We start from the raw sequence: 110,130 nt of genomic DNA on the forward strand, positions 1-110,130 counted from the left end.
GTCACCACCAGTTCATCACCTAACATCTTGTTCTGAGAAATCTCTAGTGTGTTTTTTTATCTGTTATTTAAATTCTTTCGTGTCTGACAGCACTTGGGTCAGAAAAGCTTGTGTTTGATGTCATCAGCTGGGTAAGCTGAAAGGTTGTCCTTGCAAAAGCAAGCTTTTTACTCTCCTTGAGACACCAGTGCTGGGGCTCCATCTTTGTGAGTGCAGGAGATTCAGTGAGTGGTGCCTGCTCAGAATTGAGAGACAGCTCCTATGGCTATGATAAAGTTAATTTGTAAAGGCTAAATTGTCTCCTTTGCCCTCTAATTAGTACTGCAGTGTACAGTGATGTGGTATCAAACTGCATCCTGTTGTAGCAGAAAAGGTTTAAGCAAAAGCCATCTGCTTTCCCATGTAGCCCCAAACCCACTTCTGTTTGGTGTTTCTGCAGATTTGCATTACAGCACTGACTTCATGCCCGTTACATGTCAAAATTAGCTTTGCTAATCTCCCAGGTTTAGCACAGTATTCTTTAATGCATGCTTATTGTATCCTTCAGTTCTGGTGTTGGGCTGCTGTAGGTTAAAATTGGTGCCTTTGTTTCTGTGACTGTGGCAAGTCCCTTGGAGCTGGAGCAGTGGGATAGCTGCAGCACAGAGCTATAGCTATTGTTTCAAGGAGAATATGTTTAGGAGCTGACTCATGATCCTTGTCTGGCAGTGAGTGGACTAAGTATTAAGGAGAGGTGGGGGTGGAAGTGCCAGCTGCAAGTTGATCTTTAGTCTCCTCACAATTGCCTCCAGAGGCAGCTGCCCATTTGTCTCCCAGTCACTGAGTGCAGTTCTGGTGGCCTGCCGTGGATGGGGGAGGGGAAAAAGGAGATTTCTATTGTGACTGATGTACCAATCTGAAACTTTGTGAAACCTGGTACTATCCAGCATGTGTTTATGGGGGTTTTATGTTCTTTCTGCATCCCACAGACCTTCACACTGCTGAAAGATGTAAAGCTTACATTCAAATTCAGCCTTTTGTGGTAGATGCAGCCTGTCTTAAAATGTAGGACTGCTTTTTGTCTTCTAGCTTAAGCTTCCTTTTTTCTTGTTGATGGTGGAATGGACAGACAGGTTCCTCTTGCTTTTCTCCTCTCTCTTGTACAGGCAGCTTTGTTCATATGCAGGAAGTTCTGGCTAACAGATCAGCTGCATTGGGGTTGTCCTTCCATGCTGTTCCCATTGACACAACACGCAGTGACTAGTTTAATCTTGCCAGTAATCTCATGGGCAGGATGGCAGTGGGCAGTTGATGCTTTGTGCACATTTGTGTTGCTGTGCATTGTCACCAGACATGTCAGGGTACATCACTTTCACCCCAGAACTGGTGTCACTGAGGAGCGAGTGCCTATGTGCCAGTCCAGCCCAAGCAGTGGAGGACACCTGGTTCAGATGCAATGCCCTGAGTTGGCACATGGCCACGAAGCAAAGTCCAAGATCCCGCTGTGAAGTGAGCTGCAGGCTCCTGAATGGCTGCTAAGAGGGGCTGGGCTCTCCTAGTGTTATCTGAAAGACTGTGCTGTGAGACTTGGGGGTTCAGCTCTGCCTTACCCAGAGCACCACCACATGCTGCAGGTGCTGGCAGTGCTGGACTGGCCACAGTGCCTGGAACGTTGACACCTCCTCAGAATATCATTAGCTCAGCAAATTCATTTTGAGATGCCAAAAGTAAAGCTTGCAAATAAATGTGTGTACATGTCATCAAATGCAGTGAGTGTGTACTGAAGTTAACTCTTCATCACATTGAGTTGTACAGAATTTCACCTGGTAATGAAATCATCATGTGGAAAGTTTGGTTGTTGTACTGCTGCACTTGAGCTGAATATCTGGTGGCCTTTTAGGATGTGAGAGAGATGTAGCTCAGTGCATGTAAGATGAATCACCCTTGGTCCAACCATTTACATTTTGTGCCAGTTCTGCAGCTCTCCATATTTATCTTGCAAATTTCAGAGCATTCTGAAAATACAGTATAGTTGCAAAATACACTTGAATATAATTTATAAAAGCATAGGTCATCTAATAATTGTGTAGTACCTGCTAGGAGTGTCTGCTACAAAATCAGAGAAAATTTTTGTCTTCTGACCTCTACCAAAGAGCATAGCCATTAAAGGCAGCAAGCAGCCTGGTCTGCTCCCTCCAGAGAGCCTGGAATGTGAAAGGAGATGGGAAGAAGCACATTTAAATTCAGAGGCCTAAAAGCAATTGGAGGAGGAGCTGGAAGAAAACACAAAGCAAGAGCTCAGCAGAAGAAGAAATAGGAAGGTGAAGCAGTACTAGAGTATAGGCAGCTGGGATAGCTGTAGGAAGAGCAGATGGTGGAGAAAGTGTGATACAAGCATGAGGAGCAGGAGCATTTGGAGAGAAGGGAAAGCCTGGGCTGGATTACAGGTGCACACACTGTGCCCACTGGCTGCTTTCCTCCAAAATCTGGAACTGAGCCTTGGAGCTGCAAGGGTCTGAGTTCCTGTTCTGCAGAAGAAATGTGTCACAGCCATGGGGTGCGTGGGAGCTGCATCACCACAACCCCCCACTGCTGTCAGTTATTGTTGGTAGAGAGCTGGGCTGCAGACTTGAGGGTTTAAATGCAGCTGCTGGTGCCTGTCGTAGCATTGATACAAGTCCAGATGTTAGAAGACCTTTTTCAAAAATTATTTTTAGATAAGGAGGTACATTATAGTTCTTCACTGTAGGTATAAAATAAAATCCTCAAAAACAAAGCTCTGCCATGGATTTGGAACTGCAGCTTCAGTCCTGTCATGTGTCTGCAATGTGACAGTTGTTGCTCGCATATCCTCCTGTCTTCACCTGATCCTTGCCTCGTGCCCTGTGCAGATTTATTCTCTGCATCAGTGTAGTGCAGTGAAACTTCTCTGCAGGGTTCCTGCATCCTGTGGCTGAAGGGAAGGGGTGGCCCTGTGTGGAAATTGCAGAGAAGGCACAGTGGAGTGTGATGCTCTCCTGGCTGGAAGCAGCTGGCCATGCCAGCTTTTTTTGCAGGAGGTCACCTGTGCACTTCTGTCATTTGGTACCCAGCATGGGTTGCCTGATTGGAATGTGGAGAAATGCTAATTTCTCTGGGATGTAGCTTAAGCAGTTAGGAGCATTGCTTGTTTGATACTCAGTCGTGGCTCTGTGGCACTGGGGGTCAGGTTCACATGTGATGGAGCTCTTGTTTTCACCTTGTCAACCTATACTTTAATATGTAATATATGTTGTTAACCCTGTGTTACAGAAGGGTTGGGAAGATCAACTCTGTCAGCAATATCTGAGAAGGACTCAGCTGGCACAGGTCTCACACACATCTCAAAGGCAGAGGGGGATTCTGACTGTCTTGTGTCACCAAAGAAAAGTATTTTTCTATATGTTCACCAAAGAAAAGTATTTTTCCTAGTTTAGGGTCTCTTAGTCTTCCTCTGTAGCTCCACTGATTCTGTCAGGACCCTGCTGACCTGGCACATATCTGCAGAGGTTCCTAGTGCTGTGCACAATACAGTAATTGGATTGTGTGGCTCAGGTAAGGCTTGGGACTACTTCTAGAATATGAAGGGGCAAAAAAATATTTCTCCTTGAACTAAAAGACCCTGGGGTCCCGTGGGAAACAAAATAATTCAAAGGAGAGTCAAACTAGGGTATTGTACATATTTTTAATGTTTGCCTAAACATCCTTAATGATTCCTCTGGCTTGATTTTCCATATGCTTAATGATCCTTTTGGCATAGTTTTGTGTGTTTAGAATGTGTAGCCCGTGTGTGCAATGTACTGATTGAGGCATCAGATTGGGCTATGTTCCTTGAGGGATTCTGCTGGGCTGTCACCTGTGCCCTCACTGGTTGTGTGCCCAGGTGGCATTTGCTATACCCATGTCAGTGGAGCTGCTGTGAGTGATGTTTGCTCATCAGGGATTTTTTGTGCTGGTGCATGGGCAGGTCCTGGTGTTTGCATGGTTCACACCAGGTCCAGCAAGCAAACCTCCTAAATAGGAGAAAGTTCTCTGCTGAGATTGCTGCCATGATGTGAGCCTCACCTTCCATATTTAAAGCAGTGAAGTTACGTGGAGAGGGAGGGGAAACCAAGGGGCAGGTTCAGCAGCCATGTGTGTGCGTTTGGTTTTGCTTTTCCAATGAAATTGTGTCTCAGTTGGTTTTAGACTCTTTAAGTGATTAAACAGTCATTGTTGGTTTCCCTCAGCACAGAATTGCAGTGAGGGCAGTTTACTGAGGCCAGGTGTAGTTTTCAAGACTGTCTTCATCTCACAAACTTCAGAAAGTGTTACCTTGCCTGAGCTGGTCTTCAGGAGGCATTGCACAAACAAGGGGAGAAAAGCAAGTTCTTTGGATCAGACCTTAGAGTGGTGCCTGGCCTCCAGCTGATCAGCAGGATACCTCATAGGAAGAGCAGTTGTCAGGGAGCTGGGGTCTCGTGCCATGGTGCTGTGGGCACCCCAAACCTTGCTGCAGTACAAACTCCAAAGACCTCGGTGGTTTTCAGCTCCATCCTCCTGAGCCACGCTGGGCTGGCCTGGCTCTGCACAGGGCTGAACCCTTTGGACTTGTACCCTGGGGGGAAAAGCCCATCCCAGCCCAAGCACTTTTGCTGGCATGGATGCAGCACCTTGTGCCACGCTGGGGAGTTTGTCTGTTACAGACTCCAACTCCAGTAGTAAAAGGAGCAGACAAATTGGCCTCTCCCGTGCTGGATCCACATTGCTAATTGTCAGCTGCAGCTTGTTGGTGTAAGTAGCCCAAAGAACCCCTAGTAAGGGTCTCCCCTATTGCTTGAGGGAGAAACCAGTCTTGGCCACAGCAACACAGGGGAAAGGAGGGCAGTCCTGCTGCTCATGCCACACAACTTTATCCTAGCATGTCTTTCCAAAGCCAGTGGACAGCTCTGTGATCAGAGGAGCAGACTGAGGTACAGGGGGAGGCCAGAAGACACGTGTGGCCATGGCAGAGCTGTCTCTGTCTAATGTTCTAGTTCTATGTCTCTGTCTAATGTTCTATGTTCTAGTGTCCTCTGGGCTGTCATTCAGGACTCCAGAGCTGTGATACTGTCTGAATTGTAATTTTGCTGTGGTTGGAGCTGGTTTTTCAGGTCTTCTTCAGTTGAGGAAAAGAAGTGTGTGAGGAGACTGACTGGAAAGAGCAAGTGAACACTGGCAGCTGTGTGCAGACACTCCATGAGTGACTGGACCACTGTTTTGGGGGTTGTTTTACTCCTTTATGCTTACCAGTCCTAGGAGTTTGCACAAGACAAGGCAACAAGATTTGCTGAATCTCTTCCTAAAGCACTTCAGTTGCTCACAACAGTCTTGGAGAAGGATGTGGAAGTACCTTCCACAGGAATTCAGAGCAGAAAATACCTAGCAGGCACTTTCAAAAATGCAAGGGCTGGCTCAGGACCCATAAGGCATTTTTGGATCACATTTTGGCCTTTAAACTACAGGGAGCATTAGCACAAGTAGAAAACATGGATATTTTGGAAACAAATCAAAAGCAGTCATGAAGTGTCCCCCTAACACCTTCAAATCCTCACTTTCCTCTCTGTCTCCAGCCCCAAATATCATCAAACATTTTGTCCCAATCTCAGCAACTTGGACCTGAAACCTGTTTGCACGACAATTCTACCACCAAAAAGGGCTTTTTTTCAAGGCTGTGTTATTTTACTGGTGCAGGGACTGTGTTTTCATTAGGAGCACTAAAGCCTTTTGTCTCTGAGTTGATGGTGAAGCGAGTTAAGAATCAAAGTGCAGCTGGTGGGGTTTTTTGCAGCTGTTCAGACTCTTGCAGGTTACTCCACTCTCCCTTGGACTGAGCTGCCTCCCTCTGACAATGGCAAAAGGAGCAGTTGTGTGGCTGCTTTGTGCTCCTACAGGAACATTTTCTTCCCTTTTCCATTTTGAAGGGGTGTCCTATCCCTTTCTTTCTATCTTTGGCCACCTAGATGAAGTCTTTTCTGGCAGCTTTCCCCCTCCTTTGGCTGGGGACGAGGAAGCAGGGTGGAAAGGGAGGAACAAACAGCTGTCCTTTAGGTTTCCAGTCAATGCAGCTCCTTAGCAGGCTGGCAGTGTGAGCTCAGTCCTTAGGAAAGCTGTTCTTTCATACAGGAGGCAGCCTGAGCCAATTCTCCCCAGTCCAGGGCTGAAGAGGTAGGGAGTTTGGTCCTTTCCAGCTTGTAGGACCATTGCAGCTGGCACAGGCTCCTGTTTATTTCCTGTGTTTGGTTTGTGCAGTGCACTGGAGGACCGTGCTGGCACTGTGGAGGTGAAGCTGTCTCAGGACAGACTCTGCTGAAATGTTGCAGTGTGTGCATTTCAATTTTCTTCTCTTCCTGAAAGCCACTTTCCCCCGAGGCTGGGAGTGTGTGTAGGGAGATACCTGGTGATGTGCAGCACTGCCCAGGCCAGCCTGGCACCACAGCATGAGGGGAGAGAGTCCAGGACTTGCTGACAACAAATTCCTGAGTGTACTGATCCCTGGAGTTTGTTTTGAGTTGGGAGGATCACAGCTGAAATCTCGTTAGCAAATAATAGGCCTGGTGTGCAGAAATCTGCCTCCATGACATCTTGGTCTTACTCTGCCACTTCTGGTCAGCAGGGTTGAAAATTCCCCCTTGTGTTTGCAAGTGTGAGCACAATGTGGCTGCCCTGGTTTGCAAGTGGTGGTGAGAAGAGCCGTGGTGTGTGGTGGTAAGGGGGACTTTAGTGTGTTTGCAGGAGGAATTTTACAGTTCTGCTGCTGTTGCTAGAGAAATTCCCTTTTTGATGGGTACAGAGATTGCTGTCTGCAACTGGGATTCCAAGTGTAGAGGTGCTTTTAATAAGGCATCAGGCCTCATTTAGCTGCAGAAAGGTTGATCAGTGAAAAAAGTACTTTTCTCTGGTGCTCTCTGGTTTTCCCCATGAATTTGGGTGTCAGAATACCCACACCTGTCACCTGGCACACTGCTGAGGGGTCCCTAAATCAGAAATGGTCCTCAAATCTGAGAGCTTGGCAGGAGCAGAACATCACCACTAGCAACAGATAAATGAAAAAATTAGGTAATGCAATGGTGTGCTATACTGCCCCAAATTAAATATTTCCACCTTCAAAAGCAGAGTCCTACTCTCCAAATTTTAAAGAAACCTTGCAAAATGCAGCTGAGCTGCTGGCAGGGACAGATTTGCAGGAAGGGGAGCTGCATTGCTTCACCTTAGATGTGGGCATGGGACTTTCTGGCCTTGCAGGCCTCCTGGTCCTCTGCCCTTGGAAAAGGTCACCAGCCCTCCACAAATTTTTGAAAAAGAAAAAAAGGATAAAAGAAGGGGGTGGGTGGGGGAAGCCTGGTTTTTGTCCCCCCCGTAAGGGCCGAGTTGGTTCTGCAGTGATGGCTGTGACAGGCAGAATGCAGCAAAGGTGCACTAAGGGTTCTGTCAGCCGGCTAGCCTGCAGCAAGTGGAGCAGGAGCATTTGGGCAAAGCTGAAGTATGAAGAGGTGGGGAAAGGCTTTGATTTATGCCTTTATCCCTACCCTAGTAGGGTCTTGTCAATCCTTGGTCTACCTTGTTTTCCTGTTTTCTGTCTGCATTGCTTATTTTTGCCTCCCTGGGTGCTTCTCCCAAGACTTCTCAGCTCGTTCCCGTTTAATCTCCGTGATTTGTCCACAGCCCTGTTTGCTCTAATCTCTGCAGGTCACCGTGCAGGGCAGTTCGGTTCTCTTTGGCTGTTTGCTGCCATCAGCACATCTGATCGCGGCTGCATTTACATCAAAGGAGCACCTGACAAAGCAGCCGGCCTGATAATAGGCTCTGGTTTCTTCTCAGCAACCCAGACAGGTGGAGGCGGGTGAGGGAACGCTGGCAGGACCACAAGGGAGATCCTGCTCCACTTTCAACAGGGCTTGCCTTTCCCTCCTGCCTGACAGAGCACTGCAGACCCCACTGCTGCCCTGAACTCCCCAAAACCAGAGCTGCCCCTGGAAAAGAGGAAAGCAAGACAGAGGTAGGCCTTGCTCTTCTCCTGCAAAACAAACTCACAGGTGGGAAACAAAGTAATTCACAAAAGTGAATGTCAAGGCTACAGTTGCTCTTGCAGCTGTGTAGAAGCGCAGCCCCACAGTTAGAGTTGGCTTTTCCCTGCAGAGAGAGATGCAGGGAAAGATGCTACAGTCTCAGTGTGATGTTTGCTGCCTGTTTGGAGCTGCTAACAGGAGGGGCTGATGAACTCAAGGCTGCACTTTCCAGCCAAACACTTCAGCTCAAGGGTCAAATAATAGGGATTTACATTTGCTTTTTTTGTGTCATTTATGCGGCCCAGACCATTTCCCCTGTCTAGAGTTTGCTGTGAGGAGCTGATTTTAGATAATTCTCATACACAGTTATAGATGGTTATACACACACGTGATTGATACAGGGAGATCTTTCCTGCAGTTGGAATTATCCTGAGAGGCACTGGATGCTGTTTGGGCTGATACAGCTGTGTCTGTTTCATGTGAGCACTGTGCACATGGGAGCTGCTCATCTTCAGTGCTGCAGCAGTGATCAGCCTGCTTACAGAGCCCCAGCTACTTGTTCTCTGCTGGAAAAGTGGCACCACACCCCATCTCCTGTAGGCTTCACCTGGTGATATTGGGTTCCTGGTACTCTGAGGGCCTGCAGTTTTTCAAGGAATGAGTGAGTCTCTGGGCTCTGCTCTATCCTGCAGGCTGCATGTGCTCACCTTGGGCTGGAGACCTCTGACAAGGGAAAAGCTCTGCTCCCAAAAGGCTGTGAGGAGAGATTTGGAGCAAATCTGGTTCATCCCTCTGTTCATCTGGCACACCACAGGAGATGTGAAAGCAGGAGTAAGTGCAAGGGACAGGAATGTGTGTGCTGGGAGTTCCCTGCAGCTTGTCTCTTCCAGAGGTGTGACCAAGGACTGCAGAGGTCCTGGCTGCAGGAACTCCAGCTTTCCATGCTTCTGCACAGAACCACCTTCGCTTATTCCCTAAGTCAGGCTGGGAAGCCCCTCTGCAAAGCCTGCATGTTTTGTGGCGTGCTGTACCCTGGAGGGGGAAGGGATGAGAAGCTGCTGTCCTTGGCTGAAGGACAGAAGTGGTGACTGGAGCTATGCAGTCGGTGCTGGAATTCCCTGGGCTCCCACCTTCACCCAGGAGGGTTTTCAGCTCCTTTTCGCTCTGAGCAGGGTTGGAGATGTGTGGTTCCTCTCTGGTGTGAGCAGTGTTTCCTGGGAGAGCTGAGGCTGGGAAAGCAGGACAGCCCTTCCCACCTCACCTGCTGGAAGCCCTGTGGCCTGGGGCAGCAGAGGTGCTGTGCTGCCAAGCTGCTCACCCCTAGCCCTGCTGTGATGTTAGCCAGCTGTTTGGGGATTAAAGGAGCTGTTTAAACAAAACAATAATAATAACACTGCAGGCAGGTTTATTTATTGTGTAGGGACTCTGGTATTCAAATGAGTTCATGATAAATGGAAGTATTGGCTCATTAAATATTGCTTTGGAGTTTGCCCTCAGGAAGGCTCTGGTTTCTTAGTGTAGTGGTGATTTGAGATGGTCCAAATTCTCCTTTGGATGGGTTTTTTTACCTTCCAAGGATTTCTGTGGGTTTAAAGCCACTTTCAGTTGTGATCTGTTAAAACAATTTCCAGCAAACTGTCACTGCCTGTCTTTGTCTCTTTATGACATATTGTCATGGTCATATTTTTTTTTATTGTCATTGTCATATTTTTTTTTCCTACTGTTTAAACCCCAGGCTTGGGTAAGGCATTTGGAATATCTGCTCTTTGCTTTCTTTCTGCTGAGGAGTGTGGTGGGATGTCTGGAGCTGTGAATTACAAAGACGAGCTGTGCTATGGCCTGCCTTAATTTAAAAGTACAGCAGTTAGAAAAACAAAGTGTCTCACTCCCACTTCTTCCCTGGCACGTGGAGCAATTGAATCCTGAATGAAAGCATGAAAAATCTGGATAAATCCCATCTCTGTCTCTGGTCCCATAGTGCAGAGCAGTGTTCCTGTCCCAGCTGGCCAGCCCCTGTCCCCCAAGGCGTCAGAGCCATCCAGCAGCCAGCAAACTCCAATATTAAACTCCCAAAGAAAAAGGCCTAACAGAAGAGGGGTGAGGTCATCCCACTTGTACTCTCTGGAAGTCCATATGGATGGGTGCCTTTCCTCCTCTGTCCCAAGGGTTTAACTCCTGCTTTCCCTGGATCTTAAATGCCTGCAGCCATAGAGTAAGATGCACCTACAGAGCCCAGACAAGCAGAGGCTTCAAATGGAACAAGGCAGGAAGTGAAATGAGAATCTCACTGTGGCGTGGCATTAAATCCTGGATTTGCATTAGGCTGAGGGAATAGTCAGGAACCTGCAGCCTGAGATTAAAGCCACCACGGAGCTAATTGTGGGTTTGCAGGAGAAAGGCAGGGACACGCTGAAAAGTTGGCTCACAATGCCACTTGCTGCATCCTAATCTCCTGGTTCCTTTCTTGCCTTGCTAATAATAAGTAAGACTAATTTAATTTTCACAACATCCCAAATCTGTGGCTCTATGATTCAGAGACTTAATAAGATTCTCTAGCCAAGCCAAGAAAAGCTTAGTGGTTTTGAGCTTACTTTCTGTTGGGTTTCAGTTTCAGGACATTTGTGCAGTGTTGTTTGTTTTGTTTTTTTAAAAACAAAACAAACTTGTATTCCATCAGGATTACTAGTGTCTCGCTTTAAGTTATTGCATGTGTAAATTGGTTGTGCTGGAGCTGGGTAAAATCTTGAGCAAAAAAGGCAAATTTTGGCAAAATGAAAATTAGTTGTTTTGATTTGCCACATTTTTTTTTCCTAGCTAGAAAAGAAACAAACCTATTTTGTTTCAGCCTTTTCTGAATAAAAGGCTTTGAGATTTTCCTATTTGAAGCAGCCTTTCATTTGGAATGATCTTCGGAGCTAACTTTTGTTAAAGGGGCTGAAAAGTCAAAGCAAAACATTTGTTTCAGTCGACCCCAAATGAATTTTTTTTTACTTTTGAAACTTTTTTCAGGGTTGCCAGTGAACCGAAAAATCAGTTATTCACCCAGCTTTATATCCCATATCCTGACAGAAACTTCAGAGCCCCACCGTGACTGTTTATGTGGTGCAGCTGCCCCTAAGCCCTCCGTTTACATGTTGGTAAATTATTCTGCTGCTCGGGTGGTGTGTGAGACACTAAACCAGGAGCCTGGGTTTTCTCCCTTGGGTTAACAAGGAGGCAGTGTTTTACAAAGTGTTTTTAAGTCTTCTCCATGGCAGGTGTTGCCTTTGCTGGCCCAAAGATATTGTTGCAGGACCTGTTTCACTCTAAAGGCTGTGTGAGGAGCAGGGGTTAGGAGCTGGGTTTAAAGCAGCAGAGTTGAGCTTGGCTTTGGGGGTAGCTGTGCTTCAAAAAGAGGAGTGCAGTAATCAAGAAAAGAAAGTCCCTAATTTCAGGGTTAACCACAGTCAAACCCATCATTTAAAATGTGCTTTTCTTATGGTTACTCTGGGTGATAAATTATATATTAGATGAAGCTATTGGGTTGTTTAACTCTGTCTGTCAGAGCACATTCTCTCTGTGTAAAGAATCATCTGCAGATGGCACAGGGTGTTCTGGAACAGCAGAGCCAAATTTGCCTGTTTCACTGAGTTTTAGATCAGTTGCTTTAGAACAGACACCATAAACAGAAATGGTTGGGCCCTGCTCACCTGGTACAGATTGCAAATCTGCTGGAGAGGAAGGAGCTGGGCCAAATGGGTTTGTTCCTGCTGTTTATCTAAAATCTTAATTTAGGCCTAAATCTTGATGCCTCTCCCTTGAAGCACTGAAGCATTTAGAGCAGCACAAGAGAACAGGCTCTCACAGTGTGTGTGTGTTCCTGAGGCTGCAGTTTTCCCTTGGTGCCACTGTCCCAGGGAGCCCTTCCCAGCCAGCTGGGCACGTTCTGGCACAGAGCAGGTGCCAAAGCTGGTTTTGCCTGGGCAGGGGTTCTGGGCAAGCTGGAGCCACCGTGCCTGTTCTGAGCCTGACAAGCACCAGCCAGGCTAGGATATCTCAGAGAGAACTACTCTTTATTTTTAAATTATGTCTTTTTCATTCATAACTTTGGAGAGCACTTAGCCTGCCCCAGGTCCGGGTGTGAAATGAAGTTAGTCAGAGCCACATGGATTTGCTATCCCCCAGGAGCAGCCCATCAACTGTGGGAAGGTTGGTTTTCCTCCCATCCCTTCTAAGGGATGCCTCTGTTTGGCAAGTCCCGAGCCCTTGGAGCCCTTCTGCTTCCCCAGCCTCATTCACCTCATCCCCTGTCCCTCTGCTCCCCACGGGGAGCTGCCTGGGAGCAGCTGTGTGGTGGCTGAGCTGGGAGGAAGGTCACATCGGGAGCACAGGGTGTGGGAGGGGAGGCAGGAATAGGAGTTTCTGGCAGGAGGGAGCAAGCTGGGACTTGCCACCTTTCCAAGCTCATCCCCAGGGCCACATTGAAGAGTCGTCCCTCCTGCCCAGCATGTTTCTCTCCCTTTTTCCCCCACTGCTTTGCCTGGGATGACACAGTCCTGGGTTGTCCTTGCTTTCGTGTGTGGGACTCCAGACAGGTTGAACCAATTCCTAGTGGATGGTTCACCAGGCATGCTTGGACCCTTGCTTTGTTCCGGCAGTGTCTGGTTTTGGGGCTGTGCTGTGGCTGCCGTTCTGCATTGCTGCCATCCCCAGAGCCCCTGTGACACACCACAAATCATGGTTGTGCTCCTCTCTGCAAGGGATTCTGGGTGTGCTGGTGATCCCTAACCCACTAAGTCAAGGCCTTTTAATAACCCAAATTGAGTGGCAGAGGTGATGAGGTGATTTAATTTTTCTTTTTTTTTTTTTTTTTTTTTTTTCTTTTTTGTTGTTGCATTGGAGTTCTTCTCTTGGGCTGGATAAAGGAAACCATCCAGAATTCAGCTTCTAGTAAGTAATAAGCCATGAGACTGGTGAGGCCACACTGTGTTTGGGGGGGATCATCTGTAGCAGGAGATGGATGGAAGGGGTGTTTTGGACTCTGCTTAGAAATTCTGCTCTGTTTGTTGCTGTTGCTGTGTGTCTTTAGGGTGTCATCCAAACAGGGGTGTCACCCAAATGGGGGTGGCTTTGCTGATCTGGCAGAGCTGCATCTGAGAGGGTAAAAAGAACAAACTGCAAGCTCAGCTTCCCCAGTCCCCCTGCCCTGTTGTTTCCCTGAATCCTTTTCCTTTTCAAGGTGGGAAAAGCCTGGCTCCCAGAGCAGCACAGTGCAGTTCTCCCTCCCTGGCTGTGAGTCTGGGAGCTCCGAGGTTCCTCAGCAGGAGGGGCTGCTCCAAGGAATATGAGGTGACACTGTTGAAGCACAGCCAGCTCAGGGCTGTGCTCGTGGTGTCCCTGTGTCACAGCATCCAGGGATTAGGGACAGAGCAGCTGCTGTGTGCAGAGGCCACATGGATCCACAGGTAACCCTGAAAGGCTTTCTCATCCTGGAGCTGAGCTGCTCCTCTCCTGACCCCCAAGCCTTTCCTTGGATAGAAGCTCCACAGCTGGGACCAAGTCTTGCTGCAGGAGCTGGATTGCCTCTGGGCTGCACCGGCCAGCCCCTGTGTGGCTTTTGAGCATCACTGCTGCTTCCAATTGTACACATTTCCTCCTGGGGAATATGATCTGGGCCCAGACCCTGCTCTTGCTTTCATCCAGTGAAAGCCAGAGTCTGGCAGCTCAGCTCACCAGACCCCCTCAAACCCTGGTGTAGCCTGAAGCTGTGTCCCCACAGCTACCAAAGGGAGATAAGCTCTGGTGCTTTGAACATGGAGTTACATACAGGAGAGATGTTCTCCAAAATGAGAATAGGTGCTTCTCATCCCTGGAACTGAAGTGCTAGCTTGAGGCTGGAGAAGACAGTAGTTGAGGTGACCCTCAGTCCCATTCAGGGTGGCAGAAGCAGCTTCTTTGCACTTCTGGCTGGAGAAAGAGACACAGGAGCAGAGGGCTGGGCTTTAAACCGGCTGGAAATGGAGCTCCCCTTCTGTTCATGTCCTGAGCTAGCTGCCAGGCCTCACCTGAAAATGCTGCTGCTAAACCAGTCAGCACTCAAAGCCCCCCTCATCCACAGCCCCTGGGTTTGTGGTGCCTCTGGATTTTCCCAGTGGGGTCTCCTCCTTTCTCCTCACATCCCTTAATTAAGGTTATGCTAGGCAGATCTGCTTCACCAAGTTTTGCCACCAAACAGCGGGGAGGGCAAGAAATGCAGATCACTTCATGGGGCACTTGTGAAGGATTTAGGTGAAAACCTTTGGATGAACTAAGGTACCACTTTGGCTGCCACGATACTAACTCCTGGCAGGCAGGGAAAGGGTGGTGGCAGCTTTTTTCTGCCATCAGGGCAGGGGGAACAGGGTTTATCCCTCTGTGCCTCCCACCCCAGCAGGCCTCCCCACCCCAGGAAGGAGCAGGCTGGTCAAATTAGCTCTGCCAAAGGCTTAGGGTTTACTGCAAGCTAGGCAGTAAAGCCCCTTTGGGGCAGCCCAAATAATCCTTTCTCCATGCAAACAGTAAGGCAGAGTGCAAGGAAAGCAAGAGCAATGTTACCCTACCTGAGTGTTGTCTTCTAGCAAGCTTCCAGGGGTTTGAGGCATTTTCTTTTCTTTTTCCTCACCCTCTCTAATAAATGCAGAGCTTGGCACAAGCACACAATCCATGTCATCCCTGCTCACACCAGGAAAGGGGCAAGTTCTGAAGGCCAAACTGTGTGAAGGAGAGAAAGCAAGGGGAGAAAAAGGGCAAGGGGAAGGAAGCCCAGTGAACAGGGGGGAAAGGAGAGGAAATAGTCCAGGGAGAGTAGTATGAAGTGGGGAAGGTAGGGCCAAAAGAATGGAAGGAAATGCTTGAAGAAATGGGCTATTTGGAAGCTGTTCCTTCTGTGCCTTCCCCTGGCAGATCTCTAGATCTGGAGATGGTTGGGAAGGAATTGACTGGTTTTTGGGAAAAAGATTGGTTGAAAAAGGAAGAGAGACAGAGGACTAAAAGGAACCCTCCCTGCTCCTGACCCCAGAGCACCTGGCCCACCTGGAGTGCTGGAGGATGAGATGTAGGTGTGCCCAGCCCACTGCCTCACACAGAACCCCTGTGGCTGCTGCATGAGGCCTTGTGGCTCCTTCCCCCTCCCTGGCCACCTTGTTCTTGGGAGGAGAAGGAAGGGTGGGAGGGAAAACCCATGATCTTGCTGGCCTGCTGCCAGTTGCTAAGGCAGTTTCTTCAAAAGGGAGGGGAGCTGTGGAAGGAGGGAGCTGCCTGGAGAGGAGGCAGATGATGTATGCAAGGACCAGGCAGAGAGAGGAGCCTGCAGCCACCGGTGATGGAGACAAATGGGACCCAGGGCTGACTGGGAGCTGAGGGCAAGGAGCCCAGAGGAGAGGGGTGAGGTGGAAGGGGGCAGGGGGAGCCAGGAGAAGCAGCTCCTTGCACAGCTCAGCCATGGAGCCAGCATCCCAGCAGACCTGTCTCAGCTGATGGGTTCGCTGTGGTTCACAGCAGCTCTATGGAGCACTGCCTGTGGCAGGAGGGGATTTCATTCTCCAACGATTTTTCCCTGCTATGTTTCCTCTGGTGAGTACGAGCTGTGTGTGGTCTAGGGAAGCTGGCTGCGCTGTGTGAGCAGGGCTGGCTCCCAATGCCAGCGCTGGAGGAACACGTGTCACACATGGATGTGCAGGTTGGAGGCAGGGAGCACTACCCCTCCTGGGTGAGGCCACCAGCAGCGCGGTGCACAAGGGCGCTTTTGCGTCCCCTCCTTGCCTCGGTGCCGCGTTTGAGTGTCTTTCTGCCCACACAGCATATACTTGAGCAAGGTCCCTGAAAGCTGGTGGCCTCAGCTCCCTGACCTTCCACTTACCCAGGCCCAGAGAGGAGCTTGATATGGCTCTTGATAGCCATGGAGCCCTGCCCTGACTTGGGATACCGAGCATCTGCAGAGCTGAATGCAGACCTGGGCCCATGCTGCTGAAACGAGCCACTGCCCAGTGCTGCGGAAATGCCACTCCCTCCCTCCCTCCTCCCTCCCTCCCTCGGGAGGCACAGTGGCACCTTCCGAGGGAGGGAGGGAGGGAGGGAGGGAGTGTCCTTCGGTCCCCAGGGTACCCCAGAGCCCTGTCACCTCGAGAAACAAGGTGAGTGCCTCACTCCTCCACTGTGGTGTTGGTGTGAGATACCTCGGACCTGAGTCTCATCCAGCCTGGGCCGAACTCCAGCCTGCTCCCCCTTCCTCCTGCTCCCCGCACGGCGGGGTCAGAGCAAGGGCTGCCTGTGGGCAAATGCCTGGACCTGCCCTCGGGTCGGGGCAGACACTGCGGGGAGATGCAGCTCCCCGCACGGGTACCCCGTCTTAAAAGCCCAGAGTGATGGTCTGCCCGCGCTGAGATGGGAAGTTGGAGGCTTGGAGTGGGTGGGAAGCTGCTCACCTCAGGAGGGGGAAGAAGGGCTGTGTGCGGAGCCCGGGTGTTCTGCACTGGGGGCAGCTCTCACTGACATGTCACAAGTGAGGAAAAAAATCTCTCGAAAGATAGGTGGCAACAAAACCGGGGCAGCTTCGGGCGTGCAACAGCGGCAACTCCGCCGGCCCTGCCTCGGATCAGCGCACCAACACCCGAACGTGACCGTACGGGAGCTGAGCCCGCGGACCCCGGGTGGAAGCTGAGCGCCCGGGGAAGGGTTCGCCCCTAGCCCCGGCTGCGCTTCACCCCTGCGAGAGCAGCACTTGCTGAGCCGACAGAAATCCAATCCCGGGGCCGGCTTTAATTCTCCCTCTTCTCCTTTCTTTGCGCCCCGTGTCCCCGCAGCCATTTGTCCCCGGGCGGCAGCTGGTGCCGAGCCCAGGGCGCTGCGCCGTAACACGAGCCAGCTCCCCGCAGCCGGGATGCGCGGCACGTCGGGACGGGGACGACTCGCTGCTTTTCCCGCTGGCTCTTGGTTCTCTGGAAATCCAAAATGGAGCAGGCGTGCTCCCGTGGGTGTGGGAGGCGCAGGGGGTGACTCATGAGCAGAGCACCGCAGCCGGGTCCAGCCCAGGGCGCTCCGGGGCCGCGCAGGCACGGCCGCAAGAGGCTGGATAGAGCCAAAGGCAGGGGCGAGATCTCCCTCCTCGCTGGCCCTGAAAGCAAACACCAGGCACCTGGGGGAGCGGGGAGGGGAGGAGGGCACTGATAAAGGAAGCGGTGGATTGAGGTATCAGATGTTTCCTGCCGGGATTTGATGGCCTGAAGGACGGCGGATTCCGCGCATTAGCAGCGGGCAGGTCCCGCTCCGGGCCGGCCTGGCCGCTCCCTGGGAAGCCGCTCACAGCCCGGAGCATCCCTCGGCACACGTAGTCCAGGAACGGCCACCACGGGCACCTCTGTGTGCCGGGAGGACAGAAGGCTCACAGCAGGAACAGGCCTCGCACAAGGCCATGTTTCTCTTGTTCTGTCAGGTGGAGCGGGGTCAGACCGGGCTGTCCCTCCCCTGTCCCTTGCCACCTCCCGCGGGTGAACACCTCCCACCCCTCCTCCTGCAGCCCTCATGGGGTCTTGTCTTCCCCTGACTGCCCTCTTTCGTGGAGGGAAAGAACAAAGCCAGAATTTATTTTAATTGTTTATTGTATAATATAAAACTACAAAAGTAAGACTGCTCATTTCCATGTACATTTGTCCAATTGTTTTTTTGATTACAGCCCATACCTACATGTGAATACAGTAATCTGGTTTCAGATGTCTGTAATATTGCATAGAAAAGGCACAGCTCTAAGGTCTGTGGGAGGGGAAGGGGAAATACAGCCTTTTTTCTTTTTTTTTTTTCCTTTTTTTTATCTTCTTTTTTTTTTTTTTTTTTTGACAATAACAAGCCCTGTTCAAACAACCATGCACTGAACATGTCACACTATTTACACCTTTTCCAGAATCTTGGCCTTTGCAGGCACTAGTATGGAATATGCTCAGAACTAGATAGGAGTTGCGGTTGAGATTTTTATCTGCAATTTGTGTTTTTAAAGAGGTTCCAGAACTTGCGTTAGACATATTTTCAGAAAAAGAAAAAAGTGCTTAAAAAGAACTAATTTATTTTAAAATGTTCAGTCTCATTAATAGGATATTGAAAGCAACTTGCACAGAAGCAGGATACTGAAGCCTAATTGGGGGGTTGGGGGAGGAAAAAAGAACCAAACCAAAAGAAACCCTGTAACAAGAACAAAAAGTTCAAAACATGCCAGAATGAATTAAACCATTTGTCAGACAGGACCCATTGCTATATACTCAATTTAATGGTAATAAAGTTTAAACTTTGGATTCAAAATTATCAGTTTTAAACAACCCAGGCTCTTACCACACGGCGTGGAGGAAAATCCGAATTTCTGCTGACAGTGATTTCTGCTGGCGGTGCCTCCGCGGCGTTGCTCTCCCGGCCGGCTGCAGGCGGTGCCGGAGCGATGCCCGCACAGACGGCGCTGCGAGGCCGCTCTTCTCCAAGAGGGATGCTCCACTTCCTCTGCTCCCAGGGCGGTGGGGACCCGCCCGGCCCCGGAGGCACTGCGGAGCCCCGGGCTGGTCGGACACAGGCTTTGGTCTGTACGGGACGTCCCGCCCGGCCCCACCTCCGGGCAAGGACGTGGCTCTGGCACAGCTCCTGGGGCCGGAGGGAACATCCTGCCCCCTTCTATGGGCATCCGGCCCCGGGAATTCTGCTGGACCTCCCGTGCGTGTTCAAAAAATGAGGGAAAAAAATCATATTTTCTAAACCTTTCCCAGGCCAGCACGATGGAGATTGACTGCATTTGCCCCTGCCTTCAGTGGCAGATTCCAGTAGCGTGCCAAGGGAGGCCACTCTCAAGCAGCCAGTGGGGGGTAGGAGCCTAATTAGAACTAATTTTGAGCATAACCCTGTCCCTCCTCCATACCTTTTTTTGCATATTTCAAACAACCAGACCCATATTAGAAAAAGAGTGTAGGGAAAAAATAATCCTGGGATCCATGCATATCCTGACTGGAACTCAATTAATTCTTTCTGAATCTGGCTCCCATACCCTTTTTCATACAGATTTACATTCCTACAAGAGGATACATTCCTACCATACATTCTGTACATGTTACAATCCAGATGTTGTTAGCTTCACAATAAAATAAATATATTTACAGAAGAAAAAAAAAAAGAATAAATAATTTAAGAAAAAAAAATCACTTCAAATCCAAAGCCCTCTTATTCTGCTCCCATCTTGTCACTTCATTGCACGTTAATGTCAATCTCCATCCCTGGTGTAAGTCTCAGAGAAATTCCATGTGTGGCTGCTGTTGGGACCACAGCACAGGCCCAGCTAGAGACACTCAATGACTGGGCAGGGGAAAAACCACAGCTCAGCCCTTCCAACCCAGGCCTGCACCAGCCTTCCCAACCTTCTGCTGAGTCCCACAATTCAAGTAGCTTTCTGTCCTGTGGGATTCCTGTAGGGATTCTGCCCCAGGACACGTGCTTCAGCACCAAGGAACCACAGACACTGCCCAAGTGGCAGACTGGATCTAGAGCTTGGCTCCTGCTCTCTGGGTACAAAAACTTCACTTCAGCTGACTCCCCTTAACAGCACAGGTCTCTGAGAAGGGCACTGATGGGAGCTTTTGCCCAGCAGGTGTAAATACTTCAGTAATCCCAAAAAGCAGGCAGCTGCAGCGTCCTGCAAATCAGTTTTTTAACCGTGGTAAGGCAAGTGCCTACCAAGTTACCGAGTGAGACTGGTGCTGTTCCAGGTTTGCACCAGGTGCTGTTCCAGGGTTGTGTTCCCAGGTACTCGAGTCACAGGGAAGGCCTCGGGTTCTCCTGCAAGGGCCGAGGACTGCTGTGGAATAAGGGCTGGGTGGAGCTGGAGCTGTCCCCCCTCTCCACGCCCTCCCTTCCCCTGGTCCCTAAAGCTACACTTGGTCAATGGTTCTCTGTTTGAAGCAGTAACCTTCTTTCTCTTTAGTCTGCGTAGTGACTGCAAATCCATCAGCACCCCAGTGCTTCACAGAGTTCAAATTGGGAAAAGCAAACCCACCCCCCGGGCCCGTGCCCCCCTCTCCCCCAGCCCTGTCTCTCCCTGACAGATGAACTGGGAGCCAGAAGCGCCGTTCGCAGCTGTACATGATGCATTTCATTTCCATTAGGAGTTCCTTCATTGCAAAAATGTTTTTGCTTTCATCCTGTGTCTGTGTGCATATCTATGTTACATCTATCTATATACTAATAAATATATATGGCCTGTTTTAAAGTGCCAATTTATAAAAAGCCGCCTCCTCAAAAGGCAGGCAAGACCCAATTTCATCCATGACAAGAAGGGAGCAGAATCGACTGAATATTGCCAAATGACGTAAAACATAATTTAAAATCTCTTAAATAAATATAAAAGTTATTCCTAAAGAAGCCATAGGCATGTCAACAATATAGGTTGTAACCGGCACTCAACAACTAAAGTACCATTGGAAAACTAAAATGCCATAGCAACTTCAGCAATAGGCATGATACATTGCAAACATTTTCATCTTTTTAAATTAAATGTACACCATAACGAACTTAGGGAAAAAAAAAAAAAAGCTATTGGTGCAATAAGAAGACTTCTCAGGTGTTACGGGGAAGGGGACCATGCATAGAAAGCTGTGTCTGTATATTCGTTGTAAAACGGGTCTATAAAGTGTAAAGCAGGTAACACAGTTGATACAAGAACCCAACTCTATAGAGATGCCAAGTGATGTCACACGACTGGCTCCAGTTTCAACAGCAATGGATATTAAAGCAAGTCCATCCAGTGCAGGTACGAGATGAGCTTCACTGCAGTAATACTGAAGCTGCCTTTTTCAGCACTTAGCACAGTGAGGTGGGAGAGGGGAGGAGAAATGCTCCAAGAAAGGGTGAGCGGACGCTCCCAGCCCCGCTCTCTGCCCGTGCCCGTCAGTCAGGGAGATGCCACGGGAGGCTGGCTCTCGGGGGCTCGGGGCACGGTGCTCCCCTCACACCACACCATTCCCAGGAGCTCCGGGTGAGGAGGCGCCGATCTCCGCCGGGTTAAGGCTCCGCGTCGGGCGGGATGGGGGCCTGGCAAGGCGGACGGGCTTGGGGACAGCGCCCGGCCGGGGGGCGGGAGCTGCGACCACGGCAGCGCTCAGGACCTCCGGGTGTGAAGTTCCACAACTGTTTCCTGCCAACTGCTTCACATACGTGTTGGAAAAGGACATGGCTCTAAGTTTCAGGAATCACAGTAGTGCGCAGTGGGTACAGCAGGGAGCAAACACTTGTGAAACTCCGGGTGAAACTCCGTCAGAAGCAGCTCCCAGCCCTTTCTTAAAGCACTTTTTTTTTTTGTTTGTTTGCATTCAGGGAAACCGACTGCAGGCTTATTTGATCCAATTTTCTCTTTGCACCATACACATATAAAACATTACAACTCTGTATAAAAGTACAAGTGGTTCTTGTACATCTGAATTATGCAGGAACTATGTGAGCAAATCCTATCAAAATAGCTATTTTTTTTGTGTGTATAAACAGCATTTGTTTTTAGAAAAAACAATACCATAAACTGCAGAATCTGTACAAAAATATAAAATAAATTTGGGCAGCAGTTTCTAAACAGCCATGTAAATGCAACACTTAAAGAGGAGCAGGTTAATGCCTCCAAAAGGCTGAATTGCTAAAGTCAACCTATACAGGGCTAAAATGGTATTGAGATTATCTAAATAATAAAATTTTTTACCTCTTGCAATAAAACTTATAGAAAAAATAGACAAGTATGCACATGCAATTTACAGCTTTCCCCAACATAATCCTTGTGCTTAGCTTTCACCTTTTTTTTTCCTTTTTTTTTTTTTTTTTTTTTTTTTTTTTTTTTTTTTTTGTAATAACATAACATAACATTGTCTACAATACGTATTCTTTCCTATACCAGGATATTCGGTCTTCCTTGAGGAACCACTTTAAAAAAAATACATTAGAAGTGGTCATACATGGATGAAGGCACTCCAACTCTGCTCGAAGCAAAAACTAGTGTGATCCTTTTCTTTTCAAAAAAGGCAAGCAAGGATGCATGCACAGTGCTGTGAATCGGGGCTGGGAGGGACTATGGAAATACTACCAAGTGTATATACTGGTACTTAAAATTAAAAATAAAATAAAATAAAAAAGACAAAAAAAAAGTTGCTATATTTCTAATATTTTTAAGACCCAACAAGCACCTCCATGATGTGATCCAGTTCTGTGAGATCCATTTTGAAAGGCTGATTTGGAGTTACTGGTTGACTGCTGTACGGAGCGAGAGTTTTTAGGAGCTCATCTGCCGAGACAGGAGCCATTTTTGAGGCAGCCCCCGTGGTAGATGTACAGGGGTCAAAATCATACATGGACGTATCAATGTCAGCGAACAGAATGTCATCCAGGGTCAAGTCTGTGAGGAAACCTGTGGAAGCTGTTATCTCGAAGTTGCCAGGCAGAGGGTCCATGAGTTTGGATTCAGACGTTCTGCTCTCCGGGAGGCCCTCGGGCTTCTGGATGTTGGACTCGCTGGGCTGGGCTTTAGAGTCGTCGGCTGCTGATTCAGCTGCTACTGCCTCTGCGGAGGTAGGTGCTGGACAAAGCTCCTCGATTTCGTCCAAGGCTGAGGAGAAGCTGTCCTTTACTGGTTGGAGAGCAGGAGGTGGTGGCTTCGTTGGACCATCGTGCTGGACAGCCGGGGAAGTGCAAAAAGTGTCGTCCTCGAGCAAAGAGGCCGGGGTGAGGCAGGACTCCAGGGGCATAGTGCTTACCAAGTCGGCGGGGAGCAGGGGCGGCGAGGCCAGGTGGCTGAACGCCGGCTGCGCCTCGCGGAAGTTTTCGCTGAGAGGGTCGGCAGGCTGCGAAGCGGCCACAAACATGGGCCTCAAGCTGCCTTCTTGTTTGAGTTCTTCCTGGATTCGCCTCAACATGTTGTTAATTAAAACTGTCTTTTGCAAGCTTGGCTCGGTTAATGGCCTGTGGTTATAAAGTTTCATAAGGGAAATGTTGAAGATAGTCTGACGCTGTAAGGTGTAAGACACCTTAGAGGGACCGTCAGTGGGAGACACCACTTTGCCTTCCAACCCATCTTCATGCTCGTCAAACTTTCGCTTTCCTCCTTTCCCCAACATATATCTGCAAGGGAAGAGAGGAGACTGATGAAGGCAGCAAAGCAGGTGCACATCTGGCCCCATCAATAAGTTGGCCTTGGCCCTCAGCAGTGTGATGAGCAAGCAGCAGCCCCCCTAACCCAGGGCTCTGGTCCATCCATGTTTAGGCATGGCTGTGTTGGTAAATTCCAACCAGGAATTCAGACAGCATCTATAATACTCAAGATCTGGCATGCCTGGCAGCAAATTTCCTCTTCCTGTCCATAGGAGCACAAGCCACAGGCACTGTACTGAACGTTTCCTTACGTTCCCTGACTGAGGCAGTGCTATGCCTGGGAATACAAAGGTAAAGCACTGAAGTTCTCACAATGAATTTCCTCTTTTTATTCAAAAGTGTGTTCACGGGGGAAGGGAAGTGAGGCTCGAGCAATTGTGTGTTGAGAGAAACTTCCCCAGTGAGGTTGGGAGATCAGCCCTTTGGTACATCAGGATATACACATATGGGTTTATTTAGCTGATTGCCTAAGGACTAAAGTACTAGAGTAGGAAATGCAGTTATTATACTCAGAATTAGATAAATTACAGATGAAGAAGAAGATCTGTCAAGTCTTTTGGTCTAATCCCCAAGACCACTCTCTGCACTACACTCTGCTGCTGGTCAGATGGCAGATTTTGAAGGAAACAAAGGGGATTTTACCAAACTTGCCCTGCATTATAAATAATTTCTGAGCTCAGATTAAGTAGGACAGTTCAGTCCCCAGTGCCATCTCTTCCACGATGCTTCAGAGTGTCTGGAAATGCTCCTCTACACAGCACAGTCCCAACCACATTTTGTCACCATTATTTTTGTGACACGAGATCCCCCCCAAACGCAGAGGAATGAAGAAGTTGCTGTTCTGTGACAGTAGCATGACCTAACATAATTTTCTCTCATTTTCTCAGGTAGAGTGGTGAGGTGCTGGAGCTCTAACCTGCTCACTCTTTTAATATGATTACAAGGAGCTCCCTGTTCATTCCTGTATCCTTCCCTCTGTTCAACAAATTCTTCTGGCGTGAAGAAGTCTGCCTTGTTTAAAACAAACAAACAAACAAAACCAAACAAAAACAAAACCTAAAAAAACCCTCAAAAAAGTGGAAGAGGCTTTCTAGCCACAGGTATCCCAAAAGAAGTTACAAAGGCCATACAGATTTTTACCCCAGACCTGACCCTTCTCACATTATGCAGCTATCATCTGGGAGACAAAATTTGCCTTCCTTATTTGAGTACAATTCCCAATCCACCCAGTAGGATTAGGGTCTGCAAAACAACTGCACTAGGCAGGTCTAACCCAGTCTGATGGTTACACACCAGTTCAGCAGACAGACAACATAGTTCAACGTCACCAAAAACACATGACAAACATTTAAGAGCAGAGAGACCCTTGGAAACCAGAAGAGGGGACTGAAGAAGTCAGGGTTTCAGTGCTACAAGAGCTTCAGAGAGCATTTGCTGAGAGAGGCTTGCTTCACCCGAAAACCAGATCGGGTGAAGCAAGCCTCTTCTGGTTAAAAATAAGTCCCAAATCCAGATAATTTTCTAGCATATTATGCAATTAAAAAAAGAAAGGCGGGGGGAGGGAGCAGGCTGAGCAGAGCTGAGGAACAGGTAGGCTGCCATCCAAGCTCCTTGGCCAGCTACCAGCAATTCCTGCGCCTGGAATCTCGAGTGAACAAAACCTCTGAAATTTAGCACTACTGCCGAAGTCTGGCTTTTCTCTGCTCCCTAGTGTCACTTCCACGGACTACTCTGGAGCTGTTCACAAGGGTTTGGGGTGCGAGCGGGGGGCTTTGCTATTCCAGTGTTCACAACAGACACGCTTCGTTTCACTTCAGATAGATAAGAGCAAGAAAGGGAGGATTGGGCTAACAAGAATTAAAAACCCTGCCCAATTCCAGCACGTTTTTAAAGCAGCAAGGGGTTAGGAGAAGATGAGCAGCTTTCCATCCCTTCCTGCTATCTCCTCCCCCTGAAAAAAGACAGCCTCTGACCTAAAGACATACCAGTGCTCCTTCCACAATGCACTATTTAAAGAAGACATTTTTAAATGGCTTGGGGACTTTAGAAGAGTTTGAAGTTTGTCAGGCTCTGCCAGGAATGTATAAAAACATTCCCTGTACAAAGCAAACCTTTTCCCCCATGATAAAGAAAACAGCCCAGGCTCCATTCCCTGCGCTCAGTTATTCATCATTGCCAGGTGACGCTGCCAAGCATTTCCAACAAACCCAACCGAGCCCATTTCCACCCAAGACTGAGGTGTTAGTAGCCAACACTTTTTTAAAGCTGATCAGTAAGAACTGTGGGATCATCACTAAGTAAATACTATGATAATCTCACTACGTCATTTTCCAGGAAGCTCAGAGATAATTCAAGATTTCCTGTATGTGTGACTGTCAAGCTTTCACATCTCACTCGATCTTCACGTAGCTTGATTCAGAGCTTGCCCTTTTAAAAGATAAAATAGATCACGCAACTCCCAGTCTCACCTACTAGCTTTTCAGCACAGCTTTCAGTTTCCTTTTTCCCCACTAATACTCTCTGAAGAGGGTTTAACCCCTGAAGCACCAAATCAGGATGTCAGCCTAAGCATGGAGGCTTTATTCCATCAAGGAGAGGGCTCATAAGCACTGCTAGACTCTTGGCTTTATAAAGTTTTATTTTATCCCCTTCTCCTCTGGCATGCCAATGGGAATTGTAAAGAATGTTTTCCTCCAGTTTCCATAAATCACTTCATTCATGCCAAGTGAAGCAAGGAGATGATATTTTTTTTAGACCAACTGATAGAGTTGGCAAAATCAGACATGCTTGGGGGCTTGCAATCTTTCTCTGGCTCTTCAAAAAGGAATTTCATAGTTTCTGACCATTGAAGCTTAAGACAGTGTTGCCTGCTTGTTCCTTACAGTTCAAACCATCTCTTCCCTCCTTCAGCCAATCGGTTTCATGCCTGCATTAAAGGGATCTGTGTTTTATGTCTTAAGATAGAGAATAACATTAAAAAAAAGAAAAAAAGGATGGTGTACAATACCAGCATTTGATCTCAATCAATTCTGTTCATCTCAAAAACTTTGCTTCTAGCTTTTCCAACCAAACCTCCTGCTGGGAAAATGAAAATGCCAAACTTAAAAGATCAGCTTGACTAAAGATCAGTACAAAAAGAGACAAACCCGCACCATCCCAGGTCAAAAGAGAGCTGTCCAACCAAGCCATACAGCTGTGACAAGGGCAGGCAGACAACACCAACCCATCCAAATGTGGCACTGCACAGGCAGAAATAAAGGGTAATGTTTATGGAAGGTCTTTCATGCATGTATTTTGGCTGAGCAGCAACCTCAGCCAGACATATTTCTGCTGCACTTTCACCAGTTTGCTAAACATAATTTTGAGGCCGGGTGTTAAGAGTTGAGACTGGACATCACTTTGTTGTTGTTGTTGCTGTTGTAATAAAGGGTGTTGCAGGGTTTTGGTCTGCAAGTGAGTTTTCAATGTTTCTTAGGTATGTGGAACCAGAAAGCTGAAGAAAGACAATGGAAAAGCTGCATCTTTCTGGGGATTGGGGCAGGGGGAGCCTTGGAGATCTTCCCCAATATTATCTACCAGTTGGCTACAGCTCTGGAAGACCCAGAACCAAAAGCTAGACCATTGCTGCTGACAAAGATTCTACTTGCTTTTTTGCCCATTTAGGGCGATTGCATGTGCCTCAGCGCCAGAGAAACTCTAGCATTGTTTGGGAGTTGTCTTTTCTTAATTGAAAAACAAAAGTAGTATATTTTTTCCCCTCATTTGCGTGTCATTTAGCTTCCTTTTATTGGCTCTGCATGCTCTTCAAACAGAGCTGGAAAAAAATAGCAGTTGGGGCTCAGTAGAAGAGATAATCGGCCTGGAGCGGATGGTTCTCCGGAGTCAGCCCTCATCGATGAAAGACAGAAGAGCTTGTGCAATGCCCGTGTCTCTGAGCCCACTCAGTGATGAATCCTTCGCTCTCCAGAGGACAGAGGTATGTGTAGATTGGGAGAGGAGCATGGAGTTTACTGAGTGTGCTTCGGACACTTCGACACTGCCAGACTATTTCTGAAGTCTTTAATAATTGGCACTTTGGCACAGAAAAGCACCAGATATGTAAAAACTGAGAGGAAAAGTTATTTTGCTCACCTGATAACAAAAAATAATTAATTCCCAAAGACTTTTAACAATTAAGCTTAAAATACCTCTCAAGACTGAAAGCTCATCTTGGAAATCAATTCTACAATCCACTACGCCCTCCCTGCTCATAGAGACAGACAGGAAGGAGAAAAAAGAAAAAAAAGGAGGTACTGAACATCAAGAGGAACAGTGGAAAAGGGTTTTTAAGAAGTCACATTTCCACTCACAGATTTACGCCACCCCCTCAGTCAGTCTAGAGGATGAACAGCTTACTATAAATTAGAAATAATTAGCTTATTAGAGTTGAGGTTACTTTTAGAACAAACACCATGTTGCTCAAAAAGGTAAAAGCATCAAAATCCCCAAGTCCACAGGTAACCATTCCCCTCCAGGCAGCCGAACACTGAAACACAGGTGTGAACCACAGGGGCTTGTGCGAGAAGAGGAGTTTAAAGCAGGACCAGTTACTCTCTGAAGTTTTAGGCAATTAAAACCACAGGGGGGTAAAAAAGGAGAGAGAAAGAAAATGGCAACTTGAGGGAATTAAAATAATATGCTACTTCACATGTATGCATGGAAAAACCCAACAAAACCCCACAACACAAAAGCTCCCCATAAGAGCTCCCAAGGTGCAATGAGAGCACTGAATTTGTACACTTCATTCCCCTAAGTTCACAAACCTCAGATGTAAGCGATCCTCACCAGGTTTTCTCAAAGAACCTATCCAGCGAGTTATGGAAGTACTTTCTGTGTCACTTCTGGCACATGAAATACAATTTTCCTCTCCTCCATCCTTCACTCCTCATCCTTGAGGGGTCCATTGGTTGTATCCTGGCCCAATGGTAGTCAATGGGTGTTTTGTTACTGACTTCAGCAGAATGAGGATTTGGCACAGATAGCTGCAGGACCAAAATAAAAAGGCCTTTTATGCCAATTGGGTTCAACTGGCAAGACAAAGGCCAGATCCTCTGAGCTAACAGAGGCAGGTTGAGCTCCTGTGAGGTATTTCAGTGCTGCTGGACCCAGCCTGAGGGACCACCTGAACTTGTAACCAGTCTCCACAACTTCAAATTATCTGTCCCCTAGAGCTAGGGAGGCAAACCAGTAAACCTCTCTCTCCCTGTCCCTGTTTCCACATCCCCAAGGCCTCAGGAGAGAGAGAGAGAGAGAGAATGGACACATCTGTAGAAGACCCCCTTGGGGGAGGACCATGGGCTCACCCACTACAGAAGGATGCTCCTTGGCCTGCAGGATCCTGGCAAAGCACAGCAAACCTGCCCCAGCAGCTGGAAGCGCAGACATCTGAGAGCACTGGCACCCTCCTCCCATTCAAAGTCACAAAGGAAAAGCAGAGGGCAAGGCCAGTATAAACCTGGCAGGTTCTCCCAGCCTCGCTCAAAACAAGGGGGAAAGCTGACCAGCCCAGGTGTCGAGGTTTAACTCCAGGGCTGGAGCGAAAAAGCAACATGGACTTTCACAGGCAACAGCCAGAGCGCGGTGGAATGGCCCCTCCTTGGGGATTTCATCTGCTGACACCGGAGTGTTTAAAGCCTGGCACGGCAGCATCCCCGGAGCTGGGACAGACTGTTCCATGCAGAGCTGCACGGCCACGCTGCCTGTGCTGTGCTGCAGCTGGCCTGCAGGGTGTGAACCGACCCGGCTGGTGGGGGGGAGGGTTCTTTAATTTATTTATTTTTTCCCCACAAGGCTGCTTTCTCGGGCTCTGATGCACTTTTTACATGTTGGAGTGTACTGCATCCATGTTGCCTGGCTAAAGAGGACTCCTGACAACCCTGCCTGGTAAGAAGTGTGTCTCATGTCACATGTGAGTTAGGAAACAAATCCCACAACCCCCGAACAGAGGCAGAGGGAATGGAGCTGTGCAGGGGCTTTTGTCCTCTCCAGAGCCAGTGCTAAGACATTCAGTATTTGCAAGGTTTGTTTTCCCTGACACATTTTACAGTAATTCTGGCTGCCCTTTTTAATTTTTTTTTTAACTGAGTGAGATTTAATAAGCACTTACAAAACTCTCCTTTAGAGTACATAAAAAAATTGGCCTCCTGGGCAGCTCTCTGCTTCCAGAGAGTACAGGGGATTGTTTTTATGTTTGCAAGCCTTCACTGCAAGGCTGTTAGTGCCAGCAGTAACTCTAAGTGGCAGGTATTTCTCACACATATTTTACAGGAACCTAACTCTTCCCCATCTCCTGTAGTGGATGGGTAAACCTCAGCTCTTCCAGAAGAAACAGAGAAGCAAGTAAAGCTCCTCAGCACCCCACTCCTGCATTTAGCAAGAAAGGCAGCTTCTCTCTCCCTACAGAAACACAGCCTTAGCCCCCTGCTTCAGGCACTTCACACAGAGTGAAGACTGAGAGAAGAGAAGCTAGCAAGCTGAGTGACAGGGAGGGATCTTTTCTCCTCTCCAGTTGAAATCAAAGTAAGAAGGAAAACCATAGTGGGTGACTGTTAGAGGCTATTCTAAGTAGAACTTCAATAGGGGCTGTGTAAGGAAACCTCTGGCAAACAGGAGACAACAGAGGAAGCTCAGACTCTCATTTGAGAAGCATCTGAAGTCGTCCAGGTCTCACGGGGTTTGCCTTTGATACTCAGAGCCTGGAGTCCCCAGGTCCCCAAAGGAGTGTCCATGTTAATCAGAAAGTAAGGTGAAGCCTTCCCTAGCAAATAAGCAATGCAATTATAAAGCCAGTCAATAGTGTAACGCCAGCCAACGTGTTCCAGCGATATTTTGAAACTGTAATCTGATCCTACTGTTTCCATCCTCGTGCCTTGCCTGCTCTCCCTTGTTGCATACTGTACTATTTGAGGCCCAGAGGGCAAAGCAAGCTCTTGCTGTTTGTTCATGATCAGAAACTGCATTTGGAGAGGGCTCTGTGTGCACCGCCCACACCACTTTCTTGAGAGTTTCTTAAACTTGCAGCCCGCCGAAGCCCTGCTAGAAGCATCTCTGCAAAACAACCAAAAACACAAACTCCACTTCTGCCTTCAGTTTGCAGCTCCTTTTCACCATGCTAAAAAAAGGCAAAGCCGCAGTCCAAGGCAATCTCTGACTCTGCAGCGTGTAAAGCCTTGCAGGAAACATATGCTTCTATTAAATTGGAAACAGTTTCTAATGCTGTCAGTTTGCTAAATGTAACATGTTCCCCTGGAAGAAGTGGAGCAGTTTTAATGTTTTTGACTAACTGCACACATCCAACCAGAGTACGTCTGATAAAGCTGGAATGGGCTCCAATAAATATAGCTTAGAATAAATTACTGCCTCATTAAGTAATTGTTTGGAAAAAGGACAGCAGGTTTTCTAGATTATAGCCATGTTATTAAGGGTGTTTATAATATTAGGAATTCTGTCAGGGTAGCAGAAGTTAATGCAAGTTTTTATCAGAGGAGCACTTGTTAGCTTGTTAAAGCATTAAAGACTGCCCTGGCAGAACCAGAAGGTGGACAAGACCGCACAGATTCTGAGCGAGGAAAGCCAGCAAGGCACACTGCAAACCACTGTGGGGCTGAAGGCAAGAGCAAAAGCCCTGTGCAACTCTGACAACTCCTTTTCAGTGCAAAGCAAGAGGGAGAATATACCAGGGTAACACACCAGGGTTGAAAAACATTTATTTAATATTCACATACAGGCAGGCAGTGGTCTTTACTGGAAAAAAGCGGAACAGGTTTGTATTGCCCAGCAGAACCTAATTTCTGTCTCAAAGATCTCAAAGCCAAAATGTCCTGATTCAGACAGGACTTCCCATGTGCTTCCTTATAAAACAGTGCCCAGAAGATGCAAACAAGCCCCCAGCCTGCCCTTTTTTGGTCTCATCCTTAACTGGAAACTTTAGGAATCACACTGTCCATGACTGCCAACCCTGCCACAGCCCTTCACAGGCCTGGTGCAGACATGGCCCTGCTGACCACCAACCACTTGCTCTGAGCCAGATCAGGGTGGAGCTGTCCCTCCTTCCCACTACCAGGAGATGCTTTGTTAGGGCTACCTACTGAGGGGAGAGAGATTTTCCAGAAGATGGCAAAGCTGCCCTTATCTCAGGTCACCTCTGTGCCAAATCTCCTTTACATTCTTTCCCAGGATGGCTGCACACATGGTCTACTCACAACAGTGTCTGAGCCACCACCAGGAGCCTCCTCCCTGGGGTTCAGCTTACCTGGGATTTGTGCTTCAAAGAGCCACCAAAAAGAGCCAGGCTGAGGCTGTTTTGAAATTTGGGTCTACATGTGGCAGTGTAAAAGAAGCAGCCAGGCCTGCCAAGTGTGAATTGAGTTCTATTGTGCTGTGAAGACATGGGCTCAGCAATCTGCTGAAGGACCAGGAGCTGCTTTACACACCTGGGCATCAGCAGCAGGAAACCAGAGCTGCAGTGAAGCAAACCAGGCACAGCACTGGGCCAGATCCCCTGACTTTACTACGTGATTAGCTGATTATTCAGCAGACTCTGCTTGTTGGCATCCAAAAAATATGCAAGGGCTTCTACACACAAGCCTCCCTGGGATCAGCCCAGCTCTTCCTGCTCCACACCAGTTTTTCTTCCCAAAAGTGGAGCACTCTGGGCTGGACCCACAGGCAGGACCATGACACAATGAATTCCCGTGTCAGTGAGCAAAGAGTCACGGTGGAGCTGGTGCACACAACTCCATGCTGGGAGAACCAGAGCCATCTCCTCAAGAGGTGGAGCAGCAGGAATTAAGATGGCTGTGTACTGCTCCAGGCCCAATTCAGCCAAGACTGCTTTCCATTCCTTCCCACTGCAGAGCCAGCAGGCACCAGAACAGCTCAAGTGCTGTCTAAAAAGAGACACCTCGTTTGTAAATGAAATTCAAACCAATCATCTGAAAGACCTAGAACAGCTACCAGAAAGTGACACAGGCTGGGAAACACACACACACACACACACACACACACACACACACACACACACACACACACACACACTCCCTTTTCACTGCTAAAATTACACGCCTGTAATGACAAGATGCTACTGGTCAGGCTCTAAGGGAGAATGATGAAATAGCCAGCCCGGCTGTGCACCCCTCCTCCCCTGCACTGGCGCACAGAACAATGGATTACGGTGACGTTGTGTTGTATTGTACAAGACATCTCTATTGGCACACACGTGGCACAGGCTGCCTTTTATTTTTAGTGTGCGTAGGGACTGAGCTCTGCACACCCATCTCCAGTGGACGTGTGCAATTCCTGCAAAGGTTAATGAGAATTGTGTGTGCTCAGGAGAGACGAGACCCCTTCGTGTATAATAAGGGAGTTTTTCTCACCTACATATAATTACTTTGTTTGAATCCTATCGTAGCATCTTTTCCCCAAAGATACCTTGTTTTTCCCCCTTGTCATAGACCCTTAATAAACACTTGGGGGGAGAACCCCCACACTACTGAAAGAACTGAATGGTTTGCCAAAAAGTAGGTTATTGCTCTGAAAACAGTGTTGAATAAATTATCACAGTCAAACTGAAAAGCAGCAAATGGCAGGAGGGAAGAAGAGGAGAATGGAAAAAAAAAATCCTCTGAAGAAATATATACTGCAAATGCACCATACAAATCCCAGCAATGACAAGTCATTTTAGTTTCTGGCCTGCAAATTTTATTTGCTAACCAGTTTTGTACTACTGAGATTTAGGAGGAAAGGTGTTTCCCTGGCATTTTTTAAAGTAGCTTAAACAGCACATGAGCTGTTTTCAACATTTTTCTTAAATGAAATGAACACAACCCTGCAAACAAATACATTCTATGAAAAAGAATCCACTCACTCTGCAAGCTTCTCTTAAAGAGGTGAAAAAGCTGTTGGATGTTTCTCCACCTCCAGTGAAAACAAAACTAATTTTTAAAGCATAGTTAAAATTTGACATGAAAGTTTGCTCAGATGGTGTTAAATGATGTTGGATAAGATGCTAACTGCTGGCCTTTCAGTCCAGTGCACTAAAGCTCTTGCATTTGTTGAAATACAACATGTGTTACCATGTTCTACAAAGGTGCCTTCTGAAAACTGACTAAAGGAAGTTTGGCCAACCTTGAGCTATTCTCAACCTGTAATAGCTATGAGTTAGAGACAAGAGAGATTCCATTTTTCCTGGCACCTGCTTGATTTCACAATAAAAAGTACTACACTGAAGCGATATTCTTTAAAACAGCCACCATGGGACCCATGTCTCTTCTCTGTGGAGTAATTTAAACATTTCAAATAAATAATTTAAACTTAAATGGAGGCACCCTTTTAACAGCATAGTTTGACAACACGTGTATTAAGTCTGTATTTTGAGGCATGTTTAGGACACATTAATTAACACAGAAGAAACCAACTTAACCACAAACAAAATTTTAGTTTAGAAAATTTGGAAATTGGGAGCAGAAAATACAGAAGGAGAACAACTCAGGAAACGAAATGTCTGAAACTTTATTTCATATTCAGTCAGGCACAACCCACTCACCTCACCCATGATAGTATTATACTGATTTTCCCCACAATTAAGGTCCTCATCCAAGCACACATACATCACGTGCGTGCCCCTGCCAACAAGGGGAAGCAGAGCAGCGACAGGAAGCTTGACACTGTGTGTCACTCACAGAGAAAATATTCTCTCTCTTCTATTCATTCACAAGCTATTTGTGGAACACTTTAGTTAGGGAAGGAAAGTGGAAGGGCTGTTCAGAAGAGCCAATTTCACCAAGCAGAGGGAACGGGAGGGGGTAAGGGGGAGCCAGGTCCCAGCAGGGTAACCCAAGCAGGTTACTGGACCCCTGGAACAGTCAACATGGAAGTACTCTGGACAAAATCCCTGTGACTGCAGCACAGGCTCCTGAAGCCGAAGGCACTGCTCCGACACGGGGCCAGGAGCAGGCAGGAGACCGGACCCGCAGCAAATCAGGCTGTGCCAAAAGTGCTGAAATAGAGTGGCTTGTCTCACACAAGGCCCACAGAGCAGTGAGAAAGCAAAATGTAACCACCACTGTTCAAAAAAAGCACTGTGGTTTGCACACAAACGCTAGTCTCCTATCTTGATGAAATGTATATTTGAAAAATATGCAAATGATATGCATGCACGTGGATGTGTACCTACTGAAGGCTTTTTTCCAAGGGAGAAAGAGCTCCTGTAAAAACACATGAAAAGTAAAGTTTGTGGAGGCACCGGAAGATGATGATGATGTATTTCTGAATTAGGATTTAAAACTTAATTTTGCAGCTACCTGAACTTAAGACAAAGCTGCCTTTAGGCATCTCAAACTAGTCAGACCTGCTGTAGCAGTTGCACAGTCTGCTTCAAATATGCCCTCCACGCTCCTTTCAACCTCCACCCCAACATATATCCGCATAGTTTACCTCCAATCATGGGTGGTTCTTGCTATAGCACAGTTCACTCAACCTTATTGCCTGCTTGGCACGACAGGAGGGTTTTTTAAGACTAATGTTATAGGCTACTATAAGAAACTATGAAAACAGCCAATAATTGTCACATTTCCATTAAAGGTGAGTGTGGTTCAAACAGTACAAGGGTTTCTGGGGTGGGGTGGAAAATCTGGGATCAAGAAAAACAGTTTGTTTTGTTAATTGTAACATTTGAGGAAGTATTAGGGCAAGTTTAGATCTTTCCACCAATTCAGGACTCCTTGAAAAAGGGACATTCTTTTTTCTGATACTTCCATATACTACCCAGTTTTCAAAATGACATTAAAAGAAAACAACCCATGTTTGAACTCTTCTCTCTGTATTCTATATCAAGAATTCAATCTCAGTTGTAACTTCACTGAAAACAAATGCTTTGTTTTCACACCTTACTGGTGTGAAAGCAAAGTAAACAGGTTTTGGCTCCTAATAATTACACAGACTGAGAGTCATGTAATTCAATGCCACTTAAAACTCAATTCCAGAGTGATATTAAGGTGAAATCTGTGATATTAAGGAGAAATTTAAAACCAGTGGTACTCAAAACACTGATCATGTTATACAGGTTGGGAACTTCAGACATTCTATGGCAACACCTCTGATTTTATGTACCAAGCTGAGGAGGGTACCAAACCTGGCCCCTCACTTGAAGAACAGTGGTCTGACCTCGCCTAACGCAGGGCTCTGAGCATGGTTTTAATTTCACTACAGCAGCCTGAATCCAGTGTCACTCTGATGTGGTGGTGGTTGCTGTCTCACCTGAGCTAGATGAGCCTCCCAAAGAAGGGACACATGAAAACCAAAAACTTGCTCTCTGGTGACTTGACAGTTTCTTTGGTCCTTTCAAGCCTTCCCACCTGTAGTCACAGCTTAAAGCCCTTTCTGAAGGCCACTGAGGCTGCACCCAACACCCCTGCAGACCGCCCCAGCTCTCCCTTGGAAATTCCCCCACGAATCAGGTCTTCCCCACCCCAAAAATCCCCTTTGCTCTGGAGGAATGTCCCAGCCAGCACATCTTCACAGCTCCTCTTGGCCACTCAGCAATGACAGCCAGCATCTGACCTGCTCACCAGGAGCCATCAGGAAGGCAAATGTGGTGGCAGTGCAGTTTCTGCTCTGCACAGTGACACACAGTTTAATATCCACACAGCCAAGAGACAGGGCAGGGACCCTGCTGTGACACACACAAGCCTGTTTCTTCCGCTAAACCTCTGCTGTCTCCCAGCCACACGTTTGCTTTGGAGCTCAGTTTGGGCTGCACTTCAGCACACCCAAGAGCAACGTTAGCACAGCATTTACGGGCTTTGCCTTCCCCACTCGTGTTGAACAGCCGAGCATTGTTATCTTATTTTTGTTATAGTGTTTGCATTGGTAATGCTGAACAAACCTGAAGCCTCCACTACAGCAAACACAAAAATTGACTCTGTTTATAAAAGAATTAAAGAACTAACGCATGTTGAGAGTCTCTCTCCATTTACAGAAAACAGGCACCTCTTCATGACAGCAGTTTCTCTGACTGATGAAAGTTTAGAAATCAAAAGAAGTGGAAGAAAACATGCAATTATACACCCCTGAAGAAAATGAGCGCCATGCTCAGATTGGCAAATTTCATCTTCCACAAACCATTAATTAGCAAAAGATTCATCAAGACTAAAGATCTCTGCTTAGTGCCAACCTGGTTACATTGAAGCTGGACCTTGCTCTCTCCTTTGAAACACCTCTGATCTTTGGACTTGGTAACTGAAAGCTGCTATTTCTGGCGCTGATTCGTGCGCATGTTAAGGAACCACTGCAACTGGAGCTGTCTCCTTGTGAACCAGTTACACTACAGAGCTGAGTTAAAAGAAGGTGCCTCTCTTGCTACCTGGCCCTTATAAGAAGTAGATCACCAGAAGACTACTCGCACTTTCAAAGTACTGCATTCTCCTTGTTTGACAGATTACACTTTTAAGATGTTACATAAAAGCAAAAATAGTCACAAATACTTTGGATCATCTGTCTAGTGTTAGCACTGCCAGAGATGAACTGTGCCAGGAGTGCTTTACATCAGTGCGAAAAAAGTCAGAGTTCCTAAAAAAAATGTTTTCCCAATGAAATATTTATTGAAAAACAAAAAACAGCTTGTGTGAATGATGGCAAAATCCTTCAAACTAGATACTGCATAAAACCTGATGTACTTCATGGAAGCTAAAAAACCAAATTTTGAATATGAAGTTTGAGTGTTTCCTTGCTAATAGGACATTATCTCCAAGTCCTTGATACCCCTCAGGCAGACAATTTGAGCACTTGGTATATTTATGTTATTATTTCCCTCGTGAAACTCTTTATTTCATCTTTCCCATTAAAAAAGGCAGGTGTATAAAGGAACACAATTACAACTCTTAATAAATCAGCACCAACAGATGTATTTAATGCTCTTTAAGACAAAACCTGAAGGACCTATGGCTATCAAGTTTCTTTTTATTTGTCTCCAATCAGCTTCAGAGAATAAGAAATCAGCTTGACACAAAAATCAAAGCAGCGTTTTAATATGCACAAAGTCTAGCTTCGTTCGTTCAGCAGTCCAATCCAGTTCCTGCAGAAAAGGAGTGGGTGGTTGCTGCTACCAACTTAAATGGAAGCAGGATCAGTCACGAGAGGAGGAATATCTAGAGCTGTTACACTGGATGCTGCAATACTTGCCTGAACAATGGAAGTATTCCGAAGGACACACTCTTGGATATCTGTCCAGCAGCACAAACTCCTAATCCTCCTCCTCTCTCCACCACCACCTGGTTCATTATGTTAAATCAGAGCCCAAAGATGCCATCCTATTATGTAAAAGGCATGCATTTTGACTTCAGCCAGAAAGGGCTACTTTCAATTTACCCTGATAAATCAGTTGGCTAATTTCTACAGCAATCATTTTAAAACACAATTCACTTTTATAGTTTATTTTACCACGTGAAAGTTTCCTGTGCCCTTAGATGCAAACTGAAGTGCCTCTGTCAATTTTGTGCCCTGTGAGAGGTCCATAAGACACAGGAACCTTCACTTGTACAGATGCATGCCTAAAATTATCAGAATTAAAAAAGGTAGAAAGTGTTGTTTGAACTCATACACATTGCAAGTGTTCACTGATTTGGGAGACACAAATATAAAACTGGTGTTTGGGGCAGCCCAGCCCTCTCCCATCGTTGTTTGAGCAATAGTGCATTCTAGAGTGGCAAAATCCAGCATTCACTGACGGCAGCGAGTGTCACCCTGATGACTGCACCAGGCACCAGATGAAAAAGCCTGGATTTCCCTGCTCCCAAGAGCCTTGGAACTGTCTGAGCACACGCTGCCACACACAACAGCTCTGGCGTGCTGCACTGAAGTTCGGCTAAAGAAGCTGACAGCCCGCCCCCCGGATGGAGATAAAATGGGCAGATTCGTTTATTTTACACCAGCAGCTGACCCACAGCTGTAAATCAGCCACCAAGGGGCCCACTGGACAGCACACAAACCTCTCCATAGGTTTCCAACTAAAGTGGCCCTGGCTTTTCCAGTTGTGTTTCACAAAATGCAAGAAATGACAGCAGGTAACTGTACTCCTATTTTCGTGCTTAGGAATAACTTATTTTTCCAGATCTTGATGTGAATAAAGCAGCCAACACTCTAAATCAAAGTGGCACGGCAAAAGGATTTTTCTTCAAGTGTTTATCCACCCCGAAGAAAATCCTAATAAATATACATTTTCGCCGTCGCCTCCAAAAGATGAACCACCTTACTCACACAATCCCCCCCAGATGCCTCTGTCTCTCCGCGCTGGCGGTGCTCCCAAGGAAGACCCATGCGCGCTATTGCTCAGGGAAAAGACAGGCTAATCCCCAGCCCTAACACCAACCCCTGAAAAGGGCCGGGCAGGAGGGCCAGCCGGGTCCTGCCCAGCCATATGTCAGCTTTGCTAGAGCGGAGTGAAAGTCTCCCCCAGGCCCTTTTAGCTCCCCCGGCACTACAGCACGCACTTTTAGAGGTTCCCTGAATCCCCCGCTCTTGCTGGGAGAACGGAGCCGGGCTGCAGCCCCCGGCTACAGGGGCTCCCCGGCGCACACGCGAACTTACCGGGGCGGCGCGGCTTTCCTGGCGTCGGAGGGAGCCCGGCTCCGGAGAGCACAACCGGCCGCACTACCACCTCAATAAAAAAGTGTATTCCAGCTACCCGCACCTGCTTCGGCTCGGGATCCCCCCGCATCGGCGGGGGAGGGGGCGTATTTTAAGGTCAACTTCGCCGCTTTCCCTCAGCTCATCTCAGCACGAACTCCCACCCCGGAGGAGAGGGGGAGGATCCCCGCCCCGAGCTCCTCTGCCCGGGCACCAATTTAAAGGTAGAGATAAAACAAGCCCCGATGACTCTCAAACCCAGAGGGGGAAGAGAAGTGTCGCTGCCCCCTGTTCCCCCCCCCCCCCACCGATGCCTGCAGCCCCCCAGCCCCACTCACCACATGCAGCTCCACCTGAGAACTAAAGCATGGAGAGGGGGAGGTCGGAAACTCTCGCCCTAGAGCAGCTCCATATGTCGCTCCTCGCCGCGCCGCTCCGGGGAGGGGCCGGGTGGGATGCGGAGGAGGAGGAAAGGAGGAGGAGGAAAAGAGGAGGAGGAGGCAGGAGCAGGCGGCGTGAGGATTTAAGCCTCCTCTCTGCCCCGGCGGCTGCGATCACGCAGCATTATACAATGGAGGAGGAGGAGAGGAAGGAGGAGAAGGAGGAGGCACCACCAGCCCCGGCTCCCAGCACTTGCCGCCAGCACTGACGACAGGGGCGGCTCCGGCGAGCTCCTCACCCTCCGGCCCGCGTCAAAGCTCCGCCTCGGCCCCGGCCTTCTTCCCCCGCCCCCCCAACCCCCGCGGCTGCTGCCGCTGCTCCTCCCTCCTCCTCCTCCCCCGCTCCGGCTCCCCGCGCTGCCCACGCGTGCCCGGGCCCCGGGCGAGCGGCGCAGCCCCCGCCGCCGCCGCGGCTTCCCCGGGGAGCGCCGGGCCGGCACAAAGGCGGGTGCCAGCGCGCCCCGACCGCAAATATGACAAGTATCCCTGCTATCCGGTGGCGGGGACCCGGCCGGGGCACGGGGCTCTGCCAGCCCGGCTCTCCGCGCGGGGCTGGCCCCGGATTGTCCCGGTGCAACCCAAAATTCTCGCCCCGGCAACTCCGGTCAGCCCCCGGCCCGGCCAAGCACAGCAGGGGCGAGGCGGCGATGTGGAGAAAGCCTGGAGCGCTGCCGGCCGCCCCCCGCCCCGGGACCTCACCTGGGAGCCGAGGGAGGCGGCGGCCCCCGTCCGTGGAATCCTCGCTGTTAATTTGGGCTGTGCAGATACCACCGAAGCACAAAAATGAGGCCAAACGGAGATGTTCGAGAGCGCGAAGAGTTGGGGGAAGGAGGGAAGCGCTCGGCACCAGGCGCTATCTGGAAAGAAGATGATTATTTTGAGTCACCTCAATGACTGAGTTTTGAAAGGGGCTGTAATCCCAGCCGGCGCTGTTAAAGGCGATTCAAACACCTTACAGTTTTGGCTGTAGCCCCAGCAGGCATCTCGGATCGTTCCGGCCTTTCATGTTCCACTAAACCGGTTGTACTTCGGGACAATAAAGCTTTAAGACCTAATATAAAGGCGATTATTAGTCATTAATACCACGACTCATTTAGGTATTATGCTCAAAACGGTCTGTAATGATTTGTGATCAATCAAGATGATGGTCTTGCTAGAAACTAAGATCCATTTTCAGTTAGAAAGCCGAAAAGGAAAAGGATACCTTTAGAAGAAAGGTTTCCTTACCCTGGAAACTGTATCTGACAAAAATCCACAAAGGAAAAACAACACCAAACCATTAAAACAGTGAATCTGCCAAAATTAAAGGAGACTAAGTGCTGATTTTATAGATTCTTAAAATTAGAATTGAAAAGGCCCCATCACATTGATGTTAAAACACCAGGACTGGCACTTGAGCACTCTGCTGAACTCATTAAAAATAAAGGAAAGGGCATCAGATCTAAAAACTGACGTTATTATTTTGCAGGTTTGGAGGCCTCAGCACACCTTTCCCTTTCCACCCGCGCTATTCCTTTGAGGAGATCCAAGCTCTCTCATCCAGTATCTGTGGCACGGAGTTCGCCCTAAACCAATCTGCAAAGCAATTCACGAGCCATTTACTAGATTTTGACGAGTGATTTGCGAATTGCCCAGGAGCTGGCAAACATTAAAACCAGAATCTCCCTGGCTGAATGCTTTCCGGCAGCAAGGCGCTGAAATTTGGTCCTTCTGCCTGGGGAAACAAGTCTCCCCCTGAAATTACCAGCGTCACAACAAAATCACTAAATAAAAGGAAAAGGTTCATCTTTAGGGCCTGAGTGATACCTGTTCAGTGGGCTTCTGCCTACTCAAAAGCCACACAAATTATTTGTAATACTTGCACATTGTTGGCTGGGTTGTTAGGGGTTTTTCTGCGTGCCAGATTCACTGAATTTCGGGGCCCCATTCCACCCTCCTTTTCACCAGATTTGTAACTCAGCGGGATCTGGCCTTGCGCAATTGCGCCGTGGATGCGCCCAGCCGAGCAGCGCCTGCCTTCCGGAGCTCAAAGTCCGCAGCAGGTTTACAGTCCCCGTGCCTGGGTGTGTGCACGCTATCAACGGCACCAGAGGCAGAACCACAAACATTTGCTAAATAAGCAGCTGGGATCCAGCCCGATGTGCACAGCCCTGATCTTGCCATGTTACAGTCGGCAGTAAAAAGCCTGAGCCTGTGTTATTCAAGTTTTAAATGCTTCTGACTTCGCTCGGTTGCTCCAATTTTACACCAGCGTAAGAAAAAGCTCACCGCCCCTTCTGTTTCCTACTGTAACTCTCCCGAGTCTTTCTTGGCAGGAGTTTCTAGTCACGCTGTAACTCATATTGTGCCTCTGAACACAACTAGTACAACCTGCATCCACACTCAGAAGCACTCCCAGCTGAGCATAGGTCACGATAGGAATCGATATGAATAGAGCTCCTTCCTGTGCTCCGTGCACAGCACAGGCTCCAGCGCGGCGGGACGAGGTTGGGCTACGCAAGGAGAATAATCCCACTGCTGCCTACTCCTCACATGGCCTCGCACCTGACGGAGAGAGACCTTTCTGGCCAAGAAACTCTGCTCTGCAGCTCTGGAGAAGCCTGATCAGAAGGTGTCTGCAAGACCCAAATGCAGTTTGCCTGAGCACTTCAGTAAGCACAGACAAGCAGCCTGCAATGGAGCCACAAAATGCTGTGCTAGGAAGTGTGTCAGCAGAGGTTTCCAGAGCCTGCGGGAGCAGGAGGGGGAATAGCCTGAGTGTCTGCAAGGAGGAGCCACCCAAAATGCATCCCATTTTAGAACCATGCATGTATGGGCTTCCCAGGGAGTAGTAGCATAGGTTTAGTTGTGCAGCTGTAGCCTTAAGAGGCCCTTGAGCTGCTCCCATGTGAAGATGACACAGTAAAAGAGAAGGAGCTGAGCTGTGTCTTTCTGCAGCAGTACCGACCTGATGTGGGCTACCGGCACAGCCTAAGTGCAGCTCTGTCTTGGAGCAAGGATGGTCTGATGGAGCAAGGATGGAGCAAAGCCTGTTTGACTGAGGCCAGGTCTCATGAAAATCATTCAAGAACCACCCCTGCATTGAAGATAAATAAATGAATAAGGTAATAAATGAACAAAAAGAAATCAAAGATTGGGAAGGGGGAAACAGACACTGGACTTCATAAATCAATTCATTAGAAACACTACAGACTGCCAGGTAACCTGCCCATCAACACGGATGCTAATTAGGAAAGAGTGGCAAAGTTTGTGCTGGAATGTTGGCATCCCTTGCACTTTTCAAAAACAGAGGGAGTGAACTGCTTCCTATGCTTCTAATTGCATCCTTGGCCTTTTTTCCTTCTGATTGCAATACGTATGAATAATATGAGATTTGATCAGGTAATTGCTCAAAACAACTTCATTTTCTCTCTGGATGTCTTTGCTTTGGTGCATGCAGAAGCTGGCAGGCAAACACCTAATACCGCCCCCCAGAGCAGACAACTTTTTGCAAATAAAGACCCCCCTGAACACTGGTACCTTGGGAGAAGCTAGACAAAGGTCCTGCCTACAGCCAGAGCTGCTCATTCCACCCGAGCAGGGAGGCTCTTCTGGGTAAGGAGAAAGCATGCTGCAAGCAAAGGCATGGTTAAACACTGCTCACACCTCGTGTAGTCTCTGTTCAGGCTCAGCACTGACCTCCAGGAGTAGGGTCCTTCTCATGTAAGGCTCAGCTACAAATAAAAACAAGTTTCTCAGTAAAAAACTGGGGTGCTGCATTACTGCAGTCTGCACCTGTACACAAGCAGGGAGGGAGCTGCACCTAGGAGGGGGCTGCTTTCCTTGGGATTTCAATGGCTTTTTCTTCTTTTTCTCCTGGTGCAACTCTAACATGGCTGTCCCATGTGTCCCAAGGCACAAGAGTCAGTAAAAATCGAACGAAGCAATGCTCCATCCCTTCTCACTCCAATTTTAGCTCTTTTTCCCCTCTTCATTTTCTCCTTTAATTCATATTTTTCTCCTTTAATGTGTTTGTGGCAGTAGGAGAAACACCGTTCCCTAGAATGCATAATATGCTTAATTATCATTCTCGGTTAGTTCTCTAGGAAAAAAAAAAAACCCTACAGGAGAAATCAGTTTAATTAATGAGTATGACCAAATGCAGCCTTGGTTCTAATGCAGTATCATATATTATATGTCCAGTTGGGCAGTTGATCTTCTTTGGGTAAAATGAACAGCAATGCAAAAAAAGAGGGAGCTCATGAATCAATATTCTGAGTGCAACTAACCGCTTTTGTATAGTTATTCTAAGCTTCCTACAGATTTTGATGAAAATGTCGGTTTCCAAATACTGCTTTTGGCTTTGGTAATGCAGGATCAGGCCTGTAGAGTCTAGTAAAAGGAAGCTATGGCTTGGCAGTACCAAGGGTTGTACCCCATGGTAAATTCGTTAAGTAATTAAGGAAAAAAACCCAACTCTTAACTCCAGGATAGCTCTCAAATAGCCATACCAAATAAAAATCCCGAGTGTGCACGAACAACAGGAGTGGCAAGGTTTCATCTGAATGTAAGGTTCGGTGATTTAGATGTTTTTCAGAAGGGCTACTCTTCACATACTAAATTATTAAGGAAATATTATGGAACAGGATTATCAGGAAAGTAAAAAAAAGCAGTGTGCATTAGCTAGCTTAGTCAGAGGAGGTTTTGCTGCATTCCTCATGCAGGGAGATGACTCCCTCCCTCTGTAATTCCCTGTGCACTCCCAGTCCTCTAGAGACTATTGGTGTGTATCATCCTTGCTCCAGCTGAAAGACTGTCCTCTGACAGAGGTTCTGGCTGCCTACCATTGCAGTGTATCTCCTCACATCTTTCTGCCTTTTAATAAAACTCTGTGTTCCTTTCCAAATCCCATTCAGGCTGCATCCCTTGCAAGATGTGCTTCATTCCTGGCCCAGGCCAGACTGTTCACACTGGAACTGCCTGTATGGAACACAAGCTCCTAAAACAGTCTCCCCTTTCCAGTCCTGCTTCTTGTAACACAGTGGATTGTACTCTGCACTGAGCTGAGTTTTAAACAGTTTCAGGCTGCTTTTCTTTCTCTTTCAATGCTCACTCTGCAGTCTCTATCAAAAGCACAAGTCATTCTTTTCTGGAACACTTGGTTACTTTTTTGAAGAGAGGGTACGCTGATGTCCTGATATCCATCTCATACCAGGGCCAGTGGATCAAGGGGAAAAAAAATCTGCAGATAAACCCAAAGCTTCTGTTTTAGAGCTGAGGAGGAAATACTTCTAATCAAGAAAAAACACAGAAACGGTGGGGAAAAATTGAGGGATGGCCAGTCTTCAGGCCTAATTAACCATTGGTGTAAACAGATGTCACTGCAATCAAGCCAGAAGACTTGGGGCCACCCACCAGCCTTGAGCACAAACCCAACATGAGCCTGAAAATCTTAACAACATGGGGCTGTCAAACATGCAAGCCACATACTTCAGCACAAAGGTCACCACCGCATCTCCAATGCTGAGGGACCACCTGCTCCTTGTTCACCAGGGAAGAACAGCTCTACTGCTCTGCCCTGCCCTGAGTGCTGCACAGACTACAGCCTGCTCCTGAAGCAAAGCTACTCCTACAAAGCTCTCCATGGAGCCATACATTCCTGGAGCACAGATGCCCCCCACACTTTTCCTAAACACTCTGGAAACCTGAAAGAGGCCAGGCAGCTGCTCAACCCTGCTCAGATGCCAAAGGCTTGATAGACCAAATGGGGCTGCCACTGGGGTGACCAAAGGCAGTACCTGCTCAGATTTGTTGCATTAAAGCATTGTACAACAGTTCCAAGGAGTTTGAGGCTGGAAGGGCACAATCAAAATGGTGTTGTGGCTGATGTAGGATGTTGCACAGCATTTCAATGTGTTAAGCAGGACTTACACCGTGTCACGTGTCACTGGAGTTAAACGTGTTTGTGCTCAGATGCATTACCAGAAAAAAAAACCAAAACAAAAACCAAAGCAATAACAAGCTATCTCAATCCTTATTTATATGAAAACATGAGTTAATACATGGACATCCAAATGAATGCACACACCTATAGCTGCTTTTGCTGGCTGGAATACAGCCTGTAAAGCACATTAATGCTCCTATGCAGATTTGGGGGCTCAGGCCTATTGTTTAAAACTAGTTTCTGCAGCTTCTTAGAGCCTCTAGATTCAAAGAATGCTTACCAAGATAGAGGCATTTTCAAAGTAACTCAAATTTGCAATGATAAATCCTTTCTCTGACTGTCCCAGGTGCAAAATTCTTTACAGACGATGTTTATCTGTACTCCTCTCAGACAAAGGTTTCTGAGGGTCTAATTTTAAATAAACAGTGAGTGACCAACACCACTTCTTTAAAAAAAAAAGCAAAAAGTGAAAACCAACAAACCCCAAGAAAACAGAAGTTGAATCTGTAGGGCCAAATTCAGAAGAGGAAGAAAAAAAAAAAGGAGCTGGCAAAAAACCTAGCACAAGAACATCAAACGTAGCAGCATTAACTGCCACTGCCATTCTGTTCCTCTACAAATTTTTGAAGTTCATACAGAACTGAACTCATTGAGGCAATGCAGTGAATGCACAAATCTTTCTGTTTTAACCCTTCACAAAATGTGTAAGTCCTTAGATTATGTGCAAAGAGGAGATTAAAAAAAAACAAAAACAAAAAAAGACTGAATGAGTACATCAGATGCTTTTAGTGACTATGCCTGTGGTAATGATTCACTTTGTCTTTCTACATTCCCTAGTGCTAGCACGGCGAAGAGTCAGCAGAAGCTCATACTGCATATGCAGGTAAACAGACTGTGGGTGATGTCTGCATTTCTTAACTCTACCTAAAACCACCCCGTAACCGTCAAAAATGCATTTTATCTTTCTGAAGAAAAAGGGAACTGCAGAAATTAATTTAGGTTCTCCTCTAAACCTTTTTTTAATGTTCTTTCACTTTAAAGAAAGCTGTTCATTTATAGTGACCATTAGCCAAAGGCTAAAAGAGGTTTACACCTAATTAGTATTCCCAAGCAAGGATGAAACACTAAATCATTCCAAACCCACCCAGCATTTAGGTCCTACCAACAGGACAAAGGAAAAAACCTGAAAATCCACCATTTATCATCAGAGTCCCCTTCCTTTCACACCTCTTTATGGTCTCTTTCTTCCTCCCACAGTGACTCTGGGGTGATAATGTCCTTGAAATGTAGCAAGGGTCTGGAAGAGGAGAGGGGCAGCTCTCCTGTGCGGTCACACCCATAGGACATAGCATGTGTAGACATTTGCAAGGGTGCAAAACAGTAGGGAAAAAAAAAAAAAAAAAAAAGAGAGAAAAGATATGTCCTGATGTCCTGAGCAGGGATGTCCAGGCATGGAGGTAGGGAAGAAGGTGCTGCATGGCATAGACTATGGTGGTTTTCTGTGACAGCAATAAGCAAGTTGCTCAAACAGTAATAATTGTCCTCTTTCATTTTTATTTGAGCACTGGTGAGGGGGTAAAACAGAGGCACAATTGGAGTACAGAGGGAAACAAGTCAAGGGAAAGGAGTGGACCCAAGAAACAAGGAGGAAGAGTTGCATTCCCATTGATGGTGCTGCTACCGAGTCCAGAGTCTTCCCTTGTTTGACCACTGGACAGCAGCAGGAGAGGAAAATAACACAAGGTGTATCACTGAGGCTTTCCCCGCTTCTTCTCCCAGCCACAAACTTTTCCAGCACACGTGGGATGGGCAGAAGGCTCCCAAACCCCTCTCTCTCACAGAGATCCACTTTCCTACAGAGGTTCAACTTTGCAAACGAGTTTCTATAGGAGTCATTTGTAAAAGGGAAGGTGCCAACGACTGAGCCATACCTCCTGCCTGCCAGTGAAATCCCTGACCATCCAGAGCAGCCAGCCCCAGCTACTGCAGAGAGAGGCACCAGACCCTGAGCCAGAGCTGGGCAGAAAGAGGCACCCTCTGCCAGAGGCTCACAGCAAGGGGCCAGCCAAGCCACGGAGGGATGATTGTCCATCTGCTATCACTCCTGCCCCAGTGCATTTTCTAATCATCCACACCCAAGGGACATTCCTAGTATGTTTTCTGCTAAATAAAAAAATCGTTATAAACCCCAGCTACTTTGCTTGTTCACCTATTACCTACAGTAGAGTTAACTTTCATATTAAATATTTTTCTTTTTCCCTCTAAATCTGCTTTTCTGCTAACTTTACTGTACTCTTGCTGGATGTTCAGACCCTGCCACAAGAGCAAAAGAAGTTAGGCATCTGTCAAAGTGCTGATAATTTGACTCCACACACATACCCAAATACTACTGCCAAGCAGGTCAGCATACAGAAACTTCTTTTTGCTGGCAGTACTCTTCAAAGAAGCTCTTCCTTCTCTGAGCAGCTGGGAAAGTGCAAGTGCCCACTCCTTACTCGACCTGTGGGGTTCATAGAAAGAGCTGCTCCCAAGAACATCTGCATTACTCCTGCCAGCAAAAAGGGAGGCCTGGCATTTGATGGGTTTGTTTCTGTTTTAAAACCAGAACAACCTAAACCAAATCACCTCTGTTAGACAAACACTGTCTTCCATGAGATGTTCTGGTGAAAGACCTCAGGCTCCCAAGATCTTTTTGCTAGCTACCACAGCTGATGTGGGCACAATAAATAGAAGGAAATGCATTTGTTGTTTTGAACTTCACTTTCTTTCATTTAGCAAAGATTCCCCTTAAATAAATGGAACTAGGGAGATCTTGGAATAAGCCTTAGCAAGTTTTAATCACACTTTTTCTTCTTGCTAGCAAGCCGTCATTCAGTAGCTAGGTGGTTCTAAATAAAGAACTCTAGTCAACAACAGGAAATAACTCCCACAGAAAAAAAGGGCAGAATACAAACTCGCAGCAACTCTCGTACATAGCTCACAACGGCCTTTTGTTCCATGCACATTAAGTCCAAAATCTTTACTTTTCAGAACATGTTCTTACTCTAAGTAATTAAAAATTATTTTTCACTTGTCACAAGTATGGATCCCTTCCTTGCCTTCCTCCCTAAAAAGTCCTGTTAAGAGTCAGAAAATCACAAGCTATCCCTATTTTCCCTCTTTCTTTTAGTAAGTATGGACATTCTAGGAATGCCACATGATGACCAGGATTTAAGAAAACTACTGATGGTGGGATTTTCATCTTTTTTTTTTTTGGCAGGGGGAGGTGCACTGTTGTGTTCTCAGCTGCAGTTTACATCCTTCACAACGTTCAAAAACCACTGCATGTTCAGAAAGTACAAAGCACCTGGTCTGTGGGAGGGGGATAGAGGAGAAACCACACATCTCTAGCCACTTATTAAAAACTCTGGCTAGTGCTTAGAATCATCAGCTTTTAAATTATACAACGCATCACATATAACAGCCCAATGACTGAGCACAGGCACGAAGCACAACATTCAAAAATGCACAACCCAAATCCCTTAAAGAATACACTGGTTGATTCCATCTGGCGTAGAAAAAGTGTGATTTTAGTGTGCCAAGGGGGGAATTTTAAGATGGCTGCTGCTTGTTGGCTGCTATGGATAGGTCTCTGCTGGAGGTAGAAGAGCTTCTTTAGGAACCTTGCTATCACTGGTGGCAAGTATCTTCTGGAACACAAGCAGAGATATAGCAGGTTTTAGTGGCCAGCTGATTCCAGCATCTCTTCATCAAATCACCTGACGTGGCTCCGTCACATGGCAATTGAATTGCAAACCAATTACCATTCTAGAAATAGAATGTTTGACTTACACAACTGCAAGAACCAGGGTTACAGTTCCAGGCTGGATTTTTGTCTCTGGAATATGTGAACTGGCTCAGTGTGCACGTGTGTGTACTGTGTGTTCGTGTGCACATGCAACCATCAAAAGTTTACACAAGAGCAAATCACATTTGCTTCCTAATGCACAATGAACACACGGGCTGAAGCAACTCCACATTCAAACCTAGCCCCAAATGGGTGGTTGTATTTTAAAGTCCTCAGCAGTGGGTTCAAACCTGAGCTTGCAGTTATAGCCTTTTCTTGTTTAGAAAATAGATATCACTGCTGACAAATCCAGACACCTTCTGAATCTTCAGAAAAGAATAAAAAATTGACAAGGTGAAGTATCCTAGAGCAACTGTCCCACTGTTTCCCAGCTCTCACTCATCAGATTAAATACTACAGCGATTTCGGTGGGACCAGTACACTTTAAAAGATGTAGTCTCTCTGTCTTTTTCTCTCTCTCGCTGAATGATATTTCTGCCCACATGCACTGACACATACCGTGTCTAACAAGGCTGTGATTCATTTTCAGTTCTAGTCATGCTCACAAGTGATGCAGTGCACTAGCTGTGCCTTCAGGATCTGCGTAATTTAGCTTCATTTTCTCTGCCCCCACCCTGCATTAAGTGAAGTTCCAACAAAGCCAAGTCATCACCCACCAACTCCCCCTCCCACCTGCTTGGGGGATGTATACAGCAGGAATCTGAATAATAATAATAATAATAAAATTAAATTAGTTTTTTTAGAAAGAGAGAGGAGGGGATGAGAGCTTGAGAAATATCATGAATTGTTAGAAAGCTTTCTAACAGTGAATAATGTGAGTGAATAATGATAATGGGATGTATACTACCAGATCACTGAAGCAGCTGTATCAGTCCTGAATCATCTCCCCATACACATTAAAAGCAGCACTGTGTCTTGCATCGTGAACATCCTGCAAATTCATGCTAAAGAGTGATTGACATTAAACCTGAATCCCTGATTGATGAAGGCAAACACCTCCTCAGCCTCTCCCACAGAAGCTCGTGGTGACCATTTGCTGGTCCCCTGCCCCCTGCAGCCACTGTGACCAAGCGCAAATGTCAGCGGGAGCCGTCAGCACAGCCGACTGCAAACCTCCTGCACCCAGTGGCCACCATCCATCACGAATTACAGACGGTGGTTTTGTGATACAAATTACAAGCTGCTTCTGAGCTAAACTCCATGTATTTGAGGCATGAGGCCAAGCTCGAACAAAGTGAAAGACAGGCTTTTTATTTGGTAAATCTCATTATCTTGCTGGCATTCAAAATTCATCTCAGACAGAGAAATGCATCACAAAGTAGTTCTCTAGTTACTTGGAAGAGTCAAGATGCTTTAACATGTAAGTTAAAAGACGTTTACACACCCACCACACTAACATTTCTAGCTCTCCTCCACCTTCAACCTGGAACTATGTTTTCATGGAATAGAAAACTTGATTTTCTAAAGAAAAACAAGTAAATCACATTCCTTCAGCAAAGATCTCTAGACAAAAGCAAGTCACTGATGACTCCTTCAAGCAGATCTTAGTGATCTGCATGATTTCCTTAATCCCTAACCAATGACACAGGATAAAAGGGATTAGCAGCAAAAGCTAGAAGGTACTTCAGCATTGCCGGTGTAATACTGCGAGGGTCACTGTCACCACAGAGTTACAGTGAACTTAATGGACACATATCACCTTTCTTCCTTTATGTGAAACATCTACACGGTGGGAGCTTTGCATAAGTCAGGTACAGCCTCCCAGCCTAAGCAGCCTCTCCTGCTGCTGACCCTCATTCATGACCAACATCAGCAAGCCAGAGTAGGGATCAAATTCTCTAGTTGCTGTAGAGGTCCATCTTCTTCTCTTCCTCACTCCCCAGGTGCTGACTCAGTTTGACCGTGCAGCTCACCAGCCTGCTTGTTGGCATGTCCTCACTTCAGGTCCTGTAAAGAAAGAATCCAAGAGCACAGCAGAATTTTGAGCTACCCAAGGCTTGTCCAAGCCTAATGGCTGGGAGAGGTGGAGTTCATCTCTCTGCCCTCCCATCAACATCCTCTTTTCTGCCAGGATGAGTCTGGGCTGATCAGGAGCAGAAGAAATACATTTCCTCGTGGTCATTTGTTCCTGATCCATTCTCCTCCTCAGAAGCTCCCAACTATTGCAAAGGAATGAAGAAGTGACCACTGCCAGGGAAGGGCTGATCTACATTTCTGATGTGTAACACACATGACTGTGAAGGGACCAGATCATCCCATGAGGCTGGTGTCATGAAGGGCTCTGGGAACACTAAAACATTTGGAGGAGGAGAATTCCCGGTGCTGGATGCTCGTTGGGAGTAACAGGTCAGGCAAGGAAAGCAGCGGACTGTCATTTCAGCAGAAGGGCCACTGCCTCATTTTGCAAATTGAAAAAATGAAGCACAGGGAACCCACGGGTTGGCTTATTGTGGAAATGAAAGTCAAGGCCATGTGTTTTGATTTCCTGAGCTCTCCACACAAGTCCAGCCTTCCTCATCCACGAAGTCATGCTGTAAACATCCTCAGGGCAGGGCCTACACCTCTCATTTGCTTTATGTTTGTGGTTTCCAATCTTCCACAGTTTGCAGATCCCTTCATGCTTTCCAATAGGGCTGTGCATTTAAACCTGCTGACAACAGGCTTGCTTTCCCTGGCTTTCCTGCACATCTTGCACGTAGCTCGTGGATCCTCGTGAGTCTGTTCTTTGTGGCCCTCTGCAGATTCCTATGTGCCCCTCTATTCCTGCCAATCCCTACACACCAGAAGAGCCAGCAGCAGGCATTTTCAAAGTGGCCCTAACTCCGTCTAGCTGTCCTAATTCGAGACAAAAGCACAGAGCTTCCCTGTCATTTCAGCATTTCCCATCTCAAGGTATGGGAGCTGTTGATCTCTCACATGAAAATGCATTATGCTGTCAGCCCAGCCTAAGGGCTGTTATTTAATTTACTTGAGGAGGTAAGTGAAAGCCCCTTCATGCAAATGCTTACAATGTGATCTGGAAAACAGCAGGCGTAATTAGATAAAATGGCAGCAAAGCCCACCAGGGAAATAATGTTAATTCATGAGGATTTTCCTCTCCACCTCCCTCTCAGCAAGGTTTAAAGACAAGGAGGAGAGGAAAAAAATTTAAAGAAAAAACCAGAATGCGCCTCAATGATCTATCAAGTAGGAAAACAGAACAGCAACCAGTGGGGTCATCTAGAAGATGCCTCTGCACGTCACCCCTAGCAGGACTGGCAGCTCATGCTCCCAAGTGATGCAGCACTGAAAGCAAAAATTGCTCTGTCACTGTCATAAGTTGATCTGAGTAGAGACATAACGAGCCATCACCCCTAAACTTCACATCATCTCCTGACCAAGGCCTACCTAGGCCATGGAGATTTGTCACATCACTGCAGACCCCTGCCCCCACTAACAACAACAACAACAGCAGAACTCTTTTGCAAGTCTTGAAAGAAGATCTGGCATTTCCAACCCACTCATAAATTCTTTCCCTCAAAATTATCCAGGAAAGGGTTCTAAGCAAACTGTCACAGCATTGGTGGTAAAGGGGATCACGAGGACACCCCAATGCCAGCACATGTGACACTGATCCAAAGGAGAGAAGCTCTCCCAGTGACCTGAGGAAACCACAGCTCTGTGTTTCTGTTGCTGCTGCCTTCTCCCTCCCACCTAGAAGCCAGCCAGGAAAGCCACCTCCTGATTGCTGACCTGCCACTACCAAAATGGATTCCAATTAGCCAACTCACTCACAGCTATTAGGAAAGAGAGACATTTTTTGTTGTTGAGTAATTACTCCTCATGAAATGGCTTACATCCCTAGTTGATTAGGTCACAACACACTGTGAACAAATTGATGTAACAGAGATATCTTTAACCTGATAAATTAAGGCATACTTTCTCAATATAGAAAGCTTAATTGAAGCCATGCATGGGGTATTTACCAAAGGCATCTAGAAACAGAATAGTAACGTGCACAAACGTTGCAAACAACGGTTGAGATCCAAAGACAGCAGTGCATACACATCCAACTCGCATATTTATTGGAGGGGAAAAAAAAAAAAGGCTAGTTTGTCTGTTTACTGTGAGGATAGCAAATGACTCAAAAGTGAACAGAGTAGTTTGACATCAGCAGTTAAATATGTAAAGGCAAAATTCAGGTGGCACGTATGAAAGAAAGATCTTGTTTGTTTGCCTCCCTATGTATTTTCCCCCATCTATCAGAGGAGAAAACCTTTTTATTTTTTCTAGTCAAGGATTTACTTGCTGAAGCAATTAGAGATACACAAAAAATAGAGAAAGTCTGAATAACCACACAGTAAATGTGCGACAGCGAGGGTTCCCAAAATACAGCCCATTAAGTCCCCCTAGAAGAATCTTGAAACCTGGGTTGTATTGCAAATAAGTTCAATTACATTTTCCCTCCATTCACCAAGTCCCACTTTTTAGTGTTTCTCCACAAATAAAACTTTATCTTCCCAGAGAACAGCAGCTCCTCCACTACTTCTATCAAGTCATCCATTGTAGTACACTGGTTTATTTAAAACCAAACCAAATTGCCCAAGCCCGTAAATACCAACTGCTTCCTGATTTTGGGACTTGCCCATCTATTAAAAAGGAAGCCGTTCACTTTACAGACCGTGGCCCTAATCTTTCAAACAGTTTTGCCTGCGCTTAGCAGGAGCACGCGAGCACTTCGGTTCCAATGTAAGCATTTGCTGAAGTGAGGCCAATGTTTCCTGTTGTAGTTAAAAGAACATTATACAGTGAGGATGGAAAAATATGTCTGCAACACAAAATCAACCCTTCTCTTCCCATTTCAGGGTGAGGGGCTCGGGAAAGCACTCTCAATGTAAATGTATGTGACAAGGACCCGGGTAGAGTGAGTGCCATGAACAGCTTTATACTGCGCTGGCTTTCTAAGTCAGGAAACCAACTGGGTGTCATTTAATCTCCCAGATTAAAATCACTTAGCGAATATTGTATTGTTTCAGTGCTCTTGCTGTCAGCGCAGCGTTGGGGGCCTCGCCAGCGCTCTGCTGCTCGCTAACTCACCACTAATGAAACCTCGCGCAGGAGCAGCTGCCGGAATCTGTGTCAAACTGCATCTGGCACCCATCTATCTTCCAGCCATCTAAATTCACCTCTGAAATCATACAAAAGCAGCCGCAGAGCTCCCTGCAGCCACTCCAACACACCAGGCTTTGTCTCATCAAGCCTGTTAAGCAATTTAAAGCAATTTATTTTTTTTAATTTGCCTTGTGTTTTACAGTGGCAGCTTTCACAAAAGCAGCGAAGAAGTTAAGAAAAAAAAATTAGTGGGGGAGGGAAAAAGTGCCCCCTTTTCTTTTTTATTTTTAAAGGGAAAAAAAAAAGCCTGTCAAGCTCTCAGTAGACTATCATTAAGCCAGTTTTGGCTGAAACTGTATGTTTAGGGGTTTTCCAATGGAGACACTCTGGTGCCTACAACACTCAGACAGGGAGGGGAAGCTTCTATACAATTGTTGAATTGTTGTCATGGCTATTAAATATGCTGTAGCACAAATACCCAACAGGGCTGAAGGTTTGTCATGTATTGGCTCTGGAGAGATTGCAAAAATACTGGTATTAACTAGCAGATAACTGAGTTATATAAACACTGAATAAAAGATTCAGTCAAAAGTTTTAAAAGGTTTATTAACTTCACTCCAAACCCTTCCACACCCCCCACCTCCCAACTGGGGCCTAAAGTACTCTGTAAATGAAAAATATTTTACATTTACTGTAGCATTACTTTGACCAAGTCTCCTCTAACATTTGGGGTAAAACTGTCTCTTCTCTCTTTGTATTTTCTGCAGAGGACAGGAGTTTTGCTCCACTGTCTCGTTAGGCTCATGAGTGGCAGTTTGAGAGAGTGGCACAGTAAAGCCATGACTTGCTGACTAAAACAGGTCAATGAAAAACAGGCTAGTGACTGAAATTGAAACTTCTCATTTCTCTCAAGAAAAGGGTGTATTGTCAAGATAGATTCAAGCATTGTCTGTTAAGCAACTTTCAGAGCAGCAGTGCTCAGCACGGCAGCCCCGCGAGCTCCCTAGCGCAAGAGGAAGGGACAGGGCCCCTGGCACAGCCCCAGCGCCTGACCAGGCCCCGCTGGGACAGAGCCGTCCTCTCCATGCCAGAGCCCAGCCAGCTGTCGGGAAGGAGCATTAAAGAACACCGTGTGCAGAGGGCAGGGGATCTGCTGGGCTCCCCTCCCAGGCTGAAGTTGTCCATCCAGCCAAACAGGTCATGGTCCAGGTCTCAGGGACGTCCAGCCATACGGCATGGAGGACTCCAGGTGAGTGTGCCAGGCCTTCTGTAAGAGCAGTGGTGGGCGAGTTCGGGAGGCATTTCCTAGACTGAACGCTGCAAACTGCGGAAGGAGCAGGAGAAACAGGATCTGTCAACCCATCTAGTTAAGGAGCATTTTCCCCACGCAGATTCATACACATCTCTCCAGGCTATAGGGCCTTAATTTCTTGCCTCAGCCCAAAACAGACTGACTGTATTTTCCATTTCTATGACAATTTGTTCCCAGCATTTCTCAGGAAGAAGCACAACGTACATGTCATATGAAAATGGTCACATGCTCTGCCTCTGCTGCTAATTCCATTGTGCCCATCCGCTGTGCAGCTAACCTTTTGCAGCAACTGAAATCTGAAGAAAAATAGAAGAGTACTTCTTTCCTGTGAGCTTCCCAAAGTAACCACTGCAACAAGAAATCACATTTTTGAGCAAAGGCAGTCCAACTGCTGGCACTGCTGCTCCTCTACCCACTAACTAAAAAGGAGATTTGGATTTGCCCTGCATAGGGTCACTTTATAGGGATGTCCAAAATGCAATCACCAGAGCTAAGAGGCTGAGGGAGTATCCTGGACAGTCCCCTCCAGTCCCCAGTTGAGCTCAACAGCAGGACTGACAACAGCCCCAGGATTGTGGCCACCAGGAAAAGCCACAGACATCGACAATTCATTTTTTACAGGCCAACGGGCTGACCTCTGGCCAGCAGTGGAACAAGTCAGTTTTAAGGCGACAAAGCTCTGTATACCACTATAAATCATCCAAGCCAACCAGTAGAAAATCTGTGCGCTGACCATGTTAGCTAATACCTATTCTTTATTTTTTCCCTGTGTAAACAGAGTACTCTCCCCCATCACCTCCCAAGGCCCATGTGGAGGAATCACAAAGGGTGCTCTCAAATCCTGCTCCCTGAAGAAGCCAGTCCTGCTTGCTGAGTGCTCGCCAACGTCACGCCAAGCGATGATGCAAGCCATGACTGTTGTCCAGGTGGTGGAGTGTGCCCTATTTCTGGGCTACAGAGGTTTGGTTTGGGAGGGATGTGCAATGTCTAGTGATGCAGATGGGAAGAAGAGAAAACTGTAAGTCAGGAATTGATCATATTATATGTATTGAACATGTGTTTTAGAAGGAAGTAAGAGGCCAAAACAAAAGCAGTGCCACAGCCTCAGGATCTTAACATCAATCTGGAGTGGAAGAAGGAGAAGGGATCCCCACTGTAGGAAGCAGAAACGTTTGCTGCTTACAGAACTAACATGTCCCCAAAATCTGGTTTCCTTAACAGTATATGGCATCAAAAGAAGAAATACTTTAAAGACACAAAGGCATTTCACTCCTCTCCTGCCTTCCAACAAGCACATTCATTCAAAAACAGCCTGTCCAGCACCATTGCCAGGTGTCTCAGGTTTTATGCATGAATAAGCTGTCCTGTAACTGGCACAAATATTCATTTACCAATTGTAGTATTTCCTCAGTCATTTAACTCTGACATGATATATGCAACCAAATGAGTTCCGTAGCAACAGGGTAAATTTTCACAGCTAATTCTCTCTTGCAGGATTTTCTTTGGCATTGGGCTGAAGCATCATTGGTTTGCTTGCCACTTGATGATTTTGCCGTATTTTAGAGCAGCTATGCTGACCCAAAAGGACACCAGCACCATCCTACACAAACAAACAGTATTTCAAAATTTACAGCGTTGCCCTCAAGTTGCAGTCCAGAGGGCATCCCACCGAGGTTGTGGAAAAAAGGGAAGCAAATGCACTTGATTTGCTCAATGCACAGCACTCCTTTAATTAAAGGAGACTCTCAGTTGGTCTGTACCTACTTTCCTGACATCTTTGGGGTTTTCCAACCCTCCCAACACCTTCATCCATAGGGAATTCATTGCAGATACCTCTGCTAGTATTTTGTCTGGTATACACAAGCCGAATAGAAATGTGGTGGGTTTGTATTATGTGGCATGTGCAGACTGCCTATCCAGAAAACAAACAAAACCTCTCCAAAATACCCCATTCTCTCTATTGATTACAAAAAACTCCCCAGTTCCAATATCCAGGAACTCCTAGAAGAGCAGGCAAGCCTTGGTGCCTACATCCCTTAAATATAATTTGAGGGGAATTATTGTTTCAATAATAAAGGGAAGCTTTTTTTTTCATAGGGGAAACCAGAAAACCAAACAGAGCTTCTTTATATCAGGTGCTGTGTTCATGTAATGAGTTTTTCTGTGGTGTAATAGTTTTCAAAACAGGGCAGCCAAGAATTGCTTTTTTCAGTTATCTATAAATCAGGGCTGGAAAGAAAAGAAACAGTTCCAGAGTGTGGTATGCATCAGTCTGAGCAATCACTCCAGCATCATCAGGTAAACAGCTACACAGCATCATTAGCAACACAAAAAAAAAAAAAAAAAAAAAAAAAAAAAGGCCATCTACAAATCAGAGCACAGGAAAAAAAAAAGCTTAGAACTTTGCCAGATGACCACTTATCTGTTTGAAGACAGGGGAACAGGAGCTACCTCAAATTGTAGGGGTTGCCAGAAGAAGGCACAGAGATCAGAGCATGGAGCTGACAGAGTAAGGGGGGAAGCCCTGAATTGAGAGGAAAATAGGAACTAGAAACTGGGCAGAGGGCTTGCAGGCAAATATGAAATAAAACAGTTATATATCTAGACACAGCTGCAAATTGACACAGAAAGAGCTCCAAAGCAAGGAGGTGGGGAGGGAAAGGCAATGGCATGAGGGAGATCTAGACCTGATTACGGCAGAAAATGGTTTGGGTGCTTTTTTTTTTTTTCTTTCTACACATTCATCTGGATAAAAATAATAAGGACTGAAGTGTGAGTCCAAGAGACCAGGGATGGGAAAATGTATCACACTAGAAGCAAAAGATGATCCAGTTTGGACAAGAGGTTTAAGCAGAAGAAAATCAAGAGGAAGAAGGAAGCCTGGAAACTTGTGTAGAGAAGATAGCAGCAGGATTTAGCAACCATAAGGAATAGGAAGGGGGGATGGGTAAGGAGAGGGGAGTTAAAAACAACAGAGTTGCAGCTATGTTTCATGGCACTAATTCAGCAAAGAAACAGCCTCAGATGGATGTAAACAATGGACTATTCATTAGGGGTTTTATTCCCTGCAACCCAGCAAACTATTGTCTGCAAGTTTTAAATACTCCCTTCACACACACACAAACTAAATTACAGAAAATGTGAAACATCAGATAATCTCAACGACGTGTCTCAAAATCACTGCCCTCAAGCATGCACTATGCTTGGCAGCCTCTTCTTCCAACCATCTGCCAGCACGTGGAGGAAAATAAATAATTAACACACATCTGGGGTCAGACCGTGAGCTACAGCACCCAGCCTGAAACTCATGCCTGAGTAAAGGACAGGCAGTGACTAACAGCTCATGTGGACTGAGCTCTGGGGAGCCTTTCCAAGCTGTCCCACCCTAAGCATCCTGTCCACCTTGCTATGGGAACCTCCCACACTGACAGAAGATGATGTGTGCTTCTATCCCACTCCATCTATCTGACACAGCAGCTGAACAAGCAATTCGAAGTCTGGGGCTACATTTTCACTTGCAGAAGGTTTAAAGTTTCTCCTGCTGCCACTGTTACAGTAAGGGACAGCTTGGATAGGTAGAAAATATGTTTGACGTCTGGTTTTGCTCATTTGAGCTTCATCTGTTACAGCTCTGCAGTAATACCCTTTCCTGAGCACCAGGGTACACAGCAGGGCATGCAGGTGTTATATAAATATCCTTGTCTTATTCTCAAAGGTGATTTGCCTCTTTGGACTGCCCCAGAGCAAGCCTCCAGTCCACAGACCCTCAGAGGGAAGGGGATTGTGCTTCCCAGGAAAGGGCTAGCAACCACGGGAGGCATTTGTAAGGGCAAGATGGAAGAAGAGGCAGATAACTTGGGCTTTCTTTTTCCTCATCCATTGAAGGCATCTGCATAAAGGACCTTCCATAGTGTGTCCTTCCTGTGTTCATAGGCAAAGGCTCAAAGGACCTACCCAGCCTGCAGATCTGCAGAGCACAGGCTGTACATCCTCACTCAGCATCTCTCATGACTGGTAGGATGTGACCTGTCTTTCAGGAATCTGGAGGACTGCAGGGAGAAGCTCCTGACAAGAGCTGTCTCACAGCTTTTCTTCCTCTTGCCCAGGTCCAAAGGTACATTAGCACAGTGACTCTACTCGGTGTTACATCACATTGCTCCCACCAGGAATTACACAAATGTAAGGAGACCTTGGACTCCCTTCAGGTTCTCACCCAACTTCTTCAAACTCCAACTGCTTGCACTGAAGTTCTGTGATGAGCGATAAAATCACAGAATCTTTTGAGCTGGAAGGGACTCACAAGGATTGTCAAGTCCAACTCCTGGCCCTGCACAGGACCATCCCCACAAGTCACACCATGAGAAGGGATGAGTCTTTTCTTACCCTTAGTTTTGGGCATATGGGCAACAACAAAGCACCTAATTTTGTTTTGGCTGTTCTCTAGAAGTGCTGTGTGTTCCACTGAGCAGCAGCGGAAGCACGCAAACAACACACAGCCCACACAGGAAAAAGCCTGCCTGGAAAAGTGGCAGGAAGGGAAGAACTTGACAGTTTTAATTCAGTATGTGTCTTTCACATTGCATGGACTCTCTTTGTTCATGCAACACGGTACACAAGCAGCACACACAACAAATCACTGTCCATCAAACTGGGAAAAATAAAGACAGAAAATACAGATTCATTTATGGTTCCCCTCTGATCTCAGCATTTAGGTTTTACAGAGTATCTCAGTATAGCAAACACACACTGACAACTACTACAGTTTAGGGACACCTTCACAACTGCCACATGGGCAGCAAGAAGCAAAATCCTTGTGTACAACACTGAAATTTCCCCTTTCCAGCTCTCTGAAAAGCCCCCAGGGCTGCCTCCAAAGGCAGCCTTTGGGTTATAGGAGACAAGTCTCAGAGCTTCTGCAGCTCTGTATCTGTTTTAATTTTAACCTAAACTTTCAGTGGGAAAGAAGACAATTTCTACTTCTTTTTACTGCAAGGATAGCTAACAAAATGCGAACTGAAGGTTGGGCAGAAAAACTGAGGAAGCACAGAGAGCGGGTGCTGTAAGTCACGTGTGGTCTCCAGCATATGGATAACAGTCACACTTAAATAAGGAAATCAAACGTCGTCCACTACCACCCTGTCCAAAATTATTCTCTCTACTGATTCCCAAGAATATGCAGCTTCAAAAACTGAGTGCCTGCTTGCAGGAACAGGCAGACAGTAGAAAACACACACAGGGAAATAACTGGAGTTTGTTCTGCTCCTCTTTCACCTGAAGTCCTTTTTATTACGCGCTTTTCACTTAGCTGTATAAGCAAAGGAAGCAGGAGAGGAAGAGGGCAGAGGGAGGAGGGAAGGGGGAAATACGGCATTTCCCATCAGCTCTACCAAAGGAAAGGCATGGTGGAGAAACAGAAGAGCTGGCTGCAGATCATTCCCAGCCAGGCAAGTGCAAATGAGCAACAAAAACGACTAACACATGGAGATCAGCAAAAGGAAAACCAGCACACAGGGGAAAGACCAAGAGAATGCATAGGAAAGGAAAAGAGGATGTGAGAAGGTTCTTCTGGTGGGACTACAGAAGAAACAGTCAAACACACACCACCACTCTAAGAATCAAACAGAAGCAGCTGAAGGTTTGAAGAAAGCAACCTAACACAGAGAAGAGGTTCTGCCTGAGGAAAAAAAAAATATGGTCTTGAAAACCCCAATAAGAAAAGAAATGCTAGATAGGAGGTGATAACAAGAAGGTAAAAAAAAAAAAGAATACAGGGGTTTGGCTTTCTTTTACACACTGCAATCTTCACTCGAGTTCATGTCTAACCTGGAAAGTATCAAATCTCAATTTCAGCAAAAAAGATCCAAGCTTGAATTAGTCAGCCCATAAAGGATATTTAGTCACCACCTCTAATCAGCCTCCTATCACAACCAAGGACATGCCAAATATCTGAAGTAGACTACGTTTAAAAACTAAAACAGTACCAGAAATAGTAACAATTCCTGGCTGAGTCACATTTTAAGCTACACACATTACCCATTCAAAGGATTTTTTTAATTTGAACATTGTTATTGTTGAAACTTGTTGGTTTGCCTTATTTTGGTAGTTCAGATGAGTAGGAACAACATTTCCTGTACTATGGACGAGATGCTTTTTGATCGTTACGGGGTTTTTCCTTCCTCCTGTTTCCAGCCTTCAAACACCTCTATTGAAGGGAACTTTCCTTGCAGACAGTGTCTTTCCCAAGGACAGACCTGGAAAAAAGATGACTTCCCTTAGAGTTTTAACAGAGACATGGAGGCTCATGAAAATGTTTGCTTGGGTGTATGCACTGTGTGAGCCAATGAAGCTGCAACCAAATGTCTTCACTCTTTCTCCTGTAACTTGATACCTGGCTTTAGCAATCCCTCCAGCTCTTGAATTTGGAATGGAAAATATTAGAGCTCTGTTGCACAGCAAAGGTTTAGAGACAGGGGAAGAAAAAAAAATATAGGACATACTAGGGCTACTTGCAAATGGTATTTAGTTTACACTGGACCTAAACACCTGACAACACCACATGCAGGCTCTGTGTACCCACATGTACCTATGGGCACCCACGCTGCAAAGCACTGCCCATCCATGTCAGAGCTGGTGGTTTGAAGACTGACCCCAAACCAAGCCTAAAGCCTGATTTCTAAAGCAATTCCCTTTACTTTGTACCTCTGTGCTCCAACGGCTCTGGGTGCAAATAATGGCATTTGAAAGCAAACAGCTATTGCTGAGGGAGCAAGATATTAAAAACTCCAGTAGCTGTTTTTGTGCATAACTGCAGTTTGTCGTGAAAGTAAAACAGGATGCTGGGCTGAAAGCTTTATGAAAATGGTGTCCATAATCATCACACTCATTTCCAAGTCCTTTGAAAAATATTTTTAAAGCATCTGTCTAGTTATATCTCTTGTTACATGCTCTCAGCCACAAACTGGCACATTCCAAATCCTGATACAGAGCACAGGAACCCTTCCCCAAACACGAGCTCTCTCAGCACTCTCTGTTATCCCTGGCCTTCCCAGACTGCTCTCGTGCAGCAGGGAAGAGTACAGTGCGCTTGCAGGCTCACCAGGAAAAACCTTTCCCTGAGCATTGTGGCTCAGCCATTTCAGTGACACAATTACAGCACTTGCCAAGGAGCTTGCATCATGTAACATGCTGCGAGGCTTTTCACAGCAACGCGGCTCGCGAGCTTCCCTTCGGGGGCCCATCCCCGAACACCCTGCTGCAAAATGCTGCAGCTCCCAGCCCCCGCAGCTTCTCCCACCTCCACAGGAACAGCAGCAGGGATCCTGCCCCTCGTTTTGCTCCTTCAGTCCTGCGGAGCTCAGTTTAACGCTGCCTTCCAGTGTTTACAGGGAAGGATGACTGTCACCTTCAGAGTATGACCAGTTATCCTTCCCAGCAAGAAGGTTTTGATGTAAACCAGGTGGGGAAGTGACAGAGAACCAGCAAAAAGCACTTTTGCAGTGTTCTCAGGACTATGAATTTGTGGTACTGCTGTTTGTTTGACAGAGGTAAAATTTTAGTGAAGCAGGATTAAATACTGTCAGTGGAATCATATGATGCTAATGGCAGGTAGTGCTGAAGATCCAGGTGGAGACAAAGCTTAACTTTGCCTTCTTCTTCTGATTTACAGATTGGTGACAAGATTTCTAAAACAACAGGCTATAGCCATGCCATGCCATGTATCAATAAAGCTGGAGCTTTGCTGGGATCGTGAGGAACGAGCGATGTGCGCTGCGAACTAAAAGAGTACAAAAACCCAGCAAATTAAGCAGTTTGTTCCTGAGCTGAGGTTTGTAGAGATCTGATGAGCTGCAGGATATTGGCTCTCCATCTTGCTTCCAGCTGCTTCTACAGATGTCCAGGCTCCTCACTGCCAAGAAGAGCTAGGAGGCTAGTGAAAGCAGCTGGAAGAGAAGGAGGGGGAGGAGGAGTCAGGCTTGCACCCTCTGGGGAGGGCCCAAAGAGGAGGAGAAGGGAAGCAGGCACATGCTCTACAACTCTGGCTGAAGGTGCTGACTGCTGGGAAAAGGCGAAATGTCCATGGAGAAGGGAATAAGGAACTTCAGAGTATTTTTTCTTTATTTCTTTTTTTTTTTTTTTCTTTATTTAAAGGAAGCTAGGGAAGAAAATTAGGTCATTGAGTAGCATCTTTGCAAGAATGTGGGAGCAAGGAGGGCAGAGATTCAAGAAAGAACCAACAAGGACAGGAAGGGAGTCAGAGAATCGTAGAGAAATAAAAGTGATCAAACATTAGTGGTGTATGCAAGAGCAAGAGAATCACTGAGCAGATGGGAGGAGGGAAGAAGAAATGATTAATAGGGAGTGTGAGGTCCTTCCCCCTCCCTCAAGCAGGACTAATCACATGGAAGACAGCTAAAATCTTACTTCCTAATATTGCTTTGCTGCGGTAGCTGCTACATGATGGAGGAGAGCAAGCCTATCCCAAGACAGAAATCTCCCTAAAAGATGAGAACAAACCCCTCAGGACAACACAACCACAATGTTTTGGCTGCTGGTGCTAAAGGGACATCTGTCAGGATGGATCTGTCGCATCCTGAGAGCTGATACCTGGCGCTCCTGCAGGACCACCAAGCCCCACAGTGAGTCTAAAGCCGCATTCCTGCTTTCACCCTGGTCACCTCTCCTCCAACCTTAGAGAGAAAAACGACTGGCCCTTCCATGCAAGCCAAATGTGTATGTTCAACTTCCCTACAACAGCAGCCAAAAAATCTCATTGCCTGACATCAGAGCACACCTCTGACCAAGCACTTGTGGGGTCCCACCTGGATACGAAGGCGCTGCCTCCTCAGCACAAAGGCACAGGGTGAGCTTTGCTATGATGGCATTGACCAGAGGTGCAGGTCAGCTCGGCAGCTGCCCCACTCTCTTCGACTCACTGGGCCAGAGCCAGCTCTCCTGCAATGGGAAGCACAGGCTCCCTTCCCCACCATGTGTTTCTCAGGCTCGGCCATCACAAAGCAGGAGAGAAGGAAGGGCCATTGCCACAGAAACAGTTCCAGATAAATACATTTGCTAAAAAGAGGCTCCCGTGGATTTCTGGTGACAGCCTGTCACCGGGACTGCTCTGCACAAAGCTTCCACAAGACTCAAGTACACAGTCCTCTTCCTGAAATATATGCTAAACAGCTTATTCTTTCCCACATTTTACAGGTGCTAACATGTTCATCCATCCCCTCACTTTTTTCTTCCACGGACTGAGCAACCCCAATACTTTCATGCTATTTTCCTCCTTTTTATTTTTTTTTTTTTGACCCACTTTTGAGTTGTTTTGCTGTTTTTAAAGGCTGTGAGCAGAAAATTGGTTCAAGACTCCAGCTGAGACCTCACCAAGCTGAGCTGACTGGAAGGATCACTGTACCCTCTTGGTTATAAACCTCAGCTTGCCTTTTTCACAACTGTATGAGACTGGTGACTCACAGTCAGCCTGGAATCCACCATCAACTCCATTCCCCCCTCTGCAGAACTGCTGCTCAGCCAGCCATCTCCCATTCTGGGTCTGGGCAGCCCATTATTCCCACCTAAGTTAACAACTTTGTGATTGTCCTTTTCTGAATAACCTCTTATTTTTTCCAAGTGATTTCTCCACTTGGTCAAGATTTTAAATTCTAATCCTGTTCTGAAGAAAACTCAGAGCTCCTCCCATGTCAGTATCATTTGCAAGTGTAATCAGCACCGACAGCAGAAAAATCCCCACTGTGTGTCACTTCTGGGGAGGACACTCAGGAATTGACCACCGTAGACACAAACTGGTCCTAGAGCATTTGTGACATTGTACCCCACAATGTCCAGTCCCTGGAATTTCCCTGGGAGTAACCTGAGAGTCACAATAAAGTATGAAAGACAAAGTTGTTAGGGATGTCATGCAAATATGCTCTGCTCGTGATGGAGCACTGTGCTCTGCCACAGGACATAATAAAAATAATTCAGATCAAGTGCCATGCTGCAATTTAACCCAGCGTAAAGGAGATGACTGAAGCCGATTAAAAAAAAAAATGTGCAAAAGCCTCAGCAAGGCAAAAGAAAAGGAGCATTTGCCTGCTCATGATGGTGGAGCATCCAGCAGAACTGTGATGTCTCCTGCAAGAAACAGACAGGTTCCCCTAAAAACTTTCACCAGCAAGTATCACTCTTTCTATTGTATTCATCATAGCGATTTCAGTCCACACAAGACATCATTTCCACCAGACATTGTTTCTCTCCAGGGCTTTGACACTACACTATGATGGCAAATATCTCCAGACTGATACAAAGTGAGCAAAAATTCAACTGTGGCTAAAGGCGAGGAGGCAGAGATAGGCAGAAGGGGTGGCTGTGTTTGCCTCAGACAACTGACCTGGAAAAAAGGGCTTGAAGACATTTCACACCCAAGTTCTGGTCACCATATATAGCTCATGGGCAATATGGAAGAAGGGCACTTTGATCCCAAGCAGTGTTTTTGGGCAGCAAATTGCAGCTGTCCTACAGGACACCACTAATTAATCCTGCAGCAAAACATACTGGGCTGTAAATTTCCATCAATTGCCCACTGTTTAAAGAAATTAGTTTTCTTTAGAAGAGGAGCATGCTGTTATAAACACACCTAATTCCATCTGATCCCTCCGCCATTTATGCAGGTGGAAAGACTTTTGACTTTTGACATTGGGAAAAGCAATGCTCAAAATCTGACATGTCCATTTACTCCCAGTGCTGACACAAAAGACAAAAAAAGTACAAAACCTGGTCTGTGTTTGCTGTTTGAGATTTGAATCAGTAGCAAATGGGACAAGCCCAAATGCCAGGAGTTTGAGGAAATCTTGGATACTAGGGACCTCCAGCAGAAAAATATCTAGTCATAATGCCAGTGGGGACTCCAATACTTTCCTCATTAATAAAAAGCTTTTTTTAGTAGGGCATATGGCAGTAAAATTGCCAAGAGGTTGTTCATAATCACAGCACTGCAAACCTTTGCTTTGGTCAGTTTTAGCTCCAGAATGACCAACTCCAACCTCTGAGGCCAGATGGTGTAAGCACTGATAAACTAAACAGTACCCATGGTGTTCTGAAAGATGATGATAGTGATAGTCTAGAAAGGCATACCAAAGAGACCACTGAAGGAAATGAGAATGTATTTTACTTATTCCTTTATGCCAGATAATTTCAAAATTGCTGCAGGAGACTGCAGTAGAGACAAATTTAAAGTTTTTGTTTGTTTATTTATTTCTGTTTAGGGTAGAGCAAACTCATCAAATGAAGGCAACAGAGTACAGGGGCCAGGGGAGAGAAGAGAAGAAAAAATAAAGGACTCCAATACTCTCCCTCATTTTTTGAGGATTTCTTTCCTAAGCTTGACAAAGCTTTGTAGCTTTTCATGCTCCGCACACTGTATGACTCTCCCGGCCAGAAAGATTTACTGCGTTTGGAAGTCCAGGGTGGAGTGCTCCAGCAGAACCGGACCAGCGCTACAGCCGGTTCTAAAGTGATGTCAGGAAATGGGTGGGGGCAGGGAAGGGGAGCATAGCGAATGACATAGCCCACAATCAGGAAACTCACTTGGCAAGATTTGTGGAAAACCGGAGATATACAGGAGTAAAGCCCCATAAAGCAGTGCTCCGGCTGCTCCCACCGCTAATCTGCTCCCGTTATCGGAGCTCAAAGAAAAGAGGACACTTGCCAGCTCCGGAGAGTCGGGAGCGGTGCCAGCTGACGAGGCGCTGCGATCGGCAGCCGCCTGGCTCTGGGTGAGGTCTGCTATCATGTGATGAGCACTTGATAGCGAGGCAACGGAGGAAAGCACCCACTCCAGAGAACACCTACGTCTAGCTACCCAGTAAAGGTAAGAAGGATGCAGGAGGAAGGGAAGAAAAAAAAGCATCCTGTAGCTGTAAGGTAGCTACAGCAGATAACTATGACAGAGGTAGCTCGCCCAGAGATGGCGAGGGCCCGGAGACTTCACAGCGGCACTCAGGCAAGACCAGCCCAAGCCAGAGGCAGCTGCAGTGCTACACCACTTTCAGGGGAAAATGTAGCAAGACAGAGGTGAAATAGCGAAGCCTTTAACACCTGCAGACAGGCCAGCAAATCCCCGAAACCCACCCCCCCCCCCCCGAAGAGACAGAGGAATCACCCAGGTGGGTCTGGTTCACGGAGTTTGGGGCTCTCAGGTAGCCAGCATGACTCCCCCAGATGGTGTGTGGGTAACGGGGGCTGAAGGGATCAGGGAGCCCTGGGAAGGAGAGGGCTGGATGTGGCACAATGCTCCTAGGATGTGCTGCAGCAACTTGCAGAGGAGTGTGACTTTCTTGTTCCTACACTGAGGAGTTACCTAGAGACAAACAGCCTCAAGTACAGGAGCTCTCAGGATGGGAATACAACCACTACAGCTCCAGGACAGCAATGCTGTTGCTGCTGTCCTCCTCTTGAACCCAGAGATTAATGGGGATTCGGCTCTGCACACACATCCATGTCTGGACACACAGCCCTGTGCCAGGCATCTTACAAGCTAAACAGAAATGTCAGAGGAATGGGAAAAGGAAATGCAATCCTCAGGAATTAAACAGCAAATGCAAGAGAGCAAAGGGAATGTTTACAGGCTGGGCACTCAGCTCAGGTCTCCTGATTTGTCTTCCCATCCCACACACCCCCTGCTCTCCCTCTCCTGTATTCCAGTCCACTGGAAGATACTTGTTTAGGGGGAATTTATAAAAAATTATTCTGCAAAGCACTTATGCTACTGAATAGGTTAAGTACTAATCAAAAAGTTTTTCCCTCTGAAGAAACAAGTAAACCCAAAAGCAACACAAGGCAGCTTCAGAAGCCAAAAAAGGGTGTTAGCATAGCATACTAATGACAAATGCAGAGCAGCAGAGATAAGATAGATGTTGATATAACATAGACAAGAAATAAAGCAAACACATCCAAACCCAAGCTAATTCAAAGGAATGAAAGTCTTGGGAGTTACCAATATTCTCTCATATTTTATGTGGTCATAAAACTCTAGGTACCAAACAATCAAAATCAGGCCTTCTATTTAAGAGCACCTTGGCCTGGAAAGACAGCTCTGTGGGCATCAGATGGCTTTTGGTGAGGAAACAGGAGCATGAGATGCATAAACAGCTCTGCACCACACTCAGAGACTCAAAGGGACAAGTTAGTATATCTGAGAGCTCAGCAAGGTTAGAAGCAAGAGGATCACAAATGGAAATTTCACCTATAGCAGGACTAACTTTTCACCAAGGCCCATATGTAAAAGGAACAAAAAAAGCCTCAAAGACTACACATGCCTTCGAGCATCCTACTCAGTATGCAAAAATGTTCTATTTTACATGCACAGTATCCCCAAAAACTGGATGTTTTTTCATTACTTCGTTTCACTACCAGGTAGTTATTCACTGAAAACACAGGGCTGAACCTCCTTACATTATTCAACTAAGCAAAATAAATTTAAAAAATAAAATAATAATAAAAAAGCTTCCTTCCTCCATTATGCCCACACAGAGAACCATAAGATTACTTTCCATAGCTAGTTTTTGTCATACACTTATACAGATATGCACATCTAAGAAATGAAGGCCAAATTAACATTTAAGTGCAGGTACTTTTTGACAGAAATTTCCCCTTCCAAACCAGCCATCCAGCATGCTCACAGGACAACCCAGTCCTGCACATTCATGACAGATATCACTGATGGTTTGGCAATCTAATGTCAGGCAGGCAGGTGATTTAAAACCACATATCTGACTCTCCAAGAGATAGAAAACACTTGGATATGCTTACTGAAAACACAACTAATGCTGAGATTGTATTCTTTTTGAGACTGTTTCATTAGGCTATGAGTCACACATGCTGCAACAACTCACAGTGAAGTTTGGAGAGAACCAAGCTCTATTTACAACTGCAAGATGGTGGGGTATGGTCCCCTTGGCTTAGAGGAATCTGTTTTTCCCACTGATGAAAAGAAGTCAAAATTAGAGGCACAAAACCAATCAATTGTGGCTGTCTGAGTGGTATTTGGAAAGCTACTGCGAACACTATAAGCTAACACTCCCTGTGTACACTGTCTCTGCCCTGCAAAACCAGTACAGTCACTACCTGAAACTAGAATCACCAGTTTGGTTTAATTTTTATGTCTAGTTATTGGAAATTCTCTCCCTCTTTAGGTGTCTGTGCTCCTGCTTAATTACCCCAAGTCTTTGCCTCTGGGCAGTGGCAACTCCTGTAGTCACACACCAATATCTTCTGTTATGGGAAGGAAAACATCTTCTACCCCCTTTAGACACCATGCCTAAACCCTTTTTAAAAAAGGGTCAGCAGGTGACACTGACTCCATCACAGTCAGTAGCAGCTGATTTTTCAGGGCCAAGATTCCATGCCAACTGTTCAGCTGACATCCCAAAAACATTATCGTCTCCATGGAGCAATTAGCATGTTTTAGAAGCTGGTGGCTTCAAAAACTGCACGAACTTCAGCAGCATTAGAAGTACCAGACTTTCTTTTTGCCTTGCTTTGCAGTTTAAGTTGTCTTCAAATCTGAAAGCAAATCTCAGTTTTTCGTGGTTTAGATTTGAAATCATGCACAGATGCTGAATTTTGTGACATTTATGCCTAACTTCTATGTCAGGCTCCTTTCAAATCACTGCTGAAATCAGTCCATTAAAAAATTTTATTTAAAAAAAAACCTGAAATCAAGCAGATCTTTGACCAGTTTCTGGAACAGAAAGAGGAAAACAGAAGAGAAAGTGGTTTTGGTATATACAACCAACCAAGCCCAAAGCTTTGAGAAGAGCATGTGCTTCTAGAAGGAACAGGTCACTTAAAGTATTTCTGTGCTCATGTATACCTAAACACAAAAAGTCACTTTACACTTGGAGTTTTACCCCAAAATCAGCCCTCCTAAACCCATCAGCACTGTCTGATCATAGCGAAGTAAAAAATTCGACCTGTTAGGCAACATCAAATCAACTGAAAAAAAGCTGAAATGTGAATTCACTGTCAGAGAGTGGCAGCTCAAAGGACTAGACAAACTGCACACCAAAGCTCAAGCTGAAATAACAAAAATCCAAAGACATCCTCTTCTCCTTGGAACCTCTACACACAGAGCTTCCCTTCACTGAATTCAGTGGTAATTTGTGCCACTACAAGCTTTTTGGTATATCACCCACCAGAAGTCTTGCTAACAGTATAAAAATCCTCAGCAACCATGACAAGAAAAAAATTCAAGGCTTGAGCTCCTTGGATCCCCCCAGAATGGGGTCACTTCAATTTAAGGCTGAATGACCCAGTCAGAAACCTGTAAGGGTATGCTGACCATATTTATGTCCACACAGATTAAGAAGAATGCTTTGTTAATGGCTTAGTTAAGGGGTTTTGGCCTTTCTTTTTCATCACACAGTTTTCAAAAAACTATTAAACATGCTGTACCAGTAACAGATGAAAAAAGAAATGCATGAATATTTTGGCTTCAGCATTCATTAGGAACACATAGAGCAGTATAAGGCTTCCTGCTCATTGATACCATCAGTGTCAGACCTTACACTTCCATGCCTACAGCCATACCCCCTTTAGCTGTGATCTAGACAGTTCCTGCAAGGCAAGCAGGGTCAGGTTGGGTTAATACGCAAAGGAGAGGCCCCGGGGAAAGATCCAAGTGCTGCAGATACTAGAGCTAGTAGTGATGTAGCAGCACTGCTCTGCTCTCTCACAGACTGCCTACCCCCAGGGAAGCTGCTGTGCAGATCTGCTGCATGGTACCTCACAGCCTCACAGCTCTGAGCAGATACTGGAGGAGACATGCACGCCCTTACACAACACACACAGCTCCACTTTCAAAGCTGATACCACATTATCCATAGAGGAGAGGATAAAGCAGAGCACCCTGCACCTCACTCTGCACACCCCATGCCTTGGCTCACTGGCTGCTCTATAACTAAACCTGCAGTAAGGAAAGTTGAAGCAAAGAACGAGAAAGCTTTTGTAACTCAGGAGTGAAAAAACCAGCCAACAACCAACAGCCTGCACTCTGCAGAGAAATGAAACTTCCCAGCCAGCCAACTGCTAAACTCTCATGTCTTCATCAGCTCCTGTTTTGGGTTAAGTTCTTGAACGTTTCTACAGGACATAGTGAAATTCTCCCACTTTTCATGCCAATGCCTTGTGTGCTGACATGCTGACACACAGCTGCCATGTCCTACCCTGCACCAGGCTGTGGCAGAGGAGAGAGGAACAGTTCCCCTCTACAAGTATCCATAGGGCAAAGTGTGTTAGGGTCTCTGTCACTGAGTCCATTAGAAGTATGCACTCTTGAGTTATTTTTGTTAGTGTTATTAATGTTGCATGGGGGAAAGGTGCCTGGAAAGCACCAAAACTTCTCTTCAGCATTTGTGAACAAGCCCCAAAATCCTTTGGGAGAAGTTTACAGCAACCCTTAGTCTCAGTTAATAATATGATTTGGTTTATGCCTAGTGTACATGGGGTAATTCCTGCCACCCCTGTCAATTTGGCTTGACTGGAGATGATACAAACTCTGAGAGGGACACGTTTCACAAAAAGCCTTTTTAATCCTTACAACAAAAGGGAACTCTGAGAGTCAGATGAGGAAAATCCCCAGAACTCTCAACTATCGCCCCCGCAGAGTCAAGGTGATTTCAGAGTCACGCAGCTTTAATAATGGGACTTCCTCAGGGACACAGTATTAAACATTTAGAGAAAGCATTTGAAAAGAAACTGTATCATCAACCTGATTTCTCATCTTTTCACTTTCAGCTACTTAGAAGTACTACAAAGTTACTTCTAAATGATGCAGAGCGATGATGCTTGGCATTTTGCAGGGGGCAGGGCTGAGGGGGAGACATACTTAGCTTCTTTCTCATTAGTATTTCCTACAGATAAAGTTCAGATTTTAATTTTTATTGACTGACATCTTTAATTTTTCCATCTACTGGGTTGTTTTTAATATTAAAGAACAGCGCCTTTGATAGAACACTATATGAAAACCAAAAGAACAAAACAAGCCCCAAAACACGGTTTCACTTTCCCCTGGTCTTGCACTAGGTAGTCTTAGAAACTCAGCCTTCTCAAAAACATATATGAAAATGGAGGGGACAGGAAGAGAAAGCAAAAGAAAACCACGGAAGTCCTTTTCTGTTGCAGCTGCCTGCAGGCTCCAGGATCATTGCCACACACACTCTTGGTGTACTCAGAAGGAAGAAACAACTGGATTATTCTATAAGGCTGACTGAAGTATAGGATAGTGTAACTTCAGGCTGCTTTTCGATGTTGTTAGAAGAAAATATCCAGATAAATCATTACAAGAGTCTTCAAAAATTCTCACATCAGGAAACAACACATAAAATAGTCTCAGGAACTCCCTGTCTGAAGCACAGCATCACATTACTGCCAACCTAAGAGCAAGTAGCAAGATCACTGCTTATTATGAGCTGACAAGTCTGAGATAAATTTTACTCTTAGATGCACATAATTTTCCCCATTGACCCCACACATGACATGAAATAGACCAAATCTCCACATATTCTTTTAATTATTTTTTTAATTTGATGAAAAACATTAAAAGTATTCAACCAACCAGTCTCAGGAATATAAACCCTATGCCTTGCTTTAAAAAAGCAAAACCCAAATACTTTTTGTCCATTTTATCCAAAGGGAAAGCTACCCAACTCTGAAGCAAACAATTACAAAATAAAGCAGGGTCTGCATCTGCCTTTACAGATTCTATGTCCCTGTGAAATTATATATATATACACTTTCCCTTCAGGTTGCTCTGGAAAATACTGCCACCACCAAGGAAATGTGACAGTAAAGGGGAAAAAACCACTAAAAACCCCACCGCCTAGTGAAGCACAGAACATTGTTGAAAGGCAGAAAGTTAAAGAATAAATTGTGAAAGAAAAGCATTCTCTGTAAGGTCTAACTTATAGTAACTTTCTAAGTCAAAGCTCACAGAAGATGTTTTCAGATTCACATGTTGATCTGTTTATCCCCCTTGGCTATTTTACTTAAAATAACATTCATTATCCACAAAGAGAAAAAGCCAAGAAGCCTTCTACTTGTGAGAGCTGGGGCCGGAGAAGGCAGGAGGAGCCGGGCAGACCCTGCCAGGTGCACGGAGCCCGTGCCCGGCGATTGCAGGCACAGCTCCGCTGCGTTCACCGCTGGCTCGGCAAAGCCACGCTCCGTGCTTGGCACAGGGTCCTGGCTCCTCTGCACGGCCCTGCCAGAGCCCGGCACAGCAGGAGGAAGCGAGCTTGGGCCAGCAGATGTTACTAACACTTACGCCTGTCATGAACAGAAAGGACAAGAAAAGTCTTGAAGAGGCAGCGACTTGTTTTCTTTGTCAGGAGTTGGGAGATGGGGCTGGGGGAGAGAGCAGGTCGGCACCTCGCAGCATTGCTGCTCGTTCAAAGCTGTCTTTGTCGGCATGCCATGGCTTAACTATTATTGCTACCAAAAAGGAAAATGAAATCATTATTATAATTAAAGCCACTCAGCCATTTCAAATCAACACGTTATTGTAGTAAGGAGAAAACTGACTGTCTTTAGTGGTAGAAACAGACATTTCAGTTGCAAGAACTTTTTTTTAAATGTGTGTTGGGGCATGTTTTTTTGGTTTTTTTAATGTGTTTTTTGTGTTTTTTTCCCCCCAAAATCATGCTATTTTATTTCAGGTGACAAAAAATCCACAAGGAATTTGCACATGTAAAACTGGGGGGCCTCAACAGGGAACAGCAGTACCATGGAGCTGAACAGAGGGCTCTGCACTTTAGCCAACTGTCCAAATAGCACACAAATCCCTGTTCTGCTCAGTGTAGATCCATAAAACTCCAAATTCTCCTGCTCATCAGTCTACCCCACCCTCTGCTCTGGTTTTCTTGATTTCTTCCTCCATGATGGGCTTGCATGGCATTGCCAACAAGAAGAAATCAGTAAATTTCCTGTGCTTGACACCACCCTTAAAATGACCAAACAAGAAGGAGAACCTTTCCAGTCTGATGAAATGTCTGCGGGGAACTTTGGGATCCCTCTGGGTGGGACAGGTCTCACATTCAATGAGACACTAACAAGGGAGAATGCAAAGGCCTCACATGCTCCAAAGGACTCCCTTCCCACTAGGGAGAAATAATTAGAGAGGATAAAAAAAGGAAGGAGCAAGCTATGGTGGCTATCTCTAAGCTGTGAAAAAGGATCACTGTGCCTGCCTCCTTTTGGCTCTTGCTGGTCTCTTCAGGTGGACACCCATGTATTATACCACTAAGATGTGAGGACCTGGCCAAGGTAGGAAACCATGCCTGGAAAATGTTACTGGTTTTGAGTTTAGATAAGGCAATGTGAGTTGCAAAGTTATTTTTCTCTGAAGTGTCCTAAACAAGAAAACCCCAAATCCCCAAAATTTACTGGGGACTGCCCTCTGCCTCATTAAACTCACTAATGTGTGTGCTGTAACAGACACAGAACAGGTTTGGGAGCAGCTCTTGCAAGGCTCCAGTGGCTGAGGCTGGTAAGAATCCTCCCTCCCTCAGTCTTGCCCAGAGCTATTTGTGCATTGCATCTCACATTGTGATCAAGCATGGGGAAGAGCCATCCTTATGATGATTCCTTACTATTGAGAAAAGTTGTAACATTTCAGGAGCACAGAAGGAGCAAGGGCAGGAGCATGTAACATTTCCAAGTACTGAGAAGCCACTAAAAAAGAACTTCAGTTTTACTACTTTTTTTTCCGATTTTTTAGCCCTTTATGTTAAACAAAAATCTTGAAAATATCAACCTGCAAGGATCCAAAATCATCTAAGAGCAAAAGAATGCCCTCAGCATCATTTCTTTAGAAGCCTTGCAACAAGGGGCTAACCACAAAGTATTTCTGAATCTTTGGGGAAGGATAATTCCTTTCAAGATGCATGACAAAGCCATTCCAAAATCACATCTTGATAGCAAACCAGCCTATTTGGGAGACATTTTACAGTTTTTTTCCATGAAACCAAAAGCAAATTCAAGATCCTTTTAAACTTATTAAAAATCTATAAAATCTATAAAATCTATAAATCTATCTGTATTATTGGATACCTAGCCACTCTAAAGCCAAATGTAACTTTTCATGAGACAGAGTGAACCACAACCTCAACAGCCATCCAGTAGACTTGTTACATGGAGAGACAAGCAGGGCTGAGAATCCCAAAGGCCATTCTGCAGGTTTCCAGCAAGAGGAAAGATGCTACAACATGTCTCTGGCTTCTGGGTTAGGTCAAGGCTAGTGTGAGCAGATCTGGCTAACTCTTACCTTGGGCAGCAAATGCAAGTGTTACCCACTTGGAGGCAGAGAGAAGTGTATGGACCTCTCCCATTACATCATCTCCCTGTTTAGAGCACTAGCAGGCTGGTTAAATGAGATTAGAGACAGTAAAAGAAGGCAAGGGGAAAAAAAAAACCAAAACAACAACATAAAGGACCTTTCCTACTGCACGTCTCCTCCCAATTATGGTCTAACATCATCTTCAGGGAGGCTGCAGCTGAGAGATTAACTACCCTTGTGAGCTGCTGGTTTGGTTTTTGGAAGGGGAAGTTCTGCTCAGGGCTGTGACAAGTACTCAGTACTGCTGAAGTGACCTAAGATGAGATCCCTGCTCAGCCACAGCCACTGTAAAAATTTCACAGGGCTACAAGTCCAGGTTTTCCCTCTGAAGGCACAAGCCCAGAAAAGGAGGCAGACTGCAGGGAAGGCACTGTGTCAGAGCCTAACACCATAGAGAAGGAAGGAGGTCATAAAGACCTAAGGCAACCTGTTCCCAAGTTTGTATACAGGTCATGGTGCCCAGCCTGTGTCACACCTGCCTAGGAAGGACAGCTAAAGAGGTCTGCCCTTCTCCTACATGCTGGCAAGTTCACGTTTGCACAGGGCCAAAGCTGTGATACTGGAGTTGTGCATTGGTCCTGAAATGTAGGAAGTCTGAGAGTTTTGCTCCAGCCAACTTCTCTTGAACAAATTCCTCACCTGAGCTGTCAACTATTCTGCTACTGCAAGCTCTCAAGCACAAGCTTTCTGACAGCTTGGCTTTTGGTCTAAAATTGTCCTGGGCTTTTCTCTTAAATCAAGCACAGTCAAGCCACGCCACATGCCAGCCCCTCTGGGGACAGGATGTCAAGTAGCCACACGAGTCTCCAAGGACAGTCAGACTCACAGAAATCCAGGACTTGCCTGGTTTGTAAAGACCCATTGCACACCCGTTCCTTCCCCTCTGCAAGATCAGCAATCCCAGTTCTGTTATGAGATATTCAGTGACTATGAATTCACCAAGAAGTATAGCTCAGACAGGTCCTCGCTTTCTTGCCCACTTTCACAGAAGCTGTGAACTTTTGAGACTTGTGCATCCCCATCAGATTTGGCCAAAACGCTCAAAAACTGCTAATAGGGCAGACATAGTCCTAGAAAGAGTCCAATTTTTCTTTCCCTCTTGCATTCTTGTCCCTCCCTGCTAAGACAGACTTTATGATTAACCTAGTCTGAATGTACCCGAAAAGCAGATGTAAAAATGTGTACATTAGAAAATGTTAATATTGGCAGATATTCACATTCCTTTCCAGGGTTTCACAAAACTCTTAAATCCCTGGTGACAGGACCTAAATGGAACATGAGCTTTTTGCTTTCTTAGCAGCTATACAAGAAACAAAGCAGAAGTTGATGCACTATTATTTATGTCCTTGAAATACTTGCTTGGAAGTGTCTTTGATTCAAGAACAGCCCATCAGATAGTTATTCTTGTAGGTTTATCAACTTCTTTTACTTTAACATTCTGATTTTCTGTCACACAACACAATGATTTTCATGTTTGTTTTTCCTGTTACCAGAGCAAACCATTCATTTTTAACTGTTGATTTTGGCATAGGAGGACTCTAAGTTCATAATGGAAATGTGTTTTCAGCGGTAGTACTGAACAATAGAAAAGTCTCTTTCAACTGTCGGGTTATGAGGAGAACCAGCTGTAATTAAATTGAAGTCATAGTGGCTCTGTTTCAGAAATGCAACAGTCTTCACTAACTTTGCAGTCAAGGAGCTTTCAGGAAAACAGGTACTTTTCTGAAGGCCCTATCTGAAACCAGTACCACAAAATGGTCCCTTTATTCTAGCTTAATTTGATAATGATGAATAACCAAAGATCTTTCAGTAAACCTTTTCTGGGTGTTGTGGCCACAATGTGAGGCCTCAATGACTTATACCCTACTAATAGAAATGGAATATACAGAAACCAGCAAAAATCTTAGCATTGCCAGGCTCGGATTGTTTGAGCTCATCTACAACTGAATAAAGCAAACATCAGGAATTGAAATCATAATAAAAGCGCTTAATTCAACACATTAGAAAAGTCAAATTTCATCATCTGCTTGATTGACTGTTCTACAGCACTTCAATTGTTCTCTAACTTCCAACAGGGCACGAATGTGATTTTTACAGAGCAGCCAGGATTTCAGAACCTGGAGAGAACGACCACAGCTGATGAGCTGGGAACCAAAATATCCTCTGGTGTAAGACTTAAAATCACCTCTCTACCCCGTATGAAGTTATCAGGAATTGCTCTATTACTTCTGTCATTAACCAACCATTTCTCCCCCCACCTTTGCACCAAATCCTCTCAAGTGCAGCCAGAGATTATCAAACCCAGCGATAGCCTTTCAACAGCTCGGCCAGTTGAAAAATCTCTCAAGTTCTGCTGCTATCACCGCTGCGAGAGCTGACGTCAGGCTGTTGTTTACTGGAGATGGGACGGCGCCAATTTCCACTGAGCTGAAGACAGCTGGGTCCAGCCTCTTTTGGCTGTGCACAAGCAAGAATTCCTTGTGTGTGCTTGCATGCATGCAAAGAGTGTGCGCGCGTGTCTGCTTGTGGGCACACACAAATGTGGGGAGAAGAGACTGGCTTTTATTTTCCACTGAGATACCAGAAATAAAAACAATGACAGAAAAAAAAACCACGGCACTTCATCTTCTCTGTGAAATAGAGTAGCACAGAGAGGAAAACACTGCCAGTTTTCTTGTAAGAACTATCACAGTATGGATGAAAACATAATTAAAAGCTTAGGATATCCCTAAAATCCCTGCAAAGAAGTTTACACAATCAAATAATTTTAAAAAACCCTAATGCCTGTCCATCCTTAAAAAGATTGAGGTGGAAATTTAAATACTTGACAGAACAGAAGAAATAGCCAAGTTTTACAAGGACTATATAAGCTTTCAGAGAAACTTCATTGCCTTCTACTTCTAAAACTATGAAAGCCCTGGCTCAGGTATAAGTACAATTACTTAATTGAATTTTCTGTATCAAAATATTCTAAATCATTAATAGTCCAGAGGGGAAAAAAAATTCCAACCTTGTGTGATTTTCTCCTAACTTTTTATTAATTTACGTTATTTTCTGTAAAGGAACACATTACTCAATGGCATCAAATCCTTTTTTCAAGCACAACTTGTATATGGCACAAATATAATTATCTCAATGGCTGTAAGATTACGTTTCAAGTTTTACGTCTTACACTGTCATTTTTGCTTGGGAAAACACTCCAGCATATTTGAATTTGAGGAATACAAAAAGCAATTATTGGCACCTCAGGTGAAGTTTCCAGCATTTGCATTGAAGTGTGGACTGCCACTGTCACCTGGGTGAAAGAATTAACTGTACTGAAGATTTTTGGTTCCACTTAATGGCTTCTTCCCCTTAGCACCTAAATACACACTCCTCTGCCTTCTTACTTCCCATGAATGTATTTACAAAAGGATCTTCACCTACACACCAACTCACCCTCTTGATGATTTTAACTCCAGCTTGTCCTCTCTTCCCATGGAACTTTTCTTTCAAGTTTAAATAATTTTTCAAATGTTTCTATTGAGTCAATTATCTGAAGAGGTTTTAGTGACCATTAATACTGCTCTATAGGTTAACCACAAACAACATAAATAATTATTTTCCTCTTCGTTTAGGGAAGTACTGATTTTGAGATCCCCCTCTCTCAACATCAGAAGTACAGTGCACATAGAAAATATGCAAAAGTGGGGAAACTTAATTTGAACTATCAAAACCAGTGAACTTTACTCTGTAGGTCCAATGTTCTATATTTTACTTATATTTATCAAGTTAACTATAAAAACACCAAGCTGAGAATTGGCATAACCACTCAAGCCCTAAGACAGCTAAAACATGAAAGAAACTAAAATATTAAACCTTTAACATATAAATTTATGAAGAAGGCACACTGACTACAGCATGCAAGTTAGTCAAGACTTTTCAGACAGCCTTCACAAGAACACTTTCCATTACTGCTGGCCAGTGGTATTAAATTGATATTCTATGAGACAATAAAATACATGCTGCCTTTCTCGTGTGACAAATTTTGAGGGTTGGTGACAATTTTCAATATAAAAGTTTAGGATCTTTTACTCTGAAATGATACAAAGCACCCCCTTACATGTCACTGACTGTTTCCTCTCAATTATTTCTCCTCAAAGATACCAGACAGGATATCACCATCTAAAACAAAACTGAGAACTGGCATTTTGAAGTCTAGACACAATTTCCTCTTTTGGAACCCTCCTCATCTCTGTACCTTCCCCATGTAACCACACTCTCAAGGTGGCCTCATCTAGACCTTCTGTATACAGACAACAGTTCAAAAAAACATTTATTTCTGTACACCAGAACCACATGCTAATAATTTGGTTGATCACTACATTGAATTATCAACCCTTACTTTTAACACCTTCACCTTTTCCTTCATATCTCAGGGAAAAGCAGGATGCAGCATGGATCATCCACACTCTAGGAATGCCAGGACCTGTATCAGTATCTCATACAACTTCTTTAATCCACTATTCCTTGATATGCTTCTTGTGTTCTTGAAAAAAAATGCTCTGTTTCTGTGTTGACCTTGGTATTATGTTCTGCAGCTAGATTTTTTTTTAACTCCTGCGTGGATTCTGTGCTTTGCAATCTACAGGCGTTCAAAAAGGTTGATTGCATGTATTACCTACACATATATGTATTATCTATGCGTGGTAACATTCCTTGGGCTGGTTACCTACATTTCATACTGCACTCTGTATGTACTGCAAATAGGTTTAGCCTCTGTCTCCGTTCAGACTGCAGCTGGACCTTTGTTTAGCTGTGCTCTTCAGCAATTTTACTGCTTTTTCATTAGGGAATAATTTTCGCTTGCCTTCTACAAGCACACTGCTCTTTGGAAAAAAAAAAAAAAAGCACTGTTTCTCACTGTGACAGACTTTCAGTTTTGTCTGTCTGTTATCAATGCTGGGAAGTTTTTTGGTGTGAAGGACAATCACAGAGATGTGCGCAGCACTGCTTTGAAAAAGAGAGTTGAACAGTTGTGATTTCATTCTCATGATACAGGAGAGACTCTGGGGGAACTGCAGCTCCATTTCCCTCTCCCAGGTTATATTCAGCAAAATGTGGATTCAAGAGGACTAAAATCAATTTGAATTCAGTGAATAACCACAAAGATTCTTGTTTCCCTGAAATTAGAAAACTGTTTTCAATCACTCTTTAACCTAAAGGACTTTAGGACAATCCAAAATACTTGGGTTTAGGATTAGCCAAAATCTTAATTTTTTATGTTAGCAATAGAAACTTTGCATGTTTCAGGTCAAATCGATCCACATTTTTGATTCAGCCACAAGATCAAAAGCAACACAGTTAATCACAGCTCTAATAACTTCTATTGCTACTCCTCAATTGCTAACTAGCCAAAACCAAAATTCCCATGAATTATTTTTACACTGCTACGTAAGGCTAGAGAAAATGGAAAATAGTCTCAGCTGATCTCTTGTCCTCTCTAAAGAGGCAAGAATACCCCTTTCTTGGGTGGTATTCCTCACAGAGCATTCGAACAACTTCCTGGGAGTTTGCAGTCTGCTTTCATTTCTCCCACTAGAGCCTACAGTAAATCTTGGGGTTTGGGATTCACAGGTTTCATTTTATTTTGTCTGGCAAAATGTATTTGAGAATTGCTTCTAGCAATATCAAGGGAAGGGAAAAAAGAAAACACTTTCAGTAGGCAAGCATCCTAACTGTATCCACTGATACACAGGCAGCATACCAAAGCATGGAGTGATGTGTAAGAATACAGAACATCAAAATCTCTACTACTGCCCCATGCAGAGCCATACAAAAATTAATGGTGAAGTGAGCCTGACCAGAAGGCAGCCCTCAGATCTCAGCTGCAGACCTCTGAATTCAACCAGATCCCATGGAAGGTTATGGTCTACTTTAACACCAATAAAATCTGTTTCCAAAGATGCAAGGCACCAGGGAAAGACCACTGGCTGCATTCTCTAGCCTGCACACAGCCTTGGATCATTGCAGATCAAGAAAGCTGACTTTTTTTGTTCTCACAGTCAGCAACAAAAGACAGAAAATTAGCTCTACTGCTAACTGTTCTTTCCACAGGCATCAAAACACCAAAATGACTCTGTGGACTTGTTGGCTGCTTAGCCAGAAGCTTGTCTGGACTTCCTGGAACAGAGAGGACACTGAGGGGCTTTGCACCTTCAGTGGCTCTTGGTGAAGTCAGAAACATGCGTCACAAGCATGCTACACTGGAGTTACACAACCAAATCAAATGCTGTACTGAGTACCCAGTCTGCTTCTCCTTACCATTCCCCCTCACACACACAGTGGGAAAACCTACTTCAACTGGTCCCAGAGATCCCCCAGTAACCCAAGTTTTGGTTCTCTATTAAAAGAGAAAAGCTTCTTCACAGTATTCCCTTCTTCAGGAACAAGAGGCTCAAGGTCATCACAGGCCTGAAGGCCTCAAGTCAGAAAAATGGCGTAACTTGTCTTCCCAGAGGCCAGCCTGCTTTGTACAGCACGTCTGTGCTGGAAGGAGGCACAGGCAGAGCGGTGTGCTCAGCACAGACGTGACACTGGCCCCACACACAGCTTCTGCTGCCTGTGCCTGTAAAGGTGCCAGGGCTGGACACAGTTAAATATCCCAGGGTGAGAGGAAAGCCCCAGGGATTTTCAAGCCACAGTTGCTACACCATTTGTGCAGTGGAGAAAGGCCTTAGCAGGTAGAAAGAGCAGAAGAGGCTGGCAAAGGATTCAAAGTTTTTCCTTGCTGTCCTTTTCTAGGCAGTGGCAGATGATCTTGCTGTCTCAGGTGTCCTGAACAATAGCTATGATGCCAGGCCCTATTTTGGTGGTAAAAAAGGAACTGGCTTTCTGGGGAGAGCCAGAGACAAGCCAAGCCAGTTTCAGACTGTCATTTTTCCTACTGGCTCATTCTGCTCAAATCACAAGCTAGAAAAACTGGAAAGGTAAGCAGTCCAAATTAATGGGAACATCAAGTGAACTGGTTTGTTTACACATTGGTTTAACTGGAATAGGGAGCACAATTCCAGCTCTGGGCACGAGCTTTGCAGACATTCCCTTAACTCACCTTTCCACCAGAGAAAGCCATATGCAGGCCTGAATTATTCCTGGTCTGTCCCCCAAAACACATCATAGTCTCTTGAAGCTTCCGGCTTGCATGGCACCCATGATCACAACTCATATTATTCGATGGCAACATTCATATCCTACCAGCTCACTCTTCCAACTCCATATAATTAGGGGAAAAAAAATCAGGAACACCACAGAGCAGGAAGTTGTCTTTTTCCTCACACTACTCTTCATGCGTTATTGTTACCATATCTTACCTGTAGCATTGCATTTGCCCACCAAACAGATATTTTTTCTTACAGAAGAAAAAGCAGTTCTTTGGAGTTCTAAAACTGGCAGGAAATAATCAATTTAAGACTAATGATTAAAAAATCCCCAGGTATATATTTATAATTAATTTCTACCATAGAGCAGACTTCACCAGATGCTCAATTGCATTTCATCCTTAAAAGCAAACAAGGACTCCTGCAGATGAGACCTTTCCAGAAGAGCTGCTGCAGATGGGCAGATCGTGGTGTCCTGCTTAACTGTGCCTGAGACCTTTGTGGTACAATGATTCTACTTGCTAAAATGAGTTAAGTTAAAGTAAGCACCACAAAGGGAAGAAAAGTGACATGGATCTTGCACATCATTCCTCTTAATTTTTTTTATTTAAAATATTTTATAAACTGCAGGGTGGGACCACATTCTGCAGACAAGGAAATTCCAGCAGAGTGACTTTTCTGCAAAACTCAGTGAAAGAGGGAGAGCTTGATATCCCTGTACACACCGAGGGCTCGCCATCCTCACCATATTCCATATTATCAGCAATCTAGAAAGCAGCTGCTTCTGTGTGCACATTAGAAACCTGAATGAGAACATAAATGAGCCAAAGTGCCTTGCACACTTTAAAACTACAGCATGACATAACTGCAAGTCATTGCCATTAAAAGTTTAAGGCAAAAAAAAAAGTCCCCACCTGCCAAATTCAGCTTCATGGTCTACTGTTGAGTTTTAATGACAACTGGTGCTTCTTGGAAAGCTGCTCAATAATAAGGGTGTACATTTTCCCTCCAGGACCAAAAATCAGGTACTGTCACTTATCTACACAAAAGGCATACATAGGAAAATATCCCAAAGCCACGTGTCTCATGCAGCAATCAAAATCTTAGACACCCTCTGCACACACAAATTTGCTCTTATTACAATACATTTCAGTTGGTCAGCATGCTAAAAATCTCCACTCAAGATTCCTGGCTTTTCCAATTAAGCTTATAGACAAAAAGTATTTTTTTTTCTTTTAGTGACATTGCCATTTATTGCAAAGCTATGATGAGCTCTTATTGTGGTGCCCTGTGGTAACTCATTATTCACAGAACTTCACTTTTTGATGTATGATGAACAGCAACATATACTTCAATAGTTCTATTTAAACTGGCCCTGTAGTTGAAACAAATCATTTCAAGAACAGCACTGCATTACACTCAGAAGGGCTCAAAAGCTTAGGATATGATGTTCTACAGTATTCATAGAGCTTAGTATCTTCAAGTAGAAGTTACTCAAGCTGATGTATCTCTCATTAAGACAAAGTCCCTCCAAATGAGAAGAGGGTGACTGATAGTCAGAGATTACCAGGGCCATCACAGTGAGAGATCACACTCCTTATAGCCACAAGCAAGCCTGACAGGGCTCAGTCCCCCACAGCCCAGCACTCTCGAAAGGCTGAAAAGCAACCTCAGCATCCCTGTCCCAGAGCCCAAAATTCCCCCTCATTCATCACCAAGTCTGTCTGGTGCTGATGGGTAACAGAGCATTGACTGCTCCTTCTAGGCCACAGCTGCAACACAAGCTTTCAGATTTTGTGTAAGATGGAAAAACAAGAGAATGCACAACAACAAAAATCCCCAGAGGTAGAAAACAACACATGTACTAACACAGCTCCAAGCTTCTCCCCCACCCCTCCAGTTACTCTCCAGAGGGTAAAGTGAGATGTCAGGACCTTTCCAGTAATCAGCAGCGCTGCTTGGATCAGGTTCTTTGCTCTGCCTAACATTGAAGGGATTGGCCCAAGAATTCAAATTGGTTAACGGTGCAAAGTCTAGTTTGGGATGTTTAGAAATACTTTGGAAAGTGAAATACGGTCAGTGGCCTGGCCTGTTCCTAGCAGTTTCTACATCAGGTGTTTCTGGCGCACTGGTATTTCAGGAGAGGAGGAGACAGATTCACATGTTCTAAATTGCACCTAAGTCATCGTATCTTTTATTTCCTTCCATCTGACTCCTGGCCTTCAAGCACAGAGCCTTAAGCACAATTTAGTTCATGGGAACCTGGTCTTCAGCCTCTCAACAAGTGGAAATACCCACAGCTGACTTGGGCTAGAAAATACTGAACACTACAGGACAAACGGCACCTGCTGAGTGTACTCATACACACATGGCAGAACAATTCTTCTGCCTCAGGGGTCCCCAGACTGTAAATTCTGACCCATGACACAGAGAAATGCAAAACTGAATTTATACACATGGAGCATGTCCCAACTGGACACTGTAGGTGAAGAGTGCCATGTGAATATCCTCCACCTGCTTACTGTGCTGTGCAGGATTCAGAAGCCAGTTTTCAAAGCAAGAGACTGAACCTCATTCCTGATACCAATGTACTGTATACTGAAGTCAAGCTACTGAAATGTTTCTGAAAGTATAGGGAGTGTTACTTCCTTTCCAAAGATGTTATGTATCAGGAAAGATCATAATCAGATTATATCTCAGGCACAGCTAAGAAAGATGGTAGAGTTAATATATCCAATCCTTTTCACATGCAAGCACACACCCTGAAATAAGCCAAAAATGCTATTTGGTTTATTGCACTATACTATAAACACAGTTATGAAGCCAAAGAAAGTAACAAAGCATCCCTGCCTGAAGGGTCTTCTCTGGGCTATCATGTATCTGAAAAAAGATAAACACAGAAGCTTGAGATATAGTCAAAGAAAAGCTCTCCCCAGATACAAAGTCCAACAGTGTGCCCTAATACACAAGAATATTTCACTCTCCAGGGCAGAATGGCTTTCTAGAACATTTTACATCTCAGATCCAGAGCAGCCCCCTAAAAGCACTTTGGGAGGCAGCAGATACACAGTGCTCAGCTTCAGTGTCATGGGAGGGTTTCACAGACCCTGCCTCCAGTCACAACAGCTCCAAAGGAAAGGAGCATGGCTGTTCTCACCTCAGAAAGAAGCCCTGCTGCAGAAAGCCTACAGACCCACCAGCCATTTCCCTCTACCCCAAACCCAAAGCATAACAAGGAAGAGGACAGTATTTTGAACTCCCGAGGTCAGCATGTCACTGGGTAGAGTCAGCTCATAAGAGATGCCAAGAACAGGGCTGCATCTTGAACCCACCCTTTGCAAAGAAGCAGAAAGGAAGTTTCTCCATCCATACACCAAGACAAGAACCTGTCCTTCAAAAAGCTGAAGTGCTTCTTACACAAGGCACTAAGCAGCCGGCATTCTCCACGCAGCAGGGCAGGACTTGGTGCTCTCCAGTAAAACAGGCTGGCGATTTCCTCCCTGCCATTCCCACTGCGATCCAAGTCAGCTGAGGTCTTGCAGGAGCAGTGCCCTAAACCTCCAGACTATCCTGCATGAGGTGGAGAAATCCTCTCAGCTCCTGAAGCAAAAATGAGCCTGCCTTGCTGAACAGACACTGGTTAAAAAGCAGAGCAAGAATGGGGGGCAGAGAGGCTTTTCCTGTCTGCAGAGGCACTCCCCAGGGAGGAAAAGCCACTGGTCCCAGCTCTGAGAACAACTGGTCCAAAACACAAGCTCATTACTGCACCAAAGACCCTAAGGTCAGGCAATGAATCCTGGACGCTCCTACCTCATCTCCAACCCCCCTTCAAAAGAAGGAACCAGCAAAGACACGTCCAATCCCACGGACATGCAATCGCTGAGTTTCAAGTGTCCCAAGGAGCTTCAGCAGAAGAACACCCAGTTTCTACATTTGAGCTACATACAGAGCTGGCCACTGCTTGCAAAACAGACACATTCCCAGCCATGGTCAGCAAATGAGAACGGTAACAATAGAGCTGTTAAAATAGGGCACTGAGATTCAGGAGCCCTTCTTTCTATTGCCTGTTCTGACACCACATTAAACACTCCTCTACCCCAAAAAAGCACAGTAAAACCCCCTTTCTTGACATCACAGGAACACTTTAAATTAATTGATTCAGGGCCTTGGCCTTCTTGCAAATCAAGTGAAGGGCAAAATACATATAAGAGAGCTTAAATGAACAACAGATGATATTTTAGAAAATCAGACCTTTTTCCTTGCGCACCCAATACTACTATATTTTTCCTTGTTCTGTGCAAAGTATACAAGGTTAGAAGCAAAACAAAGTCTTCTCCCACACTTGATGTTACACTGGCAGTGCCAGATGCCTTGCTGCCCATCTTCCCACACCTGGGGATGTTCCACAAGTACCCCACTTTTCCCATCCACTCCACATCATGCTTAAATCAAGGAAAGCAGTTTATCAGTGTTATTTCCTCTTCCCAGTTTTTGGGCTGCTGAGGAGGTGCCACAAACAAAAGCGAACAAAATGCAACTTTTCCGTTTGCATGTCCCAAGGACTGGCTCTGCACACTGGTGCCTGAAGAACAAGCGCATTGCAAAACCATTATGTTTCCAGTGGCAAGATGGATGGGAAAAGCGCCAGCCACTTGCTATAACCCTTTTGTCATGCCAATTGCTGGCTGCTATGAGGATGTACTTTAGATACCTCCTTAGAAAAGAGCTCTGCATCTCATCCTTCCAGATGGAGGAGGAATGATTCATACACACATAAGCATGCTAGCATGATGGCTGAAGAGAAAACATTTTCTTTATGTTTTCTGTTTTGCATTACAAGCATGCTCAGGGCCTTAATCACAGCAAAAAAAAAAAAAATGAACTGAAGATGATGACACTTTGTGCCCCAAAGAATGCTTGTGCAAAACCCTAATGCTACTTCTCCCTGGCCATGTCAAGCCTCATATTGCACGCGCATACCTTATGTGCCTCAGTCCCCTGCTCTCCCATTTTCACAGCATTTCTCAGCACAGAACACGACAGAAGAACACCACTTACAAAGCCGCCACACCACACAGTCACAAATACAGGGGAAAGGATCCAACAGAGAGATCAGGAGTTGGGAGCTCTAAACTTGAGACCACAGACTGACTTGCAATGCAGAAGAAAAGCAAAAGGATCTCTCTTTTTTCCAGACACACCAAGAGCCTATTTCTTTCCTGGAGGCCACTGCAGGCATCCTCCTCCCCATTGTACCTGCACAGCACCTCTGCCACATGCTTGCACTGCTCTCAAGGGCCCTGCATCCTGTGAATCTCCTTCTGCTTCTCAGCACTCAATTCCCACCCATTTACTTTCCTATGGCCTCTCTAATTTGTGAAGCCTTTGGAGCACAAATTATCTGTAAGCACCTGGAAAGTACCTGAAATATCCCGAGTCCTACTGCAAATAAATAAACAAACAGCACTGCACAGTATGCACATTAAGCCAACCATAGAACAGTCATTTCTGACATCAAAAATTAGGATTGTATCTTCTTCCTACACACAGTGGCAGTAAATCCACACTTGAGGTACATCTATGGACCAGGAAAACCTTCAGATTTGCTTTCTCTGCTACTCACCTCCCTCTTTTCCCCTATTACATTATCTATTTCTGGAATTCATGCCTCACGTTTTTTTATAATTTATTCTAATCAGTGTTTGTGGCATGGCGCATAACCTTCAGAAATATACACACACCCTGGCTATATATATTCTTTATATCATAGGAGCCTTTCAAAGAGCCTGGTGTACAGAGTCTGGGAGGATTTGGCATCCTTTTTCAGCAGCATGCCTGTGGTGGTGACCCATTCCTAAAGGGTGCTAGATGCATTCACCCATACTATTTCCTCTCTTTGTAAAAATCTCTCATTAAAGCCAGGAAAAAGTGTTCAAGCAGGAATTTTTCCTCTGCTGTTTTTCAGGTTGAAGTAGTGTGACTTAGGGGTGGCAAAGGGACTAGAGAGAATATCCAAGGTCCAATGCAGACCTTCTTTCCCACTCCATCCTCTTCTGAATGGGTAGATGTAAGATAGGCTGGGTAATTGCTCCAGCTCCTTCAGAATCAGGGTTCAAGTGGGAAAGAAAGGCAAAGGAAAAATAAAAAATTAAACAAAAACCACACAAAAGTCCCAGTGATTATAGGGACTCAACTTTCCTTGGGCAAGGAGCACAGGCTACTTTAGTAGCTCTTGAAAAAATCCCTACACTTTGTTCCCTCACGTTGCAATAGTTCCAGAAGGAATCTGGATCTGTGGCTTTCCCATAAAACTAATAAGTGGGGTTCTGAACCCCACATTGGGGAGGGGCAATAAAAAAAAACCCCACAACAACAAGCAATTTAAACACAGAGCACTACCATCTTGTTAAATAATATGTTAAGAACTCATCTGCAAGTCTGTCTTGGCCAATGAGGGACATCAATCAGGAAGATACAGTAATATTCTCTAGCATACAATTAGTCTCTACTGTAAGTACTTTAACTCTGTATTTCTTGGATTATATTGTTGTTTGTAACAACTATTACTGTTGCTTTGTAGGAGTGATATGATAGCTGTCCAAGCACCACAATCAAATTATGCTACCAGGACATTTGGGCAAGGGATTATTACAGCAAAGGAAATGGATTATCACAGCTTTTATTCTGAACAAGGATAATAACAAGATGAAATATCATTTTGAACACATGGCAGGAGGGACAGAAAAAAACTGTATCTGAGATTTACTTTTTTACCTCCTCCTTCTTTTGGATTTTTCAAGATTGGCAGATTTTTGTAGCATGCCTATCTGAAAGAGAGAAACTGCCTTTTCTAGAATTTGCGCTGAAATATCTGAAAATAGAATAAATTAAAAATATTCTGAATCAAAGGACAGTTAAAACAGCCTCCTTGGATTGGCTGAATGCTTGTTCCTGGGCATTTTCCCACTGCATATCTGCCACTACTTCCTTCACTTGACATCAGGCAACAGCTATCACCACCACCAGTCCTAAAGACCTCAGCTCTGTTTTGAAAGTTTATTATCTGATTTGTTCCCTCTCATAGGAAGGGGGATGGCTCACCTTCCTTCAGTTGAGTAGGTTCAGCAAAGAACTGATGTGTGCCTTTAAAAAGTTATAATAGTTTAAAGGTTTTCTGAAAAAGTCTGCATATTTGCCTTTATTCATTATATCATTTTATACCTTAGTTCTCACACTGCAACTCAAAACAGGTATTAGCTTTTTTAACTTTACAAATCTTATTTGATTTTTTAAACAGTATTTTGGTATCTTCAACACACATATATACACTTTTGATGCATGGTACTCAAAGAGACCCTGATTCTGATCTCAATTTCTTTGGCAACTGCCACATATTCCAGACAGGATGTGTGAAAACACACTAGCCTTAACACTCCTGTGATGCAGTTTGAGAGGTCATTAGAACCTATTACATATTAGAGATGAGAAAAGACAAAACTAATATTACATATCACAGAGGAGAAAAGACAGCCAAACAAAAAGCAGAAAAACAAACTAAAAAAAAAAAAATTAAAAAAAAAAAAAGAAAAAGTGAGCTCTGCAAAGGATAGAAGAAAAAACGTGCTTTGCTACAGCACAGGGCATGTGCCTGGAAGCTGATGACACCTGGGTATAATTTCTGGCTGTGGCCCTGACTCCTCCTACATGACTGCACCGATTCAAGTCACACCTCCAACAGGCTCTCCCTTCACGTTTTCCATCGGACTACAGGGCAGCAGTGGTAAACCTTTTCCTTGCTGAGGACAGAGGACACTAAATACTACTGGCATGACACACCTCAGCATGGACTTCGTGATTCTATAGGCAAGCAGCAACATTGGTAGTTGATTAAGGCTAGAAGAAACAATAACAAATTGAAAAAAGAATATTCGGAAAGAAGTGGAAGGACTCAAAACAACAATGAAAAAGGAATTCAGTAGGACAGAAAATAGGAAAGCAGATGATGAAAAGGTTCTTAGAAGGAAACAAACAAAAAAGGATAAAAGAGAAAAAGGCATCCACAGGTATATCTGACTTCATTTGACAGGCGGAAAACAGGGTGCATTTCTTTTTTTTAATAACAATATTGAAATTGGGTAATCCAACAAGCATTATTTTATTTTGCTCCACAGAAAATACATGAATATAGATTTGTACATTTTTAAGAAAAAGACTCCAAGCTCTCAATGCACTTGTTTTTGCCACTAACGCTTTAACCATATTAGCAAAATTATGACAAGACCACAGAGTAACTACAATTCCTTCTCCATCTAGAACCTGCTTTTTCAGAGTCACAATCACTACAGTAATTCTGCAGTTGTGAGAGACTTTACCCTTGTTATTTCTTGGGATTCCTCCCCATTTCAAATGCTAGGAGCTAAAGAGGTTTTGTCTGGTTCAGCTAAGATCTCTTTATCCTTTTTTCTTTTTTTACTCCCTTTATTTCTGTGCTTCTTAACAGTCCTTAACTGGATACACATGGCCAATGCCAGATATGAAGTACTGTAGATCACTACAGCTATGGGTAAATATTTTAGAGAATCAGGAATTTAATTGCAGATCACGTTACTCCAACATCTCTGCCCTTCCTGTCACTTCACCTGCTTGTAATCATTAGAAAGCAGAGTGTCATTTCTAAGCTGTAGTTGAGAACTAAAAGCACCATGCTGGCCTTCCCTAGATCTACTTAACAAGAGATTAGCAGAAACAAAGCATAGAGAGACTATAAACATAATTTTGCCAGTTTATCAGAAAACAGGTTTGGGTTACCAAAGAGATAAGAGTAAGGCTGCTATTTTATCTGTGCTGCTGAACCCCTGAGTTTACCTTAGCTGGGACCATGCCTCCATGAGAATTCCTTCTGAAACATCAACATGAACCACAGTATTAATTTCCCAGTATTATTATTTGACAGTATTAAGTTGCTGATCTTTAGTGTTGCCTGCATCATACACCCAGCACTTTGGACTGCATCTCTTCAGACAAGAACATGCTCCACAAGCCTCGTGATATCTGAACTCTGTTACATAGGCTGTTCACATGTCACAGAACAGATGCTCGCCGCAGCATCCTTGAAGAAGCAACAGGGTTGGACCTTGTTAGCTCCAGAAAGTCCACCAAATTAGCATCCACCACAAAGGCAGAAGGGTCCCCCAAACTGTACCTCAGCATAAAAAAACCATTTCATCAGGAGTCGTAACATAGAGCTACATTAAAACAGAATAATTTGATGGTGAACTTAAGTTTCATTTCAATCAGGGAGAAGAAAAAGCGAAGCCCTTTGATTAGAAGACAGCTGTTCCCATTTACAGGTCCTCCCAATTAAAATGTTTTATATAGATCATCAGACCCTAATGCATTGTACATGTTCCACAGTGTGCAACATAAGGCTGTTGGTCTGTCATGTGTCTGTAAGAGCTCAGTGTGATGAATGATCTGGGTACTTGTCTCTCTGGTATAAAAGCAGGAGAAGCTTTGAGACAAAGAAATAAAGGCCAATGCACATTATACATCTTACAGTGCTTAATGTCATTCCTCCTGACGCACACCTCTGAAAACAGCTAAGGTCACTATCTCTCTTTTATTTTGAATGTGGATTTCAGCATCAGTATCCTCCAAATCCTTGGGAAAACTTAATTTAAAGCAGAAACAGGAATATCAGAAACAGAGAGCATTTGGGCTACAACAGACAATGCCACACGAGCATGTCATAAGAAAAATAAGTGACCTTCCCATTTGCCTCTCCTGACAAACTGACACATGTGAAACCACTTGCAGGCCAGGATGTTAGTGTGATTTCTGGAAGACAATCTAATAAATAAAGATTTAAAAGAGTTTAAAAAAAGCAAAACAAGACAAGCCTGACTACTGATTGCTGGAGCTGAAAAACCTGCCTTTCCATATAAACTAATGGTTTGGCAAGCCTACATGAAAGGCAGACAAACAAACAGCATATTTTCCTTTTAACATGGAATCCGCAATAAGGAAAAAAAATCAGCATTTTATTGATTTCCATAATGCCATCTCTACAACTTAACAAACTCACTCAGCTGCTAATGCTAATTCACTGATGCTATGGAGCCTTCCCATATAATTATACACCCTCCACTTCACTGAGCCCCAGGGTGCTGTTTCTAACTTTCCAGAGGACCACTGCACCAAAAGTAGAAACAAAAAAAAAATGTCTCTTTTATTACCCAAAGCAAACTGCAAACCAAATTTTGCTTATTTAAATGGGAAGTAAGAGAGACTTGATTTTTAAGACAGGGAATAATCTGCCAGTCTGCATATATTTTCAGATGTGATATCATGACAAGCAATTCTCATTTAAACTCTCCCCGCCTCTATTATTTTTCTTCCTAAGAGTACACAAGAATACAACATGCAAATATTGCAACAATTTTGACTTCTAGGGAGAAATTCTAAAATCCTTCTCATCTCAAAAGGGTTTCAAGAGGGTGATTCAGAATCAGACATGGAGACTTTTGTGAATGTCAATACAATTAACATTGTAAAAAATTATAAAATGTTAACGTTGCTACAGGGATGTATATTTCAAAGATATTTTTATTAAGCTTTTCTTTTAAAAATACAACCATGGAACACCTTCTAAACCAAATTTAAGGAAAATATCTTCTCCAAGTCTAAAATCAAAAACGTCCTAAATAATTAATGAATTAAACTCTGCTATTTTTCTCCATTTCTCAAAAAAATTCAAGCAGGCAGCTCCAGTAGATTTTTGTGAGAGTTTCATTCAATTAAGGACGGCAGAATTTGGCCCAACTGATCCTAGTACTGCCTATCTGGGAAAAATGTAATGGAACTCTGCAGTGTATAAACACCCTTCCCAAATGACTGTACCTAGAGTCCCCTTTCCTGCTCCCCCTGTTTGCCCTGCCTTGATATTTCAGTTCCAGCCATACTCGGTTCACCACATCCATCAAGATTCAATGTGCCATTTGAGCTAATATAACTTGATTTTGCTATGGTTTCCCATGCATATATTAACTTGGAATCAGTTAATCTATTTCCTCTGAGAATGTTGAACAAAAATCCACACATTTCACCAAACAAACAAGCTGACAGTATCAATACAGAGTTGGAGAGCCTCTAAAAACAATCTAGTTTGCATAATTAATGTTAATTACAATAACATCTCAATCAGTGACACAAAGGCTTAGCAATGAACACAGTCATACGAGGAAGTGAAAACATGAAACAAACATGCAAGGATCTTGTCTTGTTCTGAAAGAGTATCAAACAAACTTTCAAGAAATTTATAAATAAGTACAGAAAGGCAGAAGACAATTCTGCTTTGTTAGACATTTTCTTTACAGGCTGCTTAGCACAGAGCTTTCTTCTGAGACTGTAGTAAGACAGTGGATCTGAGCTATGGACACACCAGATAATATTATCTTTCTACAACATCACATCCAAGTCATTATCAACTGCTTTAAAGAAAACCAGCCGAGGGCCTGATCCTTCTGCCAGTGATTTTAACAGCAAACACTTCAACAACCGCAATGTGAAAGTTTGGGGGGGTGGGAGCAATTCTAGAGACAGAGGGGAATTAGGAAAACAACTCCAATATAGGTGTGGAATCCCACAGGCGCAGAGGAATTTCGGGACAAGATAATTAATTTTTCACCAATCTTTTTCCTACTTTCTTTAGAAACAAGGGAAAGCTAAACACACCAAAAACTTACCTGCCCGTTTCACTTGGCAGCACAGAAGTCTCAAACAGGAAGGTTTTGGTATGATCACTTAACAGAGCAGATTTACATTTAATCCTCAGAAGTTTTCTTCATGGCCCAAGAAAAAATAGTTATCCAACACGTTGTCATTTCAAGGAAAGGGAAGAAAATAGTTATGAGAAAAACAAGCACCACTCTACCTCACCCAGATTGGCACTGTTGTACTCAAGTAGTCACAGAAGCATCGCAGGGAGCACTTGCGCAGTGAAGTGCCACTCAGAGTGAGTAAGGGTGGTGTAATTGGGTCTGAGGAGGGGAGGAATCACGACTTGTCACGTCATTACTACAGGGGCCTTCCTCAAAACGTGAGTGTCTGGATTACTCCTCACATTAATGCAAATCTGCTCTGTTAATGAAGTTACACTGGTGCCAAGTCATTTCCAGAGGAGAAACAAGCCCACCTCATACTGATTCAACAGACTGCAGTTGAAGGACCCCTCCCCATAAAGGCAAAATTTAGGAAGTTTTCAGGTTATGTTGGGCAAGTTACCCCTTGGAAAAAGGACTGATTTTCTATTTCATGTCAATCTCGCAGACTTATTTTTGTTTCCCTCCCTCTATTTATAGATGAAAGCAAGGCAAGATTTAGTAAAGATTTAATTTTCTCTAGAAATTCACTGACCTTCTGCATACACTTGAGTGCTCGCTGAGTAAAGCCATTCTTTACTAGGACTTATTTACAAGAGAGCTTGCCTTTAGAAAGAGAAACTTCGTGTGGAGAATTCCCAGAATGATGCTGGCCTTTCCTCTTAACAAAAATTCAGTACATTTATTTTTCAGATGCCTGAGATAGAATGATTTTGGAGCCCTGTGAGGTTTGGTAAACCTTCAATTCAGCTTTTAGTTTCCATATGATATAAATTACAAAGATCAAGCAATTAATATTAATAAATAAACCTGGCAGAGTACTGAGGCTTTGGATGCCCTGGGTATGGAAGCACTGCTGTATTTGATGGGGTTTTCCATGCCTCTGCTTTATTTTAGCTGCTCTGTACGTACAGCACACGACAACATACACCACATTCATGTTCTAAAAATACATTGAGGGGAAAAAAAAAAAAAAAGAAAAGAAAAGAAAAATCAATAGCAGAGAAACAGAGACACAACCAGTTCACATCAAGCGCTCCCAGTACCAAGCCAAAACACCAAAACTCCCCGCTGCGGACCACGGCTTCCCCCTTCCAAACACGCATGTTTCTGCCATGGCAAGTGAAGCCCAGGTAATAGCGAAACATCCAGGACTGACAGGGTGGGGAGGAGGATGGAGCACCTAGAAATACAAAACGTGGCTTTCCCCGCTTTTCCAGCACGGACAGTGGCCGGAGCCCGGAGGGGTTGTTCGACCCGGCCGGCTTTGGGGATACCCGCATGTCAACCATCACCACAGCCTCAACCAGGGCGGGGAAAATAACTAAAATAAAATCAAAATTACATTCGCGGCAGCACGACACGCACTAGAAGTTGGCAACGACGCCGGGGGGTTATACCAATTTTTTTTTTTCCTCCCCCCCTTCTTTTGCAGTCCGAGCGGGCAGCGCCGGGCTGCGCCGGGACGAGAATGCCCCAACTTTGGAACAGTTGTCGGTGGCCGCCCCGCACGGCACGGGGCTGCCCCGGCCCGCGCCCCCAGCCCCCTCAGCGAGCCCGGGAGGGCCGTGCCCGGCACTCACCCGCTCCGGGGGCTCCGCGGCGAGGACCGGCGAGGGAGGCGCCCGGGGGAGCGGGGGCTCGGCGGAGAGAGGGGCCGCAGGGGAGGCGAGGAGGCGGCAGGGGGGACACGCGGGGGAGGATTTAAACCGCGGGGAGGTCAGTGTGAAACGAGCGGCGAGGGCGGCTGTGCCCGGCTCTATCCCATGCCGCCGCGGCGGCCCCGGGCGGCGGCCGAGCTGGGGAAGGTGAGCCGGGTCGGCGGGCGGCGGGGAGGATGTGACACGGTGACAAGTGCGGCCCGCCAGCCCTGTGCCGGGGGAGGGGGGCCGGGGCAGCCCAGGCAGCGCCGCCCGCCCGCACACGGCATTGACGGCGCTGCCGTGACTCACACACGGGAGTTGGTCACAGGGCGGCACCGCGCGGGAGGGGGAGAGGGGAGCGCCCCGCCTCCCGCCCGCCAGACAGCCAACGGCGCGCCGCGGCCCGGTGGATTGGCAGGGTGATCGGCCAATGGGAGTGCGGGCCGGCCGCTGGCGGCGGAGCGGCCCCTCCGGCCCAGCGAGTCTTCTGAGGACACTCCGCCGCCAAGTGCCGGGGAGGGCCGGGGGAGCCCCGCGGGGCGGGACCCGCGTGCCGGCCCGGCCGACGGCCAATCGGCAGCTAGGGCCTGCTTGATTGGCGGCGCGGACGGCCAATGGGAAGCGCGCGGGGGCGCGGCGGGGAGATGGTCACGCAGGGAGCGGGGGCGGCGGCCGCGGGCGGCGGAACCACGGCGGGCCAGGCGGAGCCGGCGCCTCCGAGACCCCGGGGAGGGGACGGGCTCGCCCCGGAGCCGCCTGCCGAGCGGGAGGCGGCCGGGGCGGATCGGGGCTGGCCCCGGCGCCGCCAAGGTCGTTTCCCGCGGGAGGAAGGAGAGTGGGGCCGGGGCCTGGTCCGGGGGAAGCCGGGGAGGCCCCGCTGGCGGCGGAGAAAAGCCTGGGGAGGGGGCTGGGAAGCCCCGCTGGCTTCCCTCGGGCCACCGGGCTCTGGAAGTGGGAAGCTACGGGTTGCCTGTGTTTGACAGGTGTCACGGCTCGAGGTCTCTGTTGTTTTTTGATTGTGGCAGAATTTTCGAGAACAAAGCACATCCCGGGATCCCGTACGGTGTCAGAATTTAAGCAGGTGAATGAGAAAAAATGAGAGCAATAGCAATTCCTCTCTCCTGCTGCTGGGGGGAATTGACAGGTAGGATCAGCGGCAGTGGTGTAAAAAAGCAACGCTGTTATCACAAATGATTAATATTTAAGGAATTTATTTTGGGAACGAGGAGGAAGTAATGCCCAGTAGGAGTTTCCAACAAATACTGGAACCTTACCAACATTTTAAACCCCGTAAAGGAAATTAGATAGTCAAATTGTGCTTCACCTCTTCAGCTCTACATACTAACTCATACTAAAACCTGCTTTTTGCAGTAAAAGAGCAAAACAGCTGATAGACTTCTGTAAGACAGTGAGATAACTGTAAGGGACTACATTGGCATTTTCACAGGCTGAAAAAATACAATTTTGTTTGCTTTAAAAACAATTCACAGTTCCTCATTTGAAGCAGGAATTGTTAAACCATACACCAAAAAAAGGCTCTCAGATTTGTGTCTTAGCATCTAAGGCCCCATTCTGCCATCCTTGCCATAGTGTCTTGCAAGAAATCCAGGATGGACAGTGCACAAATTGCTCTAATATGAAAGGGGAAGAAAATAGGACCATTAAAGCCATCCTGTCAGAATAAAAAAAGGAAGAAAAAAAGATGGTGGGGGGTAAGGTTTTCTTTTCAGATAATCATTAGGAATAATGAAGGATGTTTATAAGTTACACCCATCTTTAAATTGTTAGCAAAAGCAGAGAATTTAGGATCTGTCATCTTCCCCCCCACACCCCCCTTGCCATTAGCGAGCAGTTAAAAGACTTGCAGGGTTCTGCAGCCTTCAGCAGTGCTCACACTGACTCATGCTTGGAGACTTCTGAACGCTGCACTAAAGAGGGCTTTGCATCAGGTCCTGTGCAATCTGACAAACAGAACGAACAGAGCATTCACCATTCAATGACAGATGAAAAAAACCCACCCATATATATACATGTACCCCTCTTCAAAGAACTGGGAAGGGTGGGAGTCTCATGGCAGACAATTGTCTTTTGGTAACTGTACCTTCTTTAGCAGCAATGATCTGACAAAACTGACACAGAAATTGAGCTTGTGAGTTTGGGTACGATTGCTTGTGGCTGGTAAAAGTCTAGAAGCAGTCATCCTGTGCTGCTGTACAGCCTGCCCCGGGGGCTTTGCACACCCTTCCAGAGCCAGCAGCCGAGGGAATATTTCATATCATCACGGCACTGCAGCTTTCCCAATGTGCAGCAGGGCTTTTTCAGGGCCAGCGCTGGCAGGGAAGCAGCAGTTGTATGAAGGCTTTTACTTTTAAAGTCTCAATTTCACAGCTACAGAGAAGTTTGGAAATGCAGCCTGCCTGCCAAAGGTGATTTCTCTCTGAGGTTTTGCACGTTTGGGTGCTTAGGATTGCACTTGCTTCAGCTGAGCAGAGCTAAGCTGCTCCTCAGTTAGACTGGGCTTAGCAGTTACAGCATTTCTACCAAACTGTGAGTGCTCACAGGTAAACTGGGGCCTCGTAGTCAAGGATCAGCTCTGCTGGGATAGTTGGTGTCCTGGCTCAGAGATCCAGCAGCTCTCCCCTTGTAATTTGTGTGTGGAGTAAAACTGAAGGAAGTGTGTCATGGGTTTGGCTCTGGCTTCACCTGAGAGAACCAAACCACAAAACGCAGAGCAAAAGGAGCTCCAGCAAGCAGGTCTGCTTGAGGTGTGCAGTGTGCCTGAAGCTGGGGTAGGTCCCAGGGGCTTGGTGCAGCTCTTCCACCCTTGTGAGCAGGGAGTAATTCCCCTGAAGCTCCTGGGTTTGAAGCTGCAAAGCCTGAGTAAATTCAGGGTCTGGCAAGATGGCCTGATCCCTCCTTGCTCACATCCATACACATCCCAAGCTGTCAGAAATCATTGATCCCATGCAGGTGCCCTGCTCACACAAACTTCATTTTCTAGGGAGCTTCAGAAAGTGTCTATCATGTTGAGGGGAACAATTGCTAAAAATATTTGTTCTTCTGAGCATAATTGAGATTATTTTGTTGATAGTTTCACACAAAGACCTTTGGAGCCTGGCTTTTTTACTGCACCACAGCTGTTTACAAAATAAGATTGTTCAGTTAGTTATTGACCTTAGGGAATACCTTTAAAAACCTGCAAATACTCCCTTTTAAGTGAATAAAATTCCTTCATCTATGTTTACTTTTTGAACACATTCCCATCAATTAGATTAGTGGCTAGAAATGTTTATGGAAAGATTTTTAAGCCCATTTTAGAGGGTATTCATGGAAAGCAAAATTCTATCTCAAAAACACAGTCATATTACCAGGTGTTAATTTATATTCTGGGAATGCAAACCAGTATTATGTGTCTGATTTGTTCAGGATTTGTAGCTCTGCTGTTCATCCAGTCTTGTCTCCTTTTCTGCCATCCTGATTCCTAGTCCTGTCCTCTGCTGTGCCAGGCATGGAGAACTGAACATTTTATTTGTTCACTTCACACCTTCTGCATTTCCCTCTTGAACAGAGGGCTTCTTTCTTGAGCAACAGTGAAACTGAACCGCTATCACAAAGCAAACTTGGGGCCCTGGAATATAAAACCACTCCCTGCAATATTTAAATTCCTTTGGAAACCATCCTCTGCCACAGGCCTATAAACATTGTCCAGCTGCAATGAGTTTATCGATTCTCGGAAACCATCTGTATTTAGGAAAGAAATAACAATACTGTGTGCTGAAACAGAGATAATTGCCATTTTATAAATTTCATTTAGATATTGGGTGCTTCTGATCTACTACTCTGTGAAGGAGAACTGGGAACAAAGGTCTATGTAATATGCCTGTTTTTTTAAAATTACATTTGTCTTTCTAAATAGTTATGTGAAAAGTATTTGGTTTATTACAGGACAAACAATTTGTCTTGTTTGACAGATTGAGATTTAAGTTTAATGTCATTACTACCATCACATAATCATGCTAATGTGCATTCTCCAAAAGTTTAGCATCACATTCCCAATCCCTTTGCTTTGCAAATGACCAGGAGAGAAGATTCAGAGCTCTTGTTGCAAGAAAACAGACCCTCCTTTATCTAAAGGCAAAAAACCTGTAATGTTTTATCCTTAAATCATGCCATTTATACACAATTGTAAGCTGCTCTTCACCTTGGACTGTGTTCTTCTCTTTGTTATAATGTTTTCAGCTGTCTCCCCACACAGCACTGCCAAACACCAACACTTCTCCCGTAATTTTAAAACTCAAATTATTTCACTGTTATCTTTTAAATGCTTCTGCTCATACAGCTTTATTGCCTGGTTTGCAAACATTTATGGCCTAATCCATGAATGCATAACACATTGAGTTGCTTGTGTTATTCCACCACCAGAAGCCACATGACATTTAGTATACTAAAATACAATAGTGTTAAGTCCAAAGTTTGAACTGCAATTTAAATGTGGAGTTTGTCCCCCGCACATTTATTGTAGAAATTAGCAGAACTTTTATGTAGAGCTCTGAAATGCCGAATGGGTGCTTGTGTGCAAACTTCCCCAGCTATGTGTGCCACCTGCAGCATCTCAGCATTACCAGTTGTCATCTGACTGCAGCCCATCCAAGGCAGAGCCTGTGTGGTTTTTCCTGCTTAGCAATGGAGTGGGACAACTGCAGAACTGGTAAAAATACCATAAATGATAGCACTGAATCAAGCACATTCCTCTGTTGAATGCCAAGGGTCAGGTACTTGTAGCAGGATTGCTTTTGTGTGTTCTATGAGAACAAGATTTACTTCCTGAGAAGTGTGAGAAAATTTCACACACAAAAATCAGAGGAAACAAAGGTGTATGTGGACCAGGATGCTGAATTCAAGAGTAAGTTACATCTTATGAGGTTTTTGTCCAGCTCAAGTTGGAAGTCCCTCAAAATCAGGATTTTATTGTAGGAGAATTACCAGACATTTATTGTGAGTCATGACCACCTTACACATTGGTGCTGGCAGAAAATGAGGTGTAAATGAAAGGAACAATTCTAGTCATATGGCAAAAATGCTTTTACATTTTAATTGTGCTGCAGAAAGGTCAAGGTTGGATCTTTGTCAGTGGAGGGATAATTTGCTTTTATGGTTTATGAATGTGCCTCTCCAAAACTTAAGAAGTAGGAACTAAGGAATAAATCAAAATTTTCCTGTGCAGGCTATTGCTTCTGATCTCCTTTTAAAACAGCCTTCCAAAGGCATCCTGAAATTTTACTGGCTGTATCCCACTTTTCCAGAGTGACCATGCAGTTCTCAGGGCTAGAGCATCTCCAAGTTGAGAAGGATGCAACAATGAAGTGTCCCAGCTGTCGTTTGTGGCAAGGGGAATCAGTATGTACTGATTTGCCTCTGAAAAAGGTTCTGTAGGCTTTCAGCTCTGCAAAGAAGTAGTGTGAGGAGAGGGGTCAACGGGGTACATGGCTCTTCAGTACCACACCATGGACCTTCCAGCATGGTCAGATGAGAAGGGGCATTTTCCCTTTGCCGGGACACTTCCCATCCCCTTCCCATCCCCTTGTTTTTGACCAATGGCTGCCTGCTCACCTCGACAGACACAGCAAACGCAATTCTGTGAAGCTTCTAAAGAAACTGCATAGAAGGAATAATAATTTCCTTTCTCTTACCCAGTTTTGAGTCCCACACATCCCAGATGACCTGGTCATGACACAGCTGTGAGTAGGACACCTATAGCAAGAGTCTAGTTCACATTGAAGTTTAGAAATGGGATCAGAAAGTTACAAAGGGACAAGCTAGTCAAGAAAAAGTAATTTTTGTCAAGAATGTTCTTGGTTCTGTGGCCAAATGTTAAGCACCATCCCCAGGTTCAAGTGAATTTCTTGTATCTTCATTTCAATGAGCTACAGAATCACAGAATGGATCAGATTGGAGAGGACCACAGTGATCAGATCCAAACGCCCTGCTCAGACAGGGTTGTCCTAGAGCACATGGTATAGCACATGGTATAGTCCCGATGCTTCTGGAATATCTCCAATGAGGGAGACTCCACAACCTCTGGGCAATCTGTCCCAGTGCTCAGGCACTGCACAGGGAAGTTCTTCCTCGTGTTCCAGTGGAACTTCCTGAGCCTCAGTTCCTGCCCCACTGCCTCTTGTCCCATTGCCTCTGGACAGAGCCTGCTGCATGCTCTGGCCCCTCCCTGCAGGCACTGAGAGACATTGATGAGGTTCCCTCTCAGTGTCTCTTCTCCAGGCTGAGCAGCCCCAGCTCCTCCAGCCTCTCCTCAGAACTGAGGTGCTCCTGCCCCTTGATCAGCTTTGTTTCTGCTGGACCAGGAACTCAATGTCTCTTATACTGAGGAGCCCAGAACTAGACATGGTAAATATTACAAATAATAATAAATTTGAAAAGCATAATGCTTTAACTTTGGGACCAGCTGTTTGCAGCTGTGTGTGCCATTCCTCTCCAAAGAGAAAGACCCTGGCCCTGTTATTTGTCTGCCAGCTTTCTGTAAGCCTCAGCCCTCTGGGGATATGCCTGAAGTTGGTGCTGGACATCCTGCCCTGCAGTGGGAGTGAGCCCTGGGGCCTGCAAGTCCACAGAGATAAGCTGGAGCAGGGTGCCTACACACAAAAACAGAGATAAAGTGATTTACTCAAGGATAAGACTGAGAAGACACCCCACCCACCCCCTGATTGCTTTAGCCCTGAAGTGCTGGTGGAGCTGCAAGGAACGGAGCCTCTCAGGTGGGGCAATGGTTAATTCACTGAGAAAACAGAGGAATAGGTTGCTCCAGATTTAATTCCCACAGTCATCCTCTCTTACCTCTGTTGTAAACCTGAGGGCCTGCATGCAGACGGGAGTGTTTCTGTTAGAAATGCTTCTGACAATAAATATTGTGAAAATCAGCATTGTTTTGTTAAAAAACAGAATGGATGTGCATCTCCAGTGACCTCTATTTTTCACCTCACTGAAGTGATTATAGATGGCTTTACTTCTCCATCAGTGCCTTTGCTATGGACACTAGGCATTGTTTTTACCTCACTGCTCGTATCCAGGTGTACTGAACTTTTTACTCACATTTCCAAATACTACCTCTGCCCCAAACTGGAGCCGACTGTGCTTTTGCAACAACAGCACTTTAAAACTTACTGCTGTGGTTATCCATGCTGAAGGAGCACCCAGGGTCGATGTGTAGGTACAATTTCCATCCACAGCTCTGCTTAGTCCTCACTGACTCACCCACCAGCACAGGAACAGGGCAGGGGCTGCAGAGACGTGGGTGACAAGGGTGGGGACCATGGGTTTGTCCTTCAGAGGGTGAATGTGGGAGCTGAAGCCGGGCCCTGCAGTCAGGACAGCATAGATGTCCTGGGCCAAAATAAGGGTCAGGACTTAGCCTGGGTGTTTGAGAGAGACACACAGGGAAGCTCCTGGCAGGAACCGGGGAAACCTGCCAAGCTCAATGGAGAGGTCTCCCTGTCTCTGGTGTGTATCCAGCCCTGCTGAGGAACAGCCAAGCCAATGCCAGGAACTGGAAAGTGAAACTGCGCAGAGAGAGAGGGAGAAAAAAAAAAAAAAAAAAAAAAAAAAAAAAGCAGCGAAACGGGAAAGAAATCCAGGCTGAAAAAGAGGAAAGAACACCAGAGTGAAAGGCCGGCATGCTGGAAATAATTTGTTCAGATTGAATCCAGTAGCGGAGGGGAAGCAATTTTGCTGTGCTCGGGAATGTTGCGCTTGGACTCGCTGGGTTACTGACAGCATTTCTTCTGCTCCCCCTCCTGTGCTGAGCTAAAGCCAGTGAGCGAGAGGGAGGGAGGGAGGGAGAAAAAGCGAGGCCAAGAGCTTTCTGCGGTTGGTGGGGGCCTATAAATAGCCAGTGAAGTCTTCTAATACCAATCGGGTGCGTCACTAGGGCCCTCCCCGGCCCCGCTGCGCCGCAGCCGTGCCAGCGGGAGCGGGAGCTGCGGCGGCAGCCGAGCCCGGCAGCTGGGCTTGGCGGGCATGGAGCCGGGAGCGGGAGACCGGGAGGTGCAGAGGGGGCTGAGCGCTGCCTGCCGCAGTCAGGCTCGGGGAGTAAACGGGGGAAGTGATCCACGAGTCCCTACGAGCTGCCTCGCCTCGCCCGAGTGTTGCAAAGCGTGTTCTGGTTCCTACTCTTGCTACTGCCCGGTTGGCACTGATAAATGCTCCTTAATGGGTATTCAGGGTCTGTGTCTCTCCTGACTTGGACGTTGGGACGGTTTCTGAAGTCCTGCTGTGCTGTTTGCTCCCCCACCTCACTCCTCCTCTCCCCGTAGTTAAAGGTCAGAGGAGGAAGACGAGGAGCCAAAGGTGGGCAAGATGCACAGGCTGGTTCAGTGCCACCACTCAGTGATCCCTCCTCTGCGGGTTTAAATGCTGCTCTCAGAGCTGACTAAAGGCAAAAGTCTCAGGGATGCTAGTGAGCATTTCTAGCCCAAATTTCCCATTGACGTCACCATTTCCCATCACTGTCACCATCACTCCACACCACTGGAGCTGACCCTTCCATAAATAAAGCTGCTGCTCCTGCCTGGTCCTTTTAAACCATTGCTCTCTAAACCAGTTTCAGGACTGTAGTGATAGAGGACCTGGCCCTTGCTTTCCTAAGCTCCTGCTCAGCTCCGTTGCAGCAAGCTATGGTAAAGCACTTCTTCCACAGAACTTGTATCTAAGACCGTATAAAATGCTTGTGTAATCATGGGGATGAATTTTTATACTGATAAAAATGAGACTCCACTTATTTCCCCCCCTTTCTTTTAAAAATTGTTTTTAATTGTTTGTTTTGTTGTTTTGGTTTTTTTTTTTTTTTGTAACAATGCTATATTTTCTGAGCATCTGACCTGCTTCATATCAGTAATTTCTCCATCTCTTTTGTCTTCCTTAATTCCTTCTTGGAAGGTTTGCAAACTTGGAGGCAGTTTGATGTATGTTTGAAGGAGCCCAGTTAATGGAGTTCTTCTTATCTTTTCTTAACTTCCTAAATTTCAGAGACCCGCAATGTCACTGATAAAAGGATGACGATGGACTAGCCAAATCTCACTGCTTTCCACCCATTTTCAAAATAAATTCTTAATTATGGGACATTGTTGAAGTGTCTCAACGTGCTTCTTCTCTGGAAAGAAGCAGTGTAACCTGCTGAAAAATTCCTCTTCTATGGGTCTGTTTGCTAAAAATCAACCTGTTAAGCAGAAGATGCCAGGTCACAGGCAGGCAGACACATTCTTTCTGATCAGCCAATGCCTTGAGATGTGCTCCTTTCCAAGGAAGGTGGTGATTTCTCCCAGATTTGTGGCTCTCTGTGCAGCCCAAAAATGCTGCATCAATGTCCAGTGGAAGAACCATCTCTGTGACATCACATTGCACCCAGCAACTTGAGACCCCTTCAGGCATCCTAATTTCCTAAACTCCCTGAAGATGGTGAAGCTCTGGAGCAGTGTGGAGTTGGCTAAGAGCAGCCTCTACAGGAGGAGGTGCAGTTTTCTGTAGATATTTCAATGGCCAGCAGGTTTACCAGTGTCCTGGGGTGACTTTATGATGCTCATATCCCCATTCGTCTGTTCAGCCCAGAAAAAAGTTTTGCACCTTTAAGACTGGTTCTGAGAGCGAAGGGGAGGAAGAAGCAGCACAGAGTTTGTTATCAGGAGCTGCACTCGCTCCTCTGCATCCTGCTCCTGGACTGTGTTGTCTGCGGATGGACAGACGGCAGGACAGAGCTCTCCTTTGCTTTTAGCTAGTTTAACTAGCTGAGGCCGAGAAGTTCTCTGGACTGTGGTTTTTCTTTTTTTTTGGAACTGTTCAAACCTGCTCTGGACTGAACACCCAGCAGAGCACCAGTAGTTCACAGCTGTGGCCCACTGGGCCAGGCCTGGGCTGTGGCATTTCCAGCGCCGGAGGGACTGAGTGAGCCAAGCTGCAATCCATGGAAAGGACTTTCTGAGTTTGTCATTTCTCTTGGAGCAGCAAGAGGTTTTATTGTTTAATATTGTTGAATTTTTTGAGCTGGTGAATGCTTTGCCTGTTAAAGAAACAGGTTTTTTCCACTTTTCTCCAAGGAAATTTTTTGTGAACCAGTTGGGGGAGGGGCCACTTGGATCTGCTTTCTAGAGGAACCCCTTTGGAGGTTTTCTCCCAAATTTGCCCTAAACCAGGACAAATACATTTTTTGGCATCCAGTGCGCGGCTTGAGAAAGTGGAAAAAAAGCTGTACGGACTGTATTTTGATTGTACTTACTCTGTATTGGGACAGAAAAGCAGTCAGTAGCCATGCTGCTTGGACTCATAATGTCTCTCTGGGTGGAGGCCTTCATGTGTTTCTGATCCCTAGATATTTTTGAGGTTTTAATACCATTCTGGTCCCTAGGTTTATTTTCTTATCCAGAAATAGCTCCAGTATTGTCCCTAATATGCAGCTTTTGCAGTAGAGAGGTATGGATTAAAACAGCTGTTGTGCTGGGCTCAGTGATAATGATTTATAGGGAGTTTACAAAGGTACCGGAGTCTGTTCAAAATTCATATGGTTTATGGTTTCTTCATCCTTCCTTGTGTTCCAGTTCCAGTAGCATGTTTTGGGGATTTATTAGTAATTACACCCAGTTTGTTAGAGGTAGAACAGGGGATGAGGCTTTTCAGCCTTTCCTTTCCTCCTTCTCCTTTGAATCTGGTATGTCATTTTTTAAGAATGTTCAGTTTACCTTCCTGATATTTAGTCTGGTAAATATCAGGAAGGTAAACTGAACCTCCATTTGATTTGCAGCTTGTCTAGAGTGAGGGCTGAGATGTCCAAAGGAGCTGATGAGACCCCTGACCCAGGAGTAGACCCAGGTGTGGAAAATCCTGAGTGGTGTGGTGAATGGGAGGATATGGGCCAAATCCTGAAAGCATTTTCTGACCCTACAGCCTGGGACTTTCCACGTGAACAAATTCAGAACCCAGATGAGGTGGGGAAATACCTGAAAGAGAAGTGCCATGATGACTCTAAGGAGAAAAAGCTCATTGCAATAAGCTGGGCCCTGGCCTATGCTTATCGCACCCTGCTAGATACTGTCGGGCAGCAGACAGAGGCAGGGGGGCAGGGAGATAAATCAGCAGCTACCCCCGTCACTCAGGCTGCAGCCAACACCCCAGATACTCAGGTTGTAGCTAAACCAGACTGTGAGCCTAAGCCAGCAGCTAAACCAGACAGTGAGCCTAAGCCACTGGCAGTCCCTGTGGGAAAGAAGCACCCAAGCAAAACCCATCAGCCAGTGACTGATGATGATGATCTGGGGGAAGGACTCTCAAAGCCAGCTCCTGACACAACATCAGAAGTCAAAGCAACTGACAGAACATCAGAAGTCAGAGCAACTGACACAACATCAGAAGCCACTATTGAGTCCTATTCCCTGAAGGACCTCCATGGCCTAAGGAAGGATTATACCCGGCGACCTGATGAATCCATAATTAGTTGGTTAGTCCGTCTTTGAGATGCTGCAGGTGAGGCAACAATTCTGGATGGCACTGAAGCCAGGCATTTGGGATCCCTGTCACATGATCCTGTCATCAACCAAGGAGTGATGAGGGGGGCTAATCCACACAGCCTCTGGGCACAGGTCTTGGAAAGTGTAGCACAAAGATACCTGTGTGCAGATGATCTTTATATGCAGCAAACACAGTGGAAGACCATAGAGCAAGGGATCCAACACTTGAGGGAAAGGACAGTGGCAGAGATTGTCTTCTCAGATGATGGCCTAGACACTGTAAATCCAGACTTGGTACCATGTACATCCATGATGTGGCGAAAACTTGTACGACTCGGGCCACATGAATATGCTTCTGCCTTAGCCATAATGAAGCGGGATGACAGGGATGGAACCGTGCTGGATATGGCAAAGAAGCTCCGAGCATATGCAGATGATGTACATGGCTCAACACATGCTGGAATCGCAGTGGTGGAAACACGTCTGCAGAAATTAGAAGGTAAGATAGAGGAGAATCACAAGAAACTCAGGGAGGAGATGAAAGAGGACCTTCTCCAAATCTCAGCAGTACAGATCAGAGGTTCTGGTACTGTTGGAACCCAGGGCACAGGGAATATTTCTCTGCCTGTCCTGAGAAGTCCTGATCCCCAGGAGAATACTGCTTTTAACCTTCACCCATAGAGAAAGCTTCTAAGACTTTGGGATGAATTGGAATCTGTGAGTGTGTGAAACAGGTAGTAGTATAGTTTATCACAGGATGAAAAACTCAGAGTTTTGGTTTTTTAGTATGGAGGTAGATAGAAGACAAGATGGATGATTTGGGGCGTTGTCTGATCTCCTTCCTGTTCTTCATCTACTCCATTTTCTGCAGTGTTGGTAGCGCAGAAGGATTGGTTAGAAAGAGATGCAATGCAGCTGTTGCATGAACAGACAAATAATTAGTTATTGGTAGAAAAGTAGAAAGAAAATACATTCTAAGAGTTAATTGGACAAAATAGTTTTCAAAGACCATGAACCTGTGTGTCTTGTGACTTTTTTGGTGCCTTTCTCTTTGTACGCTAAGTCTGGTATGTAGATGGTGTGCTGAACTGTTGATAAGAGAAAAAATAAAACAACCTGAAGACCAAAAACATTAAAAAGTCCCATTGGTCTGTCAGTTCTGGCACAGAACTTTTTAGGGTTCTCCCTATCAGGAGAACCTCGGGGGGAGTGGTTTTCACATGGTACCAAATGTAGACGTCCCCCAGATGGGGAGAGAAGGTACACCCCACAAGCTGAACTGTGGTTCTTCCTACGTGATTGTGGAGAAAACATGAAGAGATGGGATGGGAAATCTACTGCTGCTCTGGCACAACGGGTTCTTGAACTGAAGGACACCAAGACTCAGAGAGGAAGTTCCACTAAAAAGGAAGCAGCTCCAGTTGCCCATAGCTGAACTGCCAGGTATGATGATGATGATGACATGTCTGATCCCCTTGAAGCACCTCCAAGACATACGCCCAGGGAAAGAAGGATAACCAGGCTTAGAGGGGCCCTGCCTCTAGCCAGGTAGAGGCTAGGGAAAATCGTGTTTTTTGGACCGTGTGGATTTGTTGGCCTGGCACATCTGAACCACAAAAATACGAAGTCTTAGTCAACACTGGTGCACAGTGCACATTATTCCCATTGAGACGTGAGGACAGAAACTGTTTCTATCACTGTTGTGGCAGGGGAACACAGGTGGAAGCTGAGGTGAGCCTGACTGGAAATGAGTGGAAGAAACACCCTATTGTGACTGTCCCAAAGGCCCCATACATTTTGGGCATAGACTTCCTCCGAAGTGGATATTTCAAAGACCCAAAAAGACTCCGGTGGGTGTTTGGGATAGCGGCTGTAGAGGCAGAGGGCATCCAGCAATTGAACACTTTGCCTGGACTGTCAGAGAACCCATCTGCAGTAGGACTTCTGAGGGTAGAAGAGCAACAAGTGCCAATTGCCACCACGATGGTGCACTGCTGGCAGTATTGGACGAATTGGGATGCTGTGATCCCCATCCACAGAATAATCCTGGAGAGCTGGAGGGCCAAGGGGTGATCAGCAAGACCCACTCACCCTTCAACAGCCCCATTTGGCCTGTG

The 110,130-nt window shown here is 45.6% G+C and overlaps 1 protein-coding gene and 1 long non-coding RNA gene across 9 annotated transcripts; one reads left to right on the forward strand and one right to left on the reverse strand.

The window, feature by feature from the left end:
* Positions 1-15,446: 15,446 nt before the first annotated feature.
* On the forward strand, positions 15,447-21,885 carry LOC127059379 (uncharacterized). Its single transcript, XR_007777109.1, has 2 exons — positions 15,447-16,174; positions 16,571-21,885. It is a non-coding gene; the product is annotated as an uncharacterized LOC127059379 (long non-coding RNA).
* SERTAD2 (SERTA domain containing 2) lies at positions 17,621-96,837 on the reverse strand. Of its 8 annotated transcripts, XM_018921094.3 has the most exons (4): positions 96,450-96,792; positions 42,234-42,362; positions 39,986-40,143; positions 17,621-23,156 (listed from the first exon to the last, which is right to left on the reverse strand). In XM_018921094.3, exon 4 carries the CDS (start codon positions 23,150-23,152, stop codon positions 22,208-22,210), a length of 945 nt encoding a protein of 314 aa, XP_018776639.2. In that variant the 5' UTR covers positions 23,153-23,156; positions 39,986-40,143; positions 42,234-42,362; positions 96,450-96,792; the 3' UTR covers positions 17,621-22,207. The 8 variants fall into 8 exon arrangements, 7 of the variants coding, with proteins under 7 accessions (XP_018776639.2, XP_030091175.1, XP_030091174.1 ...); XM_030235315.2 differs by lacking the exon at positions 42,234-42,362; XM_030235314.2 differs by lacking the exons at positions 42,234-42,362; positions 96,450-96,792 and adding an exon at positions 94,732-95,012.
* Between the last annotated feature and the right edge of the window lie 13,293 nt (positions 96,838-110,130).

The sequence above is a fragment of the Serinus canaria genome, chromosome 3 (assembly GCF_022539315.1).
Source record: "Serinus canaria isolate serCan28SL12 chromosome 3, serCan2020, whole genome shotgun sequence".
NCBI classification, from domain to species: domain Eukaryota; kingdom Metazoa; phylum Chordata; class Aves; order Passeriformes; family Fringillidae; genus Serinus; species Serinus canaria.

Bases quoted from the DNA above. Each gene is read 5' to 3' on its own strand.
- SERTAD2 (XM_030235318.2), bottom strand. From the start codon at position 23,152: ATGTTGGGGAAAGGAGGAAAGCGAAAGTTTGACGAGCATGAAGATGGG.